We start from the raw sequence: 144,179 nt of genomic DNA on the forward strand, positions 1-144,179 counted from the left end.
AGTGGGCTGAGCTACTTCATTGTGTGGGTTTGGAAATGGTGGTACAAGTAGTTGAGTGGGAGTGGATATTTGAGATGGATGTGGTTGGGGTTGTGGTTGTGGTGGAGGTGGATGGTAGGGATAACATGGAGTTGAGTATGTAGGATATTGAGGAAAATATTGAGGATATTGTGGATTTCTCCCATAAGTTCCTTTCCAACCTTGTTGCCAAGATTATTTTTGGGGTTGAGATGGCCAATTTTACCAAGGAAAGGGTGTGTTCCAATTACTTTGAGGTGGATATGCATAATCTTGAAACTGTGAATTAAGCTCTTGCATCACACTAGGTTGAATATGCTACCATGGTCCTCTTTGAGCCACATAACATAGTTGCATTGACAATTGACTCGCTACAATTTCCTCTTGGTAAACTTCCTTCAAAATTTGTAATGAGGTGCAATATTCAACATCATGTGATTCTGCATGGACAACATAAATATCAACATCTTCTTTTTCTTCATCTTTCATTCTTAACATTTCTACTTGTTTGGTTAGATTGCTAAGAATTTATGTTTTAAATTCATCAAACAAATTTCCAAGTTTAGCTTGACTTACTGATCTTGATGCTGATTTACTTACTCTTTCCCTTCCTCTTGATATGTGTTTGCATGTTTCACAAATTTCTTCAAATGATAATTGTTATACATCACCTCTACTCATGAGATCAAGGAGATCAATCCACTCATCCCTAATTGTTCTAAGTAAGAGGGTTTTTAGTGTGTTGAATCCTAGATGATGTATTTTTTCCCTCTTAACATTATACATGAACCTCTATATTAAATCCTCAAGGCTCTCATCTTGTTTTTTATTCATTCTAAATATTTCTTCTTTAATATCATGATCTTTATATTTTCCTAGAAATATATTTTACATATCATTCCATGATCTTATTGAATTAGTCCATAAACTCATGAACTATTTAAGAGACCTATCCTTCAATGTCACTGGAAACAATCTCAATTTTTTAGTTTTTAATAGATAACCATAATTGTTGGCTTGTTGGGGCTTGACCCAGGTTCGGAAGAGTTATTAGCCAAACAAATCCCGCACTACCGGCCCTTTCGGCAATAGTCTGTGGAGCACAGACTGAAGTCTCACCCGAGGTAGTAGGGGAGGGTGCTAGAACCAGGTTTCCGCACCCTTGGGATGTCTTGATGTGGTCTGGAGGGGTCACGAACCGTTCTGTGCCTCACGCCACTCTGTACTACTGTCGAGCTTTCGTGTAGATCCGCACAAATGCGCTTTCTTATTAATGAATTTATTACATATTTGATCTTCTTCTTACAATCTTTAAGAAAACATTTAACAATAAAACCCAGTGCGTGCTATCATAATTAAGAAAGGCAGTGCATAAATTCAGAACATAAGCAACAGATAGATTCGCAATAAAGCACATAATGTTTTATAACTTCTTATATTTATTTATCTTTTGTCAATACAACCAGATCTACCCTGCGCACTCAACTGCAGGGGTCCGCGCACACAGCTACAAAGCCTCTATCTATCTACCAACACCCTTGACTCAAACTTATAGATGTAGAGAGAATATTGCCTTCATAAACCCATACTATTCAAGATCAAAACCAAAAACTAATTTCCAACCACACAAAGCCTTGCTCTATTTATACATTTCCATGGTCCGCGGACCAAGGGCATGCCGACTCACTTTGTATTTTCTTACATTATTTTCGGGCGGACAACCCTTTGACTTGATTCATTACAATTCGTGCTTCGCACACCTCACGGAGCTTTTACCATACTTTTACCCAAAATTATGGGCTTTGAGCCCCAAAACCCTTACGTGGGCCCTCCGCTACCCAACAGGCCCCCAACACAATCATCGTGACTCATCCTGAGTCACTCGACTGGTGCAGCAATATTTGCACGGAGGTCATTCAGCAACTTTTGTGCTTCGCTTGCATCCGCAACAAAATTTTCCGCCATTTTCTGTATCCATTCTACGCGAGCCACTGATGCATCAATATCAGTTTCCACTGCTTGTCTGGGTTCATATACTGCTTGCATGTGTGCTAACTTTCCCTCGATGTTGGTGGAGACCGTGAATGCCTCATCAAGCCACGGCTGGATGCGTTCTTTAAGCATTGCTTCCTTCTGCCAAGCGGCGTCAACTTGTGCCTTGAGAACCTGGGCCTCCCTCATTTTGGCCAAGCGCTGCGTAATAGCAACCGTCTGCGTGGTCCCCCTGACATTATCATAGGCTTGTTGTAGCTCCCTTGCCTCTATTTCCAACCACTGTAAGGTTGGGTCTTCCTGTAGTGAAGTGAACGTAAAAGTGACTAATCCAAAAAGCTGGCGCACTCTTGCATGGCACATGCTATTGTTTCCCCCCCAGATTGAATGATGCCTCTTCGCTGCTCTGTGACCTCCGGTGGTGTAGAGGGTTGTGATTTCAGGTTCAGTTCGGTGATCTGCAAGTTGAGGGCCAACTAGATCCGCGTGGCTTCGTCCTTTGCTTCACAGAACCCACTGGCCAACTTGTGGATCCGTATGCCTACAGGTAACTCTGTCATGATCTCGAGCTCCAGGGCACAACAACATGCTTCCTACACAATTTTCTCCAACTGTTGATTCTGTGCTACTACTTCATCTCTTTGGAGGCTCAACTGCTCGATGTTAATTCGTTGCTCACTAAGTAGCTGTACCGCGCAACCTTCCCTTGCATGTTGCGCCATCCTGTAGTCGATATAAAACCTCTCGCGGAAGGGTAGCGAAGTTTATTCCAAGTCCTGAAATTTGGCCTACCATGGCTCGATCTTCCGCGTTATCTGCTGTCAATGCTCCGACTGAAAGTGTGATGGTATTAGCCATTTTGGACTACAGCAACTGCTTAGTTGCGGCCATACCCGTAGCTCCATGGGCAGCTATCACAGTCAGCTGTGGGACCCTTGTTTGAAGTTCCTGCAGCTGCGTCCTGAGCACCCCCAACACAGTATGTTGCTCTATCATGGCTTCATCGAGCGCCTCCCTAGTAGCCTCGCGCACTGTATCCCCAATGCCACCTAGGTCACCCTTAGTTAGTGTGATAGGATCCGCATCCAGCTTGGATGCCTTGGCCTTTTGTCTGCTCTGTTAGACGCAATCTTTTTAAGGGTGCACTAATGGTGCTAGGCTCCGCACCTTCCGTCACAGTACCCATTTTCGGCTCTATAGTTACATCCGCGCTGCTGTCATATTTTGTTGTAGCAGCCTCTCCTATTGTCTCCTTGTCAGCGGTGCACTGCTTCTCGGTACGCCCATACTTCCTCAGCAAGCTATTCATTTTGCTTCTGTTGTGCTAGGGATTTGGCAATAGAACCATTTGTTGGCTTGTTGGGGCCTAACCCAGGTTTGGAAGAGTTATTAGCCAAACAAATCCCACACTACCAGCCCTTTCGGCAACAGTCCGCAGAGCGTGGACTGAAGTCTCACCTAAAGTAGTAGGGGAGGGTGCTGGAACCAAGTTTCTGCACCCTTGGGATGTGTTGATGTGGTCTGGAGGGGTTTCAAACTGGTCTGTGGCCTCGCACCACTCTGTACTGGTGTCGAGCTTCCGCATAGATCCGCACAAATGTGCTTTCTTATTAATGAATTTATTACAGATCTAATCTTATTCTTATAGTCTTTAAGAAAACATTTAACAAGAAAACCCAATGCGCGCTATCATAATTAAGAAAGGCAGTGCATAAATTTATAACACAAGCAACTGATAGATTCGCAATAAAACACAAAATGTTTCATAACTTCTTATCTTTATTTATATTCTATCAATACAACCAGATCCGCCCTACGCACTCAGCTGCAAGAGTCCGTGCACACAGTTGCAGACTCTACCAGGCCTCTGCGCACACAACTGTAGAGACTCTATCTATCTACCAACACCCTTGACTCAGACTTACAAATGTATAGAGAATATTGCCTTCATAAACCCATACTATTCAAGATCAAAACCAAAAACTGACTTCTAACCATAGAGCCTTGCTCTATTTATAAATTTCCATGGTCTGCAGACCATGGGTAGGCCAACTCACTTTCTATTTTCTTACATTATTTTCTGGTGGGAAACCCTTTGACTTGACTCATTACAATTCGTGCTTCTTGTACCTCGCAGAGCTTTTACCATACTTTTACCCAAAATTTTGGGCTTTAAGCCCCAAAACCCTTACGCGGGCCCTCCGCTACCCAACAATAATATATACAAACAATTTAAAATTCAAAGAGAAAGGTTTATGGATCCTTTGACCTCATACCATGGAAGTTTGGAAGAAAAGATGGAGGGATGTTCTTCATATGCACACTAATCTCAATATCTTGAATGGGAAATCGGAGAGGATCTTCCTCATTGTCATCATCTCCATCAATTTCTTCTACATTATTTTCCATATCTTCTTCTTCTATCTACAAAAGTGGATGGTGATGTGGCTCTTACTGCACCACGTGATCAAATGGGGGGTGGGTTGGTGTTAGAATTTTTTTGTTTTTGTTTTTATGATTGAATGAAAACACTAATGCAATGAACTTTTCTATTTTGAAATGAAATATGCTTAATGCAAATTTTTTTTTTCAAAAAGTAAAAAGAAATGAATCAACTAGGGAATAAAACAATGCATACTTTGACACCTCCCTGGCAACGACACCAAAAAGTGATGAGCCTTGGTATTGCAACAAGAATGCTACAACTCCCAAGGCTACCAAATTTAATTATCAGCCCAGGGTTCGTAAAAACTTAAGAGGTATCGGCACTGTATGTGCAACATATAATGTGTCATTCTTTTGATGTCATGATGTGATGGAGTGAATGTAATAAAATCAGATCCTAAACTAATTGTAGAAAATGAAATGCTCGAAATGGAAACATTAACCTATTGCAAGAAAGAAAATACAAGGAAATAAACCTATTCTAATTGAATAAAGTAAATCTCATAAAGTAAATTTTAATCATTACATTTCAAATATTTTAGGTCCATTAACAGAGTTCATTGGATGTGGCAATCATCATTGTATTATCCATTTCATAAATCGTCCATTAGCCCAAATCGCTGAAAATTTTTGCATGGGTAAAGAGGCAAGTCCTAAGTGGTCTTTAATCTTACCTAATCATTGATTTAGAACCTAGAGGTATTTATTCAACCTTAAGGGACAATAACCAAGATTCTTGAGCGAATCTGGGCAAGTATATACATGTTGGAAGGTTGATATAGGAGATCCTGTAGTTATTATAGGAAACTATAATTCACCAAATGACCAAGAAAATAAAATCAAAATTGGATGGGACAAATTTTTTTATTGAATAGGATGTATTAGGTCTCCATTCCAAGTGGAATCACTCAAAAATACCTTTGTTAACCCATGCTAAAAAATAACAGAAAATTACTAGTCTAAAATCTAGAAATTTGAGAACTAATGAGCTAGTAAATCTATCAAATGCCTAACCTAATCAAGTGAAAATGAAATGGGGTAATTTTTTTTATTAACTAGAATGTTTTTTGGATGTAATGCAAGTGGAATCAACTCGATTGAATCTCGTTATCATGCTCTAAAAAATAGTAGAAATTTACTGTTATTTGCCACAAGGGACTTCCAGAAATCTAGATTTGGGAATAAGAAAACTAATTCAAGTAGCTCAATTATTACTATGGCCTTCCAAATATGTTCCATTGATGAAATTATTCTTGTGATATTACAAAATAACTTAATTCAACAATTTAACCCAATCCTATAACAAGAAATCATCAATACTAAATACATAAATAGAAAAAAACAAGAACGAGAGATGCATGTGAATAAGAAGTGAAAAGAAGAGAAGAAAATTACAAAAAAGGGCTCTGAGGCCCCTGGTATGGCTAGGCCAAAGGAAAATAAGAGTCCTATGAAGGATAGCAAGATTTAGAAGTTGAACATGGCACCAATCTTCATTATTTCCGTCAATACAATTACATCCTTGCAAGAAATGACAATGGAGCTGTAAAAATATGAGTTCTCTCCACAAGAAGACTAAGAAAAATCCACTCCTAGAGGAAAATTAGACTTGGTACTTATAAAAAATAATTAAGAATCACCCCCATGAAAGGAGGAATCTTTCCCAACAAAAATCCATTGATTAGTGGATCTTGTTCCCAATACTAGGAATTTGCATTGAATGGCAGGGAACACATTCCTAAATTTTCTCAATCATTGGAGCTCCAGAATGTGTGCCATAATTCCATAATATCTTTTTGATTTATTATTTAATATTGATTCTTGTTTATTAGGGAGTTGGTCCCTAGATTATCTCCTCATCTAAATCTCCATAATGTGCCCAATATTCTCATAATATTCCACCAAAATAATTAATATTAAGCACAAATATTCAATTATCCATAAACCTTCCTAATTAACATATTGAAGTTAAAAATACATTATCTAATGCAAAAATAGAGGTTTAATGTGCTGAAGGATGGTCACATGGGCCTTAATTATGTCTAATTTGGAGGCCCATCAGTCACCATGTGTCCTACCAGAGGAGAGAGAGGGGGGTCCAAACATGCCTTGGTTTTACAACAAAGTCCTTTGTTAATCCTGCTACACATCCCTCAGCGATCTTATCAATATCGGCAGCTCCATATATCATAACTTGAATTGTTAAGAAGTTCTAAGGTTCTGATGGCCTCAAATTTCTAGTATTTCGATAACCTCTAGCTTCTGATATCCTTATATCATGACCTCTAATATCATCTGCTTTGATGCTCCAATATTCCAATCTCAAAGGTCCCTATATCTAATATTCACTGACCTCAGATGTTTTGATGACCTTCAAGTTTTGATATCTTGATATTCTCTAACCTTCGAGGTTTTGATATTCCAAACTTCGATATATCTTGCTCTAATATGGCCTACTTAGGACTTCAAGAGCCTGACTTCGACAGACCATAACTTTTGATCTAGGAGGCCATTTTTAGATTTCCACGCACTGTTGGAAATATCTTTCAGAGCACTTCCCAATGGATAAGGTCTGATGTAGACTTTGATCTCATCTACTACCTCTGAGATGACTACAAAATCTCTACCACACTTTTCTCTTTGACACTTCTTCTTGTGTTTGGAATGTTGAACTCCCAACCACCATAGTCATCATTTTATGTCTTCTCCAGTAAGCTGGCTACTATGATAATTCTCTACAAAGCACTACAACAACCATGGTAGTCTAGTTGACATCAATGCCAACACTTTTTCCAATAGTTAGGCAATGCCATCTTCCCAACAGTTAGGAAATTCCAACTATCCAACAATCTCCCCCTTTGGCATGATTGTTGACATCAATGCCAACACACTAGCAGATATCTTCACTAGGCCACTGGCCATCCAGATAATGCCAATTTTCCAGAAATCTCCCCCTTTGGCATTGATGGCAACACTTCATCCTAATATTCACTTTGATGGCCAAACCTCATGTTTCTTACACACATCTTCTTGCATGAGCCACCAATGGCTTTATCTCCTCTACATGGGTCATCATAGCTCATGTAATAATTCTCTCCCCCTTTGACATCAATGGAAAAGGGCTACAAGCAGTTTCTTCTCCCCCATGCAATCATTGGTTGTCAATGACCAAGGATCTAACTGTTGATGTGAATTATGCTCTATAGACATATCTTCAAGGACCCATCACTACTGCTACTCCAAAAATTGGGCATATGTGATATGCTCCCCCTGAACATATATTGCCTATGGTTTGAATGCCTTCAATTTTGGACACCTTATGGTTGCTAGCTGAGTACTGTCTCCACTAATGCATCTTTTTTACCAATTAAAATAAATTGATACCAATTAAACTGCTCATGGTATTTATGTTGTTGCAAATACCAATTAAAGATGATTCATTTATGCTTACACTTCACTATTTTTCCTTCTTCCGAGACTGTTCTCATTTCATTTGAGCATCTCCACTTCTCCCCTTGAGATCATACTTCAACACTAGGGATTGCTACTCAACTAATAAGAATTGAACTGGAAAAAGAAATGATACAAATTGGATACACTACCAAGCAAACTCCAATACTTCTTTCTCAAAAAGAAACTTCCAAATACACAAAAAGGTTTCTCCACCTGAACCCAACACTACCAATTGACATAGTGATACCAATTGAGGGTTAAGGGACAAAAAATATTTCACCAATTGTGCTTTATGAAGACAAGACCTCTAAGAATAATCAAACTCACAACTTAAATGAAGTAAGGGTATTTCATCCAAGATGCAAACCTTTCATTTGCTCAGCAATCTTCCTTTCTGAGGCTGACAATTGTTGCTTGTCACTACTTTATCAAACCAGCTCTCCCTGAGCTAATGATCTCTAATCTCTTGCAACTAATTTCTTGCATCTGCGTGGGGACTAATCTTGTGGACCTAATTTCACTGTGGGCCTCTTGTCATTCCACAATTCTACTACAACACCATCTTCTTCTTCCCACAACATAATATATTGTTGTGTACTCTCCCTGAAATCATGTTGATTTCACTCCTCCTCTACTTTTCAATGTTGATATATTCAAAATAAAACAATTAATTCTTGTAATCAGCAAGACAACATGACCATACCTTCATCAATCAGATGCACCTTTATTTTCATTCTTTTCTCTTCCTGCATCCAACTCACTAGGCTTCCCTTGAGGCCATTCTCTTCCTTCACTGAAGAGAAATAGATAATTTACTCCCCCTGAGCAGATCATCATTTTTATTCTTCCATACCTTCAATGGTTGAGTCCTAAAAGAAGCTTTACTCTCCAGCTTCTTCTTTTCCCATGTTTGGGCTTTCTCTTGGCTGCACATGGATAGTGGAACCTTCTCTTTCAACTCCTCTTTCTTCACTCAAATTATATTGTTGCTTTTCTTCCTTACAAGGGGATCTACTACAAGATAATGAGGACCATTCTTTTTATTTCTTCCTCCTCTTTCCAGCTTTCTCTTTTGATGTTGATAACTGAAGACAAACTTGTATTCATTTTCTCTTTTCTTCCTTTTTGCCTTCAAATCTTGAGCTACTAGATTTGCATGTGTATGCTGAGGAGCATGCCATTTCTTCTCATTTTTGTATATGGCTCTCTTGTGCCCCAAATTTCCATAGTTTTAGCTTTAAACATGGCCTAAGAATTGTTGGCATTATGATTCAAGTGTTGTCCTTGATGGCAACTCACTCAGAGGTTGGTACAGGTGCTCAGAGACTGGTACAGGTGATGGCAACTTAACTAGTGGACAGATCTCAGTACAGCAGGACAAGAAAGAGATATACGCAAGTTCAGCAAGGAGAATCAGCGTGTACACGCAGGTTGGATTCAGTAAAAGCGCGTACATGTGAAAACGTACCTTTGGTCAGTGGCAGTTAGTCCTTGGAAGTTGTGCCTATGGTTTTGGACCATGGTGTCTCGACGGACGTGTCGATCCCTAGTTTCGAGGTTGATGGTATTGTGTTACTATGGTTTTGGCTCTTGGTATTGAGCAAGGCCTAAGGCTATATAAGGAGAAGATCACTAGGCCAAAGGGAGCAAGGGTGAGTGATGAAGATCTGAGAAAGTGTGTGATCCAAGTGCTGGTTATGGGTTGGTGATCTGAACCAAGGTTTCACCCATGTGGAGGATGATGAATGATGGAACGAGATCTCAAGGCTTGGAATGATTATCTTCATATGGTTTGACTCTGGATAGACTAGATCTACTGACGCATGTTTATTATTATGATCTGGGTATGTTTTGATGTCTGATATAGCTGCAGAGTTTTAAGGTTGAATTTATAGATCTGTACGCGAGTTGGTTTTGGTAAAAGAGTGTATACACGCAGGTTGGGTTCATCCAAGTAGCGTATACAATGTGAAGTATGATATTTGAATATGGAGCTGGATCTGGTTGTTGCTATGATTGTCTGGTTATTGTTGATAGGGTTACAGTGATTCAGAATTGGGTGTTTCAGTGATTAATGATGCAGGTTGTACTACAATGATGATTGTCTTATGGATCCAGTATGAAAATGTATGAAACGTGGTCCCGGGTAGCTCGTAGGCCGACACCTACGTACTGGTAAACATATCAGCCAGTACAAGAGCCAGGGGGTTGTAGCTCCCTTCCACTAGCAGCTGGAAAACGAGTAAAGAAGCATTCTGTAGGTAGGCACCTACGTACTAGTAAATGGATCGGCTAGTACAAGAGCTAAGAGGGTTGTAGCCCTCTGCAGGTTGTAGCCTGCGTGCTGGTAAAGGACTGCACCAGTACATTGCAAAAGAAGTTCTCATTAAAGAAGAAAGAGACAAATTGCAGCAGGTGGTTTTCACCCACATTGGGTTTCCACCTTATATCATGGTGTTCATGTGTGTGGCTTTTGTGTGATGATCTGTTCTGTTATACTGCACCTGTTTACTGTTAATATGCTTAATAATGTTCTGATGCATTTACTGAAGATAAGATTAACAGAATCATAAGATCTCTGGATATACGCTAGTTGCATTAGACACAGTCGCGTGTACATGCGGGCTCACTTAACTGAAGTCGCACATATGTTTCTGAGTATGAAATTGAAAAGTTTTATCTGATCTAATAATACTGATTCACCCCCCCTCTCAGTATTATTTCCAACAATTGGTATCAGAGCAGGTCCTTCAGAGAAGCTTGATCGCTTGAAGGAGATTCGTAGAACAATGGGGAAGAAAGCACGTCAGAAGAAGAAGACAGCTCAAAGGAACAATGACAACCTGTTGCTGAGTGGAAGCAAGTATTCAGATCCTGAAGCACCTCAGATTGAAGATGGACAAGCAAATGAAGCATCAGATCAAATCATAGATGAACAAGATCTACCTAGCAAAAGGGAGAATGCCCTCAAGGAAGAAATCATTAGATTAGAAGATCAGTTAGAATGTGCCTCCAGAATTCGAGAAATGCTGCTAGCACTGAATAAAGAGCAAGAAAATGAGATCCTCAAACTAAGGCATCAGTTGGATGAAGGAAGGAAAGCTGAAGAGACCTTGGTGAAGCAATGTCTTGAAAAGGAAGAACAACATCAAGTTGAGGTAAATATCCTGAAAGGTAAAATAGAAGAAAAGGATAAGCTTTTCGATTTCAAGATAGTACTAAAGTCTTGGATGATATTCTTCATAGTCAAAGATCTCCTGCTATCAAGACTGGTCTTGGTTTTCGTGGATATGTTGAAGGTGAATCTAGTTCACAAGGTGAGGCAAGAAACTCTAATGAGAAATCTGAAATGCCCAACAAGGAACAACCAAGGAAAGAAATTCCTCAAGGAAGATTCTTTACTCCTAACTATGGACGTGATAGACGATTATTTCCTCCACTGAATAATGTTGAATGTTATGTATGTCATAATCTTGGACATGTTGCAGCCATATGTAGAAGAAGAAGGTTTCAAGACCATCATGCAGAAAGATCATCACATTCGAGGTACTTTAATGGATATTGTTTTTCTTGCAATATGCTTGGCCACAAAGCTGCTGATTGCTATAGGAGGAATATAAAACATGTAAGATGCTATGCATGTAACAAGTTTGGACATAAAGCAAGAGATTGCAGGAACAAAGCTCATGATAAGAAGAAATCATCAACATGCTTGAAGATATGGAAGAAAAAGGAAGTTCAGTCAGAAAAATATGGCACAGCACAGGGTACTCAGCACAGCACAGACATAACAAACTCAGGGGGAGCTGAAGGTGTAAAACTTCAGTGTTCTAATTCTCATACGCAAGTTTCATGAAGGAAAGCCGCGTATATACACGAGTTACAGGCTGCAAAGTCGCGTATATGGAGAAAGGGCAGCAGAACAGACCCAGGTTCAGTCATGGTTGGCTCAGGCTCAGGGGGAGCAGAACAGACTCAGGAAATGGTTCAGACATGGTTGGCTTACACTCAGGGGGAGAATATTCTTCAAAATAATGCATTGTTGGCATTATGGTTAGAAGGTGTTGATAAAGTCTATGAAGCTAAATGATACATCTTACTGTTTAGGAATGGTATTGCAGGCTGATGCTTATGGTACAGATCATGATGCTGTTGGTGGCTTTCATAAGTCTTGGTCTAGATATTTCATCACTATGTCATGTATCTCTTTTATGATGTCAAGGTCATGTAACGGCCTATGTTGGTTTCCCCACTATGCCTGGGATGAATGATGAAATGTTCATGTATTATCATGTATCTTCACATGGTTAGGTGGATGAGTCAATATTGGTATATCCCCACTAGGTTGGGTGATGAATGTATGTTGAGTCTTTTGGTGATAGGAAGGTCTTCTATGATGTATAAGTCTTTGTTCTTCTTGAAGAACATCTTTTGCAGATCTTGCCTACAGTCAAGGGGAGCATGAACAGCACAATTCAGCAAGAGCAGGATGGATAGATTGGTACACTTTGGCATACACAAAGGGGGAGCACATTTGGAGATTTCAGCATGTACTCAGGGGGAGTATGGACAGCAGTATGGACAGCAGAAGGTATACCAAAGAAGAGAATATCTTGGTCCACCCTTTGCCCTTGATGTCAAAGGGGGAGAGTGACTTGGTGTGGTGGTTGCCATCAAGTCCAAAGGGGGAGATTGTTGGCATTATGATTCAAGTGTTGTCCTTGATGGCAACTCACTCAGAGGTTGGTACAGGTGCTCAGAGACTAGTACAGGTGATGGCAACTTAACTAGTGGACAGATCTCAGTACAGCAGGACAAGAAAGAGATATACGCAGGTTCAGCAAGGAGAATCAGCGTGTACACGCAGGTTGGATTCAGTAAAAGCGCGTACATGTGAAAACGTACCTTTGGTCAGTGGCAGTTAGTCCTTGGAAGTTGTGCCTATGGTTTTGGACCATGGTGTCTCGACGGACGTGTCGATCCCTAGTTTCGAGGTTGATGGTATTGTGTTACTATGGTTTTGGCTCTTGGTATTGAGCAAGGCCTAAGGCTATATAAGGAGAAGATCACTAGGCCAAAGGGAGCAAGGGTGAGTGATGAAGATCTGAGAAAGTGTGTGATCCAAGTGCTGGTTATGGGTTGGTGATCTGAACCAAGGTTTCACCCATGTGGAGGATGATGAATGATGGAACGAGATCTCAAGGCTTGGAATGATTATCTTCATATGGTTTGACTCTGGATAGACTAGATCTACTGACGCATGTTTATTATTATGATCTGGGTATGTTTTGATGTCTGATATAGCTGCAGAGTTTTAAGGTTGAATTTATAGATCTGTACGCGAGTTGGTTTTGGTAAAAGAGCGTATACACGCAGGTTGGGTTCATCCAAGTAGCGTATACAATGTGAAGTATGATATTTGAATATGGAGCTGGATCTGGTTGTTGCTATGATTGTCTGGTTATTGTTGATAGGGTTACAGTGATTCAGAATTGGGTGTTTCAGTGATTAATGATGCAGGTTGTACTACAATGATGATTGTCTTATGGATCCAGTATGAAAATGTATGAAACGTGGTCCCGGGTAGCTCGTAGGCCGACACCTACGTACTGGTAAACATATCAGCCAGTACAAGAGCCAGGGGGTTGTAGCTCCCTTCCACTAGCAGCTGGAAAACGAGTAAAGAAGCATTCTGTAGGTAGGCACCTACGTACTAGTAAATGGATCGGCTAGTACAAGAGCTAAGAGGGTTGTAGCCCTCTGCAGGTTGTAGCCTGCGTGCTGGTAAAGGACTGCACCAGTACATTGTAAAAGAAGTTCTCATTAAAGAAGAAAGAGACAAATTGCAGCAGGTGGTTTTCACCCACATTGGGTTTCCACCTTATATCATGGTGTTCATGTGTGTGGCTTTTGTGTGATGATCTGTTCTGTTATACTGCACCTGTTTACTGTTAATATGCTTAATAATGTTCTGATGCATTTACTAAAGATAAGATTAACTGAATCATAAGATCTCTGGATATACGCTAGTTGCATTAGACACAGTCGCGTGTACACGCGGGCTCACTTAACTGAAGTCGCGCATATGTTTCTGAGTATGAAATTGAAAAGTTTTATCTGATCTAATAATACTGATTCACCCCCCCTCTCAGTATTATTTCCAACAATTGGTATCAGAGCAGGTCCTTCAGAGAAGCTTGATCGCTTGAAGGAGATTCGTAGAACAATGGGGAAGAAAGCACGTCAGAAGAAGAAGACAGCTCAAAGGAACAATGACAACCTGTTGCTGAGTGGAAGCAAGTATTCAGATCCTGAAGCACCTCAGATTGAAGATGGACAAGCAAATGAAGCATCAGATCAAATCATAGATGAACAAGATCTACCTAGCAAAAGGGAGAATGCCCTCAAGGAAGAAATCATCAGATTAGAAGATCAGTTAGAATGTGCCTCCAGAATTCGAGAAATGCTGCTAGCACTGAATAAAGAGCAAGAAAACGAGATCCTCAAACTAAGGCATCAGTTGGATGAAGGAAGGAAAGCTGAAGAGACCTTGGAGAAGCAATGTCTTGAAAAGGAAGAACAACATCAAGTTGAGGTAAATATCCTGAAAGGTAAAATAGAAGAAAAGGATAAGCTTTTACGATTTCAAGATAGTACTAAAGTCTTGGATGATATTCTTCATAGTCAAAGATCTCCTGCTATCAAGACTGGTCTTGGTTTTCGTGGATATGTTGAAGGTGAATCTAGTTCACAAGGTGAAGCAAGAAACTCTAATGAGAAATCTGAAATGCCCAACAAGGAACAACCAAGGAAAGAAATTCCTCAAGGAAGATTCTTTACTCCTAACTATGGACGTGATAGACGATTATTTCCTCCACTGAATAATGTTGAATGTTATGTATGTCATAATCTTGGACATGTTGCAGCCATATGTAGAAGAAGAAGGTTTCAAGACCATCATGCAAAAAGATCATCACATTCGAGGTACTTTAATGGATATTGTTTTTCTTGCAATATGCTTGGCCACAAAGCTGCTGATTGCTATAGGAGGAATATGAAACATGTAAGATGCTATGCATGTAACAAGTTTGGACATAAAGCAAGAGATTGCAGGAACAAAGCTCATGATAAGAAGAAATCATCAACATGCTTGAAGATATGGAAGAAAAAGGAAGTTCAGTCAGAAAAATATGGCACAGCACAGGGTACTCAGCACAGCACAGACATAACAAACTCAGGGGGAGCTGAAGGTGTAAAACTTCAGTTTTCTAATTCTCATACGCAAGTTTCATGAAGGAAAGCCGCGTATATACGCGAGTTACAGGCTGCAAAGTCGCGTATATGGAGAAAGGGCAGCAGAACAGACCCAGGTTCAGTCATGGTTGGCTCAGGCTCAGGGGGAGCAGAACAAACTCAGGAAATGGTTCAGACATGGTTGGCTTACACTCAGGGGGAGAATATTCTTCAAAATAATGCATTGTTGGCATTATGGTTAGAAGGTGTTGATAAAGTCTATGAAGCTAAATGATACATCTTACTGTTTAGGAATGGTATTGCAGGCTGATGCTTATGGTACAGATCATGATGCTGTTGGTGGCTTTCATAAGTCTTGGTCTAGATATTTCATCACTATGTCATGTATCTCTTTTATGATGTCAAGGTCATGTAACGGCCTATGTTGGTTTCCCCACTATGCCTGGGATGAATGATGAAATGTTCATGTATTATCATGTATCTTCACATGGTTATGTGGATGAGTCAATATTGGTATATCCCCACTAGGTTGGGTGATGAATGTATGTTGAGTCTTTTGGTGATAGGAAGGTCTTCTATGATGTATAAGTCTTTGTTCTTCTTGAAGAACATCTTTTGCAGATCTTGCCTACAGTCAAGGGGAGCATGAACAGCACAATTCAGCAAGAGCAGGATGGATAGATTGGTACACTTTGGCATACACAAAGGGGGAGCACATTTGGAGATTTCAGCATGTACTCAGGGGGAGTATGGACAGCAGTATGGACAGCAGAAGGTATACCAAAGAAGAGAATATCTTGGTCCACCCTTTGCCCTTGATGTCAAAGGGGGAGAGTGACTTGGTGTGGTGGTTGCCATCAAGTCCAAAGGGGGAGATTGTTGGCATTATGATTCAAGTGTTGTCCTTGATGGAAACTCACTCAGAGGTTGGTACAGGTGCTCAGAGACTGGTACAGGTGATGGCAACTTAACTAGTGGACAGATCTCAGTACAGCAGGACAAGAAAGAGATATACGCAGGTTTAGCAAGGAGAATCAGCGTGTACACGCAGGTTGGATTCAGTAAAAGCGCGTACATGTGAAAACGTACCTTTGGTCAGTGGCAGTTAGTCCTTGGAAGTTGTGCCTATGGTTTTGGACCATGGTGTCTCGACGGACGTGTCGATCCCTAGTTTCGAGGTTGATGGTATTGTGTTACTATGGTTTTGGCTCTTGGTATTGAGCAAGGCCTAAGGCTATATAAGGAGAAGATCACTAGGCCAAAGGGAGCAAGGGTGAGTGATGAAGATCTGAGAAAGTGTGTGATCCAAGTGCTGGTTATGGGTTGGTGATCTGAACCAAGGTTTCACCCATGTGGAGGATGATGAATGATGGAACGAGATCTCAAGGCTTGGAATGATTATCTTCATATGGTTTGACTCTGGATAGACTAGATCTACTGACGCATGTTTATTATTATGATCTGGGTATGTTTTGATGTCTGATATAGCTGCAGAGTTTTAAGGTTGAATTTATAGATCTGTACGCGAGTTGGTTTTGGTAAAAGAGTGTATACACGCAGGTTGGGTTCATCCAAGTAGCGTATACAATGTGAAGTATGATATTTTAATATGGAGCTGGATCTGGTTGTTGCTATGATTGTCTGGTTATTGTTGATAGGGTTACAGTGATTCAGAATTGGGTGTTTCAGTGATTAATGATGCAGGTTGTACTACAATGATGATTGTCTTATGGATCCAGTATGAAAATGTATGAAACGTGGTCCCGGGTAGCTCGTAGGCCGACACCTACGTACTGGTAAACATATCAGCCAGTACAAGAGCCAGGGGGTTGTAGCTCCCTTCCACTAGCAGCTGGAAAACGAGTAAAGAAGCATTCTGTAGGTAGGCACCTACGTACTAGTAAATGGATCGGCTAGTACAAGAGCTAAGAGGGTTGTAGCCCTCTGCAGGTTGTAGCCTGCGTGCTGGTAAAGGACTGCACCAGTACATTGTAAAAGAAGTTCTCATTAAAGAAGAAAGAGACAAATTGCAGCAGGTGGTTTTCACCCACATTGGGTTTCCACCTTATATCATGGTGTTCATGTGTGTGGCTTTTGTGTGATGATCTGTTCTGTTATACTGCACCTGTTTACTGTTAATATGCTTAATAATGTTCTGATGCATTTACTGAAGATAAGATTAACTGAATCATAAGATCTCTGGATATACGCTAGTTGCATTAGACACAGTCGCGTGTACACGCGGGCTCACTTAACTGAAGTCGCGTATATGTTTCTGAGTATGAAATTGAAAAGTTTTATCTGATCTAATAATACTGATTCACCCCCCCTCTCAGTATTATTTCCAACAAGAATGGGGCAAAGGAGTTACTTTTCTTGACAATTATTTTGTCAAAACTCCTATTGCGGCCAACATGCCTTCTCCTACCCTCTTTTTGAATCCTTGGGTTGCTTCTTCCCAACACATCTTGTTTTCTTGCATGACATTTATTCTCTATGGCTTTATGTCCAAAGTTATTGCAAGAAAAACAATACCCATAAAAAGGCTTCTGATGAAATAGGTTACCTTTTCTTTAAAGGCTCTATCCTTGAGGAGGAAAGTACCTCTGTTGATTCTTCATGTGCCTTCCATGATAGCTTGCATTGTTGCCTTTCACTCTTTCTTGCAGTTTCCTAGCTCTCTTCTGCTGCTCTACTTGCTACTGTTTCTATCCAATCACCTCCCTTACTTTGTTGTTGTTGGAACCTTGAACTACCTTTACTTGGATAGTTGACCCTTCAGCCTTCACAATCTTGGAGCTTGGATTTTCCTTCAAACCCAAACTAGCCTTGATGAGAGGGAATATTTTCTTGCCAAGCATCTCATCCAAAACTTTCTTTCTCTCCTCAAGATTCTGATATTGAGACAACTCTTTATTTGACTTTTCTAATTCATGTCTCAATCAAACTACTTCATTTTGTAGTCTCTCATAGTAAGCTTCCTTCTCACTCAGCTAATTGGTCAACATGCCACTTAGCCTGCTAGCCTCCTCTTGTTGAGAATTAAGATTTACTATTGTTTTTCTCAACTTTCCATTCTCAAGCTCATAAATTTTCTAATGCTCCACTTGCTTGATATTTTCCTATGATAGGTCCTTGCTCTCCTTTATAGCAAAGACAAACTTTTCTTTCTAAAAAATATCCTTTCATCTAGATCCTTTTCTTCACTATCAAAGGTGCTAGCTGAGTCATCACAGATATCTAGAATCATCTATGTGTTCATGGAGTCTTCCACAGGTCTAAGGGGTATTCCATCTTCATCACTTTTAGTGATACCCCTATTCTCTTCATGGGATGTACTCTCTTCTCCTTGAGAGGATCCCTCATTTGCTATTGCTACTAAAGTGGGTTTATCTTGATTACAACTACTAGATGCATCTTCAAGTGATTCACATGACCATATAGATAATGAATGACCTATCTCTTTGCATGTATCGCACAACAATATATTACCTTCTAACCAGCATTATCTCCCTTCCGAGACCTCTTCATCATCAACATGAGTGTGATGAGAAGCAATTTTTGTATGTTCTGATTCATTGCTAGAGAAACAAGGTTCTTCATCCTTCTCTTGAGCCACATAGCTCTCTCCTTCATCAATACATTGTAGTATGTCTAGTACTTCCTTTGCTGACTCACAATGCCTCACTTTATCAGCATCCAGCTTAGATATCCCTTTCATGGTAATCTTCTAGGCTTCTTCATTAAGCTCACTCTTTTCTCCATTCAATATGGAGAGCCACATATCAACATCAAGGGCCATTAAATAGGCTACCATTCTCACCTTCTAGAGCTCATAGTCTGGTCCATTTAAAAATGGAACTCCTTTTGTTGTTAACCAAACTCTATTAACCATTGGTCCCTTTGATTTACCTTCTAGTGATTAAGTTAATCTTGAAGGAACTTGGCTCCGATACCAATTGTTGGAAACAATGTTAATACTGAGAGGGGGGTGAATCAGTATTAAGACTCATTTTCAATTCTTTATGCCAAATTACTTTTCTTATTCAAAATTTGCAACCATCCATATAATTAGGAACAACATTTAATCTAGTAGCAATATGAAATAAAAATACAAGCCCACACAACATGAGCATCATACACATGAGACACAAGGTTTTATGTGGAAACCCTTTCAAAAAAAAACCACCAAAAATTATTTTTGTTATTGATGTAAAATAAGAGCACCTACTTTATTATATCAATCTATTTTTTCAGCCATCACTCATTGGAAGCACTGACTCTCTTTGATTGTTTTCTATCACCCACTAGTAGGAAGCACCAACTCCCTCTTTTTGTAGACACCTATCGAGCTTACCAGAAACACCATGTGAAGTACCAACTTCACAGATTTGTTGCAAGCACCAAATTTCAACTCATTGGATTTATGCAAGAACCAAATTGCAGGAGACACCAACCCCTAAGCCTTCTCAAGAACCACTAGAGATGGAAGCACCAACTTCCTGTATACATACTCCAACCCACACTCAACAAGGAACTCAATGTTCTCTCTAATTTTGCAACCACTATGCTTGCAATAAACTTTGATTTTCACAGCCCTTATCCCACACAACACTCTCCGCACTCTGCTTGATCTGCAACAGCTCGATGTTCTTATCAACAATAGTCGCTCAGGACATCCCCTTGCATCACTATTGTTCTCATACCTTTGCACGATCTACAACAACTCATTATTCCATTCACAATACTCACCAACACACACATTCCACACAGTCCTCTTTGCACTCTGCTCTTCAACAACATATAGTCAACTCTCAACCTCTTTTATTCATGAGGCCCTTTTAGCCTTACACACCATAGCACTTGCTCACTCAACCTTCTTCACATACCATATGCACCTTCGATCTTTATCACATAAACACTGACTCTCTTAGGGTCTTTCCTTTACATAGGCACTCTCCATCCTTTCTCTATAGAAGTGGCTCCCTCAGGCTTACACACAACAATGCTCTCTCAGCAACAAGTTCTCCACACATATCACTCTACTAAGTTTTATCCGCCATATTGATTAACTGGGCTCTGCTTTTCTCCTCTAGTGCACACTGCACAATGATACCTATGTTGAACATCATCTCTCTCATTCACATGGCCCTGTGTGTACCTCGGCATGGCTCTTCCATTTTGTTGTTACATCTGACTTTGTCTCTACCACTGCATTAAACATGACAATGGGCACTTTACTGTTTCTTCATACTAAGAATTAATTCTCATTCCACCTACACACTCCAACCAAGCACATTCCTCTTTGTGAACAAAACTCCTATCACTAAGGCTCTCCAATCTTATTCATGGTTTCAAACAACTTCATTGTACTTCAATGTGGCTTCTCTGTGGACCGTTTTCCTCATTACCTTGTCTCAGATCATTCTATACATCCATTTGACTCCATGAACCAACTCAGCTGATTTTTATTTTTTCTTCATCTTCCGACCCATTCATCGATTTAATTCACTAGGGCGTGCATCAGAGCACAAATATTGATTACCTCACCTCAAGGCAGACTCAACATTATTTTCTAAAAATCATGGTGCTTGCTGCCTCGACCCAACAATCTTTGACAGTCGCCATTACTCCTGAGACCAACTCCTCTGCATGATCGCAGTCCTTGCTGCCTACTCATCCATTTGTCATACACCTTTGTACTATCATATTAGAGCAAAAACATATCATAACTCATACAAGAGTGATATTACAATATTACTTAGTTTCGATACCCTTATCCCCTTGGTTTTTAGTGCCTTTGTAATTTTCTTTCTCATAGGAACGAAACCTGTGGCTGTCAACTTCATAATCCACTATGGTGTTATATCAAAGCCTCCACATATCGTAACTTTTATTAATAGAACTTACGAAATCATGAAGTTCTGATTGGCCTTTAGCCCCATGGCACTTAGATCCTTATCATTTCTCCTCCATGAGATTGGGTGTTGTAACCCGCAGCTTAGATTTTAAGTGCTAAGGTCTTATGTTCCTATCAGGGGCCAATCTTCCTTTGTTAACTGCTATGCACCCTTGGTTCTTCGGATCTCCACACGACCATATTCTTGTAAATATCAGAGGCCCCTTTTATCATAACTTTCTCTAGTGACATCTGCACAAGAGTTATGAGGTCCTCAACCTCTGATATAATTTTCTCCGATATACTGATCTTAGAGATGACATCATACTCTTGTCACTTCTCCACATGGCACCTTCTGAGTGGTGACACGTGTCACTCTGAGTTTCCCCATTTGGCTCCCAAAAATTCTAAAGCAAGCTGACATATCTCCACCTTACTACCACATCTTGCTGACGTCAGTTGCCACTCCAGCTTCTTGAAGCCAATCTCATTCTGCCATGTCTCCTACTACAGGAGAGAGAAGGAGGTCCTAACACACCTTGGTTTTGCAAAAAAGTCCTTTTCTAATCCTGATACACATTCCTCGGCGATTTTATCAAAATCAATATCTACATATATCATAACTTCAAGTGTTAAGAAGTTTCAAGGTTCTGATGGCCTCAACTTTCCAATTTTCCAATAACCTCCAGCTTCCTATATTTGAATATCCCAGTCTCCAATATTTGACTTCCCTATATCTAATATGCATTGACCTTCGATGTTTCGATGAAATTTAGGTTCCAATATATTGATATGCTCTGACCTTCATGGTTTCAATATTCCAAACTCCAATATAGCCTGCTTCACTGCTCTGATATGGCCTGCTTAGGACTTCACGACCCTGACTTCAATAGACCATAAATTTTGATCCAAGAGGCCATTTTCAGATTTCCACACACTATTGGAAATCTCCTTCAAAAAAATTCCCAATGGAGAAGGTTTGAAGTAGGCTTTGAGCTTATTTTCTACCTCTAAGGTGACTACAAACTTTCTTTCGCACTTTTCTCCTTGACACTTCTTCTTATGCTTGGAATACTCAACTTCCAACCACCATAGTCAACATTTTATGGCTTCTCCAATAAGCTTGCTACTATGATGATTCTCTACAGAGAACTACTACAACCATGGTAGTTTGGTTAACATCAATTCCAACACTCCTGCCAATAGTTAGGCAATGCCAACTACCCAACAGTTAGGAAATGCCAATTGTCCAACAATAACCCCCTTTGGCATGATTGTAGGCATCAATGCCAACACACTTGAAGATATCTTCACTAGGCCAATGTCCATCCAAATAATAACATTTGTCCAACATATTAGAATGATTATGACATCAAGAAATCACCATTATATTTTGGAACTAAATAATAAAATATCATTCCCAAATATGTTGTTAAACAGGAAGAATTTTTTTATTCTCAAAATAGATTTAAAGTACAAACTAGCTGTAAACAAATAGTTCAAGGATGAAGTCTAAAGTGATTAACCTTTCAACTAAGGATAACCCTCAAAATTTTAACCTCAACCTAGGTTTCTCACCATATAAGAGAAATTATTTTATTCAATTGTTGAAAAGTTATAAAGATGACTTTTCTTGGTCCCATAGTGATCTCAAGGCTTACAATACATTGATTATGTAGCATAATGTTTGTAATACCCTTTCCTACCCGCTATGTTGTACATGTATTCATGTGGATATTGAGTCTGGGGTGCCTTTGGAAGTATCCAAATGATTAGACCAATGGGATGAGTTATGACATGTTAAGTCCAAAGTGCCCATGTAATGGGTATGAGGATCGTGATATTTAGGTTGTTGAGCTAGATGTATATGATATAGGATGATGAGATGAGTTATATTTTATGGCCTATGTTCCCATGTATATATGCTTGTCAAGACTCCATTTTGTCTTGTCTTACATTACTTTTTTCTCTGAAATCCCTCATGCTTTGATTTAGTTCCTAGGGTTATTGTTGTCATTTTGTGCATTATAAAGTAAATATTTACTATTTGGCATGTTTCCCTTGCTTAAAAAAGATTTAACATTAAAATAAATATTACTGATCATTTTTTCATATGCAAGTCTAAAAATTGGTCAAATTTCCTTTATAGACATGTATTACTAAATGCATAATGGTTGGCCTTGATCCTGCACTCTTGAAGATTCCTACATGAAGAAGAAAGTATGCGTGATGTTCTTATACGAAGTCACCACGTGGCCTATTGATTACACTTGTAAAAGATAATTTTGAAGATTTGGTCAAGGTCAAATGCACTTTCCCTCATTGATGATTTTTCACTAATTCTTTGGTTCTGCCTACACCAATCTTGGGTTCCTACCTGTACCAATTTGGGTCTTTAATAGATTGACATAATTTCGGCTAAAAATGGAGATGGTTTTTGTCAAAAATGATGTTTTAACACCTCAACATGAGTTAGAATGCACCCAGGTCACACATGTGAGTTTCTAGAAGAAAATTGACAAATCAACCCCAAAATTCGCACAATTTTCAAATTGCCAACTTTGTCCTTGATTTGTGCGCATATGAAGAAGAATTTAGGAATTAGAAAACACAATTTTTCATTTTTATTGCTAATAATAAGGGTTTTCTTTCAAATTCTTCTGATTTATAGGATTTTTGTTTACCATGATGAATAATTTTGAGTGCATGATTAGAAGAGGTGCAGGAACTCAAGGTATGAGCAATTTCTAGACAAATTATGGTCTTCTTTTGTAGGTTGCTAAAGTCTCTCTCTGGAATTTCCATTGTTGTGTCACCAAGTCCATGGACCCCAGATTGACATTAAATGTTGTTCCATTAGACTACCGTATAATACACCCAACATTTTTACATTTTTTTTGGGAGGCACTTAGGGGATAGACCTTATTGACCTACTATACTTTGGTTTGCTCTTTACCTAGTTTCTCTTGCAATTTTTTTATTTTGTTTCTTTCCTACATATATTTCATATATTTTTAAGGTTTTTCATTTCTTGGGTGTTTTAAGAACCCCCCTATGTACTCATCCATATGATCACTGGATATACCATAAGCTTGTTGAGCACAGACTAATGGTATTTTAAGTAATATTTCAATGAGGATTTTTGAACAAATTAAAGAACCGCTGCTATTTTTTTGCGCCTATTGTAGAAATAAGAAATTTTTTGGAGAATGCCCACTTAGTAGCCCAAAAGTTTGCAAAATTTTCGAGGAGGTTCACAACGGATCTGTAATCGCTGCCCCCTAGAGCATGAAGTCAGAAAAATGCCAATGTCGAATGAAATGCTTTACGATATGATGAGGAGGTATCGAAGTGGAAGGTGACTTGCATCAATTACAATACATATATCATGTTTTTTTTTTTTTTACATGAATCTCTAAGGGAAGGCATACCCATGCTCAGCTTATAAACTTTCATTACATGTACATAAATAGTCATCTACAAATATAGACCCATGATTGGAATGATTATAAATGTAAAGCCATTATACATATGATTTAGTACTCCTAAAATCGCAGCCTGAACGGATGAAAATAGATCCAAGGTCTTCTATCTCGTTCAATAATTAACTCAAGTACAAGTCTAACCATGTGAATATGTGATCTAAAGTCAAACATGGGAAGACACAATCTGATTATCAGTCAATGATGTAAGTTCTTAATAGATGCGATAGAAATCACCGACAATGATAATGATCCTCAAGGTACTGCAGTACATTCTACACAGTGTGAATGGACGATTTGATGTCGAACACCATACAAAGTCTTTTGGTCAGAGGCCATTGATGTCAACTATCGCCAGAAGCGAGAAACCTGCCATTGATTTATGCAAGCCTCAAGGTACTGGAATGGTGTTTCTAAGTCAACTTCTTGGATAATGTGATGATATCGACAAGAAGCGACTTGTTGCAAGAGGGCTTTGATGTATACCACATCAACGACATGAAACAAGTGTAGTGATTTTAGAGATGGAATTTGACTAGTGACACAAGGTTCAGGAATGGAGGTCATGAAAATGAAGGTTAATAGTATTGCAAAGGATGAATTTTGACTGAATGACATCTCTTGAACATGTCAACGACATTGAAATGAATTGGTAGCATTGACCCAAAACAAAGTGATGGATGGTATGATAGACCAATGGTGTGGTAACCATCAAGCTAATAACCCAACCCAAATAGTCACGGTGATGGAGTGAAACTGTCATGTTCAAGAGCGACCTACTACCATAAAGTGGTTTTCTCCATTTTCCCATTTCCCTAGTCATTGCTGACCAATTCCTCTTTATTTTTATCAAGCTTGAGGAGGATAACATATTCTTGTTGTATAATTCCACCCTTCGGTTGAATCCATCGCTATTTGATGTTTTAACGAGTCTAGCGAAGGTGAAACTCGGTCTTGTCTAGATGGACAAGTTTGTCGCTATTTGATGTTTTAACGAGTTTAATGACAAATATAACACGGTATTTTTCATGTTTAGAGAGTTTGAAAAGGGACAGAAGAAAACTCCACAAATTCTTTTTTGTAAATTAATCTCTCAAGCCCGAAAAAGCATAAAAAATACAAGAGAGATGTTGTTCCCAATCCGTTAACGAGCCGGAAAGGACAAGCACTTGGCAATCTTTTCATGTTTAGAGAGTCTGAAAAGAGCTTAAAGAGGACTTCAAGGGGGTTCCTTTTTCATTTTAACAGAGATCAAAAAAGGGATAAAAGTGTGCTCTGTGGTCAAAGGTACAATTTACAATCGAGCACATCGAATTTTGTAAGTCAGTTGCAAAAATTGTTCAAAACACCACCAAATGGATTAAAAATACTTGTTTCATAGGTAAAAATAGGCAAATAATAATTTTTACTTGATTAATGAACATGAAATAAACATAAAACAAGTTTTTACCATAACATTTTTACCATTTTGAACTTACCATTCAGTTTTGTGCTCTGAGCTAGTTTTTTACCTCGAACTTCATCAGCTGATTACAAGAGATTCTGTGGATCATTTCTCAAGGCATCTAAACCATGTAGGAGCTAAACCTCTCTTCTTTCTTTTCAGGTCATTCTTTTGTCATTTCATGCAAGTTTTAGGGTTTTTTGGGGCCCCTGGGGTTTCATTTTTTTGCCCTAGGATCAGCACAAGCTTTCTGTTATGAAACCAGCTCAAGAAAAGATAGAAAAGATAGATCAATGCCTTAGAATTCAGCCTCTTTGAGGGGGCAACCTCCTTTACATTACATAAATGAACAATTCTTGGATGATTCAAATGACAAAACCTCCTTTCTATATATAGGAATCTAAGGAGTCACAATATAATCCAGCCGACCTAACAATAATAATATAAAGCCACAAAAATAACAATAGACGGATTCTATGGGGCACAGTAATAACAATATGGGGGCAATAGGGGCACAACAACATTAATAAGGGGTATAACTACAATAGTAATGGGGTAATCACTAGTATTATAGGGACCCAACATGCCCCTCTCCTTCAAAAAGTGTTGTCCTCAACGCTTGAGTAGTTCTAGATACTTCTGCATAAAATTCTCATCCTCCCATGTGGAATCTTCAGCGGATAAGTTCTTCCACTTGATAAGATACTCTGAAATTGAACGATTTAGTAGCTGTCGAGTTCTTGTTTCTGTGATTGCTTCCGGTTCCAATATAATTTTTCCTTCCTCATCAAGTTCTGGCAATATTGTTTGAATTGGGAGCTTGTCGCCTATAACCTTCTTTAAACATGAAACATGGAAAACTGGGTGCAATCGAGAAGCTGCAGGAAGCTCCAATTTGTATGCCATAGTACCAATCTTTTGCAACACCTTGTACGGACCATAATACTTTGGTGATAATTTATTATCCTTCTTAGCTTGCTTGAGGGACATTTGCTTATATGTTTGTAGCCGTAGGAATACCCAATCACCTACATCAAAACTTCTTTCACTGCGATGTTGATCTACCTATTGTTTCATTCTATTTTGTGCCAACACGAGGTTATCCTTTAAGAGTTGGAGGACTTGTTGTTGATGTTCGATGTGATGTTCCACTGCCTGAACCTTAGAATTTTCTCTTAAATATGATGTGATGGATGGTGGTTGATACCCATAAAGTACCATAAATGGGGTCATTTTTGTTGTTCTATGGAAGGAAGTGTTATACCACCATTCAGCCAGAGGCAACCATTTGACCCATTGTGTCTGTTTATCAGATACAAAGAAATGAAGATATATTTCCAAACAAATGTTTACTATCTCAGTTTTCCCATCAGATTGAGGATGATAAGATGAGCTATGAGCTAACTGAGTACCAAGACAATAAAATAATTCTGTCCAAAAATTTCCAGTGAATATGGGATCTTTGTCACTTACAATAATCTTTGGGTTTCCATGTAGCTTTTGAATTGTTTCCATAAATGCAGTATAAACTGTACTGGCTTTAAATGGATGTGATAATGCAAAAAAGTGTGCATACTTGGTAAGTCTGTCAACTACCACCATGATGACACTCTTTCCCTCAGACTTGGGTAAACCTATGATAAAATCCCTTGAAACCTCCTCCCAATGTTGGCTTGGAATGGATAAAGGTTGTAATAGACCCGATGTCTTAATTGTTTCAACTTTATTTTGTTGGCAAACCAAACATTCAGCCACAAACTTTTGAATATCTGATTTAAGGCCATCCCAAAAAAATTCCTTCTTAACCCTGTGGTAAGTTTTTAAAAATCCTGAGTGCCCTCCTAAGGGAGAAGTGTGCAATTCCATAAGAATCTTTTGTTTTAGCTGGGAATTCTTACAGAGGTATAAGCGATCTTTGTACCATAACGAATCATTTTGCCAGCTAAATGTACCAGACGTACTGGAATCTTGTTGTAACTTTCGAATAAGTGCCGACACTTCTTCGTCATTCTTCCATTCCTCTCTTGCTTCGTTTATCCAATCTGGTTGGATAATAGAAATGGCGCACAAAAATGCTTCCACATCCTCATCCTTTCTTGAGAGTGCATCTGCCACCACATTTTGCTTCCCTTTTTTGTAGATGATTTCAAAGTCATAACCCAACATCTTTGTGACCCACTTTTGTTGCTCTTCAGAGGATAATCTTTGTTGTAAAAAGTATTTAAGGCTATCATGATCCGTTTTTACCTTGAAGTGTCTACCCATTAGGTAGGGTCGTCATTTCTTAAGTGCATGGAGTATTGCCAACATTTCATTCTCATAAATAGCTTTGCTTAAAAACTTTCCCTTGATTGGATGACTTTCAAAAGCAATGGGTCTTTCATTTTGCATTAGAACAGCACCAATTCCATTTCCTGAAGCATCACATTCCACAATAAAGGTTTTTGTGAAGTCCGGTGTAGCTAAGACCGGTGCTTGGCACATTGCCTCTTTAAGATGTTCAAAGGCCTTTGTTGCTTCCGAAGTTCATGAAAATGCATCTTTCTTCAATAATGTTGTTAGAGGTGCTGCTATTCTCCCATAATTCTTAACAAACTTGCGATAATACCCTGTCAACTCAAGAAATCCTCGCAGATGCTTTATGGGTGTGGGGATTTTCCATTCCTTAATGGCTTTAATTTTTCTAGGGTCTACCTTAACTCCTTCATGAGATACAATATGACCCAAATATTCCACCTCCTGGACTCCAAAGAAACATTTGGATCTTTTTGCATATAACTGTTTCTCCTTCAATAGTTGTAGCACCTTGTCAACATGTTCAACATGATCCTTCCAAGACTTGCTGTAGATTAGTATATCATCAAAAAATACTAACACAAAATTTCTAAGAAATGGTTTGAAAATTGAATTCATCAAACCTTGAAATGTTGAAGGTGCATTGGTAAGGCCAAAAGGTATGACCAAAAATTCATAATGACCCTCATTTGTTCTAAATGTTGTTTTCGGAATGTCTTCAGTCTTCATACTGATTTGATGATATCCTAAATGAAGATCCAACTTGGTGAAGTAAATTGATCCATGCAATTCATCCAGTAATTCATCAATGACAGGAATGGGGAACTTATCTTTAATAATGAGCTTGTTGAGCTCCCTATAATCCGGACACATGCGCCATGATCCATCCTTCTTGTGCACCAATACTACTGGAACTGAGAAAGAACTTTGACTCAGTTGAATTATACCAGCCTCTAGCATTTCTGCAACCATACGTTCAATTTCACTCTTTTGGACATAGGGATATCTGTACGGCCTGATGTTTGGAGGAAAACTTCCTGGAATTAGATGAATAGCATGATCATGATCACACATAAGTGGGAGACCTTTGGGAGTCTCAAATACCTTGGAATGATTGTCCAAGACTTTTTGGAGATCTGGAGAAATAGATGATTCCGATGTGGAAACATCTAGCGAGCATAATTGTGCAATTACACCTCTTTGCTCCTTTTTTAGAAGCTTTTTCATACTATTAGAGCTGATTATCTTTCTTGGTTTCCCTGCAATACCCCTTAATTCAACTTCCTTTCCTTCCATAGAAAATTTGAAGAAAAGTTCTTGAAAATTAAAAGCTATTGTACCCAGGGATTGTAGCCATTGGACTCCTAGTACAACATCAGCACCTCCCATTGGAATGGAAAGCATTGGGCTAGTCAATACATATTCTCCCATGGATAGCTTGATATTATGGCACTTTCAAGAGCAATTTATTGTTCCTCCATTTGCAATCATCACTTGACACTCTGGTGCTGGATATAGGAAGCAATTAAATTCTTTTGCTACCTTACAATGAAAAAAATTGTGGGTGCTTCCTGAATCAATCAACACTATTACCTTTTTATTCTTGATTTGTCCTTCTATCTTGATGGTTTGAGGAGTGGTAATTCGCGCCAATGCATTACAAGATATGGTCGGATTTATTTGTTCTTCATCTAGGCTTTTTTCCTGGAGTATATCCTCTTCTTTTGACCTTTCTTGCTCCTTTTCTTCTTCCTCTTCACAATCTATGTAGAATAATTTCTTCTCAGCACACTTATGACCTTTAGTGTATTTGCTATCACAACTGTAACAAAGCCCTTTTGCTCTTTTTTCTTCCAATTGTTGTGGTGTCAACCTTATAGGTTGTGGAAGACTAGGGGCAACAACACTTCCGTCTTTATAGTTGTGAGTGGTATGCTTCCTGGTTGCCATAATTTTGGTTTCCATTTTTCTTGCTAACTTGAATGCCTTCTCTAATGAATCAAGTTCCCAAAGGCGAACATCATGTTGGATATTATCCTTTAAAGACCCTATGAACACATCAATCCTATGCTCCTCTGGAATATCTTTTACCCTTATGTTCAATTTTTGGAACTCCTCAATGTGCTCCATTACTGAACCCTTTTGTTTGAGACTTATCAATTGGCTAAAAAAAGTGTTGCTTTTTGTATCCTCATAATGTGCTATCAATTCTTCCGTAAAAATTGCCCAAGTGATAAATGGTTTACAAGAGAAAAGCCATTGATACCATACAAACTGATTTGGTTCCAAATATAAAGTTGCCATACGTACCTTTTGTGTGTTTTGCACATTATTGAGATCGAAGAATTGCTCCATCTGTAATATCCATGTGGCAGGATCCTTGCCATTAAACTTCCTCATATCGATTTTTGGAATATGATGAGTCTTCGATCCAACATTAGCATCTATGGAATCATGACTAACATTTCTATTGTTCTCATCATGAGTTTCCTTTAGTACCCTTTCACCCTTAGGGACCATTTCTTGTAGCAACTTATTCATATTTATGTCCAATTCATCCATGTCTGTCTTCAAATCTATCTTCAAATCATCCATCTTAGCTTCCACGTCAATCATCTTAGCTTCTACTCCTTTCTTTAAACAGTCCATCTTAGCTTCTACACCTTTCTTTAAACCATCCATCTTAGCTTCTACATCTTTCTTTAAACCATCCATCTTAGATTTTGTTCCTTTTTGTGCAAGGGACAGTTGTTGCACTTGGTCTTGTAATTTTGATATAGCATGTTGCATTTCTTCCTCTTCTTCATGAGTCATGCTAGAGCTTTCAGGTTCCTTACTAGGTGTTTTCATTTTCTTTCCTCGAAGCATCAGTTACCGATAATAATGCTCTACTATGCTGTTAGAAAATTATATATTACAGAGCAATGGAACACATAAAATATTGTAGAAATATAAACACAGAGAATGCATAAAACAAGAGAGACACAGATATATGTGGTTCACCCAGTTTGGGCTACGTCCACCCCGAACAGCCAGTCCTTCCTTTCTATTATCCAGCAAAATGAAGAGACACAACCTACAGCAAATCCGCTGTAATATCCTCTGTTTTCTCTCACAGTATCACCTCTCCGTTTCTCGCTCACAGAATACACATCTATCACACAGCCTCAAATACAATACCCTCATACAAAGAGAGGGGTTGCCATATAGGGCAAAAAACCCTAAACTAAACATAAGTTCTACCGTCAGATCATTCGCCTAATGAACGGCCCAGATTGACTAGAAATTATTATACTTTTACAAGGCAATTTTACAGCTATTTTTAGCTTCGGGGGCGCTGCCCACGAGCCCCCGGACCCCCCAGCCGGGGGGGATCGGCCCCCACGGACCCCCGCGGGGGGGACAAGTCCCCCCCCGCGTGGAGGGGTGTACAAACTTCCTGGGGTATACATCCAGCTAAAACAAAGACCTCTGAACAATCATGCTCCACACACAACATATGCCCTTTGAATTCCTTCAAAATAAATTTTCAAACCAAGCTTAAGCAAAAGTTTAAGAAAATCTACACACCTTTTTTCACTTTGTAGGAGCTCGATATTGTCTCTGATGTATCTCTGTACTTTCCAATCATCTAGTTCTGAATTTGTGAGCTGTAGTAGCCCTCTATGTCCTCTTTCCAATTCCACAAGTCTGACCCAAATTGGATTCTCCAAGGAAGAGTTATGTGAAATCTCCCACAGTGACTTGCTTATAGACTAGTTCAGTAAAGAAAACTTGTAAGACATGCCATGAGTCACTTTGTTGACCTTTGGATCTGAAACATGCATACAAGAAGCTAGAGTTCGTCCTCTTTCTGTACCTTCTTACGAAATTTCAATCCGATCCCCAGAGAGAAAGTTATGATGATTTTTCCCAAGTCACCTGTTTTGAATGTAATTCAGGAGTCTGCAAAAATACCAACTTCCTCAGATCATATCTCCGCAAATATCGTACGAAAAGCTCTGAAATTTGGACCCAAGCTTCAGCGCAATTTCTTCTCAAATGGGTTTTTCTTGCGACTTCTAAAACGTCACAGAAAAAAATTTATAGCGAAAATGCCACGATGACCTGTTTGGAGCAGCGAAACCCTAGAATCCAAAGCTCTGATACCAAATGTTATGAAACCAGCTCAAGAAAAGATAGAAAAGATAGATCAACGCCTTAGAATTCAGCCTCTTCGAGGGGGCAACCTCCTTTACATTACATAAATGAACAATTCTTGGATGATTCAAATGAAAAAACCTCCTTTCTATATATAGGAGTCTAAGGAGTCACAATATAATCCTGCCGACCTAACAATAATAATATAGAGCCACAAAAATAACAATAGAGGGATTATATGGGGCACAGTAATAACAATATGGGGGCAATAGGGGCACAACAATATTAATAAGGGGTATAACTACAATAGTAATGGGGTAATCACTAGTATTATAGGTACCCAACACTTTCACATCGAAAACTGCACTGAAGAGCACCCAGATAGAAGGCTGCATGCTATACAGTACACTGTCTCTGTGCTTGGGCTACACTGGGGGAGTTTCCTAAGTTTAATTTAGTTGTTTGCTCCATAATTTGTCTTATTTTTTGCATGGAAAGGATCCTAGCTAAGCTTATGATTGTGTTTCAGGCTTTCATCAGATCAGAATGTTGATTACATGGCAAGAAAGAGAGCACGAAGAACAAGACATGGTTGCCCTAAACAATCCAGGTACAATTGAGGCCCTCAAAAACTATGGGTTACTCAAATACTTCAAGTTGTCCGGAATGAGGCAAAAAATAGAACTACTGCAGTTCCTTGTTCATGCATGGGATCTGACAGATCAGTCTTTTCACATTAGGGACAAGATGGTCCCTATTACTATTGATGATATTTACTTTCTTACCATACTGTCGAGGCGAGGTGCCCCCATATCACTTTCTGGATTTTCCTGTGGAGGTGAATGGGTGAGAGATTATATTAGATAGTTTTTTCGGCTAGGTACACAGCCTAGCAGGGATGGGAAAATAAACATCATGGATGTAGGTAATTTTCCTTTAAAAACGATCCTCTTCACAATCACAAAATTGGTTGGCAATGTGACACTACATCTAGCGTACAGATCATATATGTAGTATGAATTGGAGTGTCTAGAGCCAAAAGTTTTCAACTGGTGCGAGGCTGTGCTTTCTTCACTGAAAGAATAACTGACCAAGGTAAAAGTTGGCAAGACAAAGAATTTCTACTATGGTTCGATCTTAATCGCTTTTACCTTAGAGAGAATCCCATTGATGCAACCACAACATGTATCACTGGGTGTAGCTGGTCCTAGAGATCCACGTATGCAGAGGTGGGTCGAATTGATGGCTCGACATGTGGGTCAGTCAATAATCATTTTTTCCACTGCATTCTTCAGTTGGCTTGATCGACAACACCTTGTCATTGAGGAGCATCCATACTCAGGGATGGATTTCCGTGGAGATCCAGATTTGATTCTACCAGTTGGAGCACAATGGGGTGTTATGGGTAAATTGTTTGACCGAAAGTGTTTTTAATTTTTTCAAGTTTCTATGTGTTTTTTGTGTTTTTAATGTTTCCAAGGCTAAACTAAAATCATTCTTATCCTTGCAGATGTGGGTATTGTTTGACCTGTGGGGCACCAACAGGGTGTAGGTAGGCCGGCATGGAGAAACATTGGGAGAGCAATTCTCTAGGTCTTAGATTTGGTCGAGACCTTAGCAGAGTTGAAGGATCACATAGCGGGATTAACCCTAGGTATTTCGGATGTCCGGATCAAGGCGTTACCTATGAGGCTGCAGCGCCACACTATTAGTGTTCCTAGCTATTGGGCGATGCTTTTGCACATGATAGCACAGGATGTGACCTATTATCATGAGCACCATTAGATCGACTTAGGATGTTTTGCATGCATTTTGAGTTTTTTGGATCAAATGACCAAACGTGTCTTGGACACAAATTTTGTAAAAAAATTTAAAACACCTATCTATTTTACTTTTAGACTTTTCTATGGTTATATGCAATCCTATTCAACTGATGATGTGAATTAAAAATATTACTTTTACATGTGTTGCAAATGTCTATTTAGCACATAATTCACTAGAGAATCAGTTAATGTGTTAAGATTCTTGGAAATATGTTGATATTGAATGTGTTCAAAATGCATTTCCAAAATACGAACTCTAAGGAACATACGAAAAATTGTTGGATTTCGGATAGTATAAATGTTTGTTAGTTGTAGTATTACAAGTTATGAATCCAGCCTAACGATGATTCAGCGAATGCCAAGTGAAATGGCATCAGAGAGAAGTTCAATCAACGCATTATACTCAGCGATGTTGTTCGTCAATCGACTAATACAAATCCCTTGAAAACTCACTAACTCGCCACTTGGAGCGAAAATAGCCCATGCTGCAGAAGACAAGTTCTGCGTACTACAACTAGCACCATCAGCATAACCAACAAAAGGTTTCGAAGACTCCAACATCTGCAACAAATGCAAAGTGGATTACTAACTAGATTAAAACTCTAAAAGACACACACACACACACACACATGCAATGAAAGCATATATACAGTGAGTTTTACTACACTCAATCAAGCATAGTAACATTTGAGGTACAACCCGTCTCGGGGCTGCGACAATGGAATCCCATAATAATCTACTAACTCATAGGCACCTTTTGCCATAACATGCTTGAAAATATAAGGACCCATCCACATTGGTTTGAATTTCTTACTTCAAGTTTATTAGCTTCCTGATCGTAAAGTAATACTAGGTCTCCTTCTCAGAAGATATGAGGCTTGACATTTCTATCATATTGCGCCTTAATTCATTTCTTATGTGCTTCATTAGCCAATGTGGCATCACGATGAGTTTCATCCATATGGATTAATTCCAAGAAATGCGCTTCTTCTTTAGAAGTGTCGGGTAACAGGTCAATCGTGAGTTTGAGAGATGAAATTTCACATTGTATCGGTAAGATCGCTTCCAAACCATACACTAACTGAAAGGGTGTGAATCCAGTTGCATTTCTCACCGAGGTTCGATATTCCCACAAGGCAGAGTACAGGATTAAGTGCCAGTTTCTCATATAAACCCTCATCATTCTTTGCAACACACTTCAGGACTTTGTTGAGGCCTCAACTTGTCCATTCGCTCGTGGGTAATAAGGGGTAAAACTATCATGTGACAGTCCTAACTTAGTAGTCAACTCATCCATCATGTGATTGCAAAAATGCAACCCATGATCTGTAACTATGGCTTGTGGTACACCAAACCGGGCGACCACATGGTTAAAAAAGAAAAGAGCAGTCATTTCGCCGCTATTGTTCAATGTTAGCATCACCTTGGCCCATTTGGTAAAATAGTCAATGGCGACCATAATATACCCATGCCCCCCTACTAAGGTGGGATTACATTTCATGAAGTCAATGCCCCATTTGGTGAATGGTCCAACAGCAACGACTGGATGCAATGGTGCAGGTGGTAATATGTTTTTTTGGTCATATATCTGGCATGCATGACAACTTCTAATAGCAATAATACAATCTTTGAATATAGTTGGCCAGAAGTAACCGCACGAAGAATTCTATGTGCGGTTGCATATCCAGATAAGTGTCCACCACAGGCACCTGAATGGCAATCATTCAATTCTTTATCGGCTTACTCATGTGTGAGGCACCTTCATAAAATTGTATTGACACCACGACAGTAAAGAGTGTCCCCAATTATCATATAATATTTGGCTTGGTATCGAATACATCGTTGTTGCAAACGGGAGGTATCAGGCCAAAAATTTTGGGTATGGAGATATATCAGTATATCTCCATACCATGAGTCAGATGACAATATTAGAAACAGAGACTCATCCAAAATCGATGGTTTAGATGTTGAATCAATGAAGTTCAAGGGAAGGTCGCAAAGTAACTCCACGAAAACTAGAGATTTCTTTGACTTGGACTTGATGAATTCCATATCAAACTCCTACAAAATGACTATCCATTTTGAGTATTTCCCCCCAACAATTGATGTGACAAAATGTATGTCATAGGGTTTCAATCTGAAATGACAGTGGTCTTCCAGAGTAGGATGTAAAGACAAAATCTTTGAACATATTGCACAACTTCCCAAGCTAGTTTCTCAACATAAGAGTACTTACTTTTTGTATCATTGAGATTGCAGCTCAAATAATAAATCAGATGTTCAATCCCATTTTCCTCTTGGACTAAAACCATACCAATGGTTGTATCTTCGGCGGCGAGATACAGGTAATAGTCATTTTGATAATTTGGAGAATACATTAATGATGCTGTAATCAAGGTATATTTAAGAGCATCAAAGGAAGCTTGTGCAACCTGGTCCCAATGGAAGGGTATCTCCTTTTTCAAAAGACACATATAACCTTTAGCCATCTCAGCATAATTAGGAATGAACCTCCTCAGAAATTTTTCCTTCCCTTGGAGTCTCTGTAACTGTAAAAGATTTAAAGGTGGAGGCAAATCAAGAATTGCCTAAACCATTAATGGATCGAGTCGAATCCCCTCTCTAGACACTACAAATCTGAGCAATCGACCAGAACCAACACAAAACACACATTTGTGTGAATTGAGCCATATTTTGTAGTGTCAACACCGTAAAAATATTGCTCTCAAATTTTGTGGGTGATCAGTCCGCTTTCGTGAATGAGCAGGTAAATCGTCAAGGTAAGGTTGAACAATGTGCTTGATGTCATGGAAGGCATAGTTCATTGCCCTCTAAAATGTGGCCCCTGCATTCTTCAAACCGAATGGGAGTTTCCTATACGCGAATGTGCCCCATGGACAAATAAAAGTTGTTTTAGATTGGTCCTGTGGGCGGATATTGATTTGATTGTAGCTAGAAAAACCATCCATAAATGAGAATATTTCACATCTGGCACATTCATCAATAATCTGGTCAATAAAAGGAGTAGGATAATTTTCCTTTGGACATGCCTGATTTACATCCCTATAATCGACACACACTCGAATTGTCCCTTGTTTCTTCATGACAGAAACAATGTTGGAAACCCAGTCAGTAAGAGGTACAAGGTAAATGAAACCAGCACACGAAAGTTTTTAAACTTTTGCTTTAATTATAGTAGCTTTCTTTGGATGAACAGGTCGAAGCCGTTATCGTACTAGCTTGACATCAGGGTACATTTTGATTTTGTGTTCAACAATACTAGAGTCAATGCCTGGCATCTCCTCATAAGACCATGCAAATATATCTCGAAATTCATGAAAGAGAGTACAGTAGCTATCAAGTTCTGATGGAGAACAAGATTTGCCGACATGAATGTTATCTACAACATTAGGTTTGGTCGAAATATTAATAGAAATTGTTTCTTCAATATTTGACAGGTTTCGCTCAGATTCTATTGTGTCTATGAAAGCTGAATTCGAAAGGAAATCAAAAACTGAAGGGTGGTTTAGTTCATTTTAATAATCTTCGATGTCATCTGGAAGATGGGAACGATGATGATAATCTTCCCAAGGTTCTTATCCTATAATCATTGATTGGATGATTCCTTCATCCGTAAAATGTATATGTGAGAAAGGATCCAAAGAAGTACCATATTCTAATGAATGATCTACCCATACAATTGGTGAAAGTGGATTTGGGTTTGCCACACAAGCCAAGAAAATTGATTGTTATGCTAGCTCAATGGGGCTTAGTGGCATAACCTCAGTATTACTATCAACTTCAGAATTGTTGGTAATCCTCCTTAAATCAGATGAGGTGGAGGAAATCATGTTTCAAGTCTCTACTCTTGCCACTTCCACCAAATCAGATGGTGATGGTAGTGTAAAAGTGCCCATTAGGGAAGCATCTTTAAAGAGACCTACTCCAACACTTTGAAGTGACAGCAGGGCTCCATGTACCAACAAAATGCTTCCCATAGCCTATGAACTAGATGCAAAGAAGGCAAGCTGATTGATAACCATGATTCCACCGTTATGAGGGAATGCAATAGTATGAAAGTACGTGGAAACCATAGCAGCCATAGCATATACCCATGGCCTTCCCAGTAAAATGTTGTAATCGAGGGGTTTGTCAACTACCTCAACTTCAACAGTAACTATTTTTCCCCCTAGTTCGATTTGCAGGTTACTCAAAATCCCACGAGGAGTATATGTTCATCCATCAAAAGCCTTTAACGTGGTTGGTGATCGTGACAATGACAGTGAAGCAAGTGTTTTCCAACAGCTCATTAACATAATGCAAGTAGATGCCCCCTCATTAATAATCGTTCGGTGAATATTCTTATTGAGAGCTTTTACTTGTATTAGGAAAGCTAACTATGATGGTAACTGTGGTGTATATCCCGCATGGTAAAAACCACAAGATTGGAATCTGTAGGGTCTATTCCACCAATTGCTGACAATAAAGCCTTCTTCTAGGAGGGACAGTATTGTAACACGTAAAGTGTTAACATAGCAGAAGGTGATTGAGCAAGACCTTCCACTATGTTATAGTTCTGAGCTATTCGAGCTCAATGGTTAAATGTCAATTTATGCACAATTCCTTTGGTAGTTTTATTGTCAATTCTAGTGCAATAGGTGGTGGAATATTTTTAGATGAACTCGAAGTCGAAGGATTAGGTTGATCAGTGGCCTGATTATTCGACGATGATGGTGGATTTCCGTAATCTTTATTTCTCGTTGACACCAAAATTTTGTTTTGTGGCTTTTTTATGGATAACATGAGTACTTGGGATGTCGAAGCATGGTCTGTCACAACCAAATGTGTCTCTGGGTTTGGAAATGGATCTCTCAACACTGCAGATGTGTTAGAAGTCTTTAGAAGTTTAGATACTTCTTAGCGGTGTCGACAATCTCTTGTAAAATGCTCGTCATTACTGATTAGACATGGATAATGAGGTTTCCTTGCCGAAGTAGAGGAATCAGATGATTTCTCTTGAGGGGAATTATCTTTTTCTTCTTATTTTTCCCCTTCTTTCCTCCTGGTTGCTTTTGAATTTTGCCTTTGTCAAATGACACGGCATTTACTTCGGAAGCAAGAGTGTTTTCTGATGCATTGGTAGTTTGATTGGTAATGGTAAGAGTTTGACCAGATGTTCTTCCCGTCGTTTTCATGCTCGAAGCACCAATCACACCATCGTCGGCATGAGAGTCCTTACTCAATTGTGGAGGAGGAGGAACAGTGAAATATGGTTGGGGTGCATTAGGAATTTTGTCGTAGAGCATGCCGAATTGTGTGTAAATCAAATCCAAGTATTGGGCAAGAGCAATTACTTGCTCTTCTGTGACAACTCCACCTTTCGCCACATCCTCGGTGATTGATGGCAACAAGGATTTTATGAACCACTCACCTAAAAGCTGATCAAGAACATATGTCTTAACCATTCGACGACGATGCCGCCACTCATGAATATGATCTAATATATGGGTAGTAGTAGTCTGTTTAAAGTTGGTTAGGAGTTCCGTTCCAGTCTCGTATCTGATATGTAACTGAAATTGGGTCAGAAATGTGGTGGCTACAGTCATAAAGTTGTCGAAAGAAGCTCGTGGTAACTAAATGTACCATTTAGCAGCCGGACCAGTAAGCGTTCTTTGGCAAAGACGGAGTCTAACTGAATCATCATTTAAGGAGTTTGATAAACACCACAAATGAAAGGTCATGACATGATTTGATGGGTCTTCTCCGAGATTTCCATTGAATTTCAGAATGTTAGAAGGTAACTTATGCGGAATCACTGGCCACCAAGCTGCATATAAGATTGGATCATTATTAAGCCAATTTAAATCTAGTAATTCTAAAGTTGCTACAAATGGCAACTGTCGATTCAGGTCAAGTTGAACATACCCAAGATATAATGGAATTTCCTGAGAAATAGGTATTTGCATACCAACATAGGGCATCTGCATTTGGTAACCTTGATAAGGATGTTGTTGAACAAATCCGGCATAAGGTGGTTGTTGATAACCTACAAAGCCTTGTTGACCAGGACCTTGGTAATCTTGATACTGTCCAAACCCATGGTGAGCCTATTGGGTAGGTCCAAATTGGGGTTGGAATTGTTGGAACTGAGGCTATTGACATTGGGGCTACCACGGTTGTTGAATCAACTGTTGTTGTTGTTACAGCTGTTGTTGATTTAATGGTTGTTGTTGCCCAACAATTAAAGGTTGGTCAGGTTGTGAATAAACTATACCATTGTAAGCCTGAGTCAATCTAGATAAGGGTATACTAACCTGAGGTTGTTGAACCCAAAACACAAGTGGTTATTATACAATAGCCTGAGAAAATTGAACTTCTTGACTCGAAACTTGTGGTTGCGAAGTAGAAGGACCAGTTTGTACTAGTTAAGATATAACAGTTTGAACTTGTGACTGTGGTACAGTAGTAACAACAGGTGTAGTAGGAATAGCTGACACAGTTTGCATTGGTTGTGTTGGATACACAAGTCTTGGTTGAACTGGAATTGTTGGTTGCCATTGACAAACTTGAATTCCAGGCTGACCTGAATACTGCGGGATACTACCATATGATGGTCCTCCATAGGGAGGATAAGGTGAATAAGCATATTTCTCTCCATATGGCGGCAATCCAATATGTAATGGATACATAGGTATTTGTTGACTAGATTGCCTAGCTTGATATTGATATGCAAGATCAAACTGTTGAGTTCCTGTTATAGAAGAACCAGGTAAAATTCTGGTTGAGGACATGGGTGATGACCATGGTGTAGAAGCAATCCCTGAGTGGGTTCTAGACAAAGATTGGTAACCAATCGGGACGAACGATTCACCATATAGGTGCTACTCAGGTGTGGTAGAAAACATCGAAGCGGTTGCAACAAAGGATTCTCCTACTGCTGCATCAGATGATACAGTCTGGGATTTTGACAGTTGTTCTGCCATAGTTAACTGACCCAAAATTTTTCCTAAAGAATCGACAGGTACTTGAAAAGAAGCAGGATAAAATGGAGCAATAAAATGAGGAGTATGAGGGTAAAGATAAAGCCCAGATCCAAAGTGGAATGGGGTTCTAGGTGTAGAATATTCTTCCAATTCTTCCTCGACAGCAACTGAACTAGGTGGAAGAACTTCACCATCTAGTCCGTAAAATATTTTTGGTGTTGATAAAGAGGAAGTTTCAGTAGTTACTAATATCTGATGGGTAACTGGTTGATCGTCATCAGGTAAAGTAACAACTTCTGAATGTTCCAATTTGAAGTCCAGATGTTCGGGTAAAAGAACAACAATTTTAGAAAGAGGTTCCTGAACAACTTCAAGTTCAGATGTAACTTTTGTTTGAACTATGATAGGTTCTGGATTAACTTCTGGTTGAACTAATTCAAGTTCAAAAGTAATTCTTGTTAAGCAACTTCAATTTGAGGATCAACTTGTTGTTGAACAACTTCGGTTACTTTTCACTAGGATTGGTGCTAATGTCCTCAGGTAATTGTGAAACTTCTTCTTGATAAACAGATGTACCATAAATGGTTAGAGTAACTCAAGTCTCAGTACTTATTGAAATAGATGATTCAGGTAATTCATATGAAGAACTAGGAGTTCTTGATGTACTTGACTCAGTTAAGCAAGACCGCTTTGAACGAATAGGTGTAGCTTCAGGCGGCAAAGGCAGTTTACTCATTGTTCTTCACAAACGACGAGGTAAGGGTTGATGTTCCTCCACGATTGCTGATTAATTTTATTATCAAAAAAGAAATAAACAAACAGGGGTAAGCTAGGCAAAAGGTTTACCAAGCAACTGTGAACTGCAAAATACCTCCTAGTGAACCAAGAAGTATAGGCAAGAAATCTCCCTGAATGTTGTGTTCGGTGTATCACAGCGTACAAGGCGGCTGACTCGGTTACCTAAGGATGGATAGCAAGCTAGTGTTTTCCTCCCATATATACTCGAAGGTACATGGAGGCCTAGTCCGTATAAGCGTTGTCTAATGCAAAACCGCACAATGAGAGCATTCCCATATACTTTACGTACTATAACACCGCTCTATATACCCAAAGGTACGTGGACGAGCTACGATATACTCACATACGTGGAATGAGGTATCACACTTGGGATTTATTGCAAACAAGTTAGCGACAACTACTTTGTTTTATGACGCCAGAACATGTCTCTAGCATAGAACCACTAAATGTTTTCGTTAATGACAATGCTCCATTAGGTAAATTGATGGTAATTTTAAGTTGATCTTGCTTAGGAATTTTCCTTTCAAGTTCACCACATGATGTATTCTGAAACTCCTAGGAATGCAACTACCATGATAAGCATTCTTTCCATTCAATTTAACAATGAAAATCCTAGCTACTTAGGAATAGAGCAATCAGATTTCTCTCAATCAAAGAGCAAAGAGCACAATCTAATGCAATTTCCCTACACTATTCCTATGAGCACACACAAACTTTTTCAATGCAACATGCATGTATTTCTTTTCGATTTCCTTAATTTGAATATGAACAAAAGTAAATATGCACATACAATCAATCAATCTTTCATAAGAACGAAGACTTTTACGACAGTTCTATTTCAAAGGAAAAGAAGACTACGACACTTTCTTTCGAACGAAGATTAATCAACTCTATTCTAACTTTGACTATAGACTGATAATGACAAAGAAAACATTTAAGAAACATTAATAAATCAAGTCAAAGTAGGGCTAGACAAGGATATAGAAACTTGTTCTCTGAGACATAACATTCATTGATCAATTAGCAAACAAACAAACAGAGAAAAGTTGGAAAAAACACATTCCAAAGGTGGGAAACTGACCCTAGGAGGATTAACGCAACCCTAAATGGGAGACAGTGCCCTTCAGAGCATTGTCCCTAAGCAATGGGTGCTCTGCAGTGCACTGTGTCCCTCACAAGCCTGTGTCGGTGACAGTGAGCCATTTCAAAAGGAAATTTGACACAGTTTTGACCAAATTTTCAATGCAAAAGAGCTGAATTACAATCTATGAACACAAGTAGGGTCTGCAAGGATGTCCTAGGAGGTGGATAAGCTACTAGGAAAGAGGATCTTCCCCAGCAGGGTCGCCAATTTGTTTTGGATAATTTGGTATCTATGGATAAATACTAATTCCCTAGATAAGTTCCCATATCTAGAACAACAGTTTAAATTATTTTAGTCTTTCCCTATAAGCAATAGATAAGATGAGAAGATGAGAAGACCTACTTGTAGTTTTGATTTCCTCTTGTCTCCTTTGTATCAATCCTATCGCTCCTTCCCATACTTAATATGCTTGAGAAGTACCTGTAAACACAACAGAAAACAAAGAATCAATCAAAGAAAAATATCTATTGAATATAAGTGAATAGAATCAGATACATTTCACACATATAAGCATTATAAAACAATACAAACATATGGGAGAAAGGTTCAAACACCTTATTAAATAGAAGAATGAATTGCAACCATCGTGTCTGATTCAAAGTCATCGTCCAGCTTGGATCCCATCCACATCACATCAAAAGCATGACAAACTTGTAGCATTACAATACTTGCTTCAAAGCCAAATCTCATAGCAACATTATCTCCTTACAATTCAACATAATCTAGCCCTTGATCACTTAGATGAGTGGTCAATTTATAGGAAGATGAAGGAGGTTTTGTCATAAATGGTGGCATTGAATGGCCTTCCATACTTAGAATTAGTTCCATGGAGGAAGGAATGAGAGGATAGGATGCATCTCAACTCATTCCCCATCCATTTTCAAGCTCATAGGAGTTGATAAGTGATGGAACCTTCTAGATGAATCCAAAATATAAGAATATTCCCCAAACCCTATGTGAATTTTGCTCAAACTCGCCCAGAGAAGATGAAGGGAAGCCTAAGTGCTCTGTAGAGCACCCTGGCATGGACTTAACTACTCTGCAGCGCACCCTTACATAGGCCTACCTGTGTTGGTCCCTCTAGAGGCTATTTCTAGGTGTCTTCAAGTCACGAAACTCTCTGGGAAGGAGGCATTCAAAGGGGTGACTTGTTTAGGGCATGTAGCAATTGATCTGGATGATGGGATTGATGTGCCCAAATGGATCTGTAACAATTGTGTAGTTCCAACCCTCAAACTACAACTTTGTCTATTGCCAATGCATAATGCATAGTTCCTGCCTCTCAGGATTGTACATTGCACAGTTCCAGTGCTCAAGTTGAGAACTTGGCACTCAGAATTGCACAATCTAGCCCTCCAGCCTAGCCTCAACTATGCATTGCACAGTATCTAAGCTCAATCTCATACCTTGAGATCTTAGGCTATGCAATTGTGTAGTCATCTAGCCTCCTTTTCCTCCTAGAACTACATAATGGGCTGAATTAGTGTCCATCCCCTAAGCTTGTCACACTAACCTCCTAGATTGTGTAATTTCCTTCCTCAATCCATCTGGTACTATGTGTTGCACAGTCTCAAGGCTCAAGCTACACCCTTGAGCTCTTGAGCTGCACAATTGTGTAGTCATTGAGCCTGTCTCCTAGCCTGAAATCCAGTACTAGCTCAATCATGGATCAACATGTGCCATCTTAGACTAAAGTTTTTTCAGACTGATGTCATCTCGTCATGAGTGAATGACAGATGGAGGTACTCTATCATACCATGATAAGGTGTTGAAGAAGGATATGGAGAAGGGAAACATGCAAAAATACACCTGTGTAGAAAATTACACAAGCTGATCAATCAAGAGAAGACAAAATGGACACTAGTTTTCGACCACATCTCAAGACTTGATATCATTGAAGACTCCTTACCTCTAAGCCATAAGGAGGTGGATAGAAGAGAATCCTTAAAGAATACATGTAGAAAGAAGCAACAGAAGTGGCTTGACATTTCCATATCATCAAGTAATCCATATCACCAATGTCATGGCATTTCATGATTTGTCGTATGCCACATCATCATTGTGGGTTATGTAAGTATCTATTCAAAATGTATTGTAAACTGGAGGTCCAAAGGACACATTCAAAATATGAATAGATGTAAATTCGAAAAGTCATATGAAGGAAAAGAGTCATGAGGGTAGTCAGAGAGTCACAAGGAAAATGAAGCATCACCTCTGTGGTTATATATACACCTTCATTGTATGAGCAAAGGACTTTTCACCTTAGCTCCTCCTGCAAAGCATTAGAGAGAAAAGCTAGTTATTTTAGGGAGCAAGGAGTGGATCCAATGCTCCACTATTGGAGCTAGTGGTGTTTATTGTATACATGTGTATTGGAACTTTTACTTAATATAAGAAGCCTCATGGCCAACATGTTGTTCATGCATGGATTATGAATATTTGTAAGACTGTTATGTGGATGTTTGGAATTCAAGTTTGCGTTCATCTATGCTAAATTAGTTGAACTATTTCGATTATTTTAGTACTTATCATATTGATAATTTGTTGTAATGGTTACTATCATTGTCACATCCTTGTGGACTATTCCATTGCATATTAGACAAATCTTTCATGTTGATTGGTTGTATTGACCATTGTATATTTGTAGACTATTTTGCTGGATGTTAGACAAATTCTTCTTGGTTACATGTGTCTATACTAGGGTGGTGTTGGAAATAATACTGAGAAGGGGGGTGAATCAGTATTATCAAATCTATAACTTCTTCATTTCATACTCAGATTTATATACACTACTTCAATGAAGGTAACTCGCATGTACATGCAACCGCCTTTAAAGCAACCAATGTATATCCAACAAACTTATGGTTATGTTAATTCATTATATGTTGATCTTTAATCAATGCATCAATACTTCATTAATCATATAAATAGTAACCATGTGCAGTAACAAGAGAATAAACCATCACACATAAGAAACACACAGGAACACCAATATTTAAGGTGGAAACCTAATGCGGGACAAAAACCACTTGCTGTTGTCTTCTTTTAATATAAGAAACACATGTTTACAATCTTGTATTGGTGCAGACTCATACCAGTATGCAGGCACCCACCTGCAGAAGACTACAACGTTCTCTCATTCTCCAGCTTCTACTGGAAGGGAGCTACAACCCCCTAGCTCTTGTACTAGTCGATTTGTTTACTAGTATGTAGGCACCGACCTACAGAAGGCTCCAACCTTCACTCATTTTCCAGCTGCTACTGGAAGGGAGCTCCAACCCCCTGGCTCTTGTACTAGCCGATCCATTTACTAGTACGTAGGAGCCCGCCTACAAAAGTCTCCAACCTTCACTCATTCTCCAGCTACTACAAGAAGGGAGCTCCAACCCCCTGGCTCTTGTACTAGCTGATATGTTTACTAGTATGTAGGCACCAACCTACAGAAGGCTACAGCCTTTTCTCTTCCTCCAAGGACCACGTTTCATAAATTTTCAGACTGGATAATCCTAGAACACAACACCACAATCTGAAGGCCTCGTTTCATCCAATTTTCATACTGGACCCATCAACAATATTGAAGCTCAAAATCAATCACCAATGCTATACAACCAATCACTGAAAACCTGTCATCACTAAAGCAAATCATAATCAATCAATCTAAACATTCAGAACACTATCACCAAAACACAGTCACCAGAACGTAAAGCATAACCCAAAACTCTACAACAACAACCATAACCAACTACAACTTCAAACATCATATTTCATAATGTATATGCTACTTCGATGTGTCGAACCTGTGTGTATATGCGCTTTTATCAAAGCGAACCAGTGTATAGATCTACAAATACTATCTTAAAAACTTCTCAGATATTATAGACTTCAGTCATACCCAGATCATAACATTTATAGGATAAAACATGCATTAGTATTCAGATCTAGACTATCCATGATCAAACCACATAATGATAATTCATTTCAGGCCTTAAGATCTTGATCCATCATCCATCATCAACCACATAGGTGCATCCTTAGTTCAGATCAAGTAAAGCATCATAAACCCATAACCTGCATATTTGATCTAACACTTCATAAGATATTCAATACTTGCACACCATGGCCTAATGATCTTCTCTTCCTTATATAGCTTTAGACCCTTTGTCAATACCTTCGACCAAAACCACTTAGGACCAATACCTTGGACCAAATACCTAGGGTCAATACCTTGGACCAAATACCTTGGACCTGTTAGCTTTGCTGGCAAAAGGCCCACAAATGGATCCATATAGGCTCTTGAAGTCTGCAAATTTTCTTAGAAACATGCCAATGGATCCATTAATGCCCTTGAAATCTTCAATTTTTGCTCAAAGATCATCTAATGATCAAAATCAGCACAAGAGGAAAGTCCTTGGAAGGGAAGAAATGCACTATCGGGAGGCTAAAATGCTTAAAAAGCCATGAAAAGCCCAAAAACACAGGCTTAAATAGAAGAATGAATAGTTACTGATAGGTCTAGTCGATTAACGGCCTAGATCTAGGTGGCTAATCGCAATCGGCCGAGCAAAGGGGACAGTATAATGGTGAGCGCATGACACCACCGATCAGCGATCGCTGATAATCGGATCAGCGGCCTAGGGAGTGAATGACTCGTGATTTCAATTTATCACATCGCTGACATCGCATCGGTGCTATACCAAGGGGCGGGGCCTTTGCACATACATACGAGTGACCCGATACCTGGACCCGACCGTGGTATATATGAGAATTCATAAAGTTTGAAGTCCACACCAACGCTGTTTTTAAAGCATTTTCCGTGTATTTCGTTATATAACAAAATACGAAACAGGGACAGTGCGATAGTGACGGAGCCCGAACTCGATGGGTTTCGTGAAGCAAATATATATGTTTTCAGGTCCACAAAAGTCCATTTCTTAATGTTTTTGTGTGTTTTCGTTGTTTAAACGAAATACGATGGAACCTTTGGCCAGTGTCGATTGCAATGAAGCCCGGACCCGATAGGGTCCGGGAAGTGGAATATATGATATCTGAAGTCTGCCAAAGTCATTTTTTCATGATTTTTAGTGTTTTTCACCTTATTGCAAAATACAAAGGGAAGCTGGGAATAGGTCTTTTGCGACTTGCAATGGTGACAAGGGCGGACCTGATGAATAATTAAACCATATTTTAGGACCTTTGAAGTCCAAAATACATAGAGAAGGTGGGATTTATCAGTGATGGTTGTGTTATCTATTTAAAACAGAAATATACATTGTTTTCAATAAAGGTCCACCATAGGGCAGCACTGTTCTGCTATAACAGAAGCATGCATTGTTAAATCATTGGAAGGGCCACAGCACGCTGTAGCCCGAAACAGAAAGATCAGGGAGCTCAGACAGTGCAATAGCCACACCAACAAATGTTATGGAGCATCCCTGGCACAGGAGAACTCCCAGAAAGCACAACAATCCACAAAAATATCTGAAAGCGGTTACTCTACTGTCAGAAGCAGAAAACTCTGATCCCATGCTTGCCTAGAGGGAATCAAATCAGTTAGCAATGCATATTAGGTGGATTAAGACTCCAAGCCTCTTAGAGCTCAGGAGCATTGTAAACAAGATATAAATAGCTAAAATATGTAATGGAGGTTCAACTTCTGGATATTATTCCTCCTCTGTTCCTTCAAGCTTCTCATCTTCATTCTAAGCAATATAAGCTTCTTTTGCTATTATATGTTCAATGTCCATTCTCTTTGTTGTTCTATGCTTGCACTTGAATAGTTTGTTCATGTTTTCTTTGTGTCTAAGGCCAGATAACTGTCATCTTATCTCTACTTTGATAAATTAGATTTGCAAGCTTATTTGCTGCCTGTAGCAAGCCATCCATATGTGGTCATATACGCATCTGCCAATATAGTTAGTATTCTCTTTTACTGCCTGTAGATAGCCATTCATGTATGTTTATGTATGCAATCTGCTGGTATAGTCAGTATTCTCCATCTATTCATTAAATTTATAAATTATTGAGTATTAGTGGTCTAAAGCCTTGTATTGGTGAGAGTGTTCATGCATGCCTTGAGTGAAAATAGAGCTGAAATGGTTATCTAACTTGATCCAAACCATCACTTATTCCAATAGTTCAAAGAACAATATTGAAGATTATATGTTACTAGGCATCTCCGAGCTACAACCTAGGAGAGTTTCTTGGAGTGATAACAGGACCAAATACCTTGGACCCAAAATACCTTGGACCAAATACCTCGGACCAAAACCTTGGTTTTCCAACATGTATGCTCTTTTCCTCCTGTGGGAGTGCATGTATATGTATACGCTCCTGTTGTTTTGCTAACCCACGTGTATACGCTGCTTAGACAAAGTGAACCAGCGTATACTTCTAAGACCACTCCCTTTCTTCACTCTCTGAAGTCTGATCTATAAGTTAACCTGTTGCACTGTGAACTGTCATCTGTGTGAGTTTCCATCAAGGACAACACCTGTATCATAATTTCATTTGTCAGTAAGAATCATCAAGGCATCACCATCAACCAGTTATTCATCAACTTATCAACAGCTTATGAGGGCCAAAAATACTTCCACATATCATCAACAGACTGTAACCATCATCAATTAGAATAGAATAGATAATTGATAATTGAATGAACCATATTAGACCCCTTTTCCTGAGTCTGTCCCACTGCTTTTTCTTCAAAACACCATATACACGACTGTGCAACTTCTAACTCGCGTATAAACGCAACTTCTCTTCAAAATAACTTTGTAGGAGAATTGGAGTAATGAAATTTTACACTTTTAGCTCCCCCTAGGTCTGTTATGTCTATAATCTGAGCTATGCCACACCTTTCCGACAAAAATTCCTTCTTCTTCAATACCTTGGGTTGTGATGATGTTTGCTCCTCTTGGTATGGTGGCTGAAATTTTCTCTTGCATTCCCTTGCTTTATGTCCAGACTTGTTACACGCTTAGAATCTTACATGTTTCATATTCCTTCTATCGCAATCAACAACTTTGTGACCAAACATATTGCAAGCAAAACAATATGCCTTAAAGTACCTGGAAACTGATTATTTTTCTGTGTGACAGTATTGAACCATTCTACTTCTGCATCTGGATGCAACATGTCCAAAATTATGACATTTAAAACATTCAACATTATTTGTCAGAGAAAAAAAATAATTACCCCTTCCATAGTTAGGTGGAAATGTTTTTCTTTGAAATCTTTCTTTCCTTGGTTGTTGATGAGGTTGATCTTTTATCTCCTTGTTGAGCATTTCAAATTTTTCATTGGAGTTGCTTACCTCATCTTGTGAGCTAGATTCACCTTCATGAAAACCAAGACCAATCTTTATAATAGGCGAACGCTAAACTTTGATGATTTCATCTACCGTTTCTAATACTTTAGCAAATCTAAGATTCAGATTCTTTGTCTTTTCAAGTTCTTTTCTTAGACTTACTACTTCACATTCTAACACTTCATTGTGTTTGTCTTTTTCAATGAGTTGATGTGTCACTATGTTTATGACTGTATCCTTTTCTGCCAAACTGATTTTGAGTTGACTGATTTCTTTAAGGAAATCTTCCTTTTCTAAGGCATATTTTTCATACGCCATGAGTAGTTTAATTTCTTGATCATCTTCATCACTATTGGATAAGCCATCACTATCATCATGAGTATAATAACTTCTATTACCTTTTGCAAACATCTTTCCTTTGACATGAGGGAATCTAGCAGCGTAATGACCAACTCTACCACAAGCAAAGCATTTGAATGGTAGCTTACCTCTGAATCTTCTGGAACCCCATTGAAGCTTCTTAACAAAATTTACCTCATCTTCTCCTTCTTAAATGTGTCCTGATTCATTGTGCTCTTCCTTTTATTTTCCCTTTGCTGATGCTTTAAAAGCGGCTTCTCTCATATCTGATGGACCTCCTTTTCTCATTTCAAAGGCAGTTACGATTCCATGGAGTTGAGTCATAGTAATAGTTTGAAGATCCTACTTTTCTTCTATGGCAGACACTTCTAACTCAAATTTGGCATACAAAGATCTCAAAATTTCCTCAACTAAAGTAGCTTCCTTTATCTCTTCACCTGTATTTCTCATATTATTTACAATCCCATCTACTCGCAAGAAATAACTAGAAATGCTTTCATCACTATGCATTTTGAGAGTTTCATACTGGATTCTAAGAGTTTGTAGTTTAGCACGTTTTACCTGGGAGTCACCTTCGTAGCTCTGAATGATTCTATCCCATATTTCCTTGGTTGTGTTGAGATGCATGACTTTAACAAATTCTGATTTTGATAGACTTCCCAATAAGGCATTGAAAACTTTGGCATTGATTTCATATGTTTTCCTTTTTGCTGGATCCATGGGGACTGCTGCTAGATATTGATATCCTTTCTCCATAATTTCCCAAACATTAGCTCCAAGTGACTAAAGATACGCTCTAGTTCTTGTTTTCCAATATACCAAGTTGTTCCCATTGAAGATTGGTGGTCTGATAGATCCCATGCCTTCGTGATTGTTCATTTTGAAAGATCTCCCTTAAAGTGATCAAGATTCTTCTAAAGGACCTACTCTGATACCAATTGTTGGAAATAATACTAAGCGTGGGGGGGGGGGGTGAATCAGTATTATCAAATCTATAACTTTTTCATTTCATATTTAGATTTATATACGCTACTTCAGTGAAGGTAACTCGCGTGTACATGCAATTGTCTTTAAAGCAACCATCGTATATCTAGAAAAATTATGATTCAGTTAATTCATAATATGTTGATCTTTAACCAGTGCATCAGTACATCATTAAGCATATAAATAGTAACCATGTGCACTAATAACAAAATAAACCATCACACTTAAGCAAGACACATGAACACCAAGATTTAAGGTGGAAACCTAATGCGGGACAAAAACCACCTGCTGTTGTCTTCTTTTAATATAAGAAAAAGCTGTTTACAATCTTGTACTAATGCAGACTCATACCACTATGTAAGCACCCACCTGCAGAAGGCTACAACTTTCTCTCTTTCTCCAGCTTCTACTGGAAGGGAGCTACAACCCCCTAGCTCTTGTACTAGCCGATCCATTTAATAGTACGTAGGCACCGACCTACAGAAGGCTCCAACCTTTACTCATTTTCTAGCTACTACTGGAAGGGAGCTTCAACCCCCTAGCTCTTGTACTAGCTGATCCATTTACTAGTACATAGGCGCCAACCTACAGAAGGCTCCAACCTTCACTCATTTTCTAGCTGCTACTGGAAGGGAGCTCCAACCCTCTCACTCTTATACTGGCCGATATGTTTACCAGTATGTAGGCACTGGCCTACAGAAGGCTATGACCTTCTCTCTTCCTCTAGGGACCACGTTCATAAATTTTCAGACTGGATACTCCTGGAACACAACACCACAATTTGAAGGCCTCGTTTCATCCAATTTTCATACTAGACCCATCAACAATATTGAAGCTCAAAATCAATCACCACTATTATACAACCAATCACTGAAAACCCATCATCACTAAATCAAATCACAATCAATCAATTTGAACATTCAAAACACTATCACCATAACACAGTCACTAGAACGCAGAGCAGAACCCAAAACTCTACAACAACAACTATAACCAACTGCAATTTCAAACATCATATTTCTTAATGTATATGCTATGTCGATGTGTCGAACCTATGTGTATATTCACTTTTATCAAATCGAACCAGCATATAGATCTACAAATACTATCTTAAAAGCTTATCAGATATTCCAATCTTCAGTCATACACAGATCATAACATTTACAAGATAAAACATGCGTTAGTATTCATATCTATATTATCCATGATCAAACCACATAATGATAATTCATTTCAGGCCTTAAGATCTCGATCCATCATCCATCATCAACCACATAGGTGCATCCTTAGTTCAGATCAAGAAAAGAATTAGAAACCCATAACCTGCATATTTGATCTAACACTTCATAAGATATTCAATACTTGCACACCATGGCCTAATGATCTTCTCCTCCTTATATAGCTTTAGGCCCTTTGTCAATACCTTGGACCAAAACCACTTCGGACCAAATACCTAGGGTTAATACCTCAGACCAAATACCTCAGACAAAATACCTTGGACCCAAAATACCTTGGACAAAATATCTCAAACCAAAACCTTGGTTTTCCAACATGTACACTCTTTTCCTCCTGTGGGAGTGCACATATATGTATACGCTCCTTTTTTTCTGTTAACCCATGTGTATATGTTGCTTGGACAAAGTGAACCAGCGTATACTTCTAAAACCACTCTCTTTCTTCAATCTCTGGTGTCTGATCTGTAAGTTAACATGTTGCACTGTGAACTATCATCTGTGTGAGTTGCCATCAAGGACAACACCTGTATCATAATGCCAATAGGTGGTAATATTACCTCTCTCTTAGAGGTTCACTTTCTTTTTCCCTCCGTAGTAGAAGAACCTTGACACACTTACAACCGAACACTCACTAGGCACACTAACTTTCTTTTTGAAGGCACATTTGCATCCCTCTCTCTTGTTGACAGTTAGGGCCAAGGAAAATCTTTAAGAAGCTGACAACTGGGCCATATTCTGGATGGGGCTCCTATCCCAAATGGTGTGAGGTATAATTGGGACCACATATCAGGGATGCCCCTTAAATGTTGGCGGGTCTAGCATCATCAAAATTTATGGCACTAGAAAGAGGGAATCTAGATTTGTATGGATGATAACCTTAGACACCCAAATCCTACTTTCTCCAGTCGAGGTAGTAATATCCCCAACACATTTCCTATGGATATTCCTGAAGCTGGTAATCCTTCTCATCCCGAGATTGTACAAACTTGTGACATCTCTTATGACCAAATTGGGGCTATCCGCCCTATCACCCATATGTTTTCAATAACTATTGGATTAATACCTGAAGTACATAATCTTCCATATTTTCCAAAAAAGAACCCAACCACCCCCACTGGGACAATGGCTTTAACCATTGAATATTTGGTTATCGTCACTGTTGAAGAGTTAGCAGACTCTAAAGAGAATGCAAAAAAACTAGATCATCCTCCATCCTTCAACAGCGTTGACGGTGATAATGTGGTACTCTCGGATGATACTTTCTGCGGGTTAGGTGGTGGCGAGGAAGAATAATATCAATCAGATTCTGACGAAGAGAGGGGAAATAGTTACGAAGAAATGGCAAACCAAGACCTAGAAAAGATGACTCAAGGCCCACTTGCACTGTCGGGTGTATTACACAAAATGGCGAGGAAACCCAAGAAGGTGTTAACAAAGTATGACCCTAAAAAAGCAGTGAAGGTAGAGGACCACCTGGACATCTTTTACCTACGTCTGCAAATTCTTGAGGAACGTTTCAGTGATGTTGCATGTATAATTTTTCTGTGTACCTCAGATGGTAGAGTATTTGTATGGTATCACAACCTTCATCTAAAATCGATCCATAATTGGAGGGGTTTTAAGGAACTACTTGAGAAATTTTCTAATGATAAAACCTACGCCATGCTTTTAAGAGATCTAGGCAATCTTAAGGTGGAGCAGAAAGAAAAAGTGAAATATTTAAATCATAAGTTTAATCGTATCTTGAATAGATTTCCGATAGACATGAAACCTCATGACTCCATCACCATCGATTATTTTACATCTTCCTTACCAATAAGCATTACGTAGTTCATTAAAAGAACTCTGAAGCCAACTTTGCCTGAGAAATTTGAAGAAGAAATCATAGTTGAAAATGACATGTGTGCGATTAGAGTCATCACATATGATGAATCAACAAAGGACTCCAAAGACATGGGTAAAAGGTCTCGGGCCTTTGTAAGCAAGGCAAAGGAGAAAGAAGCAACTAATCTTGAGAACTTGACTTGCAATATCAAGTCTATTTCTAATGAGCTCGAAGAATTGAAACAAAGGTCAAGCAAGACCATTGTGAGTAGCAAGCCTCCTACATTCAACATTTTGAGAAGGGCTTCTAACTCTAGCTGCAACAACAACCAGCCGGCAAAGTATCCGCAAAGCTTGAACATTATCCTGATTGTTGAGAGTATGGGCATGGATCAGTATTGTTTGTTTCATCAAGAGTATCATTCAGAAAATAGATTCTTGCAATGGAAACACAACATGAATGCTCTTGTTGCGCACATTATCGATACAGTGCTTTCAGATGACCAGACTGAGCCGACATAAGAGAAGGAAGAAAATGTTGTAGCTAAAGAAACTACAAGTGTTGAACACACTCAGTTGTGTTTTCGTAGCTGAGAAGAAGAATGTCAAAGAAAAGCTGTTGAGTGAGGCCCTAGCTCAACATCAGAATACTTGAGACAAATTGAGAATCCAGGGTTCAACCTATGCACAAGAGTTTACGAAGCAAAAATTGAAAGAGAATTTGCCGAGGAAGATCACATCACTCATCAATTCATCCCAAAACACTCATATCCAGTCTAAGAACGTGACTACAATGAAAAGTACTTCCACAAATAGTTAAAGTAAGCACATCACTTTGGAAGTAGCAGATAAAACAACTCCACTAGACACTTCGGAAATGTCTCCCACACCGGATTAAAACATAGTTGACGAGATGATGAAATATCACACGAATATTTCATTCTTCGAATTGAAAAAAATTGCGAGCCAACGAGAACTGGTTATCCACACACTTGTACAGTCTGCCTCAGATAAGGGTGCTTCTTTGAAAAATGGATCTCATAATTCTTATGGTTCCCTTGAATTTGTAGTTAATTCTTTAACCTTAGACGTAGACACACTCTTCCCTCCATTTATGTTAACATTTGAAATTTTTAATTATAATGTGCACAATTGCTTAGTTGATTTTGGTTCATCTATAAATATGATGCCTTTATCAATAACAAAGAAAATCAATGCAAAATGGGATAAAATAGATGCATAGATCATTCAGCTAGACATGACTCTTGTCCATGCAATTGGTGAACTCAGAAATGTACTTATCCATTTATCATCTTACCAACGAGTCCACCAATGTATAAATATAGTAATTTTGGACATTTCAAAAGCATACAACGTATTATTGAGCAGAGACCGGTCCGACAAGTTATATCGGTATTTTTCTATGGAATGGTCACATTTGTGACTTCTATAGAATGGTAGAAACAATCATATCTGGGTGAACTCAGAGCGATACATGAAACACATGGCTACCCCCTTAGGAGGCGAAAATGAGCCAATGGATTTTGCAAATCCGATCTTTGGGAATTGCTTTCTTGAAACTGATTTGGGGTGCTATCTTGCTTAGCCATCCCCAATCCCACCTAACAAACACTTGGAACTCCTTCCTAGTCTAATTGGCGGAAATGACACTTGTACAGTTAGTAGTAGTAGTAATAGTATTACTAGTGCAACACATAGTCCCTGTACATATGATGTTTGGACATTATACTTTGATGGTTCTAAGATTTAGGAGGGTTGTGTATATGGTTGTGTTTTAATAGAACCGTGACAGAAGAAACATATGATCTCCAACCGCTTGGAATTTGAGTGCACCAATAACACCATAGAATATGAAGCACTCATCTTAGGTTTGCAAAGAGCCATTGACCTCAATGTTGAGGTCCTCAAAGTAGTAGGTGGCCCATAAATTGTCATAAGATAGGTAAGTGATGCTCTACACTATGTTTCACCTCATCTAAAATGGTATCAACAAGAGGTATGGCATTTTATTTCACATTTCGAAGCTTTCAATATTATTTTTGTTCCTAGAGTGTGTAATGTAGCTACAAATTCTTTAGAAAATGTTGGTGCTAGGTTGTCACCGCTTAGGGGTGGTTTTTCTATATAGATTCTTTATAAACATGCATACTTGACAATATAACTAACTTATGCATTTTTAATGATGACCAACAGATGTTATCCTTTATGGCGAATGTTGATGTATTCAAGGACACAACTATCGATGAAGAAGAGCATGAGAAAGCGTTGCAGGATGCAACCCATGCAAACAAAGAAAACCACATTCCAAAGGGTGTGGTATCACTTGAGAAGCTGTATGATCTGCATAATCACTTCTAAGGGATAGTGAGCACAAAAACTGATAGCTCAACGTTGTCGCATGAGAAAATAAATCTTGGAACAGAGAAAGATCCGAAAATTTTTGTTCGCGGTATTTGTGTACACCAGAGGAGCGACATGCTTTCATATGCTTATTCAAGAAGTAACGAGATGTTTTAACATGGAAATATGATGAGCGCGAAACATATGACATGCAAATAATCCAACATGTTATTCCAATCAAAGAAGGGGCCAAGCATCTCCAACAAAAGTTGCGAAAGGTACATCCAATTCTTGAGCCTCTGATTCAAAAGGAGTTGAGAAAATTGCTCGATGCTCGGATCAGATATAAAGTGTGACATTCTACCTTGGTATCAAATATGGCCCCATTAAGAAAGAAGTCTGGGGAAATCCATTTGTATGCATATTTTTGCAACCTGAATCGCACCTCAGATAAGGATAACTAATCTATGTCATCTAAGGAGCAGATATTGCAGGCAGTGTCAGGGTCAGAGATGTTTTCTTTGATAGATGGATATTCAGGTTACAACCAATTTCTGGTCTCAGAGCTTGATAGATTCAAAACTACATTCCACAAAAAGTGGGGCACGTTCGCATTTAGAAGAATTCCATTTGGGTTGTTCAATGCCGGTGCAATACGTCAACGCGCCATGGACATCACATTTTGTGGACTCATCAAGCAGAGCGTAGTGGTCTATCTAAATGATGTCACGATGTTTTCCAAAAAGAGATATGATCACTTGCTCCAATTGAAGAAAATTTTCGAGCGATGTCGCAAATACAGGATATCCCTTAATCCCAAAAAGATCATTTTCACAGTGTCTGAGGGAAATAACTTGAGCCATATTATCGCAAAGAGTAGGATTAAAGTAGACCTAGAAAGGGTCAAATCTATTACATAGATTCCCTTCCCAATGGATAGGAAATCTATGTAGTCCTTCCTGGGAAATATCAATTTCCTCCTCAAGTTTATCTCTGATTACGCTCAAAATGTTAAACCCATATAGGAGATGGTGAAGAAGGACATGATATACAAGTGGGATAAAATGGAAAAGGACATGTTCTCCCATATTAAGCAAGTCATTGCAGAGGAACCTGCTTTGTATAGCCCAAATTTTAGCAAAGATTTTCTGCTCTAGACCTTCGCTTCTAATACTACTCTTCCCGCAATGCTTACTCAAAAGGATGGTCAGAACAATACGCGGCCAATATCTTTCATGAGTGCCAACCTTTAGGGACCCAAACTCAACTACCATGCCATTGATAATCAGGCTTACACAATTTATAAGGTGGTGATGCACTTCTGACCCTATCTCTTAAAGAACCATTGCATTATCTTTGGGCCACACCGAGCAGTTAGATCACTGTTTGTTCAGCAAGATGTGGGTGAGATAAGAGAAAAATGGATGACTGGTTTATAAGAATATGATTTAGAATTAGAGCCAATTCATACAATTAAGGGCCATGGTATTTATCGACTAGAAGCAGAAGCATTAGATGTGAAAGAAGAATATTTGTCTGATTAGGAAAAATGTACAATGTTGAGCAATCTTCCCCCACTACCATTGCAAACTCTTGGTACATGGATGTGTGCCAGTATCTCTAGCACAACACCTTTCCCTCTCACTTGTCCGCGTAGAAGAAGAGGGAACTCAGGTTATAAGCATTATCTTATCCGTTGGTGCATGGGGTGCTTTTCAGGAAGCACCATAATGGATTTTTTCTTAGATTCTTGGAATCGCATGATTCAAAGAATGTACTGTGTGATCTCCACGACGAACTAGTTGGGTGACACTTTGTGGGTAACACAACTACGCACAAGATTATGCAGGTCAGTTTCTATTAGCCAACATTATTTAAAGATTCTCACACCTATGCCCACAAGTGTTTGGTCTATCAATGGTGTGTCAGTAGAGGAAAGAGTTCAGCCGCTCCATTGAGCCTATTGTAGTGGAAGAACCATTTCAACAATGGGGCTTAGATGTGATTGGTGAAATTTTTCTGCACTTGTCAAAGAAACACTAGTACATCCTCACTGCCAAAAACTACTTTACAAGGTGGACAAAATTAGTTCCGCTCAAACAGGTGAATGATCAAAAAGTCATCAGCTTCCTTAAGCAGAACATCATTTCCAGGTTCGGCATTTCGACATTAGTTGTTTTGACAATGCAACGTATTTTTCATCATTAAAATTATGACTTTGCATTGGAAAATGGAATTGTATTGAAACATTCATAAAACTACTATCCATAAGGAAATGGTCTTGATAAGTCTACAACAAAAACTTGATCCACATTATCAAGAAGACCATTTTCTCTTAACAAAGGAACTATAACTCTTCTTTGGTGAATGTTTTATGAATCACACCAAAGCCTTCTCTGAACACCTATCCTTACTTCCTGATGTACGGAAAAGAGGCCATCTTACCCCTGAACATCTAGTTGCCTACCCTTCAACTTTCACAACAATCTCATGGAAATCCATGCTTATTGGTTCAGTGTAGGATAGAAACTCTTCAAAAGTTGCAGAAAGAAAGCCAAAAGGAAAAAGAAAATTTTTCACTTCACCAGAATCGTATCAAGAGATGGTTCGATAAGAAGTAGACTGTGAAGAATGATTTCAATGTGGGTGACTTAGTCTTGAACTGGGACAAATCCCATGAGGACAAAGACAAACACACTAAGTTCCAATCGTTGTGGATCAGACCATTCACTGTACACAAAAAACTTGGCCAACATACATTTCTTCTGCAATCACTAGACGAGAAGATTGAATCTCTTCTTGTTAATGGCCAAGACTTAAAATAATATTTTCAATGACGATCTAAGGTTGTTCCCTGCCCTATGTACATAATTTCTTTTCTTTCCTATTTGTTTGTTGGTCTTGTTTTTTTCACATTTGTGTAATTAAGTGTCGTTTTTGAACGTGTTTTTTGGCTTCCTTGTGTGTGGCTGAATTGAAAAGAGTCTTGTGACATAACAACATTTGGCTAAATTTTGTTCTCCTTCCTTATTTTGGGTCACATATTTTAGTTAATGAAGTTCTACTGCAAAATATGATCCATCCGTAAGGAGAGTTTTGGTCAAACCATGATCCTTGTGTCTATTCTAGAAACCTTACACCACACTTGGTTTTTATGTTTCAGTTCTCTCACACTTATCCAATCAGTAGATGAAGAAAAGGGGAAATCTAAATGAGAGGTATTTATATGCTTCTCTGAAGGAACAACCTCTCCTTCTCTTAATAAGTCAGGATCCCTTTTCCGCCCACAAAATGAATAAGTGTCAATGCACAGTCCCCTTTAAATATATAAATAAAGGAAAAAGAAGAGAAAGGCTTCTTGCACAAAGAGGTGAAGTAAGCAACTCCGCTAGGGTACTATTTAGGCTCGTAGGTAGCAGAGCAGTGTTTGTGTTCCTATAGTGACTCCATTAGGGTATTTTCCATGTCTATTCGTAGTAGAGCAACACCAAAGATTAAAATCTATACTCTGAAAATCTAAAGCTCAAGAAGTTCACTACCCTTTCTAATTCGAAACATTGTGATATTGTTGAATCTTATGCATGTGTTCAACCTGAGAAAGGCACAAAGGGGACCATTTTTATTCACAGGATGAGTGGGGAAGCCAAAGTGATCTGCATGATAAATCAATACTCCCTGAGGAACTAAGACCCTACACAAACGAGTTGACCAAGAGATAGAAGTTGGAATTCCACCAGTGTGTCACCAAGTGTTTTCATTGCTACAACACACTCCAAAATTTTTGCCTGCACCAAATTTTAGAGCCTACCTTGGTCTTACATGTTGCCATCACAAACATTGAAGCTTATCCCATGTGTTCCCTTTAATTTTTTTGGTCCCTTTTGCAAGAAAGGAAAACTGTTTTCCTTTCGCATGTTGGTTGTTGCATAATGTGTAGAAGCTTGTTTTGGTGGTGTCAACTGGTGAACTTTGCGCAAATGAGTTGATCTAACCATTTAAACATTTGTCGCACTCATTCTGAAAGTTTTAAGCATTGTCGCCCAAGTGTTGCCATGATGGTCACAAAGTGTACCTTTGGTGTTGCACTTGTCGTAAGTCATCATAGAGTTGTCGCATTAAGGGAATTGTGTGGTTTATGTGTCAGGGATGATCTATGTTGTTGTGTCATCAAGTTTTTAATTGTGGTCATAGTCAATTTGTTAGGTCCCTATACTACTATTGCGACCCCTCATTATTATTAGTGCAACCCCCTTATTGTGTTATTGTGCCCATATAGTCCCCATATTGTTATTATTATGCACCATAGAATCCCATTATTGTTATTGTTGTGCCCTTACAATATTCTTGTTATGTAGGCTCGGATTGTATTGGGACCCCTTAGACTCCTATATATAGAAAGGTGGTATTTTCATTTGTATCATCCAAAAAAACTTAATTTGTGTAATGTAGAGGAGGTTTTCCCCTCGAAGAGGCTGAATTTGAAGTCATTGATCTATCTTTTCTATCTTTTTGTGAGCTAGTTTCATAACATTTGGTATTAGAGCTCTGGATTCTAGGGTTTTGCTATACCAAATAGGCATCATGGAATTTTCTCTCTAACGTTTTCTCTACGAAGTTTAAGATGATAAAAAAAAACCCATTTGAGCCAAAATCGTTCTTAACCTTGGGTCCAAATTTCCAATATTGTATTGCTATAGTTTTGGAGATATGATCTAAGGAAGTAAGGGCTTTTGCAAGCTCCAGAATTCCATCGCAAATAGGGCATCCAGGAATTTTCACTATAATTCTTTTTCTACGAAGGTTCAGACTCTAAAATTAAAACCCATTTGAGCCAAAATATTTATGAATCTTGAGCCCGAATTTCATATCTTGTTTCTCTATATTTTCAGAGATATGGTCCAAGAAATTTAGGGGTTTTGCAGGATCCGAAATTACATACCAAATCGATGACCTGGGGAAAATCATCATAACGTTCTCTCTCACAATCAGATTGAAATTTCATAATAAGTTTTAGAAAGAGGACAGACTGTAGTTTTCTGTGTATCATTTTTAGGTCCAAAGGTTAAAATAGTGACACGTGGTAGGTCGTACAAGTTCGCTCTACTAAATCAGTGTATAATGAGGTCATCGTAGGAGATTTGGCATAACTCTTTATTCAAGAATCTAATATTGATGAGACTGGTGGGAAAACTGAGTTAGTGAACAAATGTTCGAAAGGATACCTTCATTGCTTTGTATATGATAAACATATACAATGGGTAAAGTGGCTGCCTCTGGCTGAATGGTGGTATAAAACTTCCTTCCATACTGTAGCAAAAATGACCCCATTTATGGAACTTTATGGATATCATCCACCGTCCATCACATCATCTTTAAAAGAAAATTCTAAGGTTCAAGCAGTGGAATCTCACATCAAGCATCGACAACAAGTTCTCGAACTCTTAAAGGATAACCTCACTTTGGCGCAGAATAGAATGAAACAATAGGAAGATCAACATCGCAACGAAAGAAGTTTTGATGTAGGTGACTAGATATTTCTACGACTACAACCATACAAACAAATGTCCCTAAAGCAAGCCAAGAAAGACAATAAATTATCACCAATGTGTTATGGTTTGTACAAGGTGTTACAAAATATTGGTACTACGGCATACAAATTGGAGCTTCCTACATCTTCCTAGGTGCACCCACTTTTCCATGTTTCATGCTTAAATAAGGTTATAGGTGAGAAGATCCAAGTTCAAACAATATTGCTAGAACTTGACGGGGAAGGAAAAATCATATTGGAACTGGAAGCAGTCACAAAAACAAGAAATTGACGGCTACGAAAACGATAAATTTTAGAGTATCTCATCAAGTGGAAGAACTTACCCACTGAAGATTCCACATGGGAGGATGAGAATTTTATACAGAAGCATCCAAAACTACTCAAGCGTTAAGGACAACTCTTTTTGAAGGAGAGGGGCATGTTAGGTCCCTATACTACTAGTATAACCCCTTATTATTATTAGTGAAACCCCCTTATTATATTATTGTACCCATATAATCCCCATGTTGTTATTATTATGCCCCATAGAAGCCCACTATTGTTATTGTTGTTCCCTTACAATATTATTGTTATGTAGGATCGGATTGTATTGGGACCCCTTAGACTCAAAGGATGTCTTGTCATTTGTATCATCCAAGAATTTTTCATTTGTGTAATGTAGAGGAGGTTTCCACCTCAAAGAGGATGACTTTGAAGTCGTTCATCTATCTTTTCTATATTTTTGTGAGCCGGTTTCATAAAACAATTCATGTCATTGATCACATCAGTACACTAACCCCACACTTAGCCAATTTTCAAAAATTCCCCGACAACTTAGCCTCATTAATCCTTCCCGAACTTTGCATTGCACAATTCTAACCCTCAAGATGCAACCTTGTCCCTTTCCACTACGCAATGCGTAGTTCTTTCCTCTCAAGGTTGTGCACTGCGTAGCTCCAGTGCTCAAGCCCAAACCTTGTCCCCCAAAATTGTGCAATCCACCGCTCCATCCTAGCCTCAACTGCACATTGCACAGTGTCTAAGCTCAAGCTCAGACCTTGATCTCTTGAGCTGCATAACTATGCAGTCATCTGGCCTCCTTTCCCTCCCATAATTGTGTAATGGGTTGAGCCACTGTCCATCCGCTTATCTTGTCACACTGACCTCCTAGACTGCATACTTCCTTCCTCAGTCGACCGTGGACTACGCATTACACAATATCAAGGTTCAAGCTTCACCCTTGAGCTCTTTAAATGCACAATTGAATAGTCACTAAGGCTCTCCCAGCCTACAATCCAGTTCCGACTTAGTCATGGATCAACATGTGCCATCTTAGACTAGGGCTTTTCAGACTAATGTCGTCTCATCATGAGTGAATGGCATATGAAGGTACTCTATCACACCAAGAAAATATGATGAAGAAGGATATGGAGAAGGCAAACATGTGGAAACACACCTGTGTAGCAGATTACGCAAGTTGATCAATTAAGAGAAGACAAAAGGGACACCAGTTTTCGACCACAGCTCAAGACTTGATATCATTAAAGACTCCTTACCTCTAAGCCATAAGGAGGTGGATAACATGTCATGAGTTGTCATATGCCACATCATCATTGTGGGCTATGTAATTATCTATTCAAAATGTATTGTAAATTGAAATTCCAAAGGACAAATTTAGAATATGAAGAGTCATGTAAAGTTGAAAAGTCATAGGAAGTCAAAGAGCCACGAGGGTAGTCGAAGAGTCACAAGGAAGATGAAGCATCACCTCCATGGTTATATATACACCCTCATTGTATGAGGAAAGGAATTTTCACCTTGGCTCCTCCTACAAAGCATTAGAGATACAATATAGTTCTTTTGGGGAGCAAGAAGTGGCTCCAACGCTCCACTATTAGAGCTAGTGGTGTTCATTGTATACATGTGTCATGGAAATTTTACTTAATAGAAGAAGCCTCATGTTGAATATGTTATTCATGCATGGATTATAAATATTTGTAAGACTATTATGTGGATTTTTGTAATTCATGTTTGCCTTCCTCTATGCTAAAGTAGTTGAACTATTTCATTTATTTTAGTACTTATCATATTGAGAATGTGTTGTAATGGTTAATATCACTGCCATATCCTTGTAAACTATGACACTGGATATTAGACAAATATTTTTTGTTGATTGGTTGTATTGACCATCGCATATCCATGGACTATTCCGCTAGATTTTAGATGGATCCTTCTTGGTTACGTGTGTCTCTACTAGGGTGGTACTATTACTTCTCTCTTAGAGGCTCACTTTATTTCTCCCTCCGCAGTATAAGAACCTTGACACACTGACAACTGAACACTCACCAGACACACTCACTTTATTTTCAAAGGCACTTTTGCATCCCTCTCTCTTGCTAACAGTTAGAGACAAGATAAATATTTAAGAAACTGACAACCGATCCATATTCTGGATATGGCTCCTATCCCAAACGGTGTGAGGTCTAATTGGGACCACATATCAGGGAGACCCCATGAATGTTGGCATGTCTAACACCCTCAACAGGTGGTCTCCCCGATATGAAGTCCCAATTAAAACTCACACCATTTGGAGTAGGAGCCCCAACCATATTATGGTTGGTTTCCATTATCTAAAAGATATTCCTTGGATGCAACAAATGGCACAAGAGAAACACATTTAGTTTTGAGATAAACAAGTAAGTTATCCTTATGATGTATTCAATTGTAAAGTTTATAATGGTTCTTTCATGGAATGAAAAGAAATTGAATCTTTAAGAGAAAAGAAATAGTACCATCCCAATAAAGACACATGCATATATTTGAAAGAATCATTAGTATTCTTGCAAAATAGTTCACAAAGAAACAATGATCGTGAAAGAAAAAGAGACACGTGACTTGAAGATGCATACTGTGTTGGCATTATGATTTAAGTGTTGTCCTTGATGGCAACTCACTCAGAAGTTGGTACAGGTGATGGCAAAGTTGGTACAGGTGATGGCAACTTAATCAGAAGACAGATCTCAGTACAGCATGCCAAGGAAGCTCATACACGCCGTTTCGTTAAGCCCAAGTCGCGTGTATACGCTAGTTCGATTCAGAAAAAGCGCGTGTATGTGGAAAGGTTCCTTTGGTCCATGGTGGTTAGTCCTTGGAAGTTGTGCCTATGATTTCGGACCATTATGTCTCGACGGGCGTGTCGATCCCTAGTTTTAAAGTTGATGGTATTGTGTTACTATGGTTTTGGCTCTTGGTATTGAGAAAGGCCTAAGGCTATATAAGGAGAAGAAGATCATTAGGCAATATCATCTTTAGACAAGGCTTGAATATCTAAGAGAGAAAGAGATCTGATATGCAGGGTTCGGGTTGCTTGATATGAGCTAAGGAGAAATCACATCGGCGGATGGAAGACTAGATCTAAGGACAAATCGGGATCTAATGGTTTGAAATGCTCTATTATGATATGGTTGATTATGCGTATTTCTAGATCTGCATACTGTCGCAATATTATGTTCTGGATCTAACTGATGTCTGGTACAGCTGCAAGTTGAGAGAATCTACTTTTAGATCTGTACGTAGGTTGGCTTAAGTAAAAGTGCGTGTACACGCGGGTTTCGCTCATTGAAGTAGCGTATATCTCTTAAAGCTTATCTTTGGGTTTTGCAGTTGGATCTGACTGTTATTGCAGAGTTCTGTAGACTGCTCTGGGTTCTGGTATCTGGTGATTGACAGGGTTTAGTGGTTCAGTGATTCAAAGTTTGATAATTCTAGTATTGGTTGTTTTATGCTTCATGGATCTGTTATGAAAGTTGAATGAATTGGGTTCTACAGATTGAATGATGTGCTTCAGGAATATCCAGTCTGAAAATGTATGAAAAGTGATACCTGAAAGAAAGAAGATTGTAGGCCAGCACCTACGTACTAGTATCTTGGCTAGTACAAGAGCAAAGGGGGTTGGAGCTCCCTTCCAAGGAAGTTTGGAGAACGAGAGAAGGTTGTAGCCTTCTGCAGTTTGTAGCCTGCGTACTGGTACAAGGCTGCACCAGTACAAAATATTGTAAACTGAAGTTTCTTATTAAAGAAAGATAGAGACAACTTGCAGCAGGTGGTTTTCACCCACATTGGGTTTCCACCTTATATCTTGGTGTTCATGTGTGTGGTTTTTGATCTGTTCTGTTATACTGCACCTGCTTACTGTTAATGTGGTGAATAATGTCCTGATGAACTTAACTGAAGAATAAGCTAACTAAATTATGAGTTTTCTTCTTATACGCTGTTTTACTTAACCACAGTGGCGTGTACACGCTGGTTCACCTAACTGAAGTAGCGTATATGTTTCTGAGCATTGAAAAGTTTGATTGATCTGATAATACTGATTCACCTCCCCTCTCAGTATTATTTCCAACATACTGAATCCAACAAAAATAGTTAATTTTAATTAGTATGTGTTCACATAGACATACACCACAAAAAAATGAAAGAATAGTCTCACAATCATTCATGACATATGCATGAAAAGTCTGCTGGCTCCAAGAGCATCAAATTATTGAGTGAAAGTTCCAAGATACACCATTATAATGTGATGACATCTTAGCCGCTTTACATAGCAAAGCTGCATCTCTCACCAAAGTTAGTATGTGGACTTGTGGGTTATGGGCCCACGTTTACTTCGGAAGAGTTTTAATAGGCGACCTTCACATTAAACCCGGAAACAAAATAACAGCGGAATCTAGAAGAAACCCAACTAACAAATGTCAGTCCCACTTTGGACGCATAAGACTGGAACCCAAATAAACCTAACGTCCATTGATAACATATCAGGTCCACCCAAAATGTTAACCTGCGTGCACTTTCCCGTGCGATTACTGTCCGATCACCCATTCAACAGACGGTCTGGATGGCCGGATCTCAATGAGGGTTAAATCCCGTTGTATAAACCCTCATCGCATCCATTTTTAGAATTAAAGGTTGCGCTTGTTTGCACACGGTATGCATCCGATCAGCCATCCAACGGACGATACAATTACCTCCAGACTTTAAACTCCTTTTAATAATTTCTCGGGTCTGTTTTCTGAATTAAACCTTGGCGCTGGTGATCATGCGATGACCATTAGATCTATGGATCTGTTGATCGAACAATCCAGATCTATTCCCAGGTTTCTTCACAAATTCATCAAGTTTCTCACATTTTTCCAATACTATCCGTTGATCTAGACGATCCGATGGTTCCCGTTGTGTTTATTCAATCTCCTTTATTTAATTGATTTCATTCACTTATTGGTGGAATTCACATTATAACCCAGATTTACCTACCATACTCTATTTAAGACAACGTTCATAGAACTTCATCCTTTACACTCACATCACTCCATACAACACACTCAACTATATGATATCGATATTAGCATTGGATCACCATTGATCCTTATAGTGATCGATGGTCGATCAATAATCCTGTAACATGGATTTAACTTTGTTCTTGCATACATCTAAACTATAGGTAAGCAATATATAGATACATGAAATATCCAGACAACATGCATATTTCTATTATATACATAATAAGATTATAGTCTAAGGCATCTCAGCGCTAGTCACAAATTCCCTTGCGGCTACATTGTATCCTATCTCTCTTATCCCTTTCACACAACACAGACTCACTTTATATATGAAATTACAAAGGCGTGGATCATCTAAGATCCATGATTTCCTCCTTGAAATCACTCAATCAAATCCCTAAATATCTCTATCACCTGCATGGTAAATAATTACATTTAATTAAGCCTTCTAAATACTTATCAATTCCATCAATTTTTCCCTGTTTTAATAGAATTTTCCCTAGTTCATAATGGTTTTCCACGTTCCCTCTTTCACAGCTTTGAATTCTAATTTAAATGAAAGGTGCTCAGATGCTCCTGCATCACAATGATGCAACACTAGTTCCAATAGTTGAAAATTAAGAAACTACTTGCTTCTCTCCTATGCCTAGCTTGAGAAGCTAAGGTGAAAAGTCCTTTTCTTGAGCTATGATGGTCTATATATAACAAATGAGGTGACTCTCCACCTCCCTTGTGACTCTTGAGATCCCATGATGACTCTTGAGATTCCATGTGAATTTTCGAACTTCTACATGAATTTTTACTTTCCATGTGTGACCTTTGGACTTCCAAACACTTTACATTTCTCATTTTTTTAAATTACATAATTACATCCACAATGATGTGGAAAAATATAACGACACATATGAATCTTGAAATGACACTTGAACAAGCCATGAATTGGTAATAATGACATGGATTTCATTGTAGAGTTATTATGCCAAGATTCTCTTCTTGCTACCATCTTTTTGTCTTCATGATAAGTCTTGCGTGTACTTCATATTGCTCCTCTAAAAGGACAGATAATATAGAGTCTTCCATGTTATTTTGAACTTCAATCTTCTGTCATGATCTAGTGTCCCTTCATATTCTTGCTTGATGATCTATTTTTCCCTCAACCTTCACAATTATCTTTTTACATGATCACCTTCGAATATTCCTTGAGCATCATTCTCTCCTGTCAAGATACAGTACCTACAGAAGGAATTCACTCATGACAAGATGAAATCAGTCTAGAAATCTCCTAATCTACCCTATTATTCATGAAATTCATTAATTGAATCCATGACAAGGTGTGAGACCAAGGAGGAGGCTCAAGGATTGCGCAATGCACAGTTCAAGGAGGAAGTGATCAAGGTCTAGTCACTGTGATTGTACAATGCGTAGTGGCTAAGGAGTTAGACGACAAAACTACAAAGTTGAGGGAGTAAATGATGCAATAAGGCATGCTTTATCACTGTGATTACATAATGTGTAGTTTAGGGAAAACTGAGCTAAGTCATTGTGCAGTTGCACATGTCAAGGAGGAAGTGAGGCTTGACTATTGCCTGAGATTATCTAGTGCATAGTGGAAGAATGATCAGGAGGGAGAATTGTGTAGTTTTCAAGGACAAGAGGCAGGGACTGAGCATTGTGATTGCACAATGGACAATCCTTGGAGGTAGTGACTATGTAGTTCACAGTTCCAGGAGGCAAGGGTGGCTGACAAGGGCCTAAGACTATGTAATGCGTAGTTCATGGAGGAAGATTGAAGAGTGGTTGGTAGGGCAAGGTATAAAGAGAGGAACACTTCATAAGTTGACTAAGCCTGGGATTAGTGAAGCGAAAAAAAAAAACATGACTTGAACATGATCACACGCTCATAAACGATTAACCAAAAAATAATGAAACACATAACACCCAAAATCAACTTGTACCCATTGAAATGACAACAAAATGACACTTATTCCTAAGTATGACACTTAAGATACACTTTGTGACACAAGTGACAACAACAACAAAATAGTGCATAGAAATTTGGGAATGATTCTAATACATATCTATATGATCGATAAGACCCATTAGTACAATAGAAATAACTAAAGTTTCCTCTTAAAGATGTCTTATAACTCCCTTTCACAAAGTGCGACACTTCTCTTACCAAAAGATGACACTTGGATTTTCTTCACAAAGGGACTTGGAAACTTAGAGAACAAGCATGGAATATCTTTTATTACTAGAAAAGACAACTCACAATTTTAAAGGAGGCTCCGAAGCTTGAATACATGCCAAAATTTGGAGGGTGTTGTAGCAGAGACAACATGTTGTAACTATGATATCTCATGCATGTTAATCAACACATTATGGCTTCAGACCAATTTAGAAGAAAATATTATGGGGGAGATAAGACTCCATTTGCATTAAAGGGGCTCATATGACTTAATGTTCATTAAAGTGTGTGTGTATTAAAAAAAAGTCCATTAAGTGACTTTATGGAGTGCCAAGTGTCAGCGAAAAGGCATGCACATACAAGGATATTTGTTGGTAATATGAGGCATTACTAAGAGTGGGATAATACATAGGATGGAAGTAATTACTCTTGGAACCACTATGCTTTGGAAATCCCTATCCGACTGATTTAGGAACCCCGGAGTTAGTGGCACAACCTGAGGGACTATAAGTGTAGAGAAGGGTGTGCACTACTCTAGTGTGGGCTAATGGGAAATTTCAGCCTGGAGGTTAGAGGATTCTATGGTTTGATATGCAGGCCTAGAGGGTATATGGAGACTCTAGAGAGTAGTAGGAACTATTGGAGCCATAGGACTCTGAGGACCTCCTTATTTGGCCAAGTTACACACCTATGAGGTAGTGGCACAACCAGAGGGATTGGAGTTGTAGAGAAGAGGGTGCACTACTTGGGTGTGGGATGATAGGGTATGTGAGCCTATAGGTTGGAGTATTACGTGAATTATGAGGTTAAAAATGGGCCTAAAAATGAAAAATGTACTAACAAAATTAACTTTAAGATAACCAATAATATTCAAGATGATGATGGTATTCCCACGGGAGAATACTTTTAGAGGGAAAAGAAGAAAAATACTTTTTTTAGTCATAGTATTTACTTATATCATTGTAAGTTTACACAAATCTCAAGTGTGTATGCTTGTTGGATGAAAAATTAGATTTTGTATCCAATGAGTACCCAATCTACACACTTTTGAGTAGTTCCACACTAAGAAAAAATCCAAATACATGAAATTACAATATAAAATGTAGTTTTCTTTATTTTCTTTTAGATATTCATAGCTCTTATTTTATTATATTTGCTACTATTTTATTATTCTCCTAGGGGGCTCATTTATGCCAGGTGTAAGTTAATAACAAGGGGTGGGGATGTTACAAAATTCCCCGACCTCTAAGAATTTTTAATGGCTTTAATTGAAGGTCATACTCCTAGAGAGTTGTCATCCAATTGGCTCACCTATCTTCTAAATCCCTTTTCACTAGAAATTTCCTCAAAGAGGGATAAGGGACAATTACTTCAGTACGAAATCTAAGTAAGAAGGGATTGAAATGCTTGATATATTTGAAAATAGTATAAGCTTTCTTTTCAACATTGGAATAGTTCAATTCAGCAACTTGAAAACTTGTACTCATGAAGGAAACAAACATTTCAAAATTTTGTTCATTTTTCTAAGGAGAGTTGCAGAAGATTGATTAGAAGAAAATGTACAAAGAATAAATTATTTAATAAATGTAAAAGATATAAGTGTGGGAGCCTGAAAAATATCTTCTTTGATTAATTTAAATGCATCTTGTTCCAAATTGTTCCACTTAAATAGAATCTTTATTTATCATTTTTTGGAGTTGCTTAACCATTTTGGCAAAACTGGGTACAAAACATCTAGAAAAATATATTTGACCTAGAAAATACTACAGGGTATTTTTATTGTGATGGTCCAGGGAAAGGGATTTTTGATATAGCTTTGATCTTTCCAGGTTCTATTATTATCACTAACTTTAAAACAATAAATCCCAAAACTTTTTCCTCAGTTAATGTAGAAATGGATTTAATGATGTGCCATATTTCCTACATAGTTCAAAAATATTAATTAGATGATGCATGTGATTAGATCTCTTTTCAGAATAAATAGTTACATCATAAATATAAACTACAACATATTTGTTTATTAAATCTCTGAAGGATATATCCATTACTATTTAGAAGGTGGCAATGATTTTAATTAGGCCAAAATGCATCTTCCAATATGAATAAATGTGCCATTTTGTTCAAAAGGGTTTTTTTAATTGGACATTTTTAGACACAGTAACTTGATTGTATCTTGAATAACCATTAAGGAAAGACAACATTTCTGACCCAATAATAAATTGTAAAATATGTTCCATATCATAAAATGGGAATTAACTTTCCTAGAAGCCATATGGAGGTTTTATGAAACTTACATCAATGCATAATTGTTCATTCATTTATATGATTTAAAGTTAATATCATGAACATGCTTTATGTTTCTACCGTTGTATATGTTTCATTTGAATAATTTTCAGGTTTCGAAGACATCAAGAGAAGCTTAGGGTTTGCACCTTACAGGATCTACTCAAACGTAGGACTTCTGGGTAAGGACACTCTTACACAGTTCAGTAGAATAAGCATTTAGGTTGATTTCCTAAGCATTTTTTGTTGTGGTTTTCCCTCCACTCTATTGGGGCTCTCAACCCAAGACCCTAGGGTGTTCTCACTTGCAACAAGTCTGCATCAGCTACAAACCAAAACTAGTCAAGATCCTCTAATCCAAGTCCTTTAAATATAGGCAGCTTAATGTCATCATAAACTTTCCTTCTCGAGGGGCTAGGTAGAGGGGGGGGGGGTGGGGGTGTAGGGTAATTATTATGGGGGGATGGGGTGTAAGGGGGGTGGATGGATGGGGAATCCCAAAGGTGCCCTGATTTTTCTCAACTCCTAACTTCGACGTGCCTTGAGGATGGGAGGGGGAATGCCATGGGTTTGTAGGGTTACTTCTTTCTTCCTTGCTTTCAGATCCTCCTAACAAGGGGTTATAGGGTTATCGATCTATAAATCAATAGACCTTGAGATATTGTTACTAACATTCTTGAGTCATGTATCAATTTAGGATTCCACTCCTTAGGTTCATCGTTCTTGAAACAAGTCTTATGCTCGATCAACTTAGATACCCACTCGTACAATTCAATGTGGAACGAACCAAAGAAGATTTCGTATTTCTCTTCGAAGATATAATTCTATAACTAGTCTTCAGTTGATAATTGAGGTTTTATGTTCTCTTTTTCTGCAAATTCTCTTTCTTTATGTTCAACCCACTCCTGGATTTCTTTCTTCGACAGATGCCAGAACATATCCCTTAAGCAAACCCCGGTCCCAACAATGGAACCATTTGTTGGTTTAAGGGGGATTGACCTAGGTTCAAAATGTACTGCGCACCAACAAAACCCTCAACCACTAACCCTTTCAACAATGACCTACAAGAAGATCACAGTCTCACTGAAGCAGTTATGGGAGGTTGCAAAACCATGCCTCTGCAGCTAGAGGGATATTCACGTTGTGGCTCCCATGTGTTCACTTATGTCTTATATGTATCTACAACTTCGCATACATGAATAACTTCGCGCTAATGATTAACTTCACAGATTGGTACTTAACACATAAACATAACAGAGAATAGTATAACATATATTCTTCCACATAATTCAATAAAAATCATGCATGACAATATATATAACAACAGATAATGAACACAGAAAGATGCACAATACTTTGCCAAAACTTCTTATTTATTAATAAGGATCTTCAATACATACACTTCTCTAACATTCGCACCCAGCTGTAGGTGGTTTGCACACTCAGCTATAGACTCTTCCAATGCCTACGCGTACTCAGTTGCGAAGCCTTCCCAAAAATATAGAGCCAAGACAAAAAATATGATCAATCTATGAATTCTATCTATTCTAAGCTATATTCTAAAAAGTATTACACCTTCTTTATATAGATTTACTTACTACAAGACCATGATCCACATACCATGGATCCGGAAAAACAGTGGACTAATACCTGATACCCGTTATAAAATAAGGGACTTTGACCCACCCCAAAGCCCCTAGAAATTGCACGATGAATAGAACTTTTCCAACTCCACGCGCTCTACTCCTCAAAATGCAGAGTCTTTGACCAAAACATGGACCAATTTGGGTTGCGCCCAACACTTCCCCTCCTTGACAACAACCCTCTATCTTCCACCCACCCAAGTCAAATCGCCACTAGTTACATGATGAGCTATAACATCTTAATAATTGATGCAGGAGCATTAGACCAAGTTCGTGGTGGAAAATGAAAGGGGATTGACAATGTGATGGATTGGCCATATGTTGAGCTGGAAAAGTTGATTTTGTCTCCTTTAATGAGAAGTTGAATAATGTAAATAAAAAATTTGAATAAGTTGTAGAGTCTAGGACATGAAGAATCATTTTTGTTGTGACTTTTCAACTTCCCTTAACTAGAGAGAAGGGGAATCAAATTAGTTGCAAAGGATGTGCATAAAAAGAGTATCGATTGAGAGGAAAGGAGCTTCTTCTCCTACCTCGAACTTGTACCTGTGAAATAAATAAAAGAAAATGTAGCATATTCAGTCTATTTCTCTTTGTTATTTCACTGTGTTGTTATCTTTGTATTCGAATTGTATGTACATTTGATTTCATTCTAGAAACCTTGTGAATGGGGCCCGTAGTGTTAGGTGCTTGTAGACAATCAATTTTTGAGTTGTGATTCTTAGGCGTGCTTGTGATAGTGTCCCCAATCCATATGTTATAGTTTCTTTGTTTTGCAGGGAGCGAAACAGTTTGGTTAATTTGAGTATGCCTATTAAGCCGATGAGGGGATGTTGGATGCAAAGGGAGGAAGGAGGAGAACGTTGTTTGAGTAGGGAAACTTGGAGAGTTAGATAACTTGAACGTTGAGACAGATTCTTTGGCCTAAATGCTACCACGACTAGGTTGTTGGGAGCTTGAGCACAAACCTTGGTCGCTAAGACGAGGGAGCTCATTCCTTGAGCGTGGGAGGTGTGTTAAGACAATGAGATATCATTTTGGTAGAGGACCGAATCGCTTCAAATTCCCAAGAGCCAAAAACAAAGTTCCAGAGGCACTACAAAAATATTTCATTGTGTGTTATGAAAATATTTCGTAGTGCATTACGAAAATATTTTGTAGCACCTACAGCCAGTTTATCTTTGCACTATGTTGCACCTGTATTTCCTTCTTGGATTCTTGTTTCCATCAATTTTTGGTATCAGAGTGCGTTTGAAGTAGAGCTATGTTTGTGATAGAGTTGTATTTTATATTGGTGGTGTTGTCTATAGCAAAGGGAGATGGAAATGTGAGCAAGAAGAGAGAGAGGTCGTGGAGGAAGTCTTGTAGCTAATACAGAAATCCAAGCAGAGATATAGAGGTTGAAAGCTCTTTTAGAGGCCATGGAGACCAGCAAGCAACGAGACCCTGACACTAGAGATGATAGTAGATCGGAGGAAGAAGCTACAACAAAAAGAGAAACGCCTATGGATGAAGCTTTGGAGGTTAAACTGTTGACGTCATTTTTAAGCTCAAGTTCGAGACCAAAACCTGGGTTGTCTACCTATGATGGTAGTCTGGTAACTGAGACTCTGATGGACTAGATTAGTGAACTAAACAAGTATTTTGAATCTGAGGATATTGAAGAATATAAGCAGGTAAAATTTATTATAACTAGGTTGAAATTCCATGATGCATTGTGGTGGGACAATGTGCAAGTTGAAAGAAGGAAAAAGGGGAAACCATTGATTCAAAGTTGGCAAAGATGAAGGGGAATTTTTTGCCAAAAGACTATCAGATATCCCTCTGCAAACAGGTGCATAACATCAAGTAAAGTTTGTTAATAGGTAGAGAATATATAAGGATTTTTACAGCGTGAAATTGAGGGAAGGTTATGTAGAAGACACCCCGGAGAAAACAACAAGGTACATTAATGGCTTGAAGCTAGAGATTCAAGATGAAATCAGCATGTTTTCTCCCAAGACGATGGAAGAAGCATACCAGTTTTCCTTGAAGGTAGAAGAGAATATAATGAGGAAGAAAAATTCAAGCAGAGGTCATGGATTTGCTAGATGAAAAGGGAAGACAGTTGGAAGAGGGAAGGCTCCAGCCCAAAATAATGATGTAGGTAACCAAAGACAACAAGGAAAAAAAGAGAAAAAAGGTGACTCCAGAGGAGGAAGACCTTACTAGAGAGGTAGAGGTAGAGGAAGAGGCAGAGAGACTATCTACCAGTGCTATAAATGTGAGCAGTTGTGTCACAGATCTTTTGAGTGTCCTGAGAATGAGAACAGAGGACAAAGAGATGCATATGTGGCTCAGTCGGAAGCAGAAAAATCACAGGAACCTGTGGCAGAAAATGCACAAGAGACGAGAGAATATTTAATGATGAGTAAGGTCTTGATGAAAGTAGCCAAGGAGACTATTGAATCAGCACAGAGAAAATCCTTGTTTAGGATTGTTTGCAAGGTTGGAGGAAAATGCTACAAAGTGGTGATTAACAATGGGAGCACTAACAATCTAATTTCCACAGAAATGGTGGAAAAACTTGGATTGAAAAGGTTGAAGCATCTAACACCATATAAAGTATCATGGTTGTAGAAAAGTCACTAATTGTTGGTAAGTGAGCAGAGCGGAGTAGAGTTCCAGATAGGTCGATATAAGGATAAGATAGTTTGTGACATCATGCCAATGGATGTCTGCCACCTTCTTTTGGGATGACCCTAGAAATTTGATAGGAAAGTGGTACATGATGGAGAAAAAAATACCTATCATTTTGAAAAGGATGGAATCAAGTACACCCTTGTACCATTGAAGGAAGAAAGTACAACTGAGACAAGTAGCTCAAAAGCACTGTTGTTGGGAGGAAATGAATTTCTGCAACAAATGAAGGAAGAAGAGGTCAGCTATGTGATGGTTTGCAAGCTAAAGGTAATACTTTTGCACATTGAAATTATATATTTACCTGTTGAGATTCAAGAGATGTTGCATGAGTTTAGTGATATCGTGGTAGATGACTTGCCAAGTGAGCTGCCACATAAGAGAAGTATCAACCATCACATTGACCTCATACCAAGAGAAAGCCTTCCAAACAAAGCTACTTATTGAATGACACCCAAGGAAAATGAGGAGATAAGGAAGCGGGTTCAAGGGTTGCTAGGCAAAGGATTGATAAGGGATATCTTGATTCTATGCATTGTCCTTGTGGTACTTAGTCCCAATAAATATGGAGAATGGAGGTTGTGCACAGATTCCAAAGAAATTAACAATATTACAATCCGGTACATATTTTGATTGCCACAGATGGATGACATGATGGACTGTTTGAGTGGGGAAGCCCACTTTTCAAAAGTTTATTTGAATAGTGGTTACCATCAAATCCAGATCATAGAAGGGGACAAATGGAAGACAACTTACAAGACCAATAGTGGACTATATGAATGGTTGGTCATGCCATTTGGACTATCAAATGCACCAAGCACCTTCATGTGGTTGATGAACGAGGTCTTGAAGGAGTTTGTCGGTAAGTTTGTTATTGTTTATTTAGATGATATTTTGATTTTCAGCCGAACAAAGGAAGAAAACCTTAGGCATGTAAGGTATGTTCTAGAAATCTTGTAGTAAGAGAAATTGTTCATTAACCTGAAAAAGTGTACTTTCATGAGGTCTGAGTTGGTATACTTAGGCTTTGTCATTTCAAAAGATGGGCTGAAAATGGATCCAGAGAAAATAAAGGCGATTGTGAGTTGGCCTTCACCAATAACATTTTTGAAGTTAGGAGTTTTCATGGTTTACCTAGCTTCTATAGGAAGTTCATCAAGAGTTTCAGTGGTATTTGTGCTCCTATCGTTGAGGTAATCAAGAAGGACAGACAACCATTTTTTTGGACAGCAACAGCAGAGAAAAGTTTCCAATTCTTGATGATATAGATCCTGGGGGGGGGAGATCTAAGTAAATGTGACACCAGAAAAAATTAAAAAATAAAAGTTAAATTAAATTAAATTAAAAAATAAAAAATAAATAAATAAATAAAAATAACCCACATCATAAACAAATCCACTAGAAAGACTTTCTATTACATCAGAAAAATCAATGTGATAGCTACATTGTGGTGTATAATTTGTCCTCTTACAAAGTGAGGTTGGTTTTTTATAACCTTTTTTTGGTTACATTACCATGGGTGGGAAAATAACATGCCTGGATAATACCATGGGAGAGTTTTAGTTACATTACAATGGGTAAACACCATTGATGAATTTCCATTTGGATCATTCCTCCCCCCTTAGGAAGAAATGATACCCATTGCCTTTGTTGAAGATGAGTGGTGAATGACCAAGTGTTGTTGAAGAAACGTTTTTTGCGTGGTTGACCCATAACCAAGGATTTGTGGATCACCCATAACCGAGATGCATGAAGTTCTGAGGACAGAGATACCCTATAATGTTTGAGTGATAATTGCAATATAGATAGTGTGCGGCCTAGAAAATGGGCTTTGAGGAACTGTGGGTTTGTGGATGACCCATAACCATGATGATCGAAGATCCGAGGATGGAGATACCATGTAATGCTTGTGAAAAAATATTATACTAACAGTTTGCGGCCTAGCAAATGGACTTCGAAGATAAGGGTTCTCGGTGGTTGACCCATAACCATGATGAACAAGGGTCTGAGGATAGAGATACCCTATATTGGGCCTCAAGATATCATTGCATATTTTGTTAGAGCTCACATCCAACTTGGCTAATTATCTAAAACTATGCATATCACACCAGAATGATTGAAACCAATCACCTGAAGCTACGCTTGTCATGCCAAAATGATTAAAATTGCATGCCAATATGAAGTGCCATCAATTTTCTCTGACGCAGTGAATGAGGAACCAAATAGATGAGCTTTGCAGGAAACCAGGTTCTTTGAGTTCCATTAGATCCAGTATTGTCCTAATAAGTCAATATAAAATTTCTCCTATGAAAGCATCGGAAGGAGTTAATTATGAGGTTGTAAATTGCTAAATCTGCAACTAGAAGTACATATCCATCCACTACTGGATGGGTTGTCAAAATGGCAAAAGTATTTTCCTCTTTCTCTTTTTTTCTTCTTTTTTTTTTGTTTTGGAAAATGTAAAACCAGAAATATGAAAAGTCATTGACAAACTACGCATCATGCCAATTTTCAAATTACAATAGAATCCCCACAGAGTTGAGTTTGTTGTGCTTAACAAATTTTCTTGCTATGTGATAAGATTAAATCATAAATTATTATATAGTATATATGTCTCTCCTTAAAGCCATGGAGAGAGTTTTTCATAAGTCTCTAATTAAAGCCAGGATTTAGTGAAAATGTAGTGCTCGCCATCATTGTCAAATTGTGGCTGATTTTTCTATCTCGATGTTGTTGGCTTGGTCCGAATGACACCTCAGGTAGAAGCTTTATCTGAAGTTGAAGTTGTGGAAATATGTTCGGAGCGATCTCTCAACAGGTTTTTCAATATTTTGTTTGTGGGATTCTTTGGCAGCGTTGTCATGAAGACCACAGCCTTGGGAATCATGTCGTGTGAGAGATTCTCTTTGTAGAAACACACAATCTCTTCTTTTGTTATGATGGTCTCATCATTTCCCCTAGCCTTGATAAAGGCACAGGGCATCTCGCTCCACTGGGGATGGGGCATTACAACTTCAAATGTGTGAAAATTTAGATTAGCAAAATCAAGTGGCTCCAATATAATATATGCACCCCAACTATTATAACGCTATGTGCTAGCCTGAAATTATGGATAATATGGAGCACTAAAAAGATTGATCAGCTTTCTTGATTGAATATCATAGTCAATTGTGTATCCTTTATGCATTCTTGTTAATACAAGTCATTTTTCCCTTACATTAGGACCTTCATGTGACCTGATAATTAGCTTTAAATGGTTATTGTTTAGAAATTGTTTTGTATAGTCTAGACCCCATAATGAACCAATCCATCTTTCTTTGTTTGGTGATAGTCCTGGATGTATATAGGGATCTAAAAAAAAGGACATCACCTAGTATCAAGATCAAACCCTCCCAAATGGGTTCAAAAAATACTCTCCTATCTCTGGCTTGATCCCTATACTTAGCCATCACTTCCTACTCAAAACCATAGAAAGCTATGTAGAATTTGGATTCATGATTCCCGCAGAGAAGAAATATTCTATGAGGGAGAAGAACCTTCCAAGCCAAGAGCAATAAAAAAATATCAAGTCCCTAAGCCCCTCTATCAACATAATCTCCATTGAAGACAAAAAATTGAGTGGGAGATGGAGGCCCTGTAGTCTGTAGCAGGTTAAGAAAGTCATGAAACTAGTCATGAACGTCACCCACCACCACAATGTTGCAGTTGTTGTTGATGTTGATTTCTAGGCAATTGGGCTCTCTATGGAGGATCTTGAATGTTGATATTACAATACTGTCAAATATTGATATCGGAAGCACTGATGGGAACTCAGAGGGAGGAATGTGTCAGGATGACCAATCAAACACCATAGCTAAGGGCTCTACCCATTCTATGCTCAATGCTCCCTACGGAGTCCATTTTATTGGTATCTCAAATGGTGGCGGTGGAGTGCCATTGTTGGTTGTATGTGTATCGATATTCTCAATGTCTTCATTATTGTTGTAAGGCAAGGTTTTGGAGGAAGAAGTCATGAGAGGAGAGAGAATTTGGATGAATAGACGCAGCAGGGTGTTGATGTCGGACTTTCCTTTCTTTGTTGCAGCAAAATGAAAATTTAAGTATTCTCTCTACTGCTAGACGCGACCTATGTGGTTTGCCTCGTTGGATTTTACCCCAACTTTGTTAACTAGTCGAGCAATGAAAGCAGCTGGAAGACCATCATCAAGATCATGTATGAGTATAATACATGGGATGAAGAAAGGAGATTCAAGAAGATCGAGCTCTAAAAGCAGGTGCAAGAGAACCACTTGTTGGGCACCAAATTGGGCTATCTTTCTACTGCATTTCCATCCCTCTTTTTGTCCTTTTGGCACTTATTCATCTGTATTTACTATGCTAAATCCATAAGGTAATTAACCCTTTCCTGTCTATTGGAATATTTTATTAATGAAGTAAAGTCGTGGGGTTTTGCCTATTCATAGAACTAAAACGCATGTTTCACCATAGCTTTCAGAGAATAGGTACCGAGCTTTCAGCGTCGTGCAGTAGATCCGTGATTCACAGCAAAGACCAGCCATAAGGAAGTCATGTAGCCGGAGTTGCAGATGTCCCTGAACCATTCTTGGACCATTCTCTGATCTTGTTCATCCGGTGTTGGTGTCGTTATGAACTGATGTATATTTCTGGGTATACGGTTACCAGGTTTTGGGGAAGGATGTTGTTCTCCTTCGCTTTGTATAAAAGACATGTTATTCCTGTAAAAAGGAAAGGGAAAAAAGGCTCCCCATCGATATTGTAATATTTTTCTTCTAGTTAATAATATACCACTCCTTTTGTTGCTTCACTCTTCACTGTGATTAACGCAGCCCTGATCAGAGAGCTGGGCCCGCTCTTCTGATCAGGTGTTGCGTAGTTCTTGTTGTGTGTCATTTATCATTTTATGGTTGATGTTGCAAATTGTTATTTCTTGTAATTGCTTTTCTTGAGTACTGCAATTAATTTCAGTTTTACGGCAATGCTTTGAGTATTAATCACGAACCCTTGGTCGGTGGTGGATGGTAACCTTGCCCCTGCATATACTTTGCATGTTGCCTTGAAAAGGATATGCACCCAGATTGATAGATTAATGTAGGAAAAAGGGTGAATAGATTGTTCATACCTGGACCCCAACATTTTGGCACCGTTGTCGGGGAGGCTAACAAGGTGCAAGACACGATCCAGACCAACCAGAGGGTCAATCTCTTTTCCTGGGGAGAGAACGATTTTTCTCACTCTGCTCTAGGTCCTGAGCATAGTTGTTTCTTTTTTCTTGTTTTTATATTCTTTCCCATTTTCATAGGGCCAACCTCTTGTCCTAGGGAGGGAGGAGTCTTTTGACACCCTGCTCCAAGCCCTGAGTTAGATTTATTTTTCAAACCCTTTTGTGTTTTAATTTTGGGAAACCCTAGCTTTTACCCTGGGGAGGGAGGAGTCTTTTGACGCCCTACTTCAGATCTGGAAGTATTAGGTCTTCTCGGAGGTGTGTTTTTGTTTTTGTTTCTTGTCCTGGGGAGGGAGGAGTCCTTTGATGCCCTGCTCCAGGCCCTGAACCTTAGATTCCTATTTCTTTTCTGTTAGTTGTCTCTCTTTTCATAAGCTCTTTTGTCTTAGGGAAGGAATGGTCTTTTGACACCTTACTTCAAGTCTAGAGCGTTGTAAGTCGACACCAAGACCTTGTGTCATATCAATATTTGTATGAACAGAGAACCAAATAATAGGGGCAGAGGGAGAGCCCCAAAGAGGGGAGGACCAGACTTGGGAAGAAAGACTTACATCCAACAAATTATAGAAAAAGCTGAATCAGAAGCATCCTCTCGCGCAGTCGTGAGACCGGGTGCATGGAGGACAAAATCCGAGGGACAATCAGTAGATCAACCAGTGCCATCCACAGTATTCTTGGGCGATTCGACACAGTAGCCCTTCCAGCAGTTGAGGAGACATCCAACAGTATACCTAACCAAGGGAACCCTACACTGGTAATAGAAAGGGAAGAGGTTGCAAGTAGAACATTGATAGGGTCAGGCCACTCCAGCAAGGGAAAGGAGGTCATAGCCAAGGGATCAAGTCATCAGGACACAGGAGAAGGAATTGTAGGGGCACTCACATCACCAAGGGATCGGGGAAGTGCTGTCAAAGCGACTCGAACCCGAGTGGTAAGGAACCCTTGACCATCTTCTACAAAGCCTGTTGAAATACCCAGTGGTTATTGGAGGATATTTATGGCACCTACAACCTCCACTATCGATTTCCCAGTTGGGGATCTGGAGGCTGGTGCGCCCACGAAGCCCATTGCATTAGCAGCCTTACCAAGCTTTCATGGGCTTATTTCAGAAGACCCCGACACATTTTTGTTCGAGTTTGACATAGTGTGCTGGGGGTATGACTACATGATGGATGCCCAGAAGTTAAAAAATTTCCCTGCCACACTAAAAGGGACAGCTCTACGATGGTTTATGGGCCTTGGAGGAAGGTCTATTTCCACATGGGATGATATACGAACAAATTTCTTGGAAAAACACCAGGATTACTGTAAATCCCAGAACATCAAAGAGAAACTTTTTAAGTTCACACAAAAAGAAGACAAGAGCTTGGAAGACTGCGTGGAACGATTTAAGTACACATTACAGAGGTCAAGTCACTCTGACCTAGATAGGGATATTTTGAAAATTATCCTCCCCCGAGCTTTTCATGAGGACTCTTTGAAATTGATGAACATCATAGGAAAGGGAGATATATCGAAGGAAAGCTTCAATGCTATATGTGAACTATGCATCCAGTGATAGAGGGGACTCGCAAGAAACAGACAAGGGATTCACTCAGCAAGGGTATCTGGTGGGGGTGTTACGAAGGTAGAAATCGAAAACCTATTGGACAACTTGAGAACTGATATTCTAAGTACTTTGTCAGCACAGATGGACACACTACAAGTGAAACAGAAGCAGCTAGAATTGGACAAGACCATGGCTATATTCTACCCAAAGTGTAGAAAGAAGCATCCAGAGAGAAATGTCCATTAAACTCCATAGAGGAATGCACATTCTGTGAATTAAATCATGCAACAAGCTCATGCCCCTCCTTGCCAAGCCTGAAAGTGGTGTTTCAAGGGACAGGAGAAGACATGGAGCAATTGTACCTCATGGGGTCTAAAAATCCATGGCAGCCTCAACCACCAATGGGAAATCAAGGTATGTACTCGGACCCATCTCAATATTTCAGTAACTTCAATATGAATCCTCAGTCCATGCCTTATCCACCCATGTGGCCACAATACCAGTTTTCACCTTGGCATCAGCGGAGCCCTCAAGCTAGTTCGAGCTCCCCATGGGCTCCAACTTGGAGAGAACCTTCTCCTGGGTAGTTTCCTTAGCCGATGCCACAACAGCAACTCTAGCTGCCCTCTAATGTGCCTCCTAGTAGTCAACCTGTTCGTCCCCAACTTCCCATCCAACCTAACCTGAATCCTAATAATAAAGGAGTTCATCAAACCAACACTCTCAACCTACCTTTGCATAGAATTTCCACCGCAGAATTGTATGAAATGAATTTACGATCAGGGCGGACATTTGATGCTCAACCTCCACCAGTTATCATTGAACAACTTGATAGTGAGGGTAAAGAATCAGAATTAATTAACAAGGAACCAAAACAAATTAGTAGAAATCAGGCGCCTCCTGCAAAACAACATCAAGTTGAACCACCCTATCCAGAAAGACTGACTTTGAGTAAATCAAGCCCTCAGGCTGAATTTGACTTATTAGGTGAATTACAGAATTTATTTGTCAAAATTCCCCTGTTGTAATCTATGAAGGATGTACTAATATATGCAAGGACTCTTAGGGAATATTATTCGAAGAAGCCAACAAAGAAATCCAAAGACCCCCTTACTATTCACGTCATGGGAAAATTATCAGATTTTATGATGGGAAAGTCAATGCCTGTAAAGTATGGAGATCCAAGGAACCCAATTCTGATAGTGCAAATTAATGGGATAGAAATTCCGAATGTGCTGGTAGATCCGGCTGCTGCCATCAACGTTATCACCACTGAAACCATGGATACATTAGGTGTTCGTAACTTGAAGCACACACCTGCTGTGTTAGAACTGGCAAATCGATCTACAGTAAAACTAGTAGTAAAGTTAGAAGATGTAACAATTTCGGTGGATTCATGGCACTATCCCATAGATTTCCTAGCATTACACATGCAATCTTCAGTCAGTGGCCATCCCCTGATTTTAGGTAGGTTGTGGTTGGCTACTACAGATGCTTACATTGGGTGTCATTTAGGGCACATGGTCATTTCAAATGGGCACAACACTAAGAATTTAGTGTTATACCCACCTGCAGAACCAAACCCATCCACAAAACCAGCAGGTAGCAAGAAAATCTTATCCAGGAAGGAACCTGAATCGGAAAATGAGGAATTAAGACCAGTCCTTACTATTGGACAGGCCCTCTAGTTAAAAATGGAATCGGAGGATGATGCAATCACCTCCTTTATGAATGATCCTTGCTCCGTTTCAGAACCAAATCAACAAATCCTAGAATCCATCTTAAGCTGTGAAACACAGGAAACTATTGAAACAACAGAGGGATCTGAGGAGCTACCCGTAGTTGCACCCCATGGAAGTATCCCAATGGAATTAGAACTAGGAAAGACCCTGAACATTAACCCAGACCTATCAGAATCCTAGAAGAAACAACTTTTAGATGTCCTTCGGAAACATAAATAAGCCTTCACTTGGGATTACTTAGACATGAAGGAGATTCCTGCTAATTTATGTACCCACCATATATATATTAAGGAAGATTTTCGTCCTATGAGACAACCTCAGAGAAGGATGAAACCTGCATTGAAAAATGTTGTTAAAGAAGAACTTCAAAAATTACTGGACGTAGGTTTCATTTACCCCATTTCAAACAGCCAATGGGTTTCTCCATTAGTAATGGTCCCCAAGAAAAATGGTAAATGGCAGATATGTGTGGATTATAGAGAATTAAATAAGGCAACGCAGAAAGACCATTTTCCTTTACCATTTATTGACCAAGTTCTGGACACATTAGCTGGCAAAAAGTTTTTCTCCTTCCTAGACAGATTTAGTGGGTATAACTAGATCCAGATAGCTCTTGAAGATCAAGACAAAACTACTTTCACATGCCCCTGGGGAACATTCACATATCGAGTCCTTCCTTTTGGCCTGTGTAATGCACTTGCAATGTTCCAAAGGGAAATTTTGGGGATCTTCTCTGATTTGGTGGACGATAGTGTTGAAATTTACATGGACGACTTTACTCCATACGGGGATTCATTCGTAGAAGGGTTGATAAATTTAGAGAAAGTTCTTGAAAGGTGCATACAAGTGCATGTCTCCTTAAGTACGGTAAAGTGCCATATGATGATGAAGGAAGGAATTGTTCTGGGACATTTGCTTTCGGCTAAAGGAATTCGGATGGACCTAGCTAAAATAAAGGTAATTCTGCACTTTTCGATACCCAAAACACCCACGCAGGTACGCAGCTTTATTGGTTGTGCTGGTTATTATAGGCGCTTTATAGAAAATTTTGCTAAAGTATCACATCCACTTTTTCAATTGCTGACAAAAGATGCAGATTTTGTGTGGACAGATGATTGTGATGTAACCTTCACAAAAATCAAGGAATTTGTTTGTAGTGCTCTGATCCTTAGAGGGCTATACTGGGCATTACCATTCCATATTCACAAAGATGCTTCCCAGACAGCGGTCGGTGCAGTATTGGGACAGCAAGAGGACAGGGTACCATATGCAATTTACTATGTTAGTAAGAATTTGGCCCTTGTTGAATTAAATTACACAGTGACTGAAAAATAGTTCCTTGTTGTCTTCTACACCATCAAAAAATTTCGGCATTACATTACCGAGTATCCTACCTTTGTACATATTAATCATGCAGTTATCAGGTATTTAATGAATAAACCTATTACCCCTGGTCATATTACAAGATGGCCTTTGCTACTACAATAATTTGACATTACTATAGTAGATAAACCAGGGAAGGACAATGTGGTTGTTGAATTCTTGTCTAGGATAGAAAATGATGGTAAGAATACACCCATTAAAGATAAATTTCTAGATGAACATCTTTTTGCAGTTTCTGTTAATACTCCGTGGTATGTAGATATTGCTAACTACCTTGCTACAAGGAAGGTGTCTCGTCATTTGTAATATAAGGATCAAAGGAAGATTATTCATCATAGTACCCGATATTCATGGATGGCATGGTATCTCTTTCATACAGAGGTTGATCAATAGATTTGGCATTGTGTGGCAGAGGATGACATCTTTGAGATATTAAAGGCCGCCCATGATGGACCCTGTGGAGAAAATTTTGCAGATAAGAGAACAGGCCACAAAGTGCTGCAGATGGGATACTACTGGCCTTCCATATTTCGTGATGCTCGGGATTATGTCTGTAGATGTGATAGTTGCCAACGGATGGGACAACCTCGGAAAGCAGATGAAATGCCTCCACAGCCCTAGATAGTCCTCGAACCTTTCGAGAAATGGACCATCAATTTTGTTGGACCTTTCAACTCACCTTCTCATCAGAAGCTCACATCTTGGTCTGCATTGATTATGTGACTAAATGGGTGCAATCCAGAGTAGTTGCAAGAGAAATAGAGCAATTAGTGGTAGAATTTCTTTTCAAGGAAATCTTTGCTCGATATGGTACTCCAAGGGAAATTGTGTCAGATGGAGGGGCACAGTTCACATCTCACATGATAGGGAAGCTGATGCAGAAATACATGGTTAAACACAGAGTGACAACCCCTTATCATCCCTAGGCGAATGGACAGGTAGAAAGTACAAACAAAATATTGGAAAATATCTTGAGAAAAACAATAACAAGTCATCACCAGGACTAGCCACAGAAACTTCTAGAAGGTTTATGGGCATATAGAACAACATGGTGGAACACAACCGAGTTTTCTCCATATGTGTTATTCTATGGGAAATCCCCCTTATCTCCAGTAGAATTTGAGATCAGCACGCTCATAACAGCTTTAGAAGTAGGCCTAGACTTATTAGAAGCATAGAAACACCGACTAGAACATCTCAATGAGTTGGACGAGATTCAATCGATAACTATCCAGAAAACTACTACTGTTAAACAACAGAGAATGAAATGGCATGATAAATTTATCAAGAGCAAGGTGTTTCACGCAGGGGATTGGGCATTACTTTACGACTCCCAGTTTAAAGATTTCAAAGGCAAGCTTCACACTCATTGGATGGGACCGTATGAAGTGGACGCAGTGTTTGACAATGGAACAGTTAGACTAATTACAATAGATGGGAATCATACTTCGTTCTTAGTAAATGGACACCGTCTAAAGCTATACCACCATCTAGCCTCTAGAGATGCCTTCATCAAACATCTTTCTGATTCATCTGGTTTAATGGTTGTTGGTATAAAGGACACTCTCACTCTGCTCAAAAAAAAAAAAATAATAATAATAATAATAATAAACATTTTTATTACTTACTTGTTTGTATTTTGTAGGAATAACAAAGGAATATAGCCAGGAGAAATGTAACACTCGATGTTGTTACTCAACCGTTGTTGTTACTCCACCGGTGTTGTTACTCCATCGGTGCTGCTACTCAGTTGGTGCTGCTACTCAGTCATTGTTGTTACTCCGCCACTACTATGACTCCACCAGTGTTGTTACTCCGCTGATGTTGTTACTCTGCTGGTGTTGTTACTCAGCCATTGTTGTTACTCTATGGCTGTTGTTACTCCGTTGGTGTTGTTACTCCGCCAGTGCTATTACTCCGTCATTGTTGTTACTCCATCATTGTTGTTACTCTGTTGGTGTTGTTACTCAGTCGTTGCTGTTACTCCACCGCTGTTGTTACTTTGCCAGTGTTGTTACTCCACCGATGTCATTACACCGACGGTGTTGTTACTCCGCTAGTGTCGTTACTCTATCACTGCTATTACTCCATGTTGTTGTTACTCCGTTTGTCATTTTGTTATTACTCCACCACAAGGTAGGTCCCCAGGTACGTCTCTGCTGACTTTTACGGATTTAATTAAAATATTCCAAAAGACACCAATACATGCCACGGACGGCCATAATTAAGTTGGGGGGGGGGGGGGTCCTGTCATAGTAAATGACAGCGTACCAACAAAATTTCATTCATATCACATGATTCACACCAAACTAAATCTAATACGAATGGAAATCAAAATATTATGGCGATTTCGTAATCACAACCCCGACGCATTGGAATTCGTATTCATACACAAAAAGTTATAACCGTCACTTCCCCAACACGCCACATTGAACCATTGAAAACATCCAACCGTACTACCATAACTCGCCATCATTCTCTAAGATTTATTCAGACATACCAATATTGTTACCATCCTTTTTCCCAAGGTGACCATGACGTTATTATTGTTACCAACGTTTTGGGTCCCTGTCATTTTCCCCTACCAACAAACTGTATTCGTCGTGCTGATCCCACCTCTATAGCAATGGGTGGATGGTCTGTGCGGCGCCAGAAGACACAACAGGAGTTCGAAACAATCGGGAAGTATGGCAAGTCTTTGGAAATGTAGACTGGGATGTTTACTTTGACAGGTTGAGGAGGTCCAACGAGGCAATTGTAGTGGAATTCGCACTCAATCTGGAAGAAGAAATTTCTTGGGTCTGTGGGATAGAAGTCCATGTTACGGAGGAAGCCATTGCAGAAGTTAGCAGGCTCCCTCAATATGGACAGAGATGGTTTTCAAGGAGAACTTCCCTCCCAGAGTTTCCTGAAGCCTTTTTGCAGGCAAGAGAAAGCATTGCTCAGAAGGGGCGAGGATACGACCGAAACTCATTACCGCATCCATGGGGAGAGGTAGCAAAGTTTGTAATAAAGTATATAACTTGTGAGGGGAGGTACTCCACTATGTTTAAATATCATCTCCGGATATTAGCTCACCTCTGATTCCCCCAAGCAGAGGCCTTCTCATTAAATGTGCCTTATTTCCTACTAAGGAGTCTTCAGCTAATGGCACAGTCTGCTCAACAGTCACGACAAGTGATGGCGGTCATTACCCACCATGGGCTGGTCCAGCTACTGGTGATGAATGCAATTAGTCAGATTCCAATTCCGTGGGAGCTATTTCAGGATTCCATGGAGGAAGAGATAGCAGTCACTATGGCCACCAGAGAAGAAGAACCAAAAGCAATGGAGGAAGAATATGGAGAAGGAGATTACTATGTTGACCAAGAGGAGCCAAAGGAGATGGAAATGGGATCCGAAGAACTTGAAGAAGAGGCTGCTCCTCAAGAGCAAGCTGTAACTGTGAAACTGATGGAAGATGGAGGAGTCGACATAGAAAGGCCCACTAGTACCACGACCGAGGCTGTTCCACAAGAACCAGCCTTGATTGTGGAGCTAGCAGAGCAAATTGATAACATGACAACAATAGAATAGGTACCACAACAGGAAAGGACGAGAGAATTGGTTGATATTGCAGCTGAAGATATCCCACAAGAACTTCCCACCACCGTGGAACCAATGGAGGAAGACAACCCGAATGAAGAGGTCATGGCCGCACCGACCATAGAACCAAATGGAGGAGGACGAACCAGGACGAGAAGAGATCAGAGTTGGGAGAACCATGGAAACTACAGAGGAAGTTCTAGGAGAACTAGGGCATGAGGCTGGTGCTGTTCCACAAGAACTAGCGTCAACCTCGAGACCAAACGCTGTACAAGCAAGGAACACGACCCAGAACAAAAATTTTGAAGGCCAGAATGAAGATCCCTGCCAGTTTTGCTTTTTCTCTTCTATTCCAAGAAGAGCAAGGGTATCTCATTCCCACCGGCGCACAGAAGAAGATATCGTCATTTCTGCTGCTTTGAAATTTGACGATTCGACTAGAAGAAGAGGTGTCAGAGGATTGTTGATGGTGGACTCCCAATAGGACCCTTTTGAAGGACAGCTCGAAGAAAAGGCGCCTGAATATCTGGAATTTATCCAGGACAAAGAATTAAAGGTATTACAGACTCATGTGCATGGAGGTGCCTATGTTACTTCATGCAATGGATCGATAAGATTGCAAAATACATAGACACTGAAGCAGTTAGTGAAAACATAATAGTAAAACATGTAAACACAACAAGTTTAATAAGGAGTTCACCCAGTGCTCCTGGGATACGTCTCTTGGTCCAGCCCTTAGTGGTGGTCTCCCTATTATGTTTTCAAAGTAGAGTTTTTACAACAGTGAGCTCAATTTGAGTCTCACTCAACAGATATAAATTAGTATGACTGGACTTCGACCCCCCAAGTCTCTAGAGTACACAAACTCTCCTTACTGAAACTCAACCTCTATTTTTCACAGTAGTATGAGCCCAATATAATACTCATACATGACAGGTAAGTACAAAGGAGTTTTCTTGAACCTCTCAAGCCCTCTTTGGAGTACACAGACTCTCTCTGACTCTGTTTGGCTCGATGCTGCCTTCAGGTCAGCTCAGCTTCTTGTTCTCTGCTTCTTGGCTTTCTGCCTTGACTAACTCACTGCTTCCTTTTGTTTCTGTCAGTTTGTGGCTTTAAAGCCAATCTGCTTTTTTACTATTCGTTTCCACTTCCTGGAGTTCTAGTTTTCCTGCCTCTGTCCATTCGAACTCCCCTGTTCTGCATCATCATCACTGTGTAATGCTTCACAGGGAGGTGGCCACCTATTCTGCAACGGGTGAGTGTGTCAAGTTCCTTGGACACATTTGAATGGTCATTATTTCCGTTTGCTCCAAGATTCCCACGAAACACGAATCTTCTGCCAACTCATCATCCACGTTGGACTTCAAATCCCATGTAATCTTGCTTTACAACCTTGTCAAATCCGGTCATTTATTGGGACGCGCCTCCACCGTTGATCTGGGCCCCCCAGATCCTATGGTCATCGTTCATATCAGGCGAGTAAGTAGCATGATGTTTACCCACCCGATGTGAGCGGTTTTCTCTCTCCTCCGCCAGACCCGTGTCACTCAGTGTGTGGCATCGGGTGGGACTCGGCCAAAACTTCTTATTGCCTAGAGGCCTTCCGATATCTTGCTGGTTTTGCGGAATCCATGGAGCCGAATTTGTTACTTTTCTGCATTACATAGACATTTCAAGTCTGGGCACTTCGGGGCTTTCCTTCACTGAGGGGGATGCCCTGTGATATGCGATTAGAGCTTTAGCACTAATCGTGTATCAGAAACTACCCCCATTTCTTGAATTAGCCTCTGGTTTTGCCAATTTGTGCCAGCGCGTGTTACCATGGGCCAACGGTCTGTGCGTTCAACCGAGGGTCCTCGTTGCTCCACACTGATCACAATTGCAACTATCACGAGGATTCCTTCTAATAGCTTGATCTTTCTGAGACTCTGTTTGGCATAATTTGAACGAGTTTATGAAAATTTAGAGAGGGTTTAGGATCCAATTCGAGTCATGGCCTTCCCACTGAAAAAGCTTTTGGACCACCAAAAGTTTATTTTTAAGAATTAATCAAGTGAGGGTACTGATTCCTCGCTTGCCCAACTTCTATCCATTTTGCACTGCTTGGCTTTGAACCTTTGAGTCCAATCCTCAGGTACTCAACATCCCCTTTGCGCGTAGTTCTCACCTTCCTATCCAGAACTATATCTTCCTATAATTCATTAATATATTCAGGTAACAGATCATCAATAGAAGGCAACTAACTCTACTCTTCAGGATCTTCAATCAATGAAGGTTCAAATAGTCTCAAGTTGTATGCATTAACAATTGAGTAGATGTGCATGTAAGCTGGTAAATCAACGCAAAAAGAATTCTCACCAATTTTCTCAAGTATCTTGAAAGGTCCATACCTTATTGGCTTCAGCTTCTTACCTTCACCTTGCATTCTGTCTTTGCTGATGCACAGCCAGACTTGATCACCAACTTAGAAACTATGCTCCATCCAATGCTTTTCATGCCTTACCTTGTACTTGGCTTGGCTCTTTTCCAGTTGTTCCTATACTGCCTGGTGAATCTCTTGGCTTTGTTCGATGAACTTGGTTGCCTTGTCCACATCACTGTGTCCATCAACCGCTATGTCTTTACCAAAGACAAAATCCAAGGGAGACCTTGGTGTGAAACCAAACCAGGTCTCAAAAGGAGATTTTTGTGTAGAAGAATGTTTAGCTTGGTTGTAAGCACGTTGCACATAACATAAATGTTCATCCCAAAGCCTGGGATGCTTGCTGCAATAGCCTCTGAGCAGCTAGATCACTGTCCTATTGACTACTTTTGTTTGGCCATCTATTTGTGGATGAAAGGCTGTGCTCTTCTTCAGCCTGGTATCCATCAATTCCCACAAACTTGACCAAAATTTCCCAACAAATCGAGTATCTCGATCAGATATAATGGAAGTGGGTAATCCAAAATGAACCCATACATGTTGAAAGTACAACTTTGTAGTTTGTTCAGTTGTAATCTGTTTGTTACAAGGTATTAAAATACACATTTTGTTGAACCTATCCACAACAACATATAAATAGTCATGACCTTTTCTAGATTTAGGCAGTCCTCCAACAAAGTCCATGGAAACACTATCCCAAGGATGAGAAGGAACTAGTAGTGGAGTGTACAAGCCTAGTTTTCTGTTGCTGGGCTTGCTTTTATCACACATGGTACACCCTCTTACATATCTAGAAACTGTCTCATTCATTTTTGGCCAATAACAAAATCTTTGTAGTTGTGCAACTGTTTTACTTACACCAAAGTGACTTGATATTAGAGAAGTGTGTGCCTCTCAAATTATCTTTACTCTTTCTATTTGAGGAATGCATAACTTTCCCAAATGATACAAGAGTTGGTCCTTAACATGATAATCCAATTCTTCTACTTGTTTGCCATGACTTAAAGTTGCATATACATCTTTAAAATCTATATCTTGAGCATATTGTTCATTGTATCTTTCATGTAATACTGAATTATGCTTAAGTATAGTGGATGCATTTATGATTAGTCTGGACAACATATATGCAACTTTATTGTGTGTGCCTTTTTTATATCTGATGACAAGATGAAACTATTGTAGAAAACCCATCCACCTATAGTGTCTTGATTGCTGCAACTTAGTTTGTGAGTGAAAATATTGAAGTGGCTGATGGTCAGTATGTATAATTGTCTCTTTTCCCATTATATAATGTTTCCACTTTTTCACACTCTGTACTAATGCATACAATTATTTATCATATGTGGGATAATTAACTACTGCAGAATTAAATGTCTCAGAATGATAACATATGGGTTTACCGTGCTACATCAACACTGCTCCCATGGCATAGTCACTGGCATCCATTTCAATCTCAAATGGTCTTTGAAGATTGGGCAGTGCTAGTACTGGTGTTGTACTAATCTTTTCTTTCAAGGTGTCGAAGGCTTTCTGCTGTTTGCCTCCCCACTGAAACACCTTGTTCAATCCTGTTAAAGCATGTAAGGGAGCTACAATTAAGGAAAAGTTAGAAATAAAATTTTTCCAATACTATGCTACTCCTAAGAAGCTTCTAACTTCGGTAGCAGATTTGGGTTTAGATGTTTTGCCAAATTCACATTTTGAGAGCTTAACATAAAGATTTTGTTTTTTCAAAACATCTAGAGTCTGCTTAACATGCTTTAAATGTTCTTCCCATGTTTTACTAAACATAATAATATCATCCAAATATACAATGACAAAATCATCAAGAAAAGGTCTAAGTACATCATTCATTACTCTCATGAAAGTAGCAGAAGAATTAGTTAAGCCAAAAGGCATAACCAACTACTCATACAATCCCTGCTTTGTTTTAAAAGCAGTCTTCCATGCATCTTGCTCTGTAACTCTGACCTGATGATAACCACTATGCAAGTCCAACTTGGAAAAATAAACAGCTTCCTTTAATTGATCCAATAGATCATCTATGCGAGGAAGAGGATAATGATTTTTGATCATTATCTTATTCAGTGCTCGGTAATCAATGCACATTCTCCATGAGCCATCTTTCTTTCTCACCAAGACAATTGGAGACCCACATGGTGATGTGCTAGGTCTAATGAACCCCTTCTCAAGAAGCTCCTGTACCTGCTTCTTGATTTCTACATTCTCTAAAGTGGACAACCTGTACATTCCGATGTTAGGCAATGGAGCATCTTGCTGCAAATTAATATCATGTACTATTTCCTTTTTGGGTGGAAGACCTTTAGGTTCTTGAAACAGTATATCATATTCTACAACAACTTTTTCTAAATCATCTTGTTATTTAGAATCACAGCCCTCAAATACATTGGTTTTATCAGGTTTCTTTTCCTTTACAACCATCAGTAAAAATTGTTTGCATGAATTTACAACATATTTGATTCCATCTTTAACGAGTTGATACTTGTTCTCAGCTCTATAGAAAATATCTTTTCTATCATACAAGTAAGGAATTCCTAAAACAATTCCACATATATCCAAAGGAACTATATCTAACTCAACCTCATCTACAAATTCTAACCCAAAAGAAAACCTAATTTTACATTGTCTAGTCACTTGTAGTTGTGCTTTATCACATAACCAACCTAATGGATATGGCTTTTTGTGAGGTATGGTTAGTAATCCCAACTTCTTTACAATTGCTTCAGAAATTAAATTTACTTGTGAGCCACTATCAAACAAAGTATCAATCTTTTGATGCTTGGAAACAACTCTAATATGAAAAAGCTCATGTCTTTTCCTCTCATTTTCTTCATTATCAGTAGATTATGTAGAATTACTAGTAGATGCTTCAGAATTTTTACCTTTCATACCTGTGGCTGAGATTGTTGTTTCATCTCTCGAGTCTAACCCCAAATCCTTTTGAATAGTTGCAGCTATCTTCTTCTTCTTGCCCTCGTACTTCTTGGGTTTCAGCTCTAGATGCAGAATCCAGAAATGTTCATCATCATGCCCATCCTTATTACAGTGAGTGCATGAAGACTTAGTATTTTGTACAGTATTGGCCTTCTTCTCTTTCCATTTCTGTTTTATTTTCTCCTTATTCTTGCTTGCAGTGGGTTTTCATGATCCCCCAGCTTCTGGGTTCACATTCTTTCCTCTAGCCTCTAGATGTGTAGCTTGAACAGATACCTCATCTATGCTAGTGGGATTAAACATGAGAATTGTGTGTCTTAAGTAGCTTTGTAGACCACCTATATACTTTAGTAGAGTTTTAGGTCAGTCTAAAGAAATTCCTAGAATCAAAGCTCTTTTCCTAAATTCTTGAGTGTAACTTTGTACACTTCACCCTTTCAATTGGTGAAGAGTTTTCCAGCTCATCATGGCTTGCTACATATAGGCTAGTGGATAGAATTGCTTTTTAATTGCAGAAACAAATTCACTCTAGACAGAAAGAATCTTACCATGCTTCTTCATGTTAGCTTGTGTCCTACCTTCCCACCATACCAAGGCAATTCCTCCAAGGCATAGGCTGGCCAGCTGAATCTTACTATTGTCTGAATCAATGTTCTGCACTCTGCAATAAACATCAATCTGTCTAATCCAATTATCCAGCTTCTCTGCATTGAACTCTCCATCATATATTGGTAAATCAAATTTAACATCTAATTTAATCAAAGATGTCTTCTTTTTATTTTCAGGGCTACTAGGAGGTGTGGGAAGTTTTTCTTCTTTCCCTTTGCCTTTAGAGTGGTCATGGAGGAAAGATTCTTCTGCTCCTTTATCCTGTTTGGATTTTGATGAATCTTCCTCTCTACCTTTCTTAAATTCTATATACATTTCCTCTACCATGGCAGTCACGGTCATGAAACTATCCATGAACTGAGGGTTTAATTCCAAGGGTGTTTCTTCTAACATTTTCCTCTTAGGATAGACTCTTCCAATTTTAGGGTTAGTTTCAACCAACTCTCCTTCTCCTAGTTTAAGCTTTGATCTAGTTAGCATTCAACAACAAAATCTAGCAAAATCTTGTCTAACCTTAGTAAACTTGAGCTCTGATACCACTTGATCTAGAATTTATCCAAGACAAAGAATTAAAGGTATTACAGACTCATGTGCATGGAGGTGCCTATGTTACTTTATGCAACAGATCGATAAGATTGCGAAATACATAGACACTGAAGCAATTAGTTTAAACATAACAGTAAAACATGTAAACACAACAAGTTTAATAAGGAGTTCACCCAATGCTCCTAGGCTACGTCTCCTGGTCCAGCCTTCAGTGGTGGCCTCTCTATTATGTTTTCAAAGCAGAGTTTTTACAACAGTGAGCTCAATTTGAGGCTCACTCAACAGATATAAATCAGTAGGACTGGAATTGGATCCTGCAAGTCTCTGGAGTACACAAACTCTCCTTATTGAAACTTGACCTCTATTGGTCACAGTAGTATGAGCCCAATCTGATACTCATACATGACAGGTAAGTACAGAGGAGTTTGCTTAAACCTCTCAAGCCCTCTTTGGAGTACACAGAATCTCTCTGACTCTATTTGGCTCAATGTTGCCTTCAGGTCAGCTTGGCTTCTTGTTCTCTGCTTCTTCGCTTTCCACGTTGACTAACTCACTGCCTCCCTTTGTTTCTGTCAGTTCACGACTTTAAAGCCAATCTGATTTTTTACTGTTCTTTTTTGCTTCCTGGCGTTCTAGTTTTACTGCCTCTGTCCGTTTGAACTCCCCTATTCTACGTCATCATCACTGTGTAACGCTTCACAGGGAGGTGGCCACCTATTCTGTAACAGGTGAGTGGGTCAAGTTCCTTGGACACATTTGAACGACCGTTATTTCCATTTGCTCCAAGATGCCCGCGAAACACAAATCTTCCGCCAACTCATCATCCACGTTGGACTTCAAATCCCATGTAATATTGCTTTACAACCTGTTGGAAATAATACTGAGAGGGGGGGGGTGAATCAGTATTATCATATCAGTAAAAGCTTTCCTATTTCATGCTCAGAAACATATACGCGACTTCAATTAAGTGAACCCGCGTGTACACGCGACTGTCTCTAATGCAACTAGCGTATACCCAGAGATATTATAATTTAGTTAGCTTAATCTTCAGTAAATGCATCAGAACATTATTAAGCATATTAACAGTAAACAGGTGCAGTATAACAGAACAGATCATCACACATAAGGCACACACATGAACACCATGATATAAGGTGGAAACCCAATGTGGGTGAAAACCACCTGCTGCAATTTGTTTCTATCTTCCTTTAATAAGAAACTTCTTTTACAATGTACTGGTGCAGTCCTTTACCAGCACGCAGGCTACAACCTGCAGAGGGCTACAACCCTCATAGTTCTTGTACTAGCCGATCCATTTACTAGTACGTAGGTGCCAACCCTACAGAAGGCTACAACCTTCACTCGTTTTCCAGCTGCTCCTGGAAGGGAGCTACAACCCCCTTGGCTCTTGTACTGGCTGATATATTTACCAGTACATAGGTGCCGGCCTACAATCTTCCCGGTACCACGTTTCATACATTTTCATACTGGATCCATGAAACAATCACCATTGTAGAACAACCTGCATCATCAATCTCTGAATCACCCAATACTGAATCACTGAAACCCTGTCAAGAACACAGACAACATAACAACAACCAGATCCAACTCCATCTTCATACTTCACATTGTATACGCTACTTTGACGAACTCAACCTACGTGTATATGCTCTTTTACCAAAGGCAACCCGCGTACAGATCTGTAAATTCAAACTTAAAACTTCGCAGCTATATCAGTCATCAAAACAGACCCAGATCATAACAATAAACATGCGTCAATAGATCTAGTCTATTCACAGTCAAACCATATGAAGATAATCATTCCAAGCCTTGAGATCTCGTTCCATCGTTCATCATCCTCCACATGAGTGAAACCTTAGTTCAGATCACCAACCCATAACCAGCATTTGGATCTCACACTTCTTCAGATCTTCATCACTCACACCCACATTGGCCTAATGATCTTTCTCCTTATATAGCTTTAGGCCTTGCTCAATACCAAGAGCCAAAACCATAGAAATCCAATACCATCAACCTCGAAACTAAGGATCAACACGTCCGTCGAGACACCAAGGTCCAAAACCATAGGCACAACTTCCAAGGAATAACCGCCACGGACCAAAGATAAGTTTTCCACATACACGCGCTTTTTCTGAAGCCAACCTGCGTGTACACGCGACTTAGGCTTAACGAACCTGCGTGTATGAACTTTCTTGGCATGCTGTACTAAGATCTGTCCTCTGATTAAGTTGCCATCACTTGTACCAACCTCTGAGCATCTGTACCAACCTCTGAGTGAGTTGCCATCAAGGACAACACTTGAATCATAATGCCAACAGAACCTTGTCAAATCCGATCATTTATCGAAACACGCCTCCACCATTAATCTGGGCCCTGCAGATCCTACGTTCGTCATTCATATTGGGCAGGTAAGTAGCATGACGTTTACATGTCCGATGTGAGCGGTTTTCTCTCTCCTCTGTTGAACGCATCACTCAGTGTGTGGCATCAGGCGGGACTTGGCCAAAACTACTTACTGCCTCGAGGCCTTCTGACATCCTACTAGTTTTGCGGAATCCACGGAACCGAATTTGTTACTTTTCCACATTACATAGCCATTTCGGGTCTGGGCACTTCGGGGCTTTCCTTCACTGAGGGGGACGCCCTGCGATACGCGATTAGTGCTTCTTGAAACTACCCCCGTTTCTTGAATTAGCCTCTGGTTTTGCCAATTTGCACCAGTTCATGTTACCATGGGCCAACGGTCTGCGCGCTCGACCAAGGGTCCTCGTTGCTCCACACTGATCACAATTGCAACTGTCATGAGGATTCCTTCTAATAGCTTGATCTTTCTAAGACTTGAATCTGTTTAGTATAATTTGAAAGAGTTTATGAAAACTTAGAGAGTGTTTAGGATCCAATTCGGATCACTAAAACATCACAAAGACCACAACTAGGTGGGATAAATGTTGCCCAAACGACAAGAATATCAGAGCCTGAAAGAGAAGAAGAGGCAGATATGCCTGAGGCAGGGGAACCTGGAGGGGTTCCAGTAGAAATATTAACAGGTGATCATCTCACAAGGGCACCACCGGTCGTAGTGATCACACAAAAAAAGGAAGCAGTTGTTGGCGAAGAGGAGGGACCAAGCGAAGCAGTCCCGACGAATGAGCCAGTGGTAAGGCCAGGCGAGAAAGCCGTAAAACTAGAAATAATTAAGGAAGAACAAGCAATGGAAGGAAACCCGGTAGTTGGCATAGCAGAATATTTCCCAGGGGATTTACCTCCAGCTGAACCAGTTGCAGAAGCTGAAGAGGTTTTGGTTAAGCAAGAATGGGTGGAGTTGTGTGAACAACGAAGACTACCTATCAAACAAAAATACCAGCTGCAATTCAGAGAAACAATGCGGCTTAAGACAGAGGTTAGGAAGTTGAGAAAACAGGTACATAAATTGTAGAAGCAGGTGAAGAAATATAAGCAGCGGGCCAAAAAGTCCCAAGCCACAGTAGTTGAAGCAGGGACTCAGGTGGACCAGATAGCCACAACTTCTGTTGCCACTCAAACAGACCCAGTCGAGCAACTGTTTGAAGACCGTGAATATGCCCTAACAGCCAAAGTGCAGACTTGGAAATCCACTGTAGCATGGTATCAAAGCAAGGTAAAAAGAACTCAGGAACGAGCCTCCACAACCATTTTTGAATATGTGGAGTGTATAGATGCCATGAGGTTGAGGCATGTGAAGCAACAACTCAAGATGGAGCAGCTGGAAGGGAAAGTGGCAAAATTGAAAGTTGATAAGGAGCAGATGTTTAACTTAGCACAAGAGGTGATGGCATGTCGTTCCCCTGCTTCTTGTTATTCTTTATTCTTGCATGAATGTTTTCTTTTCTTCTACATGGAGAGCATCAAGAATGAAATCAGTTATGAAATAGAGGACGGTGTACAATTCCTCCACATATTGAGGAGCCATGATTTTCCAACTCAACATTTGATGTGTGAGTTTTACATGCATGGGTATCTACTATGCACGGATAGAGGATTCAACCCGGTCCCATACATGGGAGACATTCATCTAAGGGCTCTCACCTCTTACACTTTTAATTAGATCAGTTGGCAGAAGGATTTTAATACATTTGAGTCCAATCAGGTTACAAAGCCCTTTATAGTAAGAGGAGAACATGAAAGGTCAATAACCATGTTCAATAAACACAACACCTTTTTGGGAATTGTGGGAAACAAGGAAAGAATGCTAAGAACACAAAAATGGTGCCTTGATCTTTGTGTCAAACAATTAGTCACATTTCAAGATGAAGCCCTTGATTGCTGTCAGAAAAGATGGATGATGTCACCTACAGCTATCCGGAATAGGGAACCATTTGGAGCACTGAATTTTGCACAAGCACTCAGCAGAGTGCCAAGGTATGTGGCGTGCGTCTGAACATGCGGGGTCCGGTGGATGGGGATCCAGTTCCAGTTCCCCACCATCTGGTTGCCAGTGGAAAATTACACCCCAACATATAATGTTTTGGGTGATTGGTGGAAGGAAATCCTCCTCTCAGAAGGTTTTAAGGTTCCAGGGACAGAGATGGCCGAAGAGTATGATCTCGCTTAGCTCCAGGAAGTCAACAGTCTGCATAACCCAGACCTGTGGAGGCGGTGAGCTGCATGAGGACATGCAGAAGGCTAGTTGGGGGGAGATGTTGGGCACCAAATCGGGCTATCTTTCTGCTGCATTTCCATCCCTCTTTTTGTCCTTTTTGCACTTATTCATCTGTATTTACTATGCTAAATCCGCAAGGTAATTACCCCTTTCCTGTCTATTGGAATATTTTATTAATGAAGTAAAGTCACAGGGTTTTGCCTATTCACAGCACTAAAATGCATGTTTGACCGCAACTTCCAGAGAACAGGTACCGATCTTTCAGCATCTCGCAGCAGATCCATGATTCACAGCAATGACCAGCCATAAGGAAGCTGTGTAGTTGAAGTCGTAGATGTCCTTGAACCATTCTTGGACCATTCTTTGATCTTGTTCATCCGGTGCTAGTGCCGTTCTAAACTGATGTATATTTCTGGGTATACGATTACCAGGTTTTGGGGAAGGATGTTGTTCTCCTTAAATTTGTATAAAAGACAGGTTATTCCTGTAAAAAGGGAAGGGAAAAAGGCTCCCCATCGATATTGTAATAGTTTTCTTCCAGTTAATAATATACCACTCCTTTTGCTGCTCCACTCTTCGCTATGATTAATGTGGCCCTAATCAGAGAGCTAGGTCGGCGCTTCTGATCAGGTGCTTCGTAGTTCTTGTTGTGTGTCATTTATCATTTTATGGTTGTTGTTGCAAATTATTATTTCTTGTAATTGCTTTTCTTGAGTACTATAGTTAATTTCAGTTTTACGGCAATGATTTGAGTATTAATCACAAACCCTTGGTTGGTGACGGATGGTAACCTTGCCCCTACATATACTTTGTGTGTTGCCTTGAAAAGGATACGCACCCGGATCGATAGATTAATGTAGGAAAAAGGGTGAATAGATTGTTCATACCTGGACCCCAACACCACTATGATAAGTTCGCGCCTTAATTTGTCAATTCGATTACCTTGTTGGATCCCTTCTCTAAATGCAAGATAAAGCATTATGAGTAGATCTGGAAAACTCCCATTGAAGACCCTTAAAACCTGATTGCCATGGGGTCATAACCTGCTCTAATACCATTGATTCAGATTTTGGGGGCCCCAAGATCTAAGTAAATGTGACACCAAAAAAAGGAGAATAACCCACACGATAAATAAATCCACACGAAATACTTTCTATTAAATTAGAAAAATCATTGTGATAGCTACCTTGTGGTGGACAATATGTCATCTTACAAAGTGAGGTTCATTATTTATAGCCTTTTTTTTGTTACATTACCATGGGTAAATATTATGGGTGGGAAAATACCATGGGAGAGTTTTACTTACATTACCATGGGTAAACACCATGGGTGAATTTCCGTTTGGATCACTTGAAGAAAAAGATCACTGAGAAACAGGTGTTGAAGCTACCTGCCTTCAATCATCTTTTCCAAGTTAGGTTTGATGCCATTGGTACAGCCATTGGAGTAGTATTGAATCAAGAAAACAAGAATGTTGCATATTTCAACGAGAATTTGAATGACTCCAAGAAAAAGTACTCCTCTTATGACAAGGAATTTTATGTGATGGTTCAAGTGTTAAAGCATTAGAGGCACTATTTGATGCCCAAGGAGTTTGTTTTTTTCTCTGAAAGTTATGCATTACAATATATAATCCAGCAGCACAAGTTGAACCATAAACATGCCAAGTGGGTGGAATTCCTACAAAGATTTACCTTTGTTCTGAAACATGTGAGTGGACAAGAGAACAAGGTAGCCAATGCTTTGAGCAGGAGGAGCTTGATCATGCAGGAGTGTCATGTGCAGATTTTAGCCTTTGATTATTTGAAGGACTTGTACGAGGATGATGTTGATTTCTAAGAGGCCTTTGAAGCATGCAGGAACCTTGTGAGCAAGGATAGCACCCCATGGAGGGAGTTTATGTTGCGAGATGGTCTGTTATTCAAAAACAGTCAGTTATGTATTCTTCGTTGTTCAATGAGGAAGAATATAATGTAGGAAAAGCACAATGGAGGTTGGGTAGGGCATTTTGGTGTGGACAAGACACTTGGACAGCTAGAACACTTCTATTTTTGGCAAAAGATGAGAGTTGATGTGCAAAAATATGTAGGGAAATGTAGGTTATGCCAACATGCGAAAGGAAGGAGCCAGAATGTTGCACTATGAACCCCTTTTACCATTCCTAGCAGACCATGGGACTCTGTGAGTATGGACTTTATTTCAGGTTTATCAAGGACGCAACAAGGTAAGGATTCTATACATGTAGTTGTGGACAGATTTACAAAGATGGCTCACTTTATCCTGTGTTGCAAGACTAGTGATGCTACACATGTGGCTCATTTGTTTTTCAATGAGATTGTTTGATTGCATGGCTTGGAGAGGAGTATGATCCCTGACAAAGACACCAAGTTCACGGGACATTTTTTGAGGACTTTGTGGAAGAAGCTTGGAAAAAAATTGAACTTCACCTTGGCATATCATCCACAATCTGGTGGGAAAACTCAAGTTGTGAACAGGAGTCTTGGGAACATATTAATGAACCTTGTGGGAGATCATCCCAAGAAGTGCTATCGTGTGTTAATTAAATCTAATTTTGCATACAATGATTCGCCAAATAAGACACGAGTAAGATTTTGTTTCAGATCTTGTATGGAATGCATCTTAGAGGATTTTGTGAGCTGATATATTTGGGAAAACTTGAGTAGAGGAGCATTGATGGGGTGGATTTTGCAGTAGAAATAAGGGACTTACGTGAGGAGGTCAAACAGAAGTTATAGGACAACAGCTACAAATACAAACAAAGAGAAAATTTGAGAAGAATAGAGGTAAACTTTGAGGTAGGAGACATGGTTTTAGCACACCTGAGGAAAGAAAGATTCTTGAGAGGGGAATATAACAAACTCAAGATGAAGAAAATTAGACCCTTCAGAATACTCGAAAAAAAAATTGTGAATTCTTATGAAATAGAACTACCTATGGGCATAGGTATCTCGCCTACCTTCAGTGTGACTAATTTGTACCCCTATCAAGCTGATGATGAAGGTGACACTATAGCAAATGAGAGTAGTGGAGAATTCAATGAGCAGAGTTTGATGAAGTAATGCCTATGGCAGGGAAACCAAAATCTAAAAGGATTTTGGACACCATAGTTGCAAAGCACACTAGGGGAAAAGAGTATCTGGAGGTTTTGGTGAAGTGGAAGGACCGTCCAACGGTGGATTTTACATGGATGAGTGTTGCAACCTTACAGAAGGCAAGTTGCTTTGTAGAGGACCTTTAAAGCAGGAGCTCATGAGTTTTCCTTTCTTAGGGAGTCTGATGCAAGAGAATTAGACCAAGTTCGTGGTGGAAAATGAAGGGGGCTTGACAATGTGGTGGATTATCCACATTTTGAGCTAGAAAAGTCGATTTTGTCTCTTTTAATGAGATTTTGAATAATGTAAATACAAAATTTGAATAAATTTTAGAGTCTAGGGAATGAAGAGTCATTTTTGTTGTGACTTTTCAACTTCCCTCAACTAGAGAGAAGGGGAAGTGAATCAGTTGCCAAGGATGTGCATAAAAAGAGTATCGATTGAGAGGAAACAAGCTTCTTCTCCTGCCTCGAACCCGTACCAATGAAATAAATAAAAGAAAGTGTAGCATATTCAATCTATTTCTCTTTGTTATTTCTCTGTGTTGTTATCTCTGCATTCAAATTTTATGTACATTTGATTTCATGCCAGAAACCCTGTGAATGGGGCCTGTAGTGTTAGGTTCTTGTAGAAAATCTATTTCTAAGCTATGGTTGTTAGGCATGCTTGTTAAAGTGTCCCCAATCCATATGTTTCAGTGCCTCTATTTTGCAGGCAGCGACACGGTTTTGTTGATTTGAGTGTGCCCATTAAGTCGATGAGGGGATGTTGGACGTAGAGGGAGGAAGGAGGAGAACGTTGTTTGAGTAGGACAGCATGGAGAACCTAAGAACTTGAGCGTTGAAATAGAGTCTTTGGCTTGAACACTTCCACAACTAGGTTGTTGGGAGCTTAAGCACAAACCTTGGTCACTGATATGAGGGGGGTTATTCCCTGAGTGTGGGAGGTGTGTTAAGGCAATGAGAGATCATTTTGGTAGAGGATCGAATCACTTCACATTCCCAAGAAGTGAAAACAGAGTTCTAGAGGCGCTACGAAAATATTTCGCATTGTGCTACGAAAATATTTCATAGCGCCTACAGTGAGTTTATCTCTGCACTATGTTGTGCCTAGATTGACTTTTGGGTTGCTTGTTGCCATCAATAATTATTGTGCTTCCTACAATTGAATATGTTGTAATGCTTATTATTTTAATGGATTCTTAAAATTGAAAATAAAATTATTTTTATAGTCAATATATTTCACCTAGTTTAACAATTATAAGTTTTCACCCTATTGCAAGAATATTTTTAAGTCAATTTTGTCCCAAAATCTAATAAATATTTGGCGCCTAAGAATATTTTTAATCTCATGTGTGTGTGTGAAGTAGCTTAGCTCTATCTTGATTTATTAAGGGTCAAGAGAGATTAAATATCATGAGGTGCAAACTTTTCTTAATATTTTTCACTTTAACAGAAGTTTTCACCTCAAGAGATTTGATCCCCCTTTAGCCTTGATAGAGATAGATATGAGATTAACATGGATCAATGTTGCTCTTTCCTTATATATATATATGTGTGTGTGTGTGTGTGTGTGTGTGAGGAATGAAGATGGCATATATTTATGAATAAAATCTTTGTTAGTAACCAATTGATTAATAGATCAAATTACCTCATATATAATAAGGATTAAGAGAGATTAAATATCTTAAGGTGTAAAAAAAAATTCAAATATTTCACTTAAAAAAAATTACACTTCAAACAATTTCATCCTTTAAAATTAAAATAAATATATGTTAACTTATTTAAAAAAAAAAAAATATATATATATATATATATATATATATATAATAGAAACTTAGATTAATATATATATGAAATAAAAAAGGCCATTATTCGTACATAATTTGTTAGTAACCAATTGATAAATAGATCAAATAATCCATTTACCAACATGTATAAAACTAGAAGAGTGAGCAGATAAAGAAAGTATAATAAATTTGGATAATTTAAATTAAAACCACAAAAAGGTACTTTCTGAAATTTCGTATTAATGAAATATTTGTTTTATAATTCACATCAAACTTTTTAAATCATTTTCTGAAATTTCGTATTAATGAAATATTTGTTTTATAATTCACATCAAACTTTCTAAGTATTTTCTGAATTTCAACTAAATAGGAGATCTATCATTTTGAACTAAATAGGAGATCTATCATTTTGAAATATAGATCTCCTATTTAGTTGAAATTCAGAAAATACTTAGAAAGTTTGATGTGAATTATAAAACAAATATTATTTTAATTTATGAATATAATTTTAATAAGGATAATTATTTTTTTTAATTGTGTTATATGATATGTTTAAAAGTTATATATATCAATTTTGTATTAGAAATAAAATAAATTATATTTTTTTCCATAATGGAAAAGAAAAAAAATTAATTAATTTAAATTATTTTATTTTTAATTATTAGATTTTTTTTAATGATATTTTTCAAATGTTATATTTTTTTCACTGTGATTTACGATCACTAAGTCGCTGTAATATTTATGTGTAATAATTCGATAGATCTATCTGAAGGTAAGTGGCCGCTATATCCGTCGTTGACAGGGAAGTGGCCACTATATCCGTCATCAATAGGTAAGTGGCCGATATATCCATGGGTATGGATCTACCTGTCAGCAGGTAAGTCGCTGGTAGATCTATCTGAAGGTAAGTGATCACTATATCCGTCGTCGATAGGTAAGTGGCAGCTATATCGATGGGTAGAGATCTACACATCGGCTTATCTAGTCGGGCCTAACCCGAAGGGCGTCGAGAATATTTGACCCCATGACCTCCCAATTGACAAGGTACTTAGCATCATTGCTGACGTAAGGTTCACCATCTAAAGGAAATACCATTACTAATTTACTACGCCCTAAGAAGTTTCGGTGTGGGGCCAATTACCTACACGCTACGAAGATTCATAAGCTATCTTTCTAATATAGATACGACACAATTTTGACGGGTAATTTGTTTGTTATGGGGTGATTTGTTAGTCAAATATAGTTTAAAATTTTACAAAATCCTAAAAAAAATTATTTAATATTAAGAAATAGATTAGAAGAATGTGAAAACCGTTAAATTTGACAAATAATTTTGTTTTGAAATTCCAACTGGGCACGCGAGATCATTATTTAAAACCAAAAAATTAAAATTGGTAAATGTTAATAAACCAGTGCAATTTTTCCACGAGGACGCGTCACGAAGGTGGGTTGCACGAATCCACTCTTCTCATGGCAACTCCTATTTCGTAGACCATAGCAATATTAATGCGATCTGACATGGGGCCGATATAAGACAATACAACACGCCGCTATTTTTTTCTCTCTCATCACCGCGCAACGTGTTGTATCGTCTTATATCAGCCATGTCAGACCGCATTAATATTACTATGGTCTACGAAATAGGAGTCGCCCTCTTCTCATGTACCTGTCACAGGGGAAACGTTTCTTCACATATCTATTTTGGGTGATGCAGTGGGTTGCACGAATCCACACGTCTCATGTACCTTGGACAGCAACATCTCGGTAAACGTTTCTTTACACATTTATTTTGGGACACAATGGTAAATGTTTTCAATGTGCGGGGACGTATCTTCTCAAAAAAATGTGTTTTTGGGCTCACCTTTTCAAAAGGTTGATGTCTACTAGTTTTATGATGAGAGGTCGATAAGTACTTTTTCGAGTTTTAAGAGCTTTTGTGTGGGGAAGTTTAGTATTGAAGATTATGGTTTATTATGGCTTAATTAATGGTAATGTTAAATTATTAAAAGTGGTATTATTTTTTTACTTAAATTGTTAATATTTTCATGAAATAATTTAGGATATTTGAGAGTGGATTCGATTTTATTGGATTTTATAAGGAAAGAGTAGAATTTTAGATCTCATTCAAAATCCAACAGAATTAATAGTTTGTTAGTATTTCCAGATCATGGGGATTGCAACGTTTTCATTGGATTTTGTCATGTACCAGTGCATGGAACTAGTATCTAATCAAAAGCACCAAGCCCTCTATGTACCTTGATGTTAGTGGCATTGGTTGTCAAACTCTTCTATCATGACCCTATTAAAATGTACCCCACTCAAACAAAATCTTGACTTGACATGCTACATTTTTTCTATCTTATTTTAATGCTTAGAGGGTGATATTGATAATGAAGATCCTAATATAGATAATGATTTTGATGATATGTAGGTATTTGTTGTAACACGAGTTTTTTTTAGATGTTAGAGGCCATCTAGAGCATGTTTGTTGATGTATTTTTTGGTTCAAAGATGGATTGCCCTCGGTGTTAGTTTGGTTATGTGCACCCTTACATGCTATATAAATGAGAGCTTTTGCTTATTTGTGTATAAATTGTGTGAATTCATATGGAAACACATGAATATATATGTTTTTTTTTAATTTGAATATTTTAGGTGTTTTTAGTCGATTGATTTTTTTACCAGTTTTTTGTTCATAGGGTTTTCAGTTCTATTACTCATTTAGTTTCAATAACATTGGTATCTATTATAGTTTCCTTTTGTTAGTACTAATTAGATTTTAGAATGATGAATGACGAATTTAATTTTTAAATCAATTTACATTCTAGAATGATTAATGATAATTTAATTTAATATAACACGTTATGATGAATCTCACCTCCATCATGTGCTATCCAGATCCAACACAAGGAAATTCTGTCTACTTTGGTTTTAGAATACTAATATACTCTCTTAAGTAGATTTAATATTTTTGCACTTTTCTTTGATTATCCTTTCACATTTATAGCAGATTCAAGCATAACTATAGGAATCAAGTGGGCTCAAGTGCAAGGGTCTACATCGGTTGTGGCATGGAAAAAGCAAGGTAAGCATCAAGATATCAAATTCATACATGTTAATTAAGGTGTTGTTTCAATGGATTCTTGGTTAAAACCTCATATAAAGTGGATTAACCTATAGAGACATCTTTAAGATTGGATACATTTTTAGTAAACCTATTACATTTGAATTTCTATGAAATGCTTCATATCATTCAAAATGAATAGCTCCATTATAGAATGTACCAAAACCCTAATTCTAAACCTTGGATGGCTCCCAAACTATATAAAAGTCGAACTAAACAAATTTGTTGCCAATAAGTTGTCATAAGAATATTTGAAATGCTATAGGTGTAGATCTAAGGGTAAGTGCATTGAAACCCACATTGCAGATGTCGTTGCATGCTACCGCTTATCTTGAGATCCTCCTAGGACAACCACGAATATAAAGGCCCAAACAGTATATCAAAATTTTATCTAAAACTTGTATTGAGCAGTAGTAAGGAAAACACAATCTAGACACAACAATGTATGTCACTTTGATCTAACATAGATGTGAGTTGGATGTGGATTTGCATAGCCTACCAACCCTAAAGAATAGATGATTTATCATATGTAATGCATATATAGTTCTTAACTTAAAACCCCAAAGAATAAATTATTTGTCATATCTAATATATATAAGTATGTATAATTGTTAACCTTAAAATACTCTAATAATAAATATAAAATATGAAAGAAAATAAAAGATTTATAAAACCTAATATTTTAGGTAACAAGTAGATAGCAATCAATTTGTATAGAATAAATGAGAAATATTTTGTGACCTTGCATAGGTTTAGGTAGCGTTAAGGAATATTGTCACCAAGGTAGGAGAAATCATGGTTGTGCTTTCGCTCGAAATTGAACTGATCTGCTAAAAAACAAGAATAATGACCCAAATTTGGTTGCAATCCTACATGTTTCACTCGATGGTTTAATTCTAGGTATGTTTGTGGGGAGAATTCTTTGAAATAGGTTATCAAGTGTATATTTCCTTTTAGTGACAAAATTGCATTGTAGTGCGGGTACAAGATTGTATTGCATCGCAACACAGGTAAAGGAAGAATGGAAGCGACGAAAGACCATGGAGCAGCTCGACTTAATAGGTGGCCAAAGAAATACTATTTAAATTTAATTTGTTATTCTTTGATATGAAACTGCAAAATGATTGAAAGACTTTTAGTGTCATCCATTAGATGGTGTATAAGACAAAGAATATTCCCCGAACATGAAATCATGTCTATTCATTTAATAAAATTTTAAAATTCTCCATACCCAATTCCAATATAGACCACGCCTATTGGCATTGGTAAGTGTAGTAGACATCTTTACAAGTTTTAAAACACTTACCTATAATATATCTTAAATTTCTTTATATATATATATATATATATATAAACTAAATTGTAGTTTTATTTTAAATTATTATTATTATTATTATTAATTATAAAAAAAGAATTAATGTGCATATATTTAAAAAAAACTAATAATATTCTTAATTATGAAGATTAATCCCATTTTATCATGGAAATTTTTAATTTGTAAATAGTTTTTGTAATAATACTATGGGTCAATATTATGTCTTATCAATACCATATGTCCAATATAACATGTATTGATATAACATTTTTTAATTAATTAATTCGAGTTAAATTAATTAGAACAACATAACTAAATTAAAAATAAATCTTAATCTTTAATCTGAGAATACTACAACAAATATTTTAACATATTTTTTTTAGATTAAATTTCTAATATTTATCTACTCATTACTAATAATTAAATAAAAATGGTGAAAAAATATTCTAAAATATTAATATTTAACTCATTATAATTAAACTTAAAATTTGATATTTTAGGTAATATTTGTTTGTTTATTTTTTATATTTTTATTTATTCATTTAATCTCGAATAAAAAATTTGGAAGGAAAAAGGTGATTGATATTTTTTTTTAAAAGAAACTATAAAAAAATTGGGAGGAAAAAGGTGATTCATATTTTTTTTTAAAAAAACTATACATTCAATGTGCAAACATTTAAGTTACGTATCAGAGGTCTATAGGTGGAAGAAGCCGATTGCCCTCTCAAATCTAAAGATTTGCATAATCATTCTCACGTTTTATTTCGCAATGGTTCTTCATTGTTCTCGTCTTTGACTGTATATGTTGCAAAATTGGAAAATTTTAAATAAATGAAGGGGTGATATTAATATGTTTTAACGCGTTGTGGCTTAAAATATTAAGCTATTAAGAAAATAATTAAAATATTAAGATACATAATTAATAGGTGAAATTTTTAGATCCAATCCCATTCGAGTCAAATAAGAAGTATTCGTGATAATTTTACATAATGCTAGAGTGTTGTTTTATTAATTACTTCATGATGATACATAGATAATTATGGAGTTTTATTTTTTCTCATTTCTTAAATTTAATTTAGTATTTTGAAAAAAAAAAAATATTAAATTGAATATTTTGAAAATTAAAAAATTATTTTTAATTTTTTAAAATTGAATTATTAGAAATAAAATTATACTAAAAAATAATAAATATTATTTTTTCTTTTCGGAGTGTTTTTTTCTTTGACTCCAATCCTTTTGCCTCTCTATATTTCTCTTGATCCTCTCCCTGCTATAGAAGGTGCTCTCTCTCTCTCCCTCAAATCTCTAGTCTCTCATCCTCCTTATCCCCTCGACCCTCCCTCCTCCCACATCCTTCTTCCCCTGGCCTCCCCCTTAGCCCCCTTCCTCCTCCCTTCGAAAGAATCCTGACTATAAATCAATCCAAGGAATCTCTCTTCTCATTTGACATTCATAAGAAGCCTAGAGGGAAAACCAATAAGGAAATCAAGGATGAAGCAGTAATAAAAGAAATAGCCATGGGTACCCAGCAACCAATGGAAACATACATTGAAAACAACATTGGAAACAAAGAAAAAACAAATCAGACAGTGAGAGGGAAAGGTCTTTCTGCTCCATCTCATAGTAAATAATGTATATGGTCTCCTGGAATTGTAGAGGACTCAAACATCCCTTGAAAGTCAATATAGCAAAATATCTTATCAAATTTGAATGTCTAGACTTCTTCCTAATAGAGGATACCAAGTCCTTTGAACAAGAAATGAATTAGATAATCCAAAAAACCAAAAATTATGAAGGAACAACCATAAAAGAAACAGGTGCATCAGTTGGCATTTGTCCACTATGGAAACAGACCTCATGGGAACTTATATGTCAATATAAAGAGATGCATTGGATGAAGACTGAATTCAGAAAATAAGATCTCCGACTATCAAATACGTATCTTCAATATTTATGCTCCCTCTCATTTTAGAGACAAGGACCACTATTAGAATTCCTTGGTTGACTACTTAAGCCTCGAAACCAATAAAAATTTCATAATTGGAGGAGACCTTAACCTGATATTGAATGCAAATGAAAAATAAGGTGGCAACTTTCAAGCAAATCCTTTCAGAGATAAGCTCAAGAACATCATAGAAACTCATAATCTAATGGACATTCTACCCAAAAATGGTAAATACACTTGGAGAAACAAAAGGCTAGGTCTGGGTAATATCAAAGAGAGGTTGGACTTATTTTTAATCCATGACAACATCATCTCAGACTACAACTCCGTGATTTCAAAGATCATCCCTTTAGTAGCTTTGGAGCACAAGGCAATTTCCATAAAATTCATGGAAAGTGTAAACTTATGACCTCTTCCCTTTCGTTACAATCCCCTCTAGACAAATTTTGAAGAATTCAAAACTCTAGTCTCCACATCATGGAATCAAAGCATCAATGGCTCCCCAAGTTTTGTTTGGGAATCAAAGCTAAAAAATGTCAAAAAAACTCTAAAAGATTGGGCTCGATTACATTATAAAGAAACTCAGCAAAAGAAAGTAAAGCTGCAAAGGGAGCTTGAAAATGTCTAGAAGATCATGGAGGAAGGAGAAGTAATAAAAGAGAATCAACTAAAAGAAAAAGAACTACATTGGGAAATTTATAAGAACAATAGAAATGAGGAAGAAACCTGAAGATTAAAGTCCAGAAACTTGTGGATTCATGATGCAACAAAGCTGCATCTTTACACAATTCGTGGGCCTATGGGTTATGGCCCATGAAAAAATGAATTAATTTCCATTGTGCACTCTGATCGCAGTATTTAAATTGCAATTCCCAAACCTTTCCACCCGAGTGCAATCTGCGTTAAAGGAATTTGGTTGAATACAATATAACTCCTTGACTATCCATCTCTCACTTGATTTTTGTGACAAGATCTCAACCCACACTACTGTCTTAAAACAATCCTCACGCAGATCTAAAATCGAGCCTCACGAACAAACACACCCAAACAAACAATGACAAATATAACTGAATGCCCAATCTTCATTTCTTCCCAAAAAAAAATATGTTTAAAATTGAATCTTATTTAAAACCCCACAACTATAACACATGATCCAGGACTATCCAGAATACATAAAAATACACAGATTCTTATTTAAAATCACAAGTCGGATATTAAATTTCTGGGGCCTTCCAAGGTCCTGGTCTTCACTCGCAGATCTACATTGTAGCTGGCTTCTTTTTCCACAAAGAATAGACTTTACTTTTTAAAAGAGATTACAGTAGCATGGATCATCTAGGGTCCACGGTTTCCTCCCAAAATCGCTTAACAATCCCCTAGAATCGCTCCTTTTTAATTACATGGCATATTTTGAGAACAAATCAAATCTTCTAGAAACATATGGATTTTACCTTTGAGGGAATAAATTTATCATTTTAACTAAATTTAATGGAAATTAATGCCCCTTTTCAGATCTTTGTCCATGTCTCCTCTTTCACAACTTTGAATTTAAATTTTGATTAAGGGTGCTCTGGAGCTCCTGCATCAATTCATGTCAGTGATAAGAATATTGCATTCTTCCATAACACCACTAAAATGATAATAATCAAAAACCACATAGAGACAATCAAAGGAGAAGGGAATGTTGAAATAAAGGGATAGGAAGAAATAACAAGGGAAGCATATCAACACTTCAAAATTTTTCTCTCAGCGGATCTTGAGAATCAAAACTATGAATACTTCACAAGACACAACCCTAAATTAATTTCACAAGAGAAAGAAATCGTTATCATAAGAGAAGTGGAAGAAGATGAATTACAGTTATCCATTTGAAATCTTCAACCAAATAAAGCCCCAGGCCCTGATGGTTTCTCCACTTCGTTCTATTGTTCCTTCTAGTTGCTCATTAAAAAGGACCTTCTAAAGATGGCCTGACGGCTCTTTAAAAAAAAAATGGCAATACTAACTCAACTTATCTGGCCCTCATCCCTAAGGAAGCTAAGCCACCCTCCTTTCATCACTTTAGACCCATATCCTTATGTAACTCCTCCTATAAAATTATCTCCAAAGTTCTAGCGAATCGGCTCAAGCCTCTCCTCCCCAACTTGATTTCTAAAAATTAAGGAGGCTTTGTACCGAATAGGAAAATTGTCGATAATATTATGCTTGTTCAAGAAGCCATTCACTCCAGTCTATCTAGAAATTAAAAAGGCTTCATCTTGGAACTAGACATGGCTAATGTCTTTGATCGAGTCAACCATTATGTTCTAACTATTGTTCTTCATAAGTTTGGCTTCGATTCAAATTTCGTAGCTCTCATAAAAGCCTGCATTATTGGGCCATGGATTTCCCCTCTTATCAATGGTAGACCTGGTGGTTTTTCAAAGTTCAAGAGGCTTAAGAAAAGTTGTCCGCTCTCTCCATTCCTCTACATTATCATGACATAATCTCTTAGCAGAAACTTAGAGCACAACAGACATGATGGCACTATCAACTATCTCTATTTTAGCAGAGGAGTGAAGTGCATTAACCATTCACAATTTATTGATGACACCTTATTCTTAGGGGGAGCCTCATGTATTGTTGTTAAAAGATTCAAAAACATCTTGGACATATTCTTGGAGGTCTTTGGATGCCTCCTAAACAATTTAAAAAACAGTATTTATGGATGGAATACCCCTACAAGAACTCTTTAGCATATTTCTCAAATACTAGGAGTCCCTTTCAAATCAAACTAGGGTCACTTTAAACGCTTGGGACTGCCAATTTCTAAAGACATTTTGAAGTTAGAGATTTGGATTTCTTCCATAGATAAAATGAAGAAGAAATTCAAAATTGGGGCAATGCTCCAGCTCAATCTAGCCAGGAGAGTTACTTTGATCAAATAAGTCTTATCAACTCTTATACTTTATCAATTTCTATCATTCAAGCACCTGCTGGAATACAAAAGCAAATAGAACTTATTATTAGAAAATTCTTATGGCAAGGGGGGAAATCTGAGACCAAAAAATTCAATCTGAAAAATTGGAAACAGGTAACAACTTCGTATGATAATGGTGGCATTTCCATTTGACTTTTTGTTGTAATGAATATCACTTTCGAAGCAAAGATAATTTGGAGATTCATCACAGGGGAGCCCTCCCGGTGGAAGCAAAGTACTTAATCTCCACTCGTCAGCATTTTCTAACAGCAAAAATTCCCATTAGACCATGTTTGCAAATCTGGAATCTTCTTTGAAAATCTCTGCCTCTTGTAAAGGAAAACACATCTAGAATTCTAGGTGGGGGTCAAGGCATTAACTTATGGAGAGATAGTATCATGGCAAATCATCCTATATCTGAACTTCGAGGCATACAACCTCTCATTACTTGGATGAAAAACAAAGGAATATACTCTCTCGACCAAATTTCAATCTAGAACCAACATGATAACACATGGGAAGGTTGGTCCCCCCCAGCCTTTCCTCCTGATCTTAGCAATCAATAGAATTTGCTCCTTTCACACCTCAAGGAAGCAGCTCCAATAAGCCTTGGTCAACTAGATAAATTCAAATGGAACCCATCAGGAGGGGATTTCTCTGTAAAATTAGGTTATGTGAAGCTTCAAGAAGAATATGGACATCAGGATTGGCCTTTGTGGAAATCAATTTGGAAAACAGAGAGCCTTCCAAAAATCAAAATTTTTATTTGGACTATGCTAAAAGGAAAGATCCTAATTGTAGAAAATCTAAAGAAAAAATGCATCCATGTTCCTACACGATGTCCCCTGTGTCAAAAAGAGGAAGAAACAATTCAACATCTTTTCTTAAGCTGCAAATTTTTTGAAGAATGTTGACTCTCATTGATCTACCCGCTTGAGGCCAATATCTACTTTAATATCACCCTATCATAACTATATGCTAATTGGAAAGTAAGCTACCCTTATTCTTTAAAAACCAAGAATTTGATAAAGAGGTTATGGAGAAGTCTCCCTTCATTTTTATGCTGGAAAATATGGCTCACCCGAAATAAACAAATATTTCAAAACATTAAGCCGAAAGTCAGAAAAATTTTAGCCAAAACAAGGGGATTAGCTTCTTAATTTCTTTTTGCAAAAGGAGACAAGAAATTGGACAAGAGTATCCTTCAACATGAAGAGAAAATCTGGATCAATTTTGTTTTGGATAGGCCACAAATCATGGGCAACCCTCTTAAAATCATTCTCTGCAATCCCAAAGATTGGAAAATTCATCTGAAATAAAGGGATTTTTTGATATGGCTAAATTCCCTAAAAAGTCTACTTTTTTTTTTTATGGAGCTTCAAAATTCAACCCAGGTAGAGTAGGTGTTGGAGGTTACATCATCAATCATGAGAATGCAAGCTCGATCTCCTTTTAGTGGGGTATCATTATAGAAACAAACGATAAAGAGGAAGTGTATGGGTTTCTACTGGGATCCCAAATCCTAAGTAGCAGAAATTATATGAACCCAATCATCATTAGGGACTCCTCAATCCTAATTCAAAAAATGGTTAAGAATACAAAGCCGAAAATGTTGATCTCGATCAAATTAATACCATAATCCATCATCAGCTAAATTTTTTGGGAAATGTTTCCTTCTTTCATGTTCTAAGAGAGAACAATAAGGTGGCTGACAAGCACGCAAATAATGCTTGCGTCTGACCTCAGGGAGAAGTAAAAATCAATAATGAAATACTCTCCAAAGTCATCCCCTAATTCCTCCCATCCCTCCCCTCTCTCGCTTGATTATTTATTGTTAAGAAAAGACTTCTCTCAGCTCCAATACCCACACTCCATGGTCAACAACCTTATCTCTTCGATCTCCTCACCTTCCACAGCTCTCATCACAAAGCAGATATGCATTCCTCCTCGATCCATTTCATCTTCCATTTGAGCTTCTCAACAAATTGGTAATCATGCCTCCTTAGACCATCGGGCTTCCCATTTGACTCTCCCTTGCTATTTATTCATGTCTCCGCCTTCATTTCCCCATGCTTCCCTCTCTCTTCACTCGAGCAATTCCTCTCTTCTTCCCCTGCAGTGCCAGTTCCTTCCCTCTTCATTCTCCTCAGCTCCCTCAGTTCCCCTACTTTATTTTTCATGGATGCTACTGCTCTTTTTCCTATGGGTCAAACTTGTACTCACTGTAAGTCCCTCAAGGTTGCTCTAGACCAGATTCGATCCATGCATATTTCGTATCAAGATAAAATCAAGACAGATATTGCATACCTCTATCATCAGCGCAATGAGTATAGAAAACAATTCGTGCAACTCAACAACATATGTGCTTATTTGGAAAATGCAATATGTGTGTTGCAAGAGATGGTTGCCAAAAACCCAAGAGAATGCTCAAATACTTTGGATTACGACAGTAAAATCCAGAAGACAAAGGAAAATGTAGTCAATAAAGACGAACAGGAATACCAGCTCATCGCTCACTATGACTCTCCTTTCAAATCAACAAAAATTACTCCTTTCTCTTGGATTTATATTTTCAATCATATTTAGCTATGCTATGTAAATGCATTCTGATTCTACAGCAATTTGTTAGATCTTTTAGGTTAAACGCAGTAGGTAAATTAGGAACTTTTGAAGTTAATGTAATAGTTGGAAAGGAAGGATCAATGATTTTTATCTCTCTGTCTCCCTTGATCGCCTCAGCCTTTATGTATTGGGGAAGCCTGCTTTCTTATCTTTTGGAATGAATATAACATCCCTGAATCTGTTAAAAAAAAGTATTGTGCTTCTTACAATTGAATATGCTATAATGCATTAATAATTATTATTTTAATGAATTCTTAAAATTGAAAATAAAAATATATGTATAGTTAATGTATTTCACCTAGTTTAACTATTATAAGTTTTCACCCTATTCCAAGAAGATTTTTTAGTCAATTTTGTCCAAAATCCAATAAATATTCGGTTCCGAAGACTATTTTTAATCCCATGTGTGAGAGAGAGAGAGAAAGACCTAGCTTAGCTCTATCTTGATCTATTAAGGGTCAAGAGAGATTAAATATCGTGAGGTGTAAACATTTCTTAAAGTTTTTTACTTTAAAATAAGTTTTCACCTCGAGAGATTTGATGCCCCTTTAATCTTGATAGAGATAGATATGAGATTAACATGGATCAATGTTTATATATATATATATATATATATATATATATATATAGGGAATATATTCATTATAAATTATTTGTTAGTAACCAATTGATTAATACATCAAATAACCTCATGTCTATTAAGGACCGAGAGAGGTTAATGGTCCTCATGTCTATTAAAGACCTAGAGAAATTATTGTCTTGAAGCATAAACCTTTTTTCAAGTATTTCACTTTTAAAAAATTACACCCCAATTAGTTTAATCATTTAAAATTAAAATGAACATATATTAATTTATTTATTTTTAAATTATACATGAAATACAGACTTGGATTATATTAAAAAATTTAAGGAATGAAAAAGACAATTGTTCATATATAATTTATTAGTTGGTAATCAATTGATAAATAGCTCAAATAATCCATTTACCAACATATATAAAACTAGGAGTGAGTAGATGGAAAAACTACAATAAATTTGGATAATTTAAATTAAAACCACAACAAGAATTTTCTAAAATTCTGTATTAATGAAATATTGCTTTATAATTCACATCAAATTTTTTAAAACATTTTTAATTTCAACTAAATTGTAGATTTATTATTTCAAAATAAACAAAAATTAATTGAATAACCAAATATTAATTTCAATTATAAAATGAATTTGAATCTAGGATTTCTAATTCGATGAGACTTCATTTCCACAATCATTATTAATTGAGCTACCCCAAGCGAACAAATTTAAACAAATTTTAATTTAATGAATATAATTTTAATAAATATAATATTTTTTTCCTAATTTTATAATTTACATCAAAAAAATGCTATGATATTTTTTAAATGTTATATATCAACTTTGTATTAAGAATAAAATAAATTACATGTTTGTTTATAATGGAAGGTAAAATATAAGAAAATTTTTAATTTAAATTACTTTACTTTTAATTAATACAAAATTATCAGATAAAAAATGTTATATATCAATTTTGTATTAAGAATAAGGTAAATTAATTATCTCTCTCATAATGGAAAATAAAAATATAAGAAAATTTAAATTTAAATTATTTTATTTTTAATTTATATAAATTTATGTTATTTAATATGGACATTCAAATATTCTATTTATTGAAATATTGAAAGATTGGGAATTAAAGATTTTATTTAACTATACATAGTGAAATATTTAATGTAAATCTTTGAACATCACTTGAATTTATGTCTTACGAGCATTGTTTATTTTTGTCAATATAAGAATTGGCATCACACTTACAATAATTTCATTTTCTTTGGTATCTTCTTCATGTTTCTACCAACATCTATATTACTTTCCAAATATTTTGAGAATGCCTAAGAGCTCTCTTTCCCATTACCTCATCCTAAGTCCAAGGTCAAGGAGACACATCCTTTCTTTCCCATTACCTCATCTGAAGTCTAAGGTCAAGGAGACACATCCTTTCTAGCATTAATGTTTGGAATACCATTTCTTACATAGGGTGGGATTTAAAGAAAACTAGCATAATCTTTATTATTTTCAAATGTATGCATTAGGGATTATGCTCTAATAACACACTATTTTATGCATTTTTCATGATTTGAGAGATAAGTTGAACAACTAATGCTCTCCATAAAAGTAGCATATTTAGTGATCTTGATGAGTAATTTCATTTAGTTTTGTGTTTATATAGATCTTGAACATATTAAGTTAAATAATAAACAATATATACATTTAAGTCCATAATGCAAGTAGAATTTTTTTAGTAGCATTTATAATATTTTGATAAAATTTATTCTTTCCTAATAAGATTTAAAATGAACATAAATCTGGTTATTAAGTATATGCTCAAAATGTGAACATAAGATATAGTGCTTATGCATCATAGGTAAATATAGATTACACACTCTTATATTAGTATTCACTAAAACAAATAAAAAATAAAAACAAAAAAGTGTGATTGTGTTTAAAGTTCTATAGTATCACTCAATGAATAAGTGGTGTAATTATTATTAATATAATTCTTATTATTATTAATGTATATATAATCTATAAAAATAAATAGAATATACAAAATGTTTTTATAATTTTTTTTGAGGAAGTATCTAGGCAAATCCACCTAAAAAGATATTTAGGCAAATCTACCCAAAGAGATCACATCCCACTGGCTTTTGACCCAGTGACCTCCCATTAGGGAAGTGATTCCACCAATTAAACAAACCCTTGGAATGAAAATATTTTTATAATTACTTTTTATCAACAAAAAAATTAACAATCTAACAATTTATTAAATTTTAAATAAATAAAAATATAATATTTTATTTATTTTCAAATTTATATTTAATTTATTATTTTTCAATTTCTTTGAAACTTAAAAATAAAAGTAATCCTTCATAATTGGATCAGTGCCCACAACTATATGTAAGGCTTGATTTAAGCATTATCTCATTCATATATCTCTTTTAATTTATTTATTTTTGTAAATGTTGTTTTCTAATCTTATTTGATTAGATGCATTGATTTTAGTGTAAAAGTTGTTTTCTAATTTTATTTTATTTCTTGCATTAGATGCATTGATTTGAGTGTAGATGTTAACTTTTGACTTGATGTAATTGGATGTATGATGGTACATTGATTTTTGTGCTATAGTAATTCAATCTCTTAATATTGGAGAGAAAGAGAGACAAGGTATGATGTTTACTACAATAGCTCAAGCTAAAGAGTTAAATGGTTTAAGATTTAACCTTTCCTTTTCATATAATCAATATGAAAAGATGACAAATGTAACAAGAGTGACAATAAGAGTAGTAAAAGAAAATAATTTGAGACAAATCAGAATGAAATCTATTTGTAATTGACTATATTGTTATAATTCACATTTTCTATCATTCAACACTATTACATTGTCACTTTACATTCAAAATTTGTATTTCCTCATTAAAATTATTAACAATATTTATCATCTTAAAAACTGAAGTAACTAAGAAAATTTAAAATTAAAATGACTTAATCTGAGATATATTTAGCATATTTAAATGATTATATTAATATTAAATGAATTTACATATTATTGATAAAATTAATCATATGTTCATTAGATTTTCTTCTTTGGCCAAACACTACTAAAACCAACCTAGATCTATCATCTCTCAGGGTGCAAACCTTTCCTCAAGTTTTGCACTCAAAAAATAACTCTTCCCCTCAAGAGATTTTCCTCAAATTTTGCACTCAAAAAATAGGTTTGCTCCTCAAGACATTTGATCCATCTCGGCGCTTGATAGATATCCGGAGTTAAGATAGATCTTAGTTATAAAATAAGAGTTAAGATAATTATATTTGGAAATAAATATTAGACTAAATTTATTTTAAATGCAAATTTAACAAGTGTTCAAAAAAAAATCTAAATTTAACATGAATCTAAAATAATACTATAGACAAATACCATAGACTTCTAAACCACGATCCTCAAAAATAAACTCATCAAATAAATAACAATCTTCAAAATAACATTACATTACATAACATTTTCCAACCCAACATAACATTTTACAACCTAGCTACCATATATATTCTAAAAGTAATAACTATATGCTATTAAACTCAAACCACCATCATGATAGAAGAGAGGACTTCTTTTTTCCACTCGCATGCTCCGACATCTCGGTGGATGTACACGATAGACACTGATTAAATATTTTCTACGTGACAGTAGAGGATCATATATTTTATACGACAAATCCGTGGGACTACATTTAAAAAGAGGACCTATTCTTAGGATTTGGAGAGCACCATGAGCACTTGAAGGAAAGGCAACTTGACGATCCTGTAGCTAGCGAAGCCTGATCTCTGGAACAGCCCTTTATATTCTTCCTCGCTTCTTTCCTTCCCTCCCGTTGTATAAATCATCATTGTTATATCAAATAACAATCCCAGTCGCCTCAACATACTTTGATCTTCTTCAACAACTACTTCCACAATTAACACCTTTCCCTTCGCTGGCGTTGCCTCGTAGCTTCTTCTCAGCAATTTCACACACTCCTCATCCTCCCAATCATGCAAAATCCACTGCAATAACAATAATTAAAGAGCTTCTTTTAGCGCTCAGAAATAATAGTAATAACAAGTTAATTTGCTATGGAAATGCAAAACCAGAGAAGAATTCATCACCTTCATCATGACTGCATCGGCAGAAGGTATGTGCTCGAACATATTTCCCTCCGTATGCTCCACCCCTGCAACACTCAATCCCACTTACAACTCCCTATAAATCATCTTGCTATCGTGTTATATCAACAAATTTATTATATTAATGGTGACCAACATTACAAATCTTACCATTTGTGGGAGGCGCAGTGGCAATGACATGAGGGAGATCGAGATTAATGCCATGAATATGTGGATGTTCCTTCACAATGATGGACAAGGCAGAGCCCATGCCTCCTCCAACGTCCACCAGCGTTTTCATACTCTGAAACCCATCATCATACATCTTCGCCACGGAAGCCATGACAGCGCTACTGTTAGTGGCCATGGCCTTGTTAAAAGTCTGGTTGGTTTGAGGATTTTTGCCAATATATTCCCAGGGACTCATACCATAAGCTTTGTTGAAGGGGTAGCAACCTTCCAAGACAGAATCGCCCAAATATTGATAAGCCTCCAGGTAGACCTTGTCGGCTGCGAGAAGCAGAAGAGGCGCACAGGATTGCTGGTTTCCATCCTGCACCAGCAGCTTCGAAATGGCGGTCGAGCCGTACTTTATTTTCTTGGGGTCTGCGTCACCTTCCTGATCGGCTTCTCTTTGTTCAGTAAAAACGCCATAAGATGCAAGAAACCTCAGAATTCTGTAGAGGTATCCCAAATCCACATGCGAATTACCAGTAGATGTGGAATTAGCAGCAGCAATGTGAGAAGCAATCTGGTCCACGGAAAGAGGGCCTCTTTTGGCGATAATGTCGGGAATTTTGAGCGACACGGCTGCTTTTAAAGCCATGGGCTTGGCAGCAGAGAGTATCATCTCGTAGAGATGAACTTCATGGATTGCTGCAGATTCAACTGATGAGTTGATCTGTTGCCCGCCATTAGCCAAAACCTGATCCGTCGAGTCCATAGAGGCTGCCATGTGAGCAGTATGTAATGCAGCTTCAATGACCTGAAGTTCATAATTGTAGGAGCTGCTGATCCATTTATATAGTAAAAAGATTTTAAGCCTCCCTCAGCAGGAGTGACCAGTCAATGCTGTCTAGATCTATTCCTTCCCATCAATCAACACTGAAGTCTTCATTTTGGTTATTTTTCCTTACCCATCTTCATCAAATTAGATCGATCCTTAGGAAAGAAATTCACGATTCTGGACCAAATCAGATATGGATCATTGGGAACACTACAGGAGCCCCTAGAGTTTCGGTGCCATTGCCAAATAAGTATTGTGAGGTCATTATTCAAAACCCAAAAAATAAAATTGGTAAATTTTGATAAATTAATGTTTAACCCATTATAATCAGACCTGTAATTTGATATGATGTGAATATTTTTTTCATTTTTCAAATGTTTTTTTTATCTTGAATAAAAAATTTGGCAATGAGTAAAAAATCTTGAAACTGCAGATTCAACATCTAAACATTTAAGTTACCCATCATAAAATTTATAGGTTTATAATAGGAGAGGTTAATGGTCACTATCTCAAATTTAAAGATTTGCAGAATCATTCTTAAATTTTATTTAGTAAAGCTTTTCATTATTTTATTTTTTAAATATATATGTTGGAAAGTTACATTATTTTAAATTATATAGATCCATTTTAATCATGGATATACCAAAGGCCAAGAGGGATCAAATCTCTTGATATACAGATCTCTTTTGAAATGCAAAATTTGAGAAAAGATTTGCACCTCAATATATTTAATCTCTCTCATCACTTTTCTTTACTGGTCTAGGGTTTTCTCATTGCGCGGGCGAGGAGGGTGAACCCTAGCCACCCCTGCCCGTGGTTTCGCCTCTGCTTCGGGTTTTTCGCTGCCGCAGACGGTGTTGTTTTGGACACACTTTGGCCTATCCTTGCTATTTTGGAGCATTGAGGGAACAAGAGTGCGGAGGTGACTATCTCTGCTTTGTTTCATGTCGTTGCAACATGGTTGGGTTTGCTGGGGTTTCTATGGGCTACTGAAGAAGTTTGGGGCAATTGTTTTTACATTTGGTTAGTCTATTTTAGGAGGAGAGTTTTGAGGGGGCGGGGTAGGAGTGGCTTCCTTGGCTTCTCTCTTCCTCATTTTGTGCCTCTCTTTCTTGTCTGGGCCGCAAAATCTAAAGCTTCTTGTTCTCAGTTTCTCTCCTCAGTAGTTTATTTTCCGTTTGTGGTGGTTAGGTGCCGTGTCTATGCTGAACGACTCTTCTGCCGCTTCACTCTTGGTGCTGCACCTTTGCTTTCTTTTCTGTCTTTAGTTAATGGGTATGGGTTACTCTCTACAAGTATGCTCCGGGGCTCAATATTGGCCCTTTTGGGGTTTTTTGGGCTCCTATATTTGCAGGAACTGGGGTTTACATGCCCATTTTGTTTTTATGGCTTGTCCGAGGGCTTTTTCTGGAATACTTCATTTGGAGTATTGTTTTGTAAGTGGCTCAGCCCACATTTCTTTATATGCTTTTAAGCATCTACAACATGTAATTTTATGAAATCAATGAAAATTACCATATTTCTCCCCCGGAATTCTATGGTTAAAATGCATTAATAAATCTATGGTTAAAATGCATTAACATTGGTTAAGTTTTGCCCCTAAGTAGATTTAAAATGGATCTATATTAGTTAAACACACATCAAGACCATCTGTAGTTTTTCATTATTGAAATTGCAATTTTGAATGCTTAAATGGATACAATACCTTGAAAGTGCGCTTAAGCACTTCTCTAATTCCAACAAACCTTTATTAATTTCAGTGTAAAATATACCCCAAAAATGTTTGAAATGTAAAATAGTTATTATTATCCAATTTTAAAATCACAACTAAGTGTATGAAGGCACCATAGCCCCAATTTTGAACATGTGACCTCTTAAAAGGAAACGTGTGCTGCATCAAGCCCGTTCAAATTGTATACTACTTGAAATGTTTTAAATTATATATATATATATATATATATATATATATATATATATATATATATATATATATATATATATATATGTTTAGATGAAATTTATTTTATAATTTAGGGGAGAGATTCCTAATGTTGTGCAAGGACCAGTAATTGATATAGTACTGGTCCCACCAAACTACCATAAATTGAGACTTTTGAAACCAATATTTAAACAAAAATAAATAACATTAAGTATAAATAAGTATTAATTTATGTCCAAAATTTCCCCATACATTGACTAGGCCCACAACTGTCCATAAATAGTATTTTACTACTTAAGACTGCAAACCATATTGACCCAACTAGAAAACAGCTAAAACCATAAAGGCTTCCAAAATGGTCTATTCCAGAAGTACAAAGCAGCAGTCACTTCAACCCCCACTCATCAGAACTGCAGCTTTGCATCCCAAATAAATATGCCTACCTGCACATAACAAAAGGGAATGTATGTCAGCCATAACTGTTGTGTTGTTCAACAACTAAACACCCTATGTTCAATAAATGACACCCAACCCAATAACATTTAAACCCACTTTGTTCAATAAATGACACCCAGACCCAATAACTGCAATAAATGACACCCAACTCACTCTATTTCTCATTAAAACAGATCAAAGCACATGGATCAACAAATAACCAATTCCCAACCATTAGATCACATCAAATTAAATCCAGACCACACATTCAAAATGAAGCCATTGCAATCCATGTGCATCCATGTCCACCAATTAAATTCAAGTGCCCAAAACTATAAAAGAAGTCCACCCACTATTGAAGTTGCATCTTATGCTTTCAAACTATTCAGCAAACTTGAAGACAACATCACAAAATAGTTGCCAATATATCCAGGTTAGTTATATGAATTACAACTCATTCTTCTTACAGTTCTGTTTTCATTGTTTTCATTTATCAGATTTCTTACATGATCTGTCTGGCCATAACTGCTAGAAGGATACCTGGATGGTTTCACAAACAGCCATTGAAAGTCATTGTTATTACAGTTCTGTTTTCATTATTTTCATTTATCAGAGTTCTTACATGATCTGTCTGGCCATAACTGCTAAAAGGATACCTGGATGGTTTCACAAACAGCCATTGAAAGTCATTGTTCTTACAGTTCTGTTTTCATTGTTTTCATTTATCAGAGTTCTTACATGATCTGTCTGGCCATAACTGCTAAAAGGATACCTGGATGGTTTCACAAACAGCCATTGAATAAAAAGTAGGTTCTAAATACAGCTATTTAGAAAAGTTAAAACCATTCCTTAAAATAAAATAAAAAATGAATGCCTTCAACATACTTAATTTTTTCAGTTCAATTTTCTAAAACTTTTTATGACTGATAAGTCCATTCCAAAGCTGATCATAGCTGCAAGTTGTTCCCAACATAGAATCAGTTGTTCCCAACATAGAATTTATGTCTGGAATGGTGGCCATGGACTGCAATGGAGAAGTTGCAGTACTGAGACATTTTTGGCAATGCCAAACAGCAAAAAAAATGGAAAATGATATTTGAAACAACTATCATAGAATCCTACTTGAATCCATATAAAAGTTGCTAAATTGATGAACTACGGATTTACTTGGAATGACATTTGCAAAATTTTGACACTGCCCTATGAAAGTGAAACATTTACTCTCATTATGAAAACAGATGAATACATGGAAAAATCCAGTGTGAACGAAAAAAATACTAAATATTCAAAGTAACTCGAGAATATTGAAATGCTCGATAAGTTCCCTACGGAAAGAGGATTTGCATTAAATCGAAGGCTAGAAAATGTGAATTCATATTGATGTGCAATATTAATATGATTTATCACTTCTGGTGCTCCCATATCCAAACTTCAATAGCTTGAGAAAGAGAATCTTTTGAAATTGGATGTACAATTTCATAGTTGTGTCATTGGTCATATAAAAGTTGCTAAATTGATGAACAGGCAGGCAAATGAGAGACCACAAGGCTGATCACAGCTGCAAGTTGTTCCCAACATAGAATTTATGCCTGGAATGGTGGCCATGGACTGCAATGGAGAAGTTGTAGTACTGAGACATTTTTGGCAATGCAAAAAAGCAAAAAAAATGGAAAATGATATTTGAAACAACTATCATTGAATCCTACTTGAATCCATATAAAAGTTGCTAAATTGATGAACAGGCAGGCAATTGAGAGACCACAAGGCTGTTCACAGCTGAAAGTTGTTCCCAACATAGAATTTATGCCTGGAATGGTGGCCATGGACTGCAATGGAGAAGTTGCAGTACTGAGACATTTTTGGCAATGCAAAACAGCAAAAAAAATGGAAAATGATATTTGAAACAACTATCATAGAATTCTACTTGAATCCATATAAAAGTTGCTAAATTGATGAACTATGGATTTACGTGGAATGACATTTGCAAAATTTTGACACTACCCTATGAAAGTGAAACATTTACTCTCATTATGAAAACAGATGAATACATGGAAAAATCCAGTGTGAATGAAAAAAAATACTAAATATTCAAAGTAACTCGAGAATATTGAAATGCTCGATAAGTTCCCTGCGGAAAGAGGATTTGCATTAAATCGAAGGCTAGAAAATGTGAATTCATATTTATGTGCAATATTAATATGATTTATCACTTCTGGTGCTCCCATATCCAAACTTCAATAGCTTGAGAAAGAGAATCTTTTGAAATTGGATGTACAATTTCATAGTTGTGTCATTGGTCATACAAAAGTTGCTAAATTGATGAACGGGCAAGCAATTGAGAGACCACAAGGCTGATCACAGTTGCAAGTTGTTCCCAACATATAATTTATGCCTGGAATGGTGGCCATGCACTGCAATGGATAAGTTGCAGTACTAAGACATTTTTGGAAATGCCAAAATGCAAAAAAAATGGAAAATGATATTTGAAACAACTAAAGGAAAAGTATTTGAAAATGATATTTGAAAATGATAATTTCCTGTAATAAAGGAAAAGTATTTTTGCAGAAGTAATAAAGCATAATTTAAAAATATTCTAATGTCTAAATGCATGTAATAATTTTATAGCTTGTTGCATCTATGGCAAAAGGAAGTTACTCTGCTCGTACAAGGAGAGGTGGCAGGAGAGTGACAAGGGGTGCGCAGGTGCGATGCACATCGTCTGATGATGACAGGCCAGCTGATGTCAATGCCAACAATGCACCAGGGAACATTGTTGAGGATGACCATGTGACAGCAGCTGATGTTAACACATCATCAGCCACAGAACCACCATCAACAACAGTCCAAGGGGCAAGCTCAACTAAAAATATCAGTGCTATAAGAGGATGGACAAAAGAACAAATGTTAGTTGCAATTGACGACATAGAGTTTAATGGATACTCAGTTCGGGCATCTGCAAAAAAACATGGTATTCCTCCCTCATCAATACATTATTGGATAAATGGACTGACTCATACAAAACGTAGAGGGCCTCTTACAGTTATGACTGAGGAGGAGGAGGCCGAGGTGGTTGAGTGGTGTAAAGAGATGGCCCAACTAGGACATGGGCTAGAGTTGATACAACTCAAATCAATAGTTGCTCAAATCTGTCAAGGGAGGCCATACCCATTCAAAGATGGGTTTCCTGGTAAATCATGGTGGTTTGGGTTTAAAAAAGGGCATCCAGAACTTGTATTGCGTACTATTGAGGGCCTTGACAGAGACAGAGCATTAAATTTGCGCCCTACAGTTGTGCAAAAGTTCTATGACACACTTTGTAATGCTTACGATAAACATTCTTATGGAGCATACCATATATGGAACTGTGATGAAACAGGTTTACAGGCAGGGAGGAATTGTGGCATGCGGGTAATTGCCAAGAGAGGGAGCCGAAATGTGCCAAATATTTTGCCCAACAGCAGGGAGTGGATAATTATTTTATGTTGTGTCAATGCAATTGGTACTTCAATCCTAGGATTTTATCTATCCAAAGGTAAAAATCAACTGAAAAACTATATACAGAACTGTGAACCAGGTGCATGTATGGCTACACATCCCCATGCATGGATGACTAAAGAACTATTTCTGAGTTGGCTTTTTCACTTTGTTGCATCGGTACCAGGTGGTGTCTCGCCTAATAACAGACACCTTTTGATATTAGATGGCCATGGGAGCCACATGGCTGTACAAACAATTGAGGAAGCAAACAATTTGGGCATCGACTTGTTGACATTGCCAGCTCATACCACTCACAGACTACAACCCCTTGATGTTAGTGTGTTTGGCCCTTTCAAGAACTATTTCAGGTCGAAGCGCGCTGCATGGATGGCAAAGAATCCAGGGGTTGAGGTGAAAAGGTTTGAGCTAGCAGAGCTTGCAAGTAAAGCTTTTAAAAGGACTTTGACACCATCAAATATCAAGGCTGGCTTTAGGAGGACAGGAATCTGGCCACTGAACTATGATGCTCTTATGCATGATACTGGTTGTAGCCAAGCGTTTCATGTGGATGGTCAGGAAGAAGGGAATGCCCAAACAGGTGTTGAAGTGCAAGAAGTAGATGACCAAGATGATGTTGTTGCAGCTGGTAATATGATTTCCTTGTCTCAAGGACACTTATATGATGAAGATGATGAAACTGTATGTGAAACACAATATAACAATGAACAAATTCGCAGTAACATGGAGATCATTCCACCAACTCAAGAACATGAAATTCCTGTTGCTGATACTGTTAATGATATTGTTGAACATGCAGTTGACAATGACCAATTGACATTGCCAAGCCATGTAACCCCACCTTCATGGCTAGCAGAAGCAATGATCAATATGAATGCACATAGTGTCTCAGCAACCAATGAAGAAAGCATGAACATGCCCTCACAACCAGCAGAATTGAACAGTGAAATTGTTCATTTTTTTTAGGACAATAGATCAATGGAAGAAGATGAAGGACATAATGAGGCATCAAATGAAGATAATGATATAGTTCAATCAGTTCCAACAAATACTGAAAGGGAAGTACCAAGCAATGACATGCAGGTGGGAGGGGTGGAGAAGACACTTGGACGGTTCCTAAAGCTACCAGTAGAGAGAGTATCAATGAAAAAAATCAAGGTGCACCGGGTAGTCTTCGTCTGGGCCGAAGCTCACAGTTACTCACCTCAGAGGACTATATAAACCTGTTAGTTTAGTTTGAAAAAAAGAAATTTAAAATGCAAGAATTAAAACAGAAAAAGAAGGATCTAGTCAAGAAGAAGAAGGCAGCAAGGATTGTTACAGCACAACGTCGAGCAGATGAAAGGATTGAAAGAGGTAAAGTAAGGCAAGTTAAGGACCAACAAAAGCAAATGGTAAGACAGGAAAAGGAAAAACGAAAGGCACAACAAATTCTTGAAAAGGAACAAGGGATGATCAACGATACAAGAATAGCTGATGAAACCAGGATTATTTCAAACTCATTGGACTCCATTGCAAATAATACACCATTATTCCAAGATCTCATAAACATTCAAGTGCCCCACTATCAAACTGAGGGTTTACCTACTTGCCTTGTTCCTACCAGAGTTGGTGTCAATTCTCTGTATGCTCATTACACACCTCCACTTAATGCAGGGGTCAGTAGTGCAAATGTGAGGTATGGGTACTCAGTACCTCCATGGTTGGAAGCTGCAAAGTGGAATCAACCATATGGCAGCAATCAACCATTTCCTAATCAGCCCTTGACTGGTAGGCCAACCTAACTGGCTCAAGAAGGTAACTCAGGGAGTTTTGGCACTCAAGATTCTCAGGACCATAAAGAATAGGGGTGTCATATGTTTTTGGTTCTAACCACATTATGATGTGGATTTTGGATGGATTGTATATTTTTCTTGGCACAGAAACATTTTGGCTTACAACACTAGATTGTATCTTTTTCTTGTCACAAAAACATTTTGGCTTACAACACTAGATTGTATCTTTTTCTTGTCACTGAAACATTTTGGCTTACAACCTAGTAGTGATTTCTTGTGGCAACCTAACTGTGTGTTGAAAAGAAATTTTCAATGGAATATTTCTTTCTGTAAAATCTTAATTATGATAAAACTATTTCTATAAGTTATTATGTGTGTCAAAGCGCATGGATCCGGTACGACACCTGTCCACCGTGGAGTTCCACGTGTTGGGCATCATGTCATCACATAAAATTTTGTGTTCGTGCCATTTCCTCCATTTGTTTGGGGTAATTGTTGCGATGTTTGGGAATTCAATAATAAAATTCCATTCCAACTCTGGACAAGAGATAATGGCCAAAGGCTTAGGAAAATAGATAAATACAAAAATCAAATGACCAAATAGTCTCAAAAGAGGAGGCAATCTACCTCATAATAAGTTTTATTAAATGTCAAAAAGCCACTGATAATTTTATTCATTGAGGGGACACTTGAGAAATTGAGAGCACTCATTATCAAGTTGCATATGAAAAAGGCTAAATACAGAAATCACATGACTAGATAGTCTTATCTCATAATAAGTTTTTGAGAGCACTCATTATTAAGTAGAGTAGGAAAAAACCTTCAAATTTAAATTCAGATATTCAAAATCCTAGTTCCATGTCCAAACATAGAACACTAAAATAACAACACCCCATCTCAATATAATTGCTGTAAATATGAGAATAACCTAAATCCTTAAGCAAATGAAGTTTAATCATCCTCCTATGCATTTCTGACCAATAACCATACCTAAACCCAAATCTCTTCTCAACCCCACAAAAAACAGGACACAAAAATTTCAATTGAGGTGGCTACAAACTGCAACAGTTGAGTAAAACTGGCATCATTTAATCATCTTCTCATCCCCAAAAATAAACAGGACACAAAAATTTCAATTGCGGTGGCTACCATTGAAAAAATATTTCAAGGAGAGAAACAAAAGACATATTACCAATATGGAGGAAAATTAAAGAGGTTCCCATATCTGGAAGTTTCTAAGAGATGGTACACATGTAACTCACTCCAAGGGCATGGATTCTAGGAAACAACAAAGATATCTAGATTTGGAATGATAATGTCATGGGGAACAAACCAATAATTACTAATATTGAATTGAATCGTCTTAAGTTATAAATGGTGATAACAATACAATTTTTTTTTTGTTATTTCCTCGTGGTCAAATTAGTTAGGTTGATGGAAAGGATGGTTTTTAAGGGATCCCCCCTAGCCACTGTGGCCTAGAGTTTCTAAATTATTCTTAATCCTAGGTGGATGCACTCCTTAGGATATTCAATCTAAGGCTTAAAGTGTTGAGACAGGGAATTTCCATGTTAATAATCGAGGTTTGAATCACAGCAGGAATAGAGCACTGGAAAATAAGTTGTTGGTCAATTTTGACAGCATTGCATATGCAACATTCACTCCAAAAAAGAAAATTGCTTTGATGTTGATCTGAATCAGAGTTGATTCATGATTCACTCACAATTCCTGTTAGATGGAGTCATGGACACAACCTTATGAAATGCAACACATAACAGGCCATAACAATAAAATAACATATTCAATACACCATTCCCATATACTTCTAAATATATACAGCACTAGAAAAGAGAAAACTTTACTCAAAATAATGAATAATGTACCAATAACATTTATGACCGTTTTCCAAGTAAAATCTTATAAAGGTGGTCAATGAGGCCTTGAAAATGACCAACTATATCTGTAGCATTCCTTCAAAAAAAGAAAATTGCTTTGATGTTGATCTGAGTTAGAGTTGATTCATGACTCATCAAGCATAACTCGCAACTGCTGTTACATGGACACAGCCTTATTAAATGTAACACATAACAAGCCACTAGAAATATAGTTCCAACATCTCATTCTTACAATAAAATAACAGATTCGACACTCCATTCCCATATACTTCTGAAGGTACATAGCACTAAAATAGAGAAAACTTAACTAAAAATAACAAATAATGTACTAATAACAATTGAGTGTTTTCTAAGTAAAATTTTATAAAGTTGATCAATGAGGCCTTGACAATGAGCAACCACACCTGTGGAAGCTCGTACTCAATTACCAAAGTACTCTAATGCAAGTCAAACGTCAACAGAAAAGGACTATGGATATCCTTCATTCGCAAGCAAACACAACCGCAACCATTCATGGGTGGGGCAAATGAAATTTCACCCATCTGTGAAAGAACTGAATGGTGCCAAGCCAAAATAATTTATCATCGTCCTAAAGATCCCTTTCCATGAACATCTGTGCTTAAGGTACAAGAATGAGTATTGAAAACATAAAATAAATATTGGTATTTCTGCTTTAATTTTCCCATCTCATCCCATTTAAGACAACTATGAGACAATATCCATCATAAGCTTCTTTCTCACAGAACTAAGCAGTAATTTCCAGCTTCTAATGAATCATAAATTTTGAAAAAATAATCATGTCTATCAGCATAGCATACATGCAAGGCTTAACTTGCAGTTTCAACAGGCCAGACAAGCATCAACAAATAAGAACAAAAAACTATGCTTGCTAGTCTAAATAATGTCCAAGTCAGTCAACTGCCTCCCCTTTCAAAATTATTCTTAATCCTAGGTGGATGCACTCCTTAGGATATTCAATTTAAGGCTTAAAGGGAATGGGGAAATTCAATCTTCAAAGTCAAATATGGATACATGTTGTTGGAAATAATACTGAGAGGGGGGGTGAATCAGTATTATCAAGCCAAATATTTCCTTTCTCAATTCCAGATGATATACGCTACTTCAGTTAATAAAAACCGCGTATATACGCAACTACAGATAAAGAAACCCGCGTATATAAAGCAGACTTATAATTTGATTTATCTTTCAGGTGTCAGTTATTAATCTGTGATTCAGAAGCAAATAAACAGTACCAGAAACAGTGAAACAGAGCAGAAGACAGTCACACACAAGAACACAAGATATAAGGAGGAAACCCAATGTGGGTGAAAACCCCCTGCTGCAATTCGTCTCTATCTTCTTTTTAATTAGAAACTTCTCTTTACAATGTCTTGTACTGGAGCAGACTTTACCAGTACGCAGGCTGCAACCTGCAGAGAGCTACAACTCTCTCTCGTTTTCCAGCTTTCCTGGAAGGGAGCTCCAACCCCCTTAGTTCTTGTACTAGCTTGAGATACTAGTATGCAGGCTCCTACCTGCAGAAGGCTGCAACCTTCTCTTTGCTTTCAGGGACCTCGTTTCATTAATTTTCAGACTGGATCCACAAGTAACATCAAGAATTTCTGCATAACCCAAACTCCTTTCCACCAATCAAAAGTTGACTGCTGTACCCAGAACACAGTAACTGTAATCAAACACCAATTCTGAACCCAGAACACTGCATCAATAAAATAGAAGCAGCTAGAACATAAATCAAGATATATACGCTACTTCACTGTTCAGAAACCTGCGAGTATACACTTCTGTACCATAACCAACCTGCGTATACGCTTCTTTCATTCACAGAAAAAGCGTGTATACGCACCTGCAATTCATTGAACCTGCGTACAGATCTATAAAGGATAATTTATTCTTTTAAACATTCAGACATTAGATAACCTGGATTTATAGATCAAGAGTGCGCCACATATAACAGATCAAAATCATACAGAGATACCAATGTTCAAGCCTTGAGATCTTGATCCATCAATAGTCCTTATCCTTCTTGCGCTCAGGTTCTTCCTTCATTCAAATCTAGATCTGCACCATAACCTAATCACCAGTATTCCAGATCTATCACAATATCAGATATTCAAAAATTCAGATGATGGTTTGCCACATGATCTCCTTCCTCTTTTATAGTTATACGCCTTCCACAATACCACAGTCCAAAACCATAATAAACAATACCAAGGGCCCAAAACCTGGGGTCAACACTCCTGACGAGATATCATGGTCTACAACCATAGGTTCAAATTCCAAGGACTAACAACCACGGACCAAAAATAAGTTTCCCACCATGTACGAGCTTTTATGTGCATAAAAGTGCGTGTATACGCATACGCAACTTCTGAACGTATAACCCACGTGTATACGCGTCTTCTGCAAGGTATACCTGCGTATACAAGATTTCCTTCATTCTGAGCGCCTGAACTGAGATCTATCATCAAAGTGAGTTGCCATCAAGGACAACACCTGTACCATAGCGCCACACCTGTGCCAAAATGCCAACAATCTCCCCCTTTGGACTTGATGGCAACCCCAAGATCCTCAAAGTCATTCTCCCCCTTTGTCATCAAGGGCAAAGGGCTGTGCTCCCCCTGAGTACATGCTAATATCTCTGCTCTGCTGTGCTGAACATGCTCCCCCTGACTGTAGGCAAGATCTGCAAAAAGGTGTTCTTCAAGAAGAACCATGACTTATACATCATAAAAGACCTTCCTATCACCAAAAGACTCAATACATACAACCATCACCCAACCAAGTGGGGATCATCCACCCAACCAAGTGGGGATACATCAGAAAATTACATATGACAACCAATTGCATCAATCATCCCAGGCATAGTGGGGAAACCAAAATAGGACGTTACATGACCTTGATAAAGAAAATATACATGACATAGAGACGAAATATCAAGACTATGCAAGTCACCAATAACTATTATCAGCAGCATCTGACAATCACTGTATATATCAGCGATCATGTTCTCCTTCTGATCTTCTTTCTGCAGCTGATCCATCTGAACCAAAAACAACGTGAGTACTAGAACCAAAAGCTTCTAAGGTAATGCCAACAATGCATTATTAGAAGATTATTTGCTCCCCCTGAACCTGTGCCTGATGGTCTCTGACAGACCCATCTCAGACTCTCTCCAACCAGAGTCTGCCCTTGCTGATTTTCTTCAGAACTCCATATACCCGACTGCACCTGCATAAATCGGCATATGTACGCGGATACCCCTCATCCAACTCGCGTACACCAACTTTTATTTGGAACAGACAAGCTTCAACAGCAGGATGAAGCATCAACGACTCCCAGCTTCTGTCTGAGATACTAAAAAGTTTCCCTGGGCAGTGGGTTGGTGAGTATATCAGCAACTTGTTCCTTAGAAGGAACATACTCCAACTTGAATTTTTGCTCAAGCACTTGTTCCCGAAGAAAATGATATTTGATAGGTATGTGCTTGGTCTTTGAATGCATGACAGGATTCTTTGAAATGCTTATTGCACTTGTATTATCACATAAGATAGAGACAGGTGGAGTGCAAGTGATTTGAAAATCCTGCAAGGTTTGCATCATCCAAAGGAGTTGTGTGCAACAAGATGCCGCAGCCACATATTCCGCTTCAGCTATAGATAAAGCAATCGAACTCTATTTCTTACTGAACCAAGATACTAATCTGGAACCCATAAAGAATGCACCACCACTCGTGCTCTTCCTGTCATCCACGCTCTCGGCCCAATCTACATCTGTGTAAGCATGAAGTGTGAGATTTGTATCTCTAGGGTACCATAAGCCATAGTTTTGAGTTCCTTGAAGATACTTGAAAATTCTCTTCACTACTTGAAGATGAGTTTCCTTTGGATTTGCCTGAAATCTTCCAACTATTCCCACCGCATGCATGATGTCTGGTCGGGTACCTGTTAAATAAAGTAGACTTCCAATCATAGATCTATAGGTTGGTTGATGCACTATTGCTAATTCATCATTTGCACTGAGGCTGCATCCTGTAACCATGGGGGTACATACTGGTTTCGAATCTTCCATGCCATACTTCTTCAGAATCTGCTTGAGGTACTTGGTTTGAGACAAGAAGATACCACCTTCATTTTGTTGGATTTGCAATCCAAGAAAGTATGTTAGTTCTCCAAGCAAGGACATTTCGAATTATTTCTGCATCACCAAGGCAAAGCTTTGACTCTTAGCTTCTTCATTGCTTCCAAAGATAATATCATCTACATACACAACAAGTATTAGCAATTTGTTATTTTCAATTTTTATATAAAGATTGCTATCTGCTGATCCTTTTGAAAAACCTTGTTGATGAAGGCATTTGTCCAAACGATAGTACCAAACCCTTGGAGATTGTTTAAGCCCATAGAGAGCCTTTTTAAGTCTGCATACAAGATTTGGATCATTCCCAAGGATGAAGCCATCTGGTTGCTCTATGTACACTTCTTCTTCTAAGTCTCCAATCAGAAAGGCTGATTTCACTTCCATTTGGAATACTTTGAACTTTTGGAAGCTAGAGAGAGCAAGGAACATTCTGATGGCCTCAAGTCTAGCAACGGGAGCAAAAGTTTCTTCAAAGTCTATTCCTTCATGTTGAGCATACCCTTTACAACCAAGTCTGGCCTTGTTTCTAATCACTTCCCCATTTTCATTCCACTTATTTTTGAAGATCCATTTTGTCCCTATGACATTTTTGTCTTTTGGTCTAGGAACCAACTCCCAAGTGTTGTTCTTTTCGATCTGCTCAAGCTCTTCATCCATTGCCTTAACCCAACACTCATCTTTGCATGCTTCTTTTACATTTTGCGGTTTAGTGGAAGAGAGCAATGCCAAATAGCTTGAAGCTTCTGCTATTGTTCATCTTGTTTGTATACTTGCCTCTTTCTGCCCCAAAATTTGAGATTCTGGATGATTCTTCTGAACATATCTGGATGGAGTCTTCTCTTCTATCCTTATTTGTTCTTCTGGTGCCTCTTGGGGTTCTTCTTCATCATCTGCCTGATTTGGAGAGTAGTCTTCATCCTCATCGATATTTTCATGATTTACTTGCCTGGGGATGTATCCTTTTTCATCAACCACTACATCAATGCTATCAACAATTCTTCCAAGTCTTTTATTGTAACACTTATATGCTTTGCTGTAGGGAGAATAACCAAGAACAATGCCTTCATCTGCTCTACGTTCAAGTTTGCCAAGCTGCTCATCAGTATTCGTAATATAGCATTTGCTCCCAAAAATTTTGAAATGCTTTACCGAAGGAGTCTCACCATACCAGAGCTCATGAGGAGTTTGAGTGTTGTTCACTCAGACATTTGTTTTGTTGAGAATAACAACCGCAACATATGCAGCTTCACCCCAGAAAGTTGCGGGAGTTCCAGACTCATCAAGCATAGCACGAGCCATTTGTTGGACTGTTCTGTTCATCCTTTCCACCACTCCATTTTGCTGAGGAGTTCTAGCTGTAGAGAATTCCCTTCTTATTCCATGTTCTTCACAGAAATCGAAAAATTCATTTGAGGTAAACTCCCCACCTCTGTCGGAACTGAGGCACTTAATTTTGTAACCTGATTCATTTTCAGCCAAGGCTTTGAAGGATTTGAATTTTTTGAATGCTTCGTCTTTGTGCTTCATAAGTCCTAACCAGAAAAACCTGGAGAAATCGTCAATGAATAATATCAAGTATTCTTCTCCTCGAGGTGTCCTTTTCCTAAATGGACCACATACATCTGTATGGACTAGCTCAAGAGGCATGCTAGCTGATCCTTCCTTCTCAGGAAAGTTAGTTCTGGTTTGCTTTCCAAACTGACATGATTTGCATATGGTGTTGTCTGGAATTTTTATATCTGGAGGACCACGAACTGCCTGGTATTTGCATGCTTTCCTTATTTGTGAAAAGCTTAGATGCCCCAACCTCCGGTGCCATAACCAGTGTTCATCATCCTTGCTCAAATAGCATTGTTGTTTTCCTTCTTCAAATATGTATAGATTATTTGGAGTTCTTCTACCTTTGATCACTGTTTCACCTGTATCAAGATCACGAACACGGCATCCATTTGATCTAAATATTACCTCGGTTCCTTGATCGCACATCTAACTGACACTCAGAAGATTATGCTTCAATCCATCAATATACAAAACATTTCCAGCTTTGACCTTTTCTTTCAACTGAGCAATGCCTTTTCCTTTTATAGCTGCAGGGGTATCGTTTCCAAAAGAAACCTTCTTTCCGTTTTCTAATGGAGTATATGATTCAAGTTTTTCTTTATCCCCTGTCATATGCTTCGAACATCCACTGTCGATATACCATAGATTTTCCTGTCCTTTTGCATAAAAAGCTATCCCACATCTTTCTGGTTGTGGTTCCTTCATTCTCCATGTTCTGACACTTGAGGTTTGTTCCTTCTGAGTTGTCTTCCAAATCCTGCTCCTGCATTCAGAATCTTCATGACCAAAGTTATTACAAATAGAACATTCAACTGGCCGAAAAGTTGTTGTAAGTCCTTTTTGTGATCCTAGTCATATTCCCTTGTTTTTGAGCTTCTCTAATCATGATTGTCTTATAGGCCACACATTGAGTTGCTTTGTGACCAAAATTATGGCAAGAGAAACATTGACCATTGAAGAAACTCCTGTGATTATCAAATCTATCATCCAACCGATTGTAGTTTCTACTGACATCCATTCCTGAGTCAAATTGAGAAGATCTTACCTGTGGCTGATTGTAGCTTCTATTTGTCCTTAAGGTAGCTTGCCCTCGATTTTCTTGATAGTCTTTGTTTGTTCTTGAGGTAAACTGTCCCTGATTTACCTGATGATTTCTACTAGGCCTTTGCTCGCTCCTCCTTGCTGCATCAAGATAACTTTTGGATGTGGATGCTTGAGATGTTTCTCCATTATATCCCAGACCTGTCTTGATTAGTGGAGAACGCTGCACATTGATAATCTCATCTAGAGTTTCAGATCCTTTAACAAATTTAAGATTAATAGCTTTTGTTTTCTCAATCTCCTTTCTAAGGCAAACAATTTCACATTCCAATTTTTCAAGATGTTTTTCCCTTTCAGCCAGTTGACATTGTAGAGAATCAATAATTTCACTTTTCTCTTCTAAGCAAATTTTGAGATTAGTCATCTCTTCACAAAAACCTTCTACATCTATAGCATCCATGTAGTCATCATCTACAAAGGCCATTAAAAGTTTATATTCATTACCTCGTTCATCTTCGTCACTATTTGAAAGACCATCACTATCTTCATGAGTGTAATAGCTTTTCTTATTTGTATTATGTTTCTTGTTCCATCTAACAGGTTCCTTTCCCTTGTCAATCTTATCCTTATGAGGACATTTGGCAGCATAGTGACCTACTCTTCCACAAGCAAAGCACTTGAAAGGTAACTTACCTCGGAATCGTCCAGCACCCCTTTGAAGATTTTTGACAAAATTTGATTCTTCTTCTTCTTCTGATATGTGTCCTGACTCATAGTAGTCTCCTTTCCCGGAAGCCTTGAAGGCAAATTCTCTCCTGTCTGAAGGTCCTCCTTTCCTCATTTCATAAGCAGTTAGAATTCCATGCTAAAGTCGTAGCTGTCCCTGAACCATTCTTGGACCATTCTCTGATCTTGTTCATCTGGTGCTAGTGTCGTTCTAAACTGATGTATATTTCTGGGTATACGGTTACCAGGTTTTGGGGAAGGATGTTGTTCTCCTTCAATTTGTATAAAAGACAGGTTATTTCGTTTGTATTTACTATGCTAAATCCACAAGGTAATTACCGCTTTCCTATCTATTGGAATATTTTATTAATGAAGTAAAGTTGCAGGGTTTTGCCTATTCACAGCACTAAAATTCATGTTTGACCGCAACTTCCAGAGAACAGGTACCGATCTTTCAGCGTCTCGCAACAGATCCATGATTCACAGCAACGACCAGCCATAAGGAAGCTGTGTAGCTAAAGTCGTAGATGTCCCTGAACCATTCTTGGACCATTCTCTGATCTTGTTCATCCGGTGCTAGTGTCGTTCTAAACTGATGTATATTTCTGGGTATACGGTTACCAGGTTTTGGGGAAGGATGTTTTTCTCCTTCGATTTGTATAAAAGACAGGTTATTCCTGTTGGGATCACGATTGCCATTACACCAAAACCCGCAGGTGTTAGTAAACAGACGCATCGCCAGAGTTAACGGATCCTCGAGAGGCGGTTAGTCCATGTCACGAAACACATGGGGAGCGCTGGATTATCCAATGCCCAACAATCTCCCCCCCAGCGCGAGCCGGATGTGATTCGAACTCGAGACCTTTGGCTCTGATACCACTTGTTGGGATCACGATTGCCATTACACCAAAACCCGCAGGTGTTAGTAAACGGACGCATCGCCAGAGTTAACGGATCCTCGAGAGGCGGTTAGTCCATGTCACGAAACACATGGGGAGCGCTGGATTATCCAATTCCCAACAATTCCTGTAAAAAGGGAAGGGAAAAAAGGCTCCCCATCGATTTTGTAATAGTTTTCTTGCAGTTAATAATATACCACTCCTTTTGCTACTCCACTCTTCGTTGTGATTAATGTGGCCCTGATCAGAGAGCTAGGCCCGCTCTTCTAATCAGGTGCTTCGTAGTTCTTGTTGTGTGTCATTTATCATTTTATGGTTGCTGTTGCAAATTATTATTTATTGTAATTTCTTTTCTTGAGTACTACAGCTAATTTCAGTGTTACTGCAATGATTTGAGTATTAATCACAAACCCTTGGTTGGTGACGGATGGTAACATTGCCCCTACATATACTTTGTGTGTTGCCTTGAAAAGGATACGCACCTGGATCGATAGATTAATGTAGGAGAAAGGGTGAATATATTGTTCATACCTGGACCCCAACACCACTATGATAAGTTCGCGCCTTAATTTGTCGATTCGATTGCCTTGTTGGATCCCTTCTCTAAATGCAAGATAAAGCATTATGGGTAGATCTGGAAAACTCCCATTGAAGACCCTTAAAACCCGATTTCCATGGGGTCATAACCTGCTCTAATACCATTGATTCAGATTTTGGGGGCCCCAAGATCTAAGTAAATGTGACACCAGAAAAAGGAGAATAACCCACACGATAAATAAATCCACACTAAATACTTTCTATTAAATTAGAAAAATCATTGTGATAGCTACCTTGTGGTGGACAATATGTCATCTTACAAAGTGAGGTTCATTATTTATAGCCTTTTTTTTGTTACAATACCATGCGTAAATATTATGGGTGGGAAAATACCATGGGAGAGTTTTAGTTACATTACCATGGGTAAACACCATGGGTGAATTTCTGTTTGGATCACTTGAAGAAAAAGATCACTGAGAAACAAGTGTTGAAGCTACCTGCCTTCAATCATCTTTTCCAAGTTAAGTTTGATGCCATTGGTACAGCCATTGGAGCAGTATTGAATCAAGAAAACAAGAATGTTGCATATTTCAACGAGAATTTGAATGACTCCAAGAAAAAGTACTCCTCTTATGACAAGGAATTTTATGTGGTGGTTCAAGCGCTAAAGCATTAGAGGCACTATTTGATGCCCAAGGAGTTTGTTTTTTTCTCCGAAAGTTATGCATTACAATATATAATCCAACAACACAAGTTGAACCATAAACATGCCAAGTGGGTGGAATTCCTACAAAGATTTGCCTTTGTTCTGAAACATGTGAGTGGACAAGAGAACAAGGTAGCAAATGCTTTGAGAAGGAGGAGCTTGATCATGTAGGAGTGTCATGTGTAGATTTTAGCCTTTGATTATTTGAAGGACTTGTACGAGGATGATGTTGATTTCTAAGAGGCCTTTGAAGCATGCAGGAACCTTGTGAGCAAGGATAACATCCCATGGAGGGAGTTTATGTTGCGTGATGGTTTGTTATTCAAAAACAGTCAGTTATGTATTCTTCGTTGTTCAATGAGGAAGAATATAATGTAGGAAAAGCACAATGGAGGTTGGGTAGGGCATTTTGGTGTGGACAAGACACTTGGACAACTAGAACACTTCTATTTTTGGCAAAAGATGAGAGTTGATGTGCAAAAATATGTAGGGAAATGTAGGTTATGCCAACATGCGAAAGGAAGGAGTCAGAATGTTGCATTATGAACCCCTTTTACCATTCCTAGTAGACCATGGGACTCTGTGAGTATGGAATTTGTTTCAGGTTTATCGAGGACGCAACAAGGTAAGGATTCTATACATGTAGTTGTGGAAATATTTACAAAGATGGCTCACTTTATCCTGTGTTTCAAGACTAGTGATGCTACACATGTGGCTCATTTGTTTTTCAATGAGATTGTTTGATTACATGGCTTGGAGAGGAGTATGATCCCTGACAGAGACACCAAGTTCACAAGACATTTTTTGAGGACTTTGTGGAAGAAGCTTGGAAAAAAAT

General features: G+C 38.0%; 1 protein-coding gene and 1 pseudogene across 1 annotated transcript; both read right to left on the reverse strand.

Moving 5' to 3' along the window:
* Positions 1-2,874: 2,874 nt before the first annotated feature.
* LOC149248108 (serine/threonine-protein phosphatase 7 pseudogene) lies at positions 2,875-80,909 on the reverse strand (annotated as a pseudogene).
* A 41,664-nt stretch (positions 80,910-122,573) lies between these two features.
* Positions 122,574-124,172, reverse strand: LOC149248109 (caffeic acid 3-O-methyltransferase 1-like). The gene is made up of 3 exons (XM_089456002.1): positions 123,341-124,172; positions 123,173-123,237; positions 122,574-123,070 (listed from the first exon to the last, which is right to left on the reverse strand). Exons 1-3 carry the CDS (start codon positions 124,122-124,124, stop codon positions 122,777-122,779), a joined length of 1,143 nt encoding a protein of 380 aa, XP_089312128.1. The 5' UTR covers positions 124,125-124,172; the 3' UTR covers positions 122,574-122,776.
* Between the last annotated feature and the right edge of the window lie 20,007 nt (positions 124,173-144,179).

The sequence above is a fragment of the Pinus tabuliformis genome, chromosome 7 (genome assembly GCF_031772625.1).
Source record: "Pinus tabuliformis cultivar Carrire ecotype Pingquan chromosome 7, CPIR1, whole genome shotgun sequence".
Taxonomy (NCBI): Eukaryota; Viridiplantae; Streptophyta; class Pinopsida; order Pinales; family Pinaceae; genus Pinus; species Pinus tabuliformis.

Excerpts from the sequence above, each read along its gene's own strand:
- LOC149248109 (XM_089456002.1), bottom strand. The coding sequence starts at position 124,124 with ATGGCAGCCTCTATGGACTCGACGGATCAGGTTTTGGCTAATGGCGGG. Across the intron at positions 123,238-123,340 it reads CACTGCGCCTCCCACAAATG|GGGTGGAGCATACGGAGGGA; the intron begins GTAAGATTTGTA and ends TGAGTGTTGCAG. Across the intron at positions 123,071-123,172 it reads CCGATGCAGTCATGATGAAG|TGGATTTTGCATGATTGGGA; the intron begins GTGATGAATTCT and ends TTGTTATTGCAG.